At 40.4% G+C, this 144179-nt stretch overlaps 1 protein-coding gene and 1 pseudogene across 3 annotated transcripts; one reads left to right on the top strand and one right to left on the bottom strand.

Annotated features, from left to right (window-relative positions):
• Positions 1-46025: 46025 nt before the first annotated feature.
• On the bottom strand, positions 46026-85566 carry Lonrf3 (LON peptidase N-terminal domain and ring finger 3). 3 transcript variants are annotated; one of them, XM_045141017.1, is made up of 12 exons: positions 84609-85566; positions 81773-81891; positions 78163-78285; positions 74062-74217; positions 71901-72147; positions 71119-71209; positions 61026-61140; positions 59042-59163; positions 56689-56847; positions 55109-55271; positions 53613-53762; positions 46026-51037 (listed from the first exon to the last, which is right to left on the bottom strand). In XM_045141017.1, the coding sequence occupies exons 1-12, from the start codon at positions 85426-85428 to the stop codon at positions 50882-50884; spliced, it is 2421 nt and encodes an 806-aa protein (XP_044996952.1). In that variant the 5' UTR covers positions 85429-85566; the 3' UTR covers positions 46026-50881. The 3 variants fall into 3 exon arrangements, with proteins under 3 accessions (XP_044996952.1, XP_044996951.1, XP_004671536.2); XM_045141016.1 differs by lacking the exon at positions 74062-74217 and having other exon boundaries at positions 78154-78285; XM_004671479.3 differs by lacking the exon at positions 74062-74217.
• Positions 85567-107720: 22154 nt separating this feature from the next.
• Positions 107721-108885, top strand: LOC101601601 (annotated as a pseudogene).
• The last annotated feature ends 35294 nt before the right edge of the window (positions 108886-144179 follow it).

The raw sequence follows: 144179 nt of genomic DNA, 5'->3' as shown, positions 1-144179 counted from the left end.
ACTTACCCCTGTTTCCTGGCTCCTCCCCTCTCATCTGGGTTCCCTGTGCAGGTGTTATGTTGGTGGGCATGGCTGTCTGGTATGTGCAGGCCAGACCCCAGTTGCCAGACTCCTCTATATCCCAGGTCTGAGTTTCCTACATGTTCAGTGTGCAGGCAGGTCCAAAGGTGTGGAGTAAGTATGCCAGACCCTCCTTCCAGATTCCTCCCATTTCCCTGGTCCAAGTTCCCTCAGCCAGTCTGTGTGATGAAGGGCACAGCATGTAGTAAGTAGGCCAGGTCTATGCTCCCTTGCTCTTCCCAATCCCCTGGTCCTGGTAGGTCCCATTTGGCCTTACTTGGGGAGTCCTGGTCCCTGTGTGAGTTGTAGCATCAGGCCTTTTGCTCTGCTATCCTGACTGGCCACTGCGTACCAAATTCCCTGTTCACCTTGTAAAGAGAGCAAAATGTTATATTTATATTTCTTTATACCTAGCCCAGAGAAATATAGAAGTCACTTCCTTGTAGAAGGCTCTGCTGATAATAGACAAACAGGAGGATTTGCTAATGGCAGGTAAACAAGAAGCTCTGCTAGGATGAATAGCATTTTCTGGGGCCTGCATTGTTGAGAAAACTCCTTAAGATGAGCAGGTCTCCTGGTCACAAGCCTACCTCACACCCCCAGGCAGTTCTTCCTGTAACTGACCAACAGATCTGTTTACAAGTTCCTTTTTTTTTTTTTTTTTACTTTTATGGCTGTAATTGTCACATGTAAATTGTGATTTATTGTTTAACTCACATCCTAGTTTTTTTTTTTTTTTTCCCTGACATCATGTGGTTATTTACAACAAAAGCTGACACTATGAACAGTTCAGGTCTACTACCTCCACACACATACACCTATGGGGCATAGACCTAGTATATTAGATTTTTCCTTTTTTCTGTTCTTTCTTTTTTTACCCAATAAAACTTTGCTTCACATTCTGTGAGTCAATGGTCTTATTGTGCTACTCTGGACCCCATAGCATCTAGTCAGAGGGTACATGGACCAAAGGAAAACACTTGCTTTCTCTTCAATAAAGTACAGAGTCTTCCTAAAATGGGTAGGCAACAATACAAAAGCTAATGAAAATTAGAAAACAGAGATAAACAACAAGGAGAGCTAATGCTACAATGGAAGCCTCCAATGAAATCATACATAAATCAACAGAAATGCATTCCTAAATCGAAAACACAACAACCATTGAGACACTGATAAAAAAAAAAAAAAGAAAATCACTGAATTTGGAGAAAACCATTAAAGAAGCAATAATTGTATCATTTAAATTGAACAGAATCATCTCTTAGAGCATTCAGCTTTTGACAGTAGGCTCAACTTGATTTAAGAAAACAGTAGAATCTTCAAAAGAGATATGAATAAATTGAAGGTAAGTCAAGAAATGGAAAATCGCAACAACTGGTAGATTAATCTTAATGAAGAATCAAGAATAAACTCCAGGAAGAATCAAGAAAATCAGAACTCAAATTGAACTCATACCTCAAAAAGAGATGAACCTAATGAAAAATAACACAACATAAAAGAAAAATTGAAAAGCTATTCTAAAAACTTCTTTAGAACCCTTCACCAACATAGTTGCTCATGTGGAACACAGAACCTCTGACCTAGAAAACAAGAAAAAGCAAATTGCTTGAGAGGCTAAAAACTCTGATAAGTTCAAATTATCCAGTAAAAAGAATATGAGGGAACTGTGGGTCACCCTAAAATAACTAAACATCACGATCATGGGTACACAACAAAGAGAGGAAATCCAGGCCAGAGGCATAGTGACCATATTCAGCAAAATTTTCTGAATCTCTCAAAACAGAGGCCCATCCAGATACAAAGTGCCCACAGAACACCAGACAGTGCCAAAGAAGAAACATTACAAGGCACATCATAGTTAAAACTTGTAACAACAAAAGCAAAGAAAGAGTGTTGAAAACAGCAAGAGAGAAACAATTAACATCATACAAAGGCAATTGCCGTCAGAATTATATCAGATTTCTCAATGGAAACCCTGAAAGCCAGAAGGGCCTGGAATGGAACACTTAAAGTCTGAAAAACTATAGCTTTCAACCCAAGCTACTGTAGGCAGCAAAAAGTATGCCTCATAATAGATGGTGAAAGGAAAACTTTCCATGAAAAGAGTCAACTCTGTGATGATATGAACAAAAAGCCAAAGCTACAGAGAATACTTGAGAGAATACTCCAGACAGAACAGTAAAACAACCAATCTCAAGAGCCATAAAGAAGAAGATCACAGGAACCAAAGTAGTACAAAAATAGGAAAGCACCAAACCTCATAAAACACCTCATCATGGCAGGGATTAATACAAATCTCACAATAATAAACTTAAACATTAATGGCCTTAACTCATCCATCAAAAGACAAAGGTTATCAGGATGGATCAAAAAACTGAACCCTTCTAACTGCTGTCTTCAAGAAACCCACCCCACCACTAATGATAGACACCTCCTAAGGGTGAATGGTTATAAAATGATATTCAAATCAAATGGAAATAAAAAAGAAGCAGGTGTACTATATTAATATCTGATAAAATAGGCTTCAAAGCAAAAGTAATAAAAAAGGCCAAAGAAGGCTACTTCTTACTTATCAAAGGAATGATCCAACATGAACACATCACAATCATAAAGTAATATACACCAAACACAGGTGTATCACAGTTTATAAAACAAAATCTACTCAAGAAGAAAGCAGAAGTAAACACCAATACCACCATGCTCAGAGACTTCAATAATCCAACATCACTAGACAGATAATATAAGCAGAAAATCAACAGGGAAATAATAGAGCTCAACAACATCAAGGATCAAGTACACCTAAAGGAAGCCTACAGAATACAGATTGTTTTCAGCAGTACATGGAACCTTCTCAAAAATAAACCATATATTGGGCCATAAAGTGTGTCTCCATGAAGTCAGGAAAATTGAAGTATCTTCCTGCGTTATGTGAATTCACAATGCTTTAAAGCTAGATATTAACAACAGGAGACACATCAAGAATTCCACCTGATCCTGGAGACTGAACAAAATGCTTTTAAACAATGAATGGGTCAGGGAAAAACCCAAAAGGAAATTGTAAAATTCCTAGTATTGAGTAATAATGAAAACACAACCTACCAAAACTTACAGGACCCAATGAAGGCAGCCATAAGGGAAAATTCATGGCCTAAAATGTCTTCATTACAAAGACAGAGAAATCCAAAATTAATAACTTGACTGTATAGCTAAAGGCACTGGCAAAACAAGTAGAATTCAACACAAAGAGCTCAAGATGGAAAAAAGTAGTCAAGATTAGAGCATAAGTTTATGAATTTGAAACTAAGAAAACAATTTTAAAAATTGATGTAATAAAGAGTAGTAAAGTTCTATGAAAAAATAAACAAGATTGACAAACCATGGCCAAATTGATAAAGAAAAGAAAAAAAAAGAGAGATCTCAAAATAACAAAACCAGAAGTGAAAAAGGAAAGATCACAACAGACATCAATGGAATTGGAAGAATAATCAGGGCATACTTCCATACCCTCTACTCCACAAAATTAAATAATCAGGAAGAAATGGATGCATGCCTAGAAACATACCACCTACCAAAACTAAACTCAGAGCAGATTAATCTGCTAACAAAACATATCACATCCATGGAGATTGAAAAGATAATCAAAATCCTCCCCAAGAAGAAAAGTCCAGGATCAGATAACTTCTCAGCTGAATTCTGTCTAACCTTCACTGAAGAACTGAAACTAATTTTTATAAAACTGTTATGTATAATCTGAGAACAAGGAATAATCCCTGACTCCTTTTATGAGGCTTAATTTTCCAGGACCTATGTAAGACAGATGCACAAGGGGGGGGGGCATGCATCTGGAGTTTATTTTCAGTGGCTGGAGGCCACTCTCTGTCTCTTTCTTTCTCTGTTTATTTGTCCCTCTCAAATAACTAAATAAAAATAACAAACAAACAAAAATAGGAAAGAAATTGAGGAGGACTTGAGAATATAGAAATATTTCCCATGCTACTGGATTGGTAGAATTAGCATGTTGAAAATGGCTATTCTACAAATAACAATATACAGATTTAATACAATACCAATAAAAAGTACCAGCATCACTCTCACAGAGATTGAAAAAAATGATCTCAAAATTCAAAGGCAATAGGCTTTGGATATCCAAACATATCCTCAGCTTTTGATCAGAGAAACCTACAAGGTTTCCAAAACAATGACAGACTTCTGTCAGACTACTTGATGACCCACCAAAGGCCAGTGGTAAGACCCTATTGCTGAAGACTCCTTACACAGCTGACGCGTAAAATGGAATGACATGGCTGGAAGCCAGGAGAGAGTCAGTCCCCAGATAGTCAGCGTGTCTAGTGCCAGAAGGTGCTACATAGGCGACTGGGGGAAATGACCAAGATCTGTCCAAGCAATGCATTGTTTCACCTAATTAGCAACAAATAACCGGATGTGATGCCCACACAAGTGCAATAGTGGTACACAGCCATGGTGAGGAACCAATTGCTCTTGATTTGGCTAACTGATCCACTCAGTGGTACTAGACCCATAGCTGGAGCTGGGAAACAAGTCAGAACCATACCCAAACACAAGCCCACTCTACAATATCAAGCTACCATCAATCACGGGGTATAAGAGGGCTTACACCTATCATACTGTCTATCAAAAAGTAAGTGTTATCTCAATTTTCCGGGTGCTAACTTACTCTCCGTTGGAAAATCTGCTTCTCTTTTCCAGATAGATGCAGATCCTAAGAAGAGAACTGCCCCAACATATCTCAAAAGGGGCCCAACTGAAACTAAGGACAACTGGCGAAACAAGCAAGGGTGATGTTTTCCTGTGAACCGGATACCAGCACAAAGGGGAAGGAGACCAACGCAGAGAAAAATCAACTCCTACCAAATCAGAGAGCCAGAGCCTCAGAGGCCCCCGACACCTCAGCACTGAAGCAGACCAAAAATGAACCCAACATGGCTCAGGGAAATTTTGCGGAAGAGGGGGCGGAAAGAATGTCAGAGTCACATGTTGGGTCATGATTTGCAGAGACATTTATCATACCAATAACTGGGGGCTAACTCCACAATGCACGACCCATTTTCATCAACAAGGAGGGTCCAGTGGGAGGGGGTAGATCACAGATGAGCCTAAACAATGGTACCAAACTGCCTGTATTTACTGAAAAGAAAACTAATAAATTAAATTAAAAAAAAAAAAAAACCTCAGGAGGTATTACTATATCAGATCTCAAGCTATATTACAAAGCCATAGTAACAAAAACAGCATGGTACTGGCATAAAAACAGAGGCATAGACCAATGGAACAGACTTGAAGAACCAGAACTTAAGTTGAGTAAGTACAGCTACTTGGTCTTTGATAAAGGTGCCAATAATATAGACTGGAGAAATGACAGCATCTTCAACAAGTGGTGTTTGAAAAACTGACCAAATATGGAAAATTGAAATTAGACACACTCATTTCTCCATACACAAAAATAAAGTACACATGGATTAGACTTCAATATAAGACTTGAAACACTTCAACTACTGGAAGTAAAACTAGAAGGCATACACTATGATAAAGACTGGGGAAAAAAATTCATGAACAAAACCCTAGTAGCCCAGGATATTAAATAACACTCAACCAATGGGATCTCATGAAGCGGAAAAACTTAAGCACAAAAAATATACCATAAGCAGAGCCAATAGATTACCCACTGAATGGAAGAACATATTCTCCAGCTATACCACTTATAGATAACTAATATCTAGACTCTAAAAAGAACTCAAAAACTAAACAATAAAATCAATCAACCCACTCAAAAGGTGGGGCAGAGAACTGAAAAGGGAGTTCTCAGAGGAAGAATTACAAATGGCTAATATGCATTAAAGAACATGTCCAATATCCCTAAATATTATGGCCATACCAATTGAAACAACTATGAGATTCCACCTTACCCCACTAAGGATAGTAAACATTGAAAAAAATCAAATGAAAACAAATGTTGGTGAACGTGTGGAAACATGGGAATCCTCATTCACTGTTGGTGGGAAGGTACAGTTGTACAACCACTATGTAAATGCCTGAATATGACAAATATAGAGTTAAAAACAGACCCTGATATTCCCCAACTGGTCATTTACCCCAAAAGCTCCACATCTCAGTTCAGAGATATTTGCTCAACCATGTTTTTAGCTGCTCAATTCATAATATCAAAGAACTGGAATCAACCCAGTAGCCCACCACAGGACAAATGGATAACCAAGATGTAGTATATCCACATGATAGAATTATACTCAGCACTAAGAGAAAATGACACAATGAAATTTGTTGAAAAATGGTTGAACTTTATGGACAGTCTACTAAGCAAGCTCACAAAACCACAGCAAGACAGTCATCACATGGTGTCAATCATCTGTATTTCCTAACCTGGATCAGCTTAAGTTGCTGACATACCTGAATGGCATCTTGAGGCATGGAAAATAAGGAGGGTAGGGCTTGGGGGAAGGGGAGGGGTGGGGAGGGGTAACAAAACTAAACCCAAATTGAACTGGTACCATAGAATCATGTATCCTGAGTGAGACTAAAAGGGTGAATCCTCAAGAGGACCTTAGGGGGAGCACCTGAATCTAAGGGAGCTGGAGAGGGTGTGATGATGACTAACCTAAAATTTATCCTGTTTCCTTTTTTCTGACATTTTCTTTTTTCTATTCCATTCACACTTGCCAATACCAGGATGCGGTTAATATCCACAATTAGCTGTTGATCAGAAAAACTTAGAAGATCATCCAAAACAAACAAGACAGACATCTTTCAGAGTACTTTATTACCCACCAGAGATTAATGGCAAGACGATACTGCTGAAGGGTGAAGGATATAGGCACTGAGGACACTCAACACTTACCAAAGCAGAGGATCCTAAGAGCCTATCTCTGAAATAGACTTAAAATGCACCCAACATAGTTCAGGGAATTTTGTGAAAGATTGGGGCAGAAAGATGGTTAGAGCCTCAAATTGGGAGGTTATGCACAGAGACATCGCATACCCCCATAACTGATGGCTGCCCATGCAATGCATGACCCTCAACCCCTCTAGGGTTGACCTGCAACCCCAATAAGGAGGGCCTCTTAGGAAAAGGGCCATGAGGGAAACGATGGTAAAAACACATCTTGCTAATGTACTAAGTATATGCATTTATAATAAAAATATTTTTAAATAAATTAAATTTAAATTTAAAATAAAAACAAGCAAATTAAAAAAGAGTAACAGCTCCCAGCACTTGGGAAGCAGAGGTAGGAAGATTTCCGTGAGTTTGAGGCCACACTGAGACTCCCTAGTGAATTCCAGGTCAGCCAGGGCTAAAGTGAGATCCTACCTCGAAAAACCAAAAAAGAATAATAGCAAAACAAAAACAAGAAAAGTTAACTCTGACATATTTGTACTGGATTAGTAGAAGGACAGCCCACCATGTCCTCACCATAAACTATCCCTGTGAAGAAGCTGCCTAAACTTAGAGGAAAGCTCTACTTCCTCCCTGAGGCAGGCTGGATCCTCATTCCCTACCTCCACACTGTTACCCACAAGCTGATGCCTCATCTCAGTCCCTGGACACATTTTTCTCATCTATTGACATCATGGCCTCATTTATGACCTCCAATGCTACTCAGTTTGCCATGGCATGCAATACTGTCACTGCCACCAGTTCTTCTGCCACATCTGTGATTTCTGTGGGTTCCTCCCCTGTTTTTGCTTCTGGCTTTTCTATAGAATCCTCACCCACTGTGGTGGAGACTCTTGGCTGCATTTTTTATGAGATCACCTCAGGCAGGGATAGGGGCTGGCACAAGCTAGGGCCCTCACCCATGTCCTCCACAGCTTCTGCCATAGCTCCTGACCTGGTGGTCCCTTGGAATACTTGCAAGGCTCCTGAAAGGTCACTGGCAGTAGGGTGGCATAGTCCTAGCTCTTTGCCATCCTGGTAGGCCCTGATTAACACGTTATTGTTACAGTACATTTCTTGGATAAGAGTATGGACCAAATTAAAGCCTACCAGAGGGACCAGACAGGCAGCCACCACCTTATCCTGATTTGCTGTTGGAATTCTAGTCTCCTCTTCAGAGTGTCAATGCGCAAATCTTCCTCAATATCTTCTTTCTAATACCTCTTACCCTTTTCCTCCACTGGGTTCCCTTATTGCCCACACCTTCCATATCCTTTGGACAAGGGACCTATGATTCCTCATCCACCAATGGTATGTAGGCCCCGTATAGGCCATAATAGGGGCCTATCCCATCACTACCTTCATGGGCCACTACCCACACTCACTCAGGATTCACTGGGTTGTCCTGAGATCTTGATCTCCTGAAGTAGACATTATAGCAACATATACCTCAGAAGGACTCCAATTTGGCTTAGATGAAGACTACAGCATTGAAGATCGTGTCTGTGAAGCTGGTTGTTAGAAGAGGAGGGTGTTATGGAGATGACCAGAAAGGGACAAGAATCTATGGAAGTGGCTGAGGAGGCCCCATAGACATAGAGGGTGAGATCCAAGGAGGAGCCAACCCAGCTTTTGCCTCAACTAAACAAGGCAAGAGGTAATATGTGTATCTAAGGTTATGGGGGTGGGGCTAGAATGCATCCCAAAGGCATTGGTCCTAAGCAAATAGCTCTAAGTGGATTGGCTGAAAAGTGAAGATTTACATCCTCAGTATCCAATGAATGACCAAATTCAAATAAGACTACTCAGAAACTCTTCCTTTTCTTTGATGGCTTAGAATCCAATGCTACCCTTTAGATTCACCAATTCTGCTCTGCTTTTTTCATTTTATGGCTAACAAAAGTATTATAGTCCAGACTTCTAATCAAGATGGCTTCCTCCTAACTGCGCTGCACCTGCCCAGGAAGAAAAGGCAAGGCATTAAGGGTTCACTAGGTCTTTTATGGGAGAGCAATTTCTAATAGATTGCCACTGAGATTTCTAATAGATTTCTAATAGATTGCCACTTTTATGGGAGAGCAATTTCTAATAGATTGCCACTTTTCTGGAAAGGCAGAAAGCCTCAGATATCCAAACATATCCTCAGCAAAAGAAATACCTCTGGAGGCATCGCCATACATGATCTAAAGCTATATTACAAAGCCATAGTAATAAAATCAGGATGGTACTGGCATAAAATCAGGAGTATAGACCAATGACATAGAATCAAGGACCCAGACTTTGGGTCAAGCCACTACAGCTACTTGATATTTGACAAAGGCCCTAAAAATATAGGCTGGAAAAAAGACAGCATCTTCAACAAATGGTGCTGGACAAACTGGATAACCATATGTAGGAAAATCAAACTTGATCCACACATCTTGCCATGGACAACACTCAAGTCCAGATGGATCAAATACCTCAATATAAGACCAAAAACTCAGTTACTACTAGAAGAAAATATAGGAGGAATTTTCCATGATATAGGAATGAAAAAAGACTTCCTGAACAAATCCCTAGTAGCACAAGATCTTAAACAATCACTCAACCAATGGGATCACATGAAGCTGAAGTGTTCCTTCACAGACAAACATAAAATAAGCAGAGCCAATAGATTACTCACTGAATGGAAGAAAATATTTGCTGAATATCCAACTGACAGAGGCCTAATATCTAGAATCTACAAATAACTTAAAATCCTAAACAATAAAAAGTCCAACAACCCACTCACAAGATGGAGTAAAGAACTGGACAGGCAGTTCACAGAGGAAGAAATACAAATGGCAAACACACACTGAAGAAAATATTCATCATCTCTAATCATCAGGGAAACGCAACTTAAAACAAATATGAGATTCCACCTTACCCCAGTAAGGATAGCAAACATTAAAAAATCAAATGAAAATAAATGCTGGCAAGGATGTGTAGAAACAGGAACCCTTATCCCTGTTGGTGGGAATGTAAGATGGTACAATCACTTTGTAAAAAAATGTGGAGACTCCTAAAAAAAAAAAAAAAAAAAAAAAAAAAAAAAAAAAACCTGACTATAAAGTTACCAATAGACCCCGTTATTCCCTTACTGGGCATGTACCCTAAAAGCTCCAAACCTCAGTCCAGAGAGATTTGCTCAACCATGTTTATAGCTGCTCGATTCATAATAGGTAAGAGTTGGAATCGACCTAGATTCCCATCACCAGACTAATGGGTAACTAAGATGTGGTATATCTACATGATGGAACTCTACACAGAAGTAAGAAAAAATGACCCAATGAAATTTGAAGAAAAATGGTTGGACCTGAAACAAATCATTCTCAGTGAACTCACCCAATCACAGAAAGATAATCACTGCATAGACTCACTCATCTATGCACCTAGCCTGAATCTACTCAAGATGCCGACATACCCAGCCAGCATCTCAAGGACTGGACAATAGGGTGTGGGGAGGGACAGGAGGGCAAGGGAGGGGATGGGAGACATAAATCTAGACCCAAATTGCAATGGTACCATAAAATTCTACATCCTAAAAGACAGACCAAATGGTTGAACCTCCACCAGGCCCTTAGAGGGAACACCTGAGTTACATGGCCCTGGAGAGGGTATGATGAAAACTGACCTTAATCTTCTAGTGCTCCTCTCTCTCTCTCTCTCTCTCTCTCTCTCTCTCTCTCTCTCCCATTCTTCTCTCTAACTCGTTTATATTACATAACTTTTTCTTCCTTCTCTTCATGGGCACTGACCTGTAACTCCAAGTACCAGCAGGTTGCTATCATCCACAGTGAGCTTTTGATCAGAGAGACCTACAAGGTTTCCTAAAAGAATAACAGATTTCTGTCAGAGTATGTGATGACCCACCAAAGGTTAGTGGTAAAACCCTACTGCTGAAGACACCATATATGGTTGACACATAACATGGAGTGACATGGCTGGAAGCTGGTAGAGAGTCTCCAGACAGTCAGCGTGTCTAGTGCCATAGCTGCTACATGGGCCACTGGGGGAAAATGACCAATATCTGTCCATGGTCTAACCTACTTAGCAGCAAATAACCTGTCATGATGCTCACACAAGTGCAATAGTGGCACATAGCCATGGTAGGCAAACAACTGCTGTTGATTCAGCTAATTGGTCCACTCAGCGGAATGAAACCCATATCTGGTGCTGAGAAACAAGTCAGAACCAGATCCAAAAATGAGCCCACTCTCCATTATCAAGGTACCACCAATTGTAGGCTACAAGAGGGCCTACACCTATTAAATTTTCTCTAAAAAATAATGGTTATTCCATTTATCTCATGCTAAATTTACTCTCCATAGGAGAATCTGCTTCTCTTTTTCAGATAGATGCAGATCCGAGGAGAGAACCACCCCATCATACCTCAAAAGGGTCCCAGCTGAAACTAAAAATAATTAGTGAAACAAGCAAGGGTGCTGTTTTCATGGTGAACCTTGTACCAGCACAAGGGTGAAGAAGATTGACACAGAGAACAATCAACTCCTACCAAATCAGATATGCAGAGACACAGAGGATCCCAACACCTCATCACTGAAGCCGACCTAAAATGAACCCCAAGGAAATTTGAGGAAGGGGGGGGCGGAAAGAATATCATAGCCAAACGTTGGGTCATGATACACAAAGACATTAGCTCCTACCTATAACTTAGGGCTAGTCTTACAATGCATGACTCATATACCCCAACAAGGAGTTTCCAGGGAATGGGGGAGGACAGGGAGGAGGCTAACAATGGTACCAACTTGACTGCATACACTAAGTACAAAACTAATTAAAAAATATATTATAGTCTAATGTAGAATCATCAGGAGTTGAATTGAAAAAAACTTCTGTAAAGCACAGAGCACCAATATTTGAGTTCTGTAGGGCCCAGAGGTACAATCTAGATCATTATGCATTTACATAAGAAGAAAGTAAATAAATGTCCATAAGTATTTTATGGTGAAACTAAGAATAAGTGAATTAATCTAAAAATAATATGGGTGTTCTGTCTCCTCTATCTCCCCAGTACTGGGATTATAAACACATGCTACCAAGTCCAGTCTTTACAAGGGTGCTGGGCCATTTTCTACTTTCTTATACCTTGTAAAGTTATTCATCCATGTGAAGAATTACAGGATCAGGCCAGACGTGGTGGCACCTGCCTTAAACCGAGCACTAAGAGGCAGAGGTGGAAGGATCACCACGAAGTTGAGGCCACAACCTGAGACCACATAATGTATTGCAAGTCAGCTTGGGCTAAAGTAAGACCCTATCTAGAAAAAAACAAAATAAAAGTGTAAGCTCATTAATGACAAGATGTGAATCATTGGGAAATTAACATAGCTTTCCTCTATCATTAAGTTTCATTCCAAATATTCATCCATTGTTTGGAAATGAAGTTTCACATAGTACATCTCTATTTGCTTCATTTTTATTTCATGTATTAAAATTGTACGTAATATTGTATGAAGCAAGGATATTTTCATACAAGAATATATTGTACATTAAACATATTCCCGTCCTATGTTTTCTTTCCTACTCTCCTTCAGTTAATTCCTGTTTGTCCCTTTAGACTATTTTCCTTCTACTTTCATGACATATACATGTTATCATGTATCTTTTCTAAATCTAAAACCTACACATGAGAAGAAGCATGTAGTCTTGTCTTTTTTTTCCTTTTCTTCTTCTTTTTTTGTTTTTTTGTTTTGTTTTGTTTTGTTTGTTCAAAGAAGGGTCTCATTCTACCTAGGCTTACCTGGAATTCACTATGTAGTATCATGGTGAACTTGAACTCACACAATACTCTTACCTCTGACTCTGGAGTTCTGGGATAAAAGGCATGCCTCACCAAGCCCAGCCATATTTTTCTTTCTGAGACTGGATTAATTCACTTCAAATGATTCTCCCACATTATATCTATTATCCTTGAAAATGGCACAACTTCATGCTATATGGCTGAAATATTTCTATTGTGTATGCGTACTGCATTTTCTTTATTTGTTCCTCATGTTGGACACCTAAATTGGTTTTATAAATTAGCTTTTGTGGTGAATTGTGAGCAATAGGTCTGGAGTAATTTGGATGAAAAACCATGTGTGGTAGAGCTGAACCTTATGGTAGATCTATTGCTCATTTTTGAGAACCTCCACAATGATTTCCATAGTAGCTGAACTAATTTACATACCCAATAGCAGTGTATAAGGATTTTCTTTTGCCTACATGCATCCCCAGAGGTTATTTGCTAATAGTGTCAATGGGAAACTCCACTCACTTGAAGAAACCTAACTTTTGTAGTTCTGTGAGCTTATGACTGAAATAGAAGTAGAATAGTAGAATATCCTAACTTGTCCTTAAATGTAGCAAATTTATAGCTACAAAAGGTAAAAAGAGATTTTGTACATATTGTGATTTTAAAAAATACGGTCAATATTGAATTATTTTATCAAGGAAAATCTCTCTAAATTAATACTGAATATGGAATGGTTTTAGAAAACAGCATGGGTTGTAAGTTTCATACTGCTTATTAGTGCATCATCTTAAAATTCTATGGCAATTAGTGATTATGTATGAAACCTATACAATGACAATGTCATTTCAGTGACAACTAGTTTTGTATTTATCAAGGTAAAGTTAGGCTCTTCTATGTACTTTTATGCTGCCTAAAGTTAAAACAAATGAAATCCCTTTTGCCATGAAAAGGCAGGAGAAATGGCTCACAAGTTAAGTCAGTTGCCTGCAAAGCCTAAGGACTCAGGTTCAATTTACCAGTACCTACATAGAGCCAGATGCACAAAGAGGCACATGGAGTTCAGTTGTAGCACCTTAGAGGCTTTGGTACACTCATTCATTCTTTATCTCTCTCCCTCTCTCTCTCCCTCTCCTTGCAAATAAATAATGAAAACCAAAGGAAACATTTTGTCATAAAAATATTACATGGATATATGCATCCAAGCTCAGAAGTTTTCTTCAGATTTCTATGCAAGGGCAAAGGACATTTTCATTGACATTATTAGCTAGTACCCCACAGAGATGAAAATACTTTCTTCAGTAGAACTACTCATGTTTGGCAGTGCCATTCCATCTTCTTGACTTCCTATCTAAACTGATCAACTTTATTCACTTAACCAATGTATTATTGGGGAGATAACACAAAACAGGATCCATGTACTAGACTAATGGTGTCTTGTCCACAAGCCGCTGCAACACCCCCTTCAGGCTGTCATTTGTGTTTTCTTCTAGTTATCTCAAGAAATCCATACATGACAGATCTCTCCATGGTCCACATCCTAGGGCTTCTTCCCTCTCCCATCATTTCTGTGCACCTTGGGAAATGGGAATTGTTCAAGATCTCGGGAAACCAAGCTCTCCCTTTGCATATAATGCAGGTTTCCTGAGATGCTTGTGACAACTCTAGTGTATATGCAATCCTTCTTCCTTGGTAGCTCTGTGCACTTATCAGTGGAGCGAAACACAATGTGATGATAGTTGTCAACTTTAAAGTCTCTGAAAATGGAATGCATACTTGGAATTCTTTATACAAGTAGGTAGGACTCAGCAACAAGCTTGCTGTAGAAGTTACTGCTATAAAAGATCCCAGAAAAGATGCTGGTTTTCATTGTCACAGCAACCTCTCTTCTCAGGTAATTCATTTAAGTTGGCCCCAAGTTCCTGTTAAGGAAATGTAGCTGATAACAACAAACTAAGGGTAAATGAAGAAGTTGAGCAGCTGTACTTTTAACTAAAGCATTATCCTCCTTCCTCACTATAAAATTGTTTTAAGCTTGACATTTTTATTATTTGGTTGCAATTAAATAATTTAAAATAAATTAAAAAATGCTAAAAAGCGATTCTTTTTAAATGGATATGAAAGAAATAAAACAGAGATTTGAATGTTCCCTTGGAATGTTTGCCCTTATTTTTGTTTTATTTTGGTACCATGAACTTATTTTGAACGTGATTGATTATTGTCAAATATGGATGGAGAAAGACAATGATTAAGAATTATGTTGGGATGAAGTCATTGCTGACAAAGCTCCATCAGGATTCTAGAAGTTAAAATCCTAAAGAAAGTAAATCTTATATTCTTATCCATTCACTTCTTGATGTCCTTCTTACCTACAGGTAAAAAGGAAAGAAAAAAATGATTATACAAAATGAATTTGCTTCCTATATATTAAAAATCTAATGAGCCAGCTGAGTGTGGTGGGCTATGCCTTTAAGCCCAGCACTTGGGAGACAGAGGTAGGAGGATTGCTATGAGTTCAAGGTCACCCTGAGAATACATAGTGAATTATATGTTTGCCTAGGCTAATGTGAAACCCAACCTTGAAAAACCAAAAAACATACAAGTTAAATATGCCATTATGCCTATCTGCTGCATTCCCAACAATAAGTTAATAACATATTTTTCTCTCATAACATGGATATCAGTGTGCATATGCAACTAACCATGTGATCATACCAGCCTTGCTTTCCTCTTGACGATTGCCAGAAACATGTGTGTCCAGGGTGTGTGTGTGTGTGTGTGTGTGTGTGTGTGTGTGTGTGTGTGTTTAGATTCTGGGAATTGAACAAGGAGTTCTACATGTGCTAGGTTCATATTGTATCCCTAGTAGCTACACCCTCAGCCTTGTGTGTATATGTATATTTCTGTATTTGCTCTACTTGTTAGGCCATTCTTTCCTTCCTATAAATATTTTGAGTTATAAAAGCTTGTGCTGTTTCCATAAAAGATACTCCCTTACTCTCCCAGACTTTTGATTTTCATACCTTTCCTATGAGAAAGTGTCTGTTATGAAATATCCAGGTGGTAAAAGCACAAAAAATAAAAATACTGAGCATTCAAATATGTTCAAAAATAAAATATAACTTAAGGTTTTATTACTAATTAAATCATAGGTGATCATATAAAAACCTAGGGGATAGGGCGATGCTCAGTACATAAAGCTCTTGCTGTACAATCATGCAGACCAGAGTTCAAACTCCTAGCATCAACATAAATTCCAGGTGGTCACTGTGGCCTTTAACTTAGGAGACAGTTACAGAGGATCCCCAGGACAAGCTGGATAGCTTGACTTGACCTGTTAGTGAGCTCTGGATTCAAGTGAGACACCCTGCTAGTAAAATAGAAAAATAGGGCCAGGTGAGGCAGCCCACAACTTTATTCCCAACACTTGGCAGGCAGATGTAGGAGGACTGCCATGAGTTTAAGGCCAACTTGAGACTACATAGTGAATTCCATATCAGCCTGGGCTAGAGTGAGACTCTACCACAAAAAAAAAGCAAAAAAAAACCCACAAAACACCATAGTGATGTAGGACAGTACCTGATACCAACCTATGACCTTCACCAGCTCACACATATGCCCACAGGCATACATCCACATGCATACCATATATACACATAAAAATTTTATATATATATATATGTGTGTGTGTGTGTGTGTGTGTGTGTGTGTGTGTGTGTGTGTATGTAAGTAGTGACCATTAAATATGAACCTGCTTAAAATTCCTATTTTTCTCTTTGTTGTCAGTGATCTAACAGGTATTGCCTTCTCATTAGTGCAGGATACAGTGTAACTGCAGCAAGTAATGAGGGTTTAGCTGGTGCCTAGCCCATTCAGTTCCACTGATACTTTGGGTAACTGTATTCTGAACAGATATTGGTCTAGGTCTGATGCAGGTACTAAATTAAATACATTTACTATAGTTTAGTCCAATAGAAGAGGACAAAAGACCTCAGAGATACCAATAAGTCACCATGAAGAGCACAGTACATTTTAGATTGGTAGGTACATGACTATTCTAGTAACATTCTAAGCAGGTAAAATTTAATTTGTTTCTAATCTTAAAATAAAAATTTTCTTAAATCTTTAAAAATTGAGAAAGGAAAAGCTCCAAAGAATAAGAAATGTAACAGTGGTAAATTATATTCAAAACTATGTACCGATACTTGAATTAGTTGGGTCTTCAGTTTGCTGGGTCTGAGTTGTCTACAAGTTCTCCTTGGTGTTACTTTCCATTTTGGTGTTTTTTTAGCTGCTCCTTTCTCTCCCTTATCTTTAAAGGCATTCTTGTCTTCATTCTGGGCAGCACACTGGTATCTATCTAGTGCTTTAGTAAGAAATATAATGGAATTTAGGATCAGACACAGAAAACACCTCCACAATTTTTGTTTTTGATTTTTCAAGGTAGGGGTTCACTCTAGTCTATGATGACCTGGAATTCATTCTGTACTCTCAGGGTGGCCTTGAACTCACGGTGATCCTTCTACCTCTGTTTCCTGAGTGCTGGGAATAAAGGTGTGAGCCACCACACCTGGCTAATACCAAAATTTTTAACCAATAATAGTATCTTTACAGTCTACCTTCATAAGAAACAGCTGGGAGCCAGGTATGGTGGAACACACCTTTAATACCAGCAGTTGGGAGGCAAAGGTAGGAGGATCTCCATGACTCAAGGCTACCCTGAAACTACATAGTGATTTTCAGGTGAGCCTGATCTATAGTGAGACCCTACCTCAAAACTACAAATAAATAAATAAATATGAGTTTGCCTATTAGGACAGTATGTGTTTGGGTGGGCGGTCTGAAGTGAATAGGCCAGACCCCTGTCTAGGCTCCTCACATCCCCCTTCTGAGTTCACTTGGCAAACAGTGTGCAGGCACGCAGGGCAGTCTGGAGTAAGTAGGCCAGAACCCTGTTTTCAGGCTCCCCCCACCTCCTTGGTAGGTCTGAGTTCCCTATAAGGACAGTATGCAGGTGGGCATGGCAGTCTGGAATGAATAGGCCAGACCTCTGTTTCTAGTTCCTTGAAAAACTAAACAAGATTGACAAACCCATTGGGGATTTGATCAAGTTAAAAAAGAGAGGTCTCAAATTAACAAAATCAGAAATGAAAAAGGAGAGATCACAACAGACATGAGTGAAATTTTAAGAATCATCAAGGTGTACTCTATTCCACAAACTTGAATAATCTGAAAGAAATGGGTGCATTCCTAGACATATACCATCTACCAAAACTAAACTCAGAGCAGATCAATCACCTAAACAAACCTATCACATCCATAGAGATTGAAAAGTTAATAAGAACATCCCCAATAAGGAAAGTCCAGGACCAGATGGCTTCTCAGTTGAATTCTATCAAACCTTCATTGAAGAACTGAAATCAATTTTTCTCAAACTGTTTCACATAATTGTTCCACATAATTGGAGTCCATGGAATACTTCCTGAATCCTTCTATGAAGCTAGCATCACTCTAATACCAAAAACAGACAGAGATGAAACAAGGAAAGAAAACTATAGGCATATATACCAAATGAACTTAGATGCAAAGACTCTGAACAAAATACTTAGAAACCGAATTCAACAACACATCAAAAGATTTATCCACCTTGATAAAAATAGATAGAAATCAGCATGGGTTGTACATTCATAATGCTTATTAGTTCATCATCCCAAAATTCTAAGGCAATTAGTGATTATGTGTGAAACCTATACAATGACAATGTCATTTCAATGACAACTAGTGTTGTTTTCATCAAGGTAAAGCTAGGTTCTTCTATGTAAACTTCATGTTGCCAAAAGTTAAAATAAATGAGATCCCTTTGCCACAAAAGGACAGGAGAAATGGCTCAGGATTTAAGGCACTTTCCTTCAAAGCCTAAGGTCTCAGGTTAAATTCCCTGTACCCACATAAACCTTATGCACAAAGAGGCACATGCATCAGGAGTTCGCTTATAGCACCTTCGAGGCTTTGGCACACCCATTTATTCTCTCTCTGCCTCTCCTTGCAAATAAATAATAAAAACAAAACAAAACATTTTGCCAAGAACATATTACATAGATATATTCATCTGAGCTCAGAAGTTTTCTTCACATCTCCATGCCAGTGCAAAGGGAATTTTTAATGACATTATTAGCTAGTACCCCACAGAGATGAAAATATTTTCAATTAAACTGCTCATGTTTGCTCATTGCCATTCTGTCTTCTTGACCTCCTATCTAAACTGATCAACTCTATTCATCTAACCAATGTGTTCTTGGGGCAATAACAGCAGACTTGATCCATTTACTAAACTAATGGAGTCTCATCCATAAGCCAATGCAATACTCCCTTGGACCTGTCATTTGTGTTGACTTCTAGTTATTTCAAGAAATTCATACATGACAGATCTCTCCATGACCCACATACTAGGGCTTCTTCCCTCTCCAATCATTTTTGTGCACCTTGGGAAATGGGAAATGTTCAAGATTTGTGGAAATCAAGCTCTCCCATTTACATATAATGCAGGTTGCCTGGGATGTTTGTGACAACTCTAGTGTATATGCAATCCTTCTTCCTTGGTAGCTCTGTGCACTTATCAGTTGAGCTAAACACAATGTGATGATTGTTGTCAACTTTAAAGTCTCTGAAAATGAAATGCACACTTGGAATTCTTTATACAAGTAGGTAGGACTGGGCAATAGGCTTGCTATGAAAATTCCTGAAGGAGATGCAGTTTTTCATTGTCACAGCAACCTATCTCCTCAAGTAGCTCATTCAAGATGGCCCCATGTTCATGTTAAGGGAATGTGTTGATAACAACAAACTAAGGAGAAATGAAGAAGTTGAGCAGCTGTGTGTGCAGGAGATGAAAGGAAGCTACCAGTGTGAAACTGAGGAAGTCTCTGCCTCACTCCACATGGGGATTCTCTTCTTGACAAGGTATGTAACCGAGAAGTCCATGGAATGGTGTCCATAACCTCAACCATCTTCCTGAGGTGTCCTGGGGATGCAACCCCAATGCAGGAACTCTGTGCCTTTCCATCATCTACAGCCTTCCCACACATTCCACATGTGATCTCAAGGAGGTGGCCCAAGACAGATTTCAGATTTCCTTAGGAAAGGGTGCTCTCCTTTCCCACTCCATCTGAAATTCACAGAAGTGTCCAAATACTTTCCCTTTGCAGAGACACCATCAGGCCTGGGTGAGATAGGAAAATACCAGGCCACACAACCTGGGACATTAAGAAACCCCTCTGCATTACCATTCCAACTCTTTTCTTCATAGACTGGCTAAAAAACTTAACTCACCTTGGACAGACTTCTTTTTCTGCATCTGTCCTATTTCCAGGCTATGTTGCATTAAGTGAAATGTAGTTAGGCCAATGTTTAAGTCCTTACAAAAGTACAGGCATTTTAAGGGATATATTCCATGTTTTTTCAAGTTTAGCAACTGTGCAACCTATGAAAAAAAGGTGTGCTAAATGAATCCCAGGGCTTTGGAAACAATATCTGGTAGAGTTTCTCTCTCACCTTCACAGACCTGGCTGTCTACACAGAGACTTTATGACTGCCTTTTTTGGATGCCCTCAGTGGCCACCTTTGAGTTTTCTGTCCTTGTGGCTATTTGTTGGTTATGTTGAGGTACTGCCTCTTCTCTAACTTAATACTCAGGGAGTGACTTGGCCTTTAGCCAGTCTTTTGTGGCACCCAGAGTGTACTACTGATTCTCCCTGAAGAGGAACATTTGTGGAAGAGGGCCACCTCCCTGTAGGTGGAATAAGAGCCCAGGGTCCTCCAGACTGTGGGAATGGAGGAGCCTAGGGGTACACCACCACTGATTACTGATAACAAAGGACCTCCAGAGGAAAGATGTCAAAACTACAAAAATAAGCCAGGCTACTTACTGCTTTGTCAGCATGAATTCTGCTGTCATGATTAGCTTCAAAAAAGTCTCTGTCATAAGTCAAACACAAACTTGTTCTTCAATTCCCAAATATGCCAGCACATCAGAATCACATAGGGATTCAAAAATAATGACATTAACCACTCTCCCCTCTATCCCAAGCTTGTGGTCCAGTGGATGTGGTACTTGCTGTAGATACTCTTAGAGTACTATGTAGATATTACCACTAGGTGTAGCAGTGTGACTGTGTCAGAGTAGACATCTGGGCTTTGCTCTAAGAGGACAGAAGAAAAAAAAAATCCTGACTATTTTTAAGTCAGATTTTCCCACACCAAGAGTGGGGACCTAAGCAATTCCACCAGGAAAGTTCTAGTCCTGATTTACTGTTCTTGTTCTAGGTGCACAGTTAAAGGACATATACCTAGAAGTTTCCTCTTCCTAACCCACCTCCATAAATCTCCTCCAGATCTTTCTACTTCCTGCTCAACACTTCTCACACCTTCTTTCTATTACCTTTTCTCACTGTATCCTTTCTTCCTCCTCTTTTTATGGTCATCATCGTGTCTCTATTTTCTTACCTGTAAAATGAGCAAAATAGTAGTATGATTTGGTGAGGATCTAAAGAGAAGCTACACATCAAAGTGTGTCCATCGTCATCAGCATGGAGCATCTTCTTAGATCCTAACAACAATGTTACTTTAATTCACACAAAAAAATGATATCTGCTCTGTTCAAGCAAACACAATTAAGTTGATGCCTGTTTCCAGAGGTGTTATAATGTAAATTAGGCTCAAAGAACATTTAGAGAACATCCCCATACCCAGGCTTGGAGTGAAATGGAAGGGGAAGATGCGGATGTTGGGCTGGGAGAAAGAATTCTCCAAGGCCTTCATCAGCTTGCAGTGTTTGGAGACACCAACCTACTAATTAATTCTTCAGAGCCTGACACTGCACTGGTGCCTCACAGATCCCTGCTGGACAAAGCAGCAGACCCACTATATATGGCAGTCCAAGACCTGGAAGGAACCAGGTATGGACATATCTAAACAGATCTAAGTTCATAGAAATGAGAAAATTTCATATTAATCAGATCTATACATATAGTGATAAATATAGAAATTTAGAAGTAAGGGCTCAAGAGATGACTTAACAGTTAAGGCACTTGCCTGCAAAGCCTAGGGATCCAGGTTCAATTCCCAAGGACCCATATAAGCCAGATGCACAAGGTGTCACATGTGTCTGCTATTTGTTGCATTATAGACCCTAACATGGTCATTCTCCCCCCTTTCTCTCTCCCTCTTTCTGTCTCAAATAAATAAATGTTTTAAACGAAATATAGAAATATTTGAGAGATCAGATAAGATTTCCCTCCTTTCTCCCTTCCAAGTGGTGAGAAAATGCTGTTTTTATTTTATTTGTTGGGCTATGTTAGGAACAGAATCTCATTATGCAGATCAGGCTTGCCTCATACTCATCATCCTCCTGCTTCAGCCTCCCAAATGCTGGGTCTTGTTTCCCATCACCCCTGGTCAGAAGGAGTTTTTGACTCTCCAGGTAGGACTGTCAAGGGAGCCATTAAAGGAGCTGTTGGAAATGGCACTAACCAAAGGAAATCTAGGGAAGACTCTTGGGTTCTCTGACAGGTGTAGCTAACGAAGCCCCAAGGTAGCAAACAAGCCCCTTTGCAGTACAGCCCCAAAGCCCATGCTCTAGACTGGTTCACCTTCAAAAGCTTATTTGGCACTATTTGGCAACATATTGTCCTATCACACCACTTGCCTACAGAGCCTTCTGGAAGTTAAAGGAGCATGTGAACATTTTCATAAGTAGTAACATCCTACACTGGTGCCCATTTGGGTCTTCTAGTGATCTGTAGCTGGCTAGATGAGAATGCAGAGAGGCCAACAAAGGATGAGAAGGCAACTGTATATAAGATACTTCTCTGTAAAGGAATATGTAGGGAAATTCTTGAAAAGGGACAAATTCTTTGAGAATGAGGCTATTGTGAAGTAATTTATCTGTATGGTATTTGTATCTATTACATGGCTTCCTTGGAATCTGTTTGTATTACAGAAATTCACACATTTCTGCTCCATAGAAAAATCTATGGGAAAGCCTTTCTCAGAGTACTTTGTAATTCCAGGTGTCCCCACTAGTAAAGATGCACTTGTAGTGAGCCAAACTCACAAGCTAAACTATCTGAAACTGAGCTGTACCTTTGCCATTTAGCAATCATGGAATCCTAGCTGTTCATTTAGCCTCTCAGTGCTTCAGTACATCTTTTAATAGGAAAATGGAGATACTAATAATATTTTCAGACTGGAGATATGGATCAGTGTTTAAGGCACTTGCCTGCAAAACCTAAGGACCTGGATTTGATTCCCCCGTGACCACGCAAATCCAGATACAAATGGTGTTGCACCTGTCTAGAGTTTGTTTGTATGCTCATTACTTCTCTCTCTCTCAAATAAATAAAGTAAATATTTGCTGTGTAGGCTCATTATGATATTAAGTTAATTTATATATATTAACAATTTAGACCATAGCCTGGTGCATAATTAATATATAAGTCCTCAGCACATGATTCCTGCTGTCAAGTATCTTAGAGTTTAAATGGGGAGGTAGGACACAATTACTGAGCAGGAAGTAACAGTATAAGTTAACACTTAATATTAGATCACATGTAGTCCTGGGCCCTAGGATATGAAGTGAAGTAGACAAACTCTGTATAACAAAGACTCAATAAAAAAGCAGAGCAAACAATAATAGTATGGAGGCCAGAGCAGTGAGAAAGTTCTACGGGTATTTTAAGCTATGGGAGAGATAGGACTGGGGGGTCAACCCAGAAATAATGCCCAAGAGCCAAGTATATGGTGCAAAGGAGTGAAGTGAGGGCATAAAAACAGAGGCTGGGAGGCAGGCATGTCTGTGGGATGAAGACAGCCAACAGTCTATTTGAATTGCACTTAAAGAAGCCCCCTGCAATACTTTTCTGGGAAAATCCTGATCTCAGAAAAAGAAAAGCATTTTCTAACATCCAAGAGAAGGAGTACTGCTATCAGACAGGCCCTGGGGTTGCTAGGAGCTGGGCTGGCAGTGGTAGTAACACTAAACTAGGTCTTGGTGTTCCGTTGAACATAATTCCACAGGATGCCAACATTAGACAAGGCAGCTCTGTGACTTTGTTGAATCAAAACAAAAGCAAGACCACTTTGTAATGTTTGAACCCACACAAAGTGTGAACATTGCCCAAACCACAGAAATGATGAAACATCCCTCTCTTAGCTAACATGAGTGACTGTTGTTTCTTTCCTAATTAAAGCTCAATTCTAATTTCCCTGTAGTTGGCCCTCCCTTTGGGTTAGAGTTATTGAGATTTCCCATCACGGAATTGCTGTGCCTTCTGAGAGCACACAGTGCAGAGCAAATCCCAGATCCTGATGACTTTCCTCCAACTCCATGTCACTCAGGCAAAGTTGAAAGCCCAAAATAAGCCTTTGTTAATACCATTCAGTTAAGCTGCCTCATAGTTCTTGGTATATGTTCTTCCTTGATGCAGCAATCAAAGAACCCAGCCTGGTCAAGTCCACATGTATTCCTGGTACCAATATGGCAAAATAATGCAGAGGTGCAGAGGCAGCCCTCTTGCTCAGGTTCATTTCAAAAATTCCCAGAAACTATTCAAGGAACATGTGAGATGAAAGCAGCCCCATCTCATACAATAGCATGGTAACTACAATGACAGAAGCCATCATAGGACACTGTAGAGACAGAAAAAAGACTCATAAAGTTTTTTTTCTTTTTGTTTTTAACATAACTATTATTGTTCAGCAACTAGGAATGCAACAGAGTCCCTGAACTTATGGACAGAGTGAACAAGTGCTGTGAGTGTTGGAAGATGAGAACCAGGGAGGATGTTCATTCAGAAGACTCTCCTGACAGGCTGTCTAAGGTAGTAGTTAGTTGAGAGCTCAGCTTGCAGAGCCAGCTTGCCTGGGTTTCTATTCCAGCTCTGCCACTCACCAGCTGCCAACAAAGCACAATCCCACAATCCACTGTGCATAGTAATTTCCTATTTCCTGGTCACCCTCCAGTGAGGGAGATGACTCAGCTTTCATCTGCTGCTGTTCCCACACCAACACTTGGGCAGTGCCTTTTCGCCTCCCAACAGACATTCAGCCAAAACTGGATTTTTCTCAGTGATTGTGGCAAAGGGACCAGGGAAGATAGGTCTGCAGTTCAGTTTGGCTCAATAGAGCCTGACATAATTTACTTTGGCTATTAGCATGAACAGAAAAATTGAAACTGATGCGCACACAAGGAACTATTTTCTTGTTTATTCATATATATATATATATATATATATATATATATATATATATATATATAGACAACAAACCATGATATTTCCCTCCCCCACTTTCCCCTTCATAACTCTGCTCCCCATCATATCCCCTCTCTCTCTCTCTCTCTCTCCATTAGTCTCTCATTTAATTTTATGTCATCATATTTTTCTCCTATTATGAGGGTCTTGTGTAGATATTGCTAGGCACTACAAGCTCATGGATATCGAGGCCGATTTCTGTTTGGACAGTTGTATGTAAGGAGTGGTACCCTTCCTTTGGCTCTTACATTCTTTCCTCTACCTCTTCCACAATGGGCCCTGAGCTTTGGAGGGTGTGAAATATTTTAGTGCTGGACACTCCTCCGTCCCTTCTTCTCAGCACTATGTTGCCTTTTGGGTCATCCCAGTGGTCATCACCATCTGAAGAGAGAAGCTTCTCTAGCCAGAAGTGAGAGTAGCATTAATATATGAATATGAACATTAAGTGTAGTGCTTTCAGGGCAATTTGGTGAGAATAATATATGCATTTATCCAGACAAGAGCAGGCTTTATACCCCTAAGGCTCATGACCTCCTCTGCCATAGGCTTTTGATTAGGTTTTCAGTACCAGGCACGTACTCCCTCCCATAGAGTGGGCCTTCAGTCCAATTAGAGAGCAGTTGGTTTCCCCCAGAGCAGACACACCACTATTGTGCTCGTTCAGTCATTTGGCCTGTCTGGCCAAACTGGAAGCTTCCAGTGTCAACTGTTTTCACCCCTGATGACTTCTGTCTCCCATAAGTTCTTAAATGCTTTATGGAATATGTCCATATTGAATAATAAAAATAGATAAATAAATAAAGATAATTTAAAAATGTTTCATGGAAACATGGACTTGATAACATTTGCCCTCAGCCCATTCTCAGTTGTATATTTGAATACTCACTGGGGTGAAAATAGCCTTATTTACTTTCAATAGATGAACAGCCACATTGAGGAGACTGCAAGCCATTGACAGGAAGACCAAGAACAGCAGCTAGAAGCATGTGCTAAATTTGGTGGCTACCAGCCTCAGCCCCCACCATTTTACTCTGTCTCCATGAATTCAACTATTTTAGATTCCATATGTAATTGAAATCATGTAGTATTTGTCTTTCTGTGCCTGGATTATTTCACTTGACATAGTGATCTGCTATTCCACCCATATAGTTAGGCTGCATAGCAATTCAATGTATATATTAGCACATTTCCTTTACCCATTCTTTAGATGATGGATAGTTGGATTGATTCTATTTCTTGTCTGTTATGAGTAATGCTGGAACATGAGAGTGCAGATGTCTTTTCCACATGATGTTTTCATTTTCTTTGAATATATACCCAGTGGTGAGATTTAAAACTTTTGTGGAACCTCCATTTGAGGATGGGGCACAGCATAAGCTCTGTGATAACCTGTTGGAGAAAGTGGCATAACCATGAGTATACCATTAGTGAGTTCAATGAGGCCAAATCTTATCCTCCATGGTGTTTATGGGCCTCTACGTTTTGCAACTGGGGCTCCCCAGAGTGCTTCAGAGATGCCCACACAATGGTTCTTTAATGACTGAGTCTTGGACAATCTTAACATTCACACTAATGATGCCTTCAGTTTTGTACATATGAACCCTGACTAAAGCTTTAGTTCTGGGGAGGGAGAGCTGCCTCTGCAGCTGGGAAACCTGTCCATTTTTTTATGACTAGAATCTGGGCTTGAAAAGCTATGTGGCAAATTGGTCCTTATTGATTTCTAGAGTTATTAAAAGCACACTCTGTTCTGAAAGTGGTTCCCTGAAATACTTCATATCATTTCATAAAAGCTCACTTACTGCCTTTAATTTCATGGGAGAGAAAATAAAGCGATAAAGAATTCTTGATGAATGTACTGTTTCAAAGAAACTGGCAAATCTCCTTTAATTAGAGAACCACAAGCTCAAGTGTGGCACTAAGCCTCTACTGAAAGTCATGACAAGCAACATCATCTTTCTATATGGGCTGAACAAACCATTCCAGTAGCAATCATACAGAGATGTCCAAGACAGAACCCTAGCAGAAGCCCAACAAATGGAAGGGAACTCATGCATTCTTTCACCCAGTCCTAACCCAGCACTGGGGAGGCTCATGGAGAAGCACATCTAATATCTCATGCAGAGCTTGTGGGGTCTTTTCCTTTTGACATGTGCTGAGTGTTTGGTCTTTGTGTTTCAGAATTCATAAATTAGATTGGATCATTACTTCCTCTTCTAGAGTCATGAGGCTCTGCAGTAATTATCCTTACTAAATGGATTTTTTAAAATCAAAAGTATAATTTAGTAATTTACAACCATGAATAGCCAACTGCTGACTTCTATACAGCAGTGACTTCCAGATGTTGACACTTTATCAATGATTAGTTTCTTAGAATAACTTAGTAGTGATTTATATTATTTGAGCCCTTACTAAGTGACAGAGACTCGGGAATTATTTATTTTCATTTTTATTTATTTATTTGAGACACAGAGAATGATAGACAAAGAAAGAATGAGTATGAGTACTCCAAGGCTTTCTGCCATTGCAAATAAACTTCAGGTACATGTGCCACTTTGTGCACCTGGTTTTACATGGGTACTGGAAAATTTAACCTGGGTCTTCAGGTTTTGAAAATAAGCAGATTTAACTCCTGAGCCAGTTTTCCAGCCCTTAGAGTTATTTTTGATGTGTGTATGTACATGTGTATTTGTGGGGTGAGTATGTGTGGATGTGCATATTTGTACAAGTGAACATGCACATGTGTGCACATGCATGTGGAAGACAGAGGACAGTCTTGAGTGTCATCCTCAGAAACCATGTCCTTTGAAATGGATCTCTCATTGTCTTAGGGGTCACCAATTAGACTAGACTTGATAGTGAATGTATCCCAGAGATCCTCCTGCTTCTGCTTCCCCAGAGCTGTGGTTACATAGACACATATATACCACAATACCCAGAATGTTTACATGGGTATTGGAGATTGAACTCAGGGCCTCATTCTCGAAAGACAAGCACTTTGCCAACTGAACTATTTCCCCAGGCCCTAGAAATATTTTGTATGACTTATCTCATTTAAACTTCCCAGTACTATTTTTTGTTTGTTTGTTTGTTTTGTTTTTCCAGTAGGGTCTCACTCTGGCCCAGGCTGACCTGGAATTAACTATGAAGTCTCAGGGTGCCCTTTAACTCACACGATCCTCCTACATCTGCCTCCCGAGTGCTGGTATTAAAGGTGCGTGCCACCACGCCTGGCCCCAATACTATTTTATGCAATTTTAAATAAGGAAATTATTCCTTAGACAGGAGGAGCAATCTAAAGATGTAAATGGGAAAATCTATGACTCAGCAACCATTGAAATGCATAATAATAATGACGGAAAGCATAGCTCCTTCCTCAATTAACTTGGAAGAATATGAGCAAGGGATGAGAAAGGAGTCCCATGAGAGAAAACAGCCTCTCCTACTGCCTGTGACTCAGCTAAAGCTATGACTCATGGAGCATTGAAGGCTACTCAACAAGCTGGAAATGACCCTGGACTTTACTTTCACAGTCAATGCATGAATGCTGCAGCTGTAGCTGCTATCCCTCTGACATCTCTCCCCACTATCACCCTAAAGTCATACATTCTTCAATCCTCCACTCCTACCTCTCTGACAAATGTGTTCAAAGGTGATAAGTAAGGTACCTAGGTATGCTGTTTGAGAAATGCAGAGGACAGAGTGGACTCTAAGACACTAAGGGGGTTGCCATCATTTCCAGGATCCAGGAATTGGGCAGCATCAGACCTGTCACTGAACATTTGCATGATTGGTGAGGGTGGAAAATCTGGTCCCTATGCTAGAGCTGATTTTGATCAGAGGACAGACTTTCCTCCCACAGGATACTGAGAAAACAAAATGTCTGTCTCCTCCACTGTATGGCCCAGGCTGGAAATAATTTTTTTAAGGCAAACACTGTTCTCATCAGCAGGAGAAAAAAAAAATTGTTGTTCTGCATAATGCTCTGCATTCCTCACTTTGGATGCAACTGGGTTGATTATTTACATCTGATTTGCAGAAGTGTTCCTGAGGTAAAAGAGTCTAATGTCGGCATGCATTTCTGGCAGTCTCTGTATTAATCAATGATTTTCTAACTGCCACTTGTAGGTATAATGGGTTGTTGTAATAAGTCATAGGATGGGGACAAGGAGAACCAGAAAAGATATGTCTTTTGAACATAAAGGTTTAGCCTCTTAACCTGGGTAAACCTTCATGTTTCTAAATTGAGTCAATGACTTTTCTTATCATTGTGACAGAATATCTGACAAAAGCAATGTAAGGGAAGAAGAATTTACTTTGGTCACACCATCAGGGGTATCAGGCCATCATGGTCAGGAGCACACAGCAGTTTGTGTGGCTCTGTGGCAGCAGGAATTTCAGCACAGTTTGCTCATATCTTGAAGGACCAGGAAGTGGAGAACTCTGAGCAGAAGTGGGGCAGAGCTACAGCCCTCAAAGGTTTGCTATCAGTGGTCCATCCCCATCCTCCCACAACCTCCAAAAACAGTGCCACCTACTAGAGACCAAGTATTCAAACACATGAGCCTGTGGAGGATATTTTAACATTCAAACCATAACATGTGCCTAAGATTTTTGTACCTGACACCATGCCTCTCTTGTCTGCTTGTATTCCCTCCTACAACACATATAACTTGACTCTCAAGTTTAGCTGGCTTTAGACAAATAAGAATGGACCTCACCTTTCCCAACAAAGTGCACTCTTGCTAGGGAAGTGGAGCGTTAAGTATCATCTAGTCTGATTAGGCCTAGAGTTTTTAAATGCAAACCTTAGGCTTAGACATTCTGTTTTCTAAAATTTTTCTTTCTATTCCTTAATCCTTCCCATCACCACCCACCTTGAGAACACAGATCAAGCATATATGCTCCACATTGCCATCCCAAGATGAAAGTCCTCCCAAGTATAGGGAGGTATGAAGCAACCTCAGGACTTTGGCAGTCCTACTTGCCTCCTTCAGAATGAGTGGGATATGACCTTTACTTATCCCAGTTATATAATATTTGGTCAGCCAGTTCCCACAAAGCTCTTCTCTGACCTAGTTTGCACCTCTTAATTTAATGATTTCATAGGTTACAAGAGGTGTGGCTGCCAAGTTGCTATGGAAACCCTTGCTCTACTGACCTTTCCCCCCCATAAAAAGTTAAATTAAAAAAAAAAAAACAACTATTCAACAAGGAAATGAGTATATTTTAAGGGTAATGTGTTCTTTTACCCTGAGGAGTATTTGAAAGCCTTGTGCTTCAAATTCAATTTGTCTCCTGGATTTTCTTGTTCTGTTTTGTGCTTTTTATATTTCTACTCAAATAGTCCAATTGAATTCTCAAAAAGGAAACAAAGATAATAAAAACCTGGGAAATATCCCTTAGTTGTGCATGCTATTGCTAAAAGGCCATCTACATTATCGTGCCTGGATTCTGCAGGCTGGAATAGAGTGAGCAAGGACAATTGACAGCACATGCAGAGAAAATGTGGAAATACTAGAAGTCAGGCAAGCCTAAAGTACATTCTAGTAAGGTTATCTGCTGGACATGGTGCATACCTGTAGTGCTAGCACTCAGGAGGCCATGAGCAAGGAGGAGGAGTTCAATGCCTACCTAGGTTGCATGGGGAGGCCATGTCTCAAAGATGAGAAAATGCATACATACTTTCATACATATCAGCTAAGGGTTATGCTTCAGGCTCAGGGAATATGACCTCAAAAGCCTTGAATCCTATGTAAAGAGGTTACTGGGCAACAAAAAGTAGGGTCCCAGGTAAGTGCCTGAAGAACTGGATAAATCTTTTCTGAGGTAAGAATGGTATGTTGTCCAGGAATAGTGATACCAAGGTGTTGTGTGAAGAGTATATATACCTCCTTATGTCTATAAATATTCCAAAGTAAACTTCAAATAAAAATAATTTTAGGCTGGAGTGATAGCTTAGCAGTTAAGTGCTTGCCTGTGAAGCCTAAGGGCTCCAGTTCGAGGCTCAATTCCCCAGGACCCATGTAAGCCAGATGCACAAGGGGATGCACCCATCTGGAGTTTGTTTGCAGTAGCTGGAAGCCCTGGTGCACCCATTCTATCTTTCTATCTTCCTCTTTGTCTCTCTGTCCGTTGCTCTCAAATAAATAAAAATAAGCAAAAAAAATTAATGATTTTAAAAGTTCTTCTTTTTGGTCAGGATTAGAGGCATAGGCTTATAACCCTCATGACTCAGGAGATTAAGGCAGAAGGGAGACAATTCAAGACATACCTGAACTACAAAGTGAATCCAAGGCCAGCCTAGGCAATTTAGTAAATGTCTACGGTAGTTTGAATTAGGTGCATTTATAAGCTCATGTGTTCTAAATGTTAGGTGCCCAACCATTGGAATTTTGGGAATTGGGGCCTCACAGAGGCAGTGTATTTTGGGAGGCAGGTTTATGGATATTATAGCCACCTTCTCCTTGCCAGTGTTTGGCACATTCTCCTGTTCCTGTTGTCCACCTGATGTTGGCCAGGAGATGATGTCCAGCCATAGCTCATGCTATGTTTTCCTCTGCCATCATGGAGCATCCCCTCAAGTCTATAAGCCAAAATAAATCCCTTCTTCCCACAAGTTGCTTTTGGTTGGGTGATTAATACCAGCAAATTGAAGCTGACTTGAATCTAACTGCAACAATGTCCCTAATCAGCTCAGGTGTTTGTGATTAAGCTTCCTACTTAGCCCCCAACTGGTTGAGTCTTTGAGAGGTAGAGCCCAGCTATAGGAAGTGTATTGCTAAGGGTAGACCTTGGATTTGATGAGTCTGACCTACTGGGTGTTCAAGCCTAGCTCAAGCTCACTGTTATTTCTCTCTGGGTGAGTGTGTAATATTGTGAGATGATTGCTTTTATCCACCATGATGAAGCTGTTTGTTTCAAGTGGTGGGTCACAAAGCAGAAATCCATGAGTATCAACAAAACTGAATGTATGTTATGAAGCCATAGGAAAATTTAGGATTAAGAAAAACCCATTGGAAAGAGAAGTGGGAAGCCATTAGCAAGGTCAGTCAAGGATGGGTGCATATGCAATGTGTTGATATTATTTGAAGGGAAGAAAAAGCTGAAACCAAAGGGACAGGGGCAGTGCAGTGTAATGCTGAAGGAATAGGAAAGGGAGATCATGTAGAAATAGGACTTCAGATCTAAGCTGGGACAGCCCAAATGCAGACAGGATAGGACAATAAAGCCACAAAATGTACAAAACATGAGAAAGAAAAGGATAGGAAGTGAATGTCCAATCACATTAGTTTAGAGTCAAAGGAAGTCTTTTTTCCAAAGAATGCAGATCAGAAATAAGAGAGCAAATTAAGCAAGATGGTGCATGGTATATGACAAGGAGTCAGAGAGACCCCAAATGTATCTACCCATATATGTATATTTATATATATTCACAAATGGCTACAGGAAGATTAGGTGAATATTCCATTTGCTTTGCTAGAATTCTAAGTTGTTGCCCAATAGCCAACATGTCTGGTAGATTAAGTCAGAGGAGGGATGGGGGAGTGGAAATCCTCAAACTTCTCAGACTGGGACCTTCATGCACTTGAAACAAATCCAGATGAAGCATGCTTCCTTGGTGTGTGCAATCACCAGCAAATCACAGAAGTTTGACTGGGTTCTGGTGATAATATAGCCTTGTAAGTCTCAATCATGACTAAAAATCTCCTAAAGAATTTATATTTGAGTGTATAGAGTGCCTTATACAAAGAGAGTGAATAAATTCATTCTTACCAGCTCTGGCAACTGCATGCAAAGTTGTATGTGTTATGTATATTTTTCTAAAGAACAGAAACATGTGTCCTACATCAGTGTGGTGGTATCTATATAGGTACATCAATATTTAGGATGATGAAAGAAAGCTAAACCACATAGTGATATGACCGGAAGTACTTAAGAGGTGACTAAAATGGCAATAACTATCTTTTCCTGGAAGAATATTTTTATACATAGCTTGACATAGAACCCAGACTTTGCACATGCTAGGAAAGTTCTCTACCTCTGTGATGGTTTATATTGATTGTCAGATTGACAGGATCTAGGATCACCTTTGAAGGACTATATAGATTAGGTTATCCCTTGTGCACTGCTGTGAGGAATTATCTTGGATAAGTTAATTAAAACCTAATCTATCTGACTTTAATCTATTTATTTGAAGGGGATGGGTTGGAGTTTTGGCCTTAAGCAAAAACAAAAACAAACAAAAAAAATGTCCTCTATGTACATTTCAACAGCCTGAATAGCTCCTCCACCAACAACAAAGATCATGTGCCTTTCCTTTAAGCTGCCACTATGTTCATGAGTCTGCCTTTTCTTCTTTAGGCTATGAACCTTTCAATGGCAGGGATAGTGTTGCAGTCTTCTCTAGCCTAATAACTAACCTATGACAGGTATTCTTCAAACAGATATCCCATTAATAAGTGAATACATTAGAGTCTGGGCCAAGAATTCCCACTGTGGTTAGACCTTTATTTTCTTGGACATTCTTTTTTTTTTTTTTTCAATGTAAGGTCTCACTTTAGCCCATGCTGACCTGGAATTCACAATGTAATCTCAGAGTGGCCTCAAACTCAAGGCAATCCTCCTACCTCTGCCTCCTGAGTGCTGGAATTAAAAGTATGTGTCACCACACCTGACATTCCTGTACATTCTAGTATATGTCTTAACAACATTTAAACCTTTAAGTAGGCATAATTCTCCCTTGTCTTCACAAAAGTGCCTTCATCGGTGGATATATGCCCTATGGAACTGATGACTTGCAAAACAAAACTTCACCCTTTAAGTCATCTGGAACCCAAAAGAAGGTACTATGTGTTAGTCACTTTTCTTTACTGTAATACAATACCCCAGTGTGGTGGATTGATTCAGGTGTCACCCATAAATTTATATGTTCTGAATGCTAGATCCCCAGCTGGATGAAATTTGGGATGTGGAACCTTGGAGGAGTGTCATAGTCAGCTTAACATTGCTGGGATGACCTTGCAAACAAGGCACAAGTTATGTGAGGAAGGTATTTATTGAAGTTTATAGATCCAGGGGAAGTTTCATAATGGTGGAAAAAATCTGGGCCCCTTTACATAGATCCACACATGGAGAGAGATCACCAGTACCATAAGCAAGCACATTTCTGGGAACTCCAGGCAGAGCTCAAGTACTCTGTAGATCTTTAGGTTGGAATTCCAGATCTGTCCCCAAACATACCTTAGGGCTAGAAGCTAGGATCTGCTCATACCTTCTCCATCCAGGGCTGGAAATCTAAGTTACAAGCTTTAATAAACTCCTGAATCTATTGAGGGACATCCATTCAAACTACCACAAGGAGGTATGTTTTTGGGGGCAGGCTAATGGGTGTTATAGCCAGCTTCCTTTTGCTAGTGTTTGGCATACTTTCCTGTTGCTATTGCCCACCTGATGTTGGCCAGCAGGTTATATCCACCCTCTGCTCATGCCATCATTTTACCCTGCCATCATGGAGCTTCTGTTTGAGTCTATAAGCCAAAATAAACAACTTTCCTTCCATTTGCTGCTTTGGTCAGGTGCTTTGTACCAGCAATGAGATGGGAAGTGCAACGGTAAAATCAATACAGAGAGTGGGATCATTTCTACTAGAAACCTAACTGTGTGACTTTTGAACTTTCTAATCTAATTTTTAGGAAATATGTTGAAGGATTTGAAACCTTTTTCTAAGGGCTGCCTTGTAGTGCTGAAGGCAGAGTTTCATGGTCTATTCTGGTCAGGGTTGAAAGACCTAAATGCAGTAAGAACTATAGGCTGTGAGGTTTGCTTTATGAGGGTGATAAAGAGCTTTGTTGACTGCTCTAGGAATAGTTTGTGTGAAAGGCTTGCTGCATTCTGCCTGCCTGTGTCCTAAGAACTTGTGCAGGGTTGTGTTGCATAGAAATAGACTGGTGTGAGCAAATGGATATGGCAAAGAAAGAAATGAAAGTTTCAGGCTGCAGACAGCACTCATTCAGCTGCAATTATTTGAGAGATTACAACCATTGAGATTGGGCCAGCTGGTCTACATTTGGACAGAAGAGAGAATGTTGACTTTTTGAAAAAAGGAAGCCTGAATGCTTAAGAAATGTCCTGCTCTTCAAAGTTAGCTTTATCCCATCCTTGATTAACAAATTTGGTAGCCCACAAATATGAACAAATACAGGAAAGAGAGGGTCATTGGATTTGCAACATGGTTTCAGTTTTGGGGAAATGGCCATGGACAATCTGAGACAAGAGTATTGAAAGTACCTTTTGGAGGCCCTATGGAGCCATGAGGATGAACTGTGGATTGCAGTGGATACCTAGTGGAGATGTCAGAACTATAGGATCGCTGTTGAGGAGAGCTGCCAACAGGGGATGGATTGTTCCACTGGTTGAGAGCAGCTTAGCTGTTAGGGTTGAATTGGAACTCCAGAGACTTGTCCCTGGTTAGAGTTGTTGAACTTGGAGCTACAGAATTTAATGTTTTGCCCTGTTTGTTTTAAATCTTAAATTGGTTCCATCTATTTTTTTTTTGTTATGTCTAATGCCATATTTTTCAGTTTGAACCATTATGCTTTATTTTGTTTTGGTTTGGTTTCGGTTTTACAGCTAACATTTAAAAGACCATGAACAATGGTGATGTCTGAACAGTGCTGGAAAGATAAACACTATAGGGACTTTCAAAGTTGGACTGAATGCACTGCATTTTACATAATGGCTAATTATCAGTTTATGGGGCTCAGAGGTAGAATGTGGTAGTTTGATTGAGGCGCCACACATAAATTAATGGGTCCTGAATGTTTGATCCCCAGCTGAGGGCACTTTATGAGGTAGAGCCTTGTTAGAGGAGGTGTGTTGTTTGAGGCAGGCTTATGGATGTCACAACCAGCTTCCTCTCACCAGTGCTGCTGTTGTTCACCTGCTTTTGGCCAGAAGGTGATGTTCAACCTTGGTTTATACCATGTTGTTTTTGTTATTTCCCTTGCCATCAAGGAGCTTCCCCTCAAGTCTGTAAGCCAAAATAAACAACTTTCATCCCATCTGCTGCTTTTGGTTGGGTGCTTTGTGCCAGCAATGTGAAGGTGACTGCAACACTGAGCAAATCAGCTTAACAGGAGGAAAAGTTTATTTATCTTAATTTTTACTTATTTATCTGCAGCAGAGAGAGAGAGAGAGAAGAGAGACAGAGTGAATGGGCATACCAAGGCCTCCAACCCCTGAAAAGGAACTCCAGGTGCATATGCCACTTGGTGAATTTGGCTTTATGTGGGTACTGGAGAATAGAACCCAGGTTGTTAGGCTTTGCAGGCAAGCACCTTAACCACTGAGCCTCACTGCAAACTGTGAGGTTTCAGTCACACACAGGGTGCTATTTTTGACAGTTTACTATTTGAAAACCACTATGTTTTGATGACCTGCCACAGAAGGCCTTGTTTGGTTAAATCAAAATGAGAATAAATTTGGGATATACTAGATACTGGTTGAGGGCTCACTAGGAACTAAAGAATGAGAAGCAACATCCCATTTAATCTTTGCAACAATTCCATGACGGAGATATTATTTTTAATGAAGGAGATGATATTTACACCATCATGTTATAGATGGGAAAACTGAGGCAGAAAGATGTTAAGAGATTTCGTTAAGATCACATAGGCTATAGATGATGAGAGCAAGGTTCTATCTTAAACAGTATGAATCTAGAGTCTGTGCTATAAATGATTACAGTCTACTGATATTTGATGAGTAGGTTGTTGAATTAATATGATAGATAGTATGTGGGCTCCATGACTGCCACTACCGAATCAGGATCCCCAAATCCACTTATATCCCATGATCATCTGAATGACGGGGGACAAATGGGTGTCTGGGCTGCAAAGATGATATTCACCAACACCTCTAGTCCAGCTACAGCTCTTAACCTTGGATCTATTGAATCCAAACTTCCATGAATGTGGGATAGGTTTCTCCCAAACAGCAGATTGTGCAGAAAAGCTCCTAGAACAGAAAAGCATTGTAAAAAGAAAATACAGGGGGTATCAGAGCAGCCTTTTCAGACAAGCTATAGATGCTTTAAGGGAGACCCTTTGGAAGGTGGGGTCATAACCCACAAGCATTTGCCTAGCATGCACAAGGTCCTGTCTTCATCCCTAGCATCCCATTTTTTTTCCTCAATGACAGCTCAGTCTCCAAGAAGACCAGTGGTAACACTGGTGGGTGAGAAAAGGAGGCTGCAAGCTTCCCCTGTCATATGGAGCATGCATTACATTTGAGGCTGTTGTCCAACTTTGGCTACTAATTCAGGAGCTGATCTTGAATGCTGTTGGGCAACCAGTTCTCTCATCTGCAAAATGGGGAAAACTGTTTGAAAGCAGTAAGCTGGTTATATGATTCTTGAAGGTCTTTTTCAGTTCTGATGTGTGTAAATGTGGAACTAAGAGATTGTAGCATTTGACTTTTCTCCCCTTTTTGCCTGTTGTAGTTTTGTTTTATTTGACACACAACAATTTTGTATAGGTATGAAGTACATTGTGATGTTTCAATACATTTGATTGAATTGGGGCTACTAGTAAATTTATCACATCAAATATTGACTTTGTTTTCTTCTGACTTTGTGTTGTTGTTTGGTTGGTGGGTTTTGAGACAGGGTGTCACTATGTAGCCCTGGCTACCCTGGAACTTGCTATGTAAACCAGTCTGGCCTTAAACTCACTGTGATCTTTTTGGCTCTGCCTTTCAGGGGATGAAATTACAGGCATACACTGCCACACCCTAATCTTTAGTTTCTTTCAGTGTCTGACTCTGTAGCTTAGGCTGGCCTCAAATCTTCTTGCCTCAGCCTTTCGGGGGCTAGGACCACAAACACATATTGCCATACATGAGTTAAATGTATATTTTGAATCTCCAATTTTTAAATATTTATTACTATTTATTTATTTGACAGAGAGAGAGAGAAAATGTGTGTGCCAGGGCCTCCAGCCACTGAAAACAAACTCCAGACACATGTGTCCCCCTGTGCACCTGGCTAACGTGGGTCCTGGGGAATCAAACCTGGGTCCTTTGGCTTTGCAGGCAAACACCTTAACCATTATGCCATCCCTCCAGCCCTGAATCTCCAAATTTATACTTACATGTTTTCTGAAACAGAAGAGTATTCAAACAGTCATATAGATGTGTAGGGGTCCTAATGTGCTGAGAAATGCTGTGCTTACTATCCTATCCTGAGGCCCTGAATTTGTAGTCATTTGGAAGATAGACCCTCATGAAGAAAGGTGTCAAAGACAAAAGAAGTATTATGTCTTTAGGGAACTAGAATCAGAGAGAATATGATAGAAACCAACACCAGAAGAGAGCAGAGGGTCAGGCTCCATGTGGGCTGGATTAACTCACTGAGTGAAAGCAGTTCCCTAGGGAACAGACAGGCTGGATTTCAAGCCAGCCTCCTGCCTCCTGGGCTGACAACTTTGACCAAATAACTTTTACAAAACTGCAGTGTCCTCCCTTGTAAAACATGCATGATAATAGCACCTTCCTCCTCTCTGAATAAACTAATGCTTAGCATTGTACCTGGCAGGCAGTTGCATTGCTCTGCTGTCATCAGTCCTGGATGTTCATGGATCTCACTCAGCATCCGATCCTATGAGCTAAGTTGTTCTACTGGGTCTGTCGCCCTGCCTTATGGTCTGCTCTTAAATGTGGTTCTGCCATCAGTTTCAGTCAGTAAACTGAATGCTTCCCAAACTCTAACCACTTGTCCTTCTATGAAAGTGCTTTTGGGAGGCTTGCAGAGTGAACACAGAACCCTGAGAATGAGAGCTGTATGCTATCACCCACAGTGGAAGATTTAACCTTTGTAGCCTGTGGAGCTCCTCAGTAGGGACTTCCACTCAGAATCTTTTTAAAAACATTTTAATTAATTAATTAATATTTATTTATTTGAGAAACAGAAAGAGGCAGAGAGAGACAGAGAATGGGTGCACTAGAGCCTCCACCCACTGCAAACAAACTCCAGACAAATGTGCCACTTTGTGCATATGGCTTTATGTGGGTACTGGGGAGCCAAACTCAGGTCGTCAGATTTTGCAAGTAAGTACTTTTAACCATTGAGCCATCTCTCCAGCCCTCACTCAGAATCTTGACTTACATGAGCAGAAAAATAGTCAGTATGAAAGAAATTTGGGGTTCTTTGAGTAAAGGTGGGTTAGAACAGATGCATTGGTGAATGCAGGCTTCTTAGAGGAGATAGAGATAGTTGTACCTAATTATCTTAAAAATAGCTACATAGATGATTTAGGGGGGGGTGTTGAAATTCCATTGTTCAAAAGATATAATTTATAACCAGGTTCAAAGACTAAGCAAAGTTTAAAAATTAAACTTTAAAAATTGAGTAGAGATATGAGCTGATTTATTTATTAGATTTCCCTTTGTGGGGCTGGAGAGATGGCTTAGCGGTTAAGGCATTTGCCTGTGAAGCCAAAGGACCCTAGTTCAATTCCCCAGGATGCACTTGAGCCAGATGTTCAAGGTGGCACATGCATCTGGAGTTCATTTGCAGTGGCTGGATACCCTGGTATGCCCATTCTTCTCTCTCTCTCTCCCTCTCTCCCCCTTTATCTCTCTCAAATAAATAAAAAATAAAGGAGATTTCCCTTTGCAACTGAAATTGTAAGGTGTTTATGAGGTACATTTTTCAGATTTATGGATAAGAGAGGATTGCTGATAAGGTTAAATTCAAAGGTCGCGTATGTTTTGACTTAAGTATGGCTCATTTGCTATTTGTTGGAGATATCACTCAGAAAAGGGTATATTGTCTTTGTAGGCAATCTCCACAGCAGTTTTGATTTTGTCTGTTGTGTTGAAATTTTTTATGTAATGTAAAAATTAAAAATATTTTTAAATTTTTAATATTTTTATTAATTATGAACTTTACTGTATGAATGTATTTTGTGTTGGTCATATTCCCACCAGATTATACTCTTATATCCCTTCTGATTTTTTTTTTTTTTTTTTTTTTAGGTTTTCAAGGTAGGGTCTCAATCCAGCCCAGGCAAACCTATAATTTACTATGTAATCTGAGGCTGGCTCCAAACTCATACCAATCCTCCCACCTTCATCTCCTGAATGCTGAGATTAAAGGTGTGTGCCACCATACCCAGCCCCTTCTGAAATTTGTAACTCTCGGTCAGTAAGAAACATAAAAGAGTTCCCAGAGGTGAAAATTCCTTTCCCTTCCCATGTCCCCTTTATATGTTTGCCCTTTCACATTAAAAAAAAGAAAAAAAAAAGGAACTGGAGAGATGGTTTAACAGTTGTTTGCCTGTGAAGCCAAAGGACAAAGGTTCAATTCCCAGGACCCATGTAAGCTAGATGCACAAGATGGCTTATGCATCTGGAGTTCATTTACAGCAGCTGAAGGCTCTTGCATGCTCGCTCGCTCGCTCGCTCTCTTTCTCTCTCTCTCTCTCTCTCTCTCTCTCTCTCTCTCTCTCTCTCTCTCTCTCTTTCCCTGTCACAAATAAATAAAATAAATGAATACATAATTTATAATGCTCTCCTGTCTTTACTCCTTTAAAAATTAGTTAGCATACAAAACAGTGGATTTCATTATCACATATTCCTGTGTGTGTTGCAGTCCGGTTCACATTGCTGGTAGAAATCACCCAACCAAGAGCAGCTTCTGGGAAAAAGAGATTTATTTTGGCTTACAGGCTTGAGGGCAAGCTCCATGATGGCAGGGGAAAACGATGGCATGAGCAGAGGGTGGACATCACTCCCTGGCCAACATAAGGTGGACAGCAACAGGAGGGTGTGCCAAACACTGGCAAGGGAAAACTGGCTTTAATACCCATAAGCCCGCCCCCAACAATACACTCCCTCCAGGAGGCGTTAATTCCCAAATCTTCATCAGCTGGGAACCTTAGCATTTAGAACACCTAAATTTATGGGGGACACCTGAATCAAACCACCACATTCTACCCCTGGCCCCCATAAACTGATATCCATGGATGATGTAAAATACAATGCATTCAGTCTGGCTTTAAAAGTCCCCATAGTTTTTTATCAATCCCAATGATGTTCATACAACCCCATAGTTCAAGATCTTTTAACTGAGCCATAATACCAAAATATAACCTCAAAAAACCCATAATGGCACAGAATAAATATTCACACTGCAAAAGATGGCATTGGGCATAGCAAAGAAACATTCAACCAATACAAGATTTAAAACAACCAGGGAAAACATCAAACTCTGTAGCTTCAAGTACAGCAACTCTAGCCACTGACAAATCTTCAAGTCGGATAATTCTAACCAGCAAAAAGTCTCTGGCATTCCAATTCCACCCCTCCAGCTAGGCTATCACAGTCCTGGAAAACTTCATCGGGCCCGGCAGCTCCTCGGCAGCCATCTCATGGTCCCGGCATCTCCACTGGGTCTCCACTGCAAGCCACGGTTCATCCTCATGGCCCCATGGGGTCTCTATGCAGGCAACCAGCAAACCTGCTTCACACTGCCCATGGCCATTTCCAAAACACAAGACCGTGTTGCAAACTCAATGACCCTCTTTCCAGCATTTCTTATACTCCATGATACCAGGTAGGGTGCCAATTTGTTAATCCAGCGGGGGAATAAAGCAGACTTTGAAGAACAGGGCACTCCTTGAACACTCAGGCCCATTCAAAAGAGTCGACATTCTTTCCATTGCCCCAGCACAGGTCAGCTAGCCCAGTCTCAAATGTTGTAATCTCTCAGTTGCAGCTGAACAGGCAGCAGTTCACCCAAAGTTTTTCCTTTCTGTGCCATATCCCTCTGCACACACCAGTTCATTTCTACGCAAAGCAATCCTGCACAACTTCTCAGGACATGGGCCTAAGAGCAAGCTTCTCACACAAACTGCTAGCCCAGTCCAAGCAAAGCTCTTTCTCGCCCTCATAAGCCAAACCTCACAGTCCATAGTTCTTACTGCCTTCAGGTCTTTCAGCTCTGACCAGGATAGACCATCAAGCTGTACTTACAGCACTGCCAAGCATCTCTTAGGCCAAGGTTTCAACTCCTGCCACATTCCTCTTGAAAATCAGCTCCAAAAGACCAAAGCCACACAGTCAGGTGTCTAGCAGCAACCCCACTCCTCGGTACCACTTTACTGTTGCAGTTCGTTTCGCATTGCTGGTAGAAATCACCCAACCAAGAGCAGCTTCTGGGAAAAAAGAGATTTATTTTGGCTTACAGGCTTGAGGGCAAGCTCTATGATGGCAGAGGAAAACGATGGCATGAGCAGAGGGTGGACATCACTCCCTGGCCAACATAAGGTGGACTGCAGCAACAGGAGGGTGTGCCAAACACTGGCAAGGGAAAACTAGCTTTAATGCCCATAAGCCGGCCCCCAACAATACACTCCCTCCAGGAGGCGTTAATTCCCAAATCTTCATCAGCTGGGAACCTAGCATTCAGAACACCTAAGTTTATGGGGGACACCTGAATCAAACCACCACAGTGTGTAGGTGTGCGTGCGCGCGCACACACACACACACACATGTGCACACACTTTGTTCTTATTCATACCCCGTTGCACTCCTTGGCTCTTCTACTCCCCCAACATATTCACTCTTCCTCTTCATCCCCAACATAGTCTCCTTTTGATAAATTCCACAAACTAATGAAAAGGTGATATTTATCTTTGCCCCCAACCATTACCCTTTCTTGGTTACCCTTCCTTTTAGATCTCTTTCTCTCCACCACATCACTGCCTTTCATGTCATTCACAAACACGCAAAATAGATAATTTTTCCTGTCTTTCTATCCTTCCCCACCTGATAAAAGTGCAACAGACATCCTGAAGGACCACAGAGAAAGTAATCTCAACTCTTTCTGTGATTATTGAATATAGCCATAATGGGCCTTTCAAATCTAAGAGAATCCCTGGTGGTTTTGTGATTAGGATTTGGCACTCTCAAATCTGAGAGAAGCAAGATATTTGTAGAAAAGCAAATTTAGGGCAAATGGAGTATTTTAAGACTTAATTCTGTTATACTTGTGGTTTCCAGGAAATTGTTGATATTGACTGCCTGGAAGGTAGATAATATTCTGAAATGTGATATAATTTGGGGGAGCTGCACTTCAGTAAGTGGATCAAAGTGGTTTTTCAGCAGTTTCCAAGGCACCAATGACATTTGTATAAATGGACATATGTATAAATGACAGGAAACAAGAATGCCTAATCAATGTGAATATAAGTTGAGATTAGAAAACAAATAATCAAAAAACTGACAAGAGTGGCAGAAAGAGGCTTGGAGATATGAAGGCTGGGTTTCTTGATAGGGCATACCTCTATCTAAAGCTGACCACATTTCCGCCTCTTTTTACCCTACCTCAGCTCCTCCTGGAAGTCAAGAAATCATCAAACATAAGACAAGGAAAGAATGTTTCTATTTGGGGGATCATGCAGACTTAAGGCACTATTCCTTTCCTTCTTTTGCTCAAAATCTCATTTTGCCACTTGGAGTAATTTCTATGGAGGCATCTTTGGCCTTGAAAAACTCAAAGAAACCAGAAAGAATCACTGAGGAGAAGCAGGAGAAAATGATAGTTTGGGTTTTACTCAAGGCCTAGGGAACAGCTACAAATAGGGCCTTGTTTTTAGACTGATTCTGTCTTGTAAGGACCTGTGTCTTTGGCTTAAGTGTATTCTGTCTCACGAGAACCAGAGATTGTCATATTAGACACAGAGGGTCAAAGTTCAACATTGACAACCATTCCCTCTGGATCCTAATTGGCCAGAAGTTCTAATTTTTCTTGGTTAATCCATTGATCCTGTTACAAAGAACAAGATCAAGTCAAAGTGGAGTTTTCTATCATTTCATTTTATTCTGTTTTTAAGACTAGGTCTGTTTCACAGAATAGCCTTGAATTCATGATCCTCCTGCCCCAGCCTCATGAGCAGCTAGGGTTACAGGTATGTGCCATCATGCTTGGCTCATTTTTCCTCTACTCTGTCCCTCATTCTTATTATTTTGAAAGTGGGGTCTCACTAAATTTCCCAAGGTGGCCTTGAATTCAAACTTCTCCTTTGTGTGTTTCCCAAGTAACTGGGATTATAGTTGTGTAACATCACACATGGTTTATCAGTTTTTTTTTTTTATTTTGCAGTGCGGGGATGGTACCCATGGCCTTGCACATGCTAGGCAAGCACTCTATCACTGAGCTACACTCCATTCTTTCAGCTCAGTTTAAATGTTTTATTCCTGTCTTTTTTTTCTTCAATGGTAAAATAGAACTTGTTGTAAAGCTGGTTGTCCATGACAAAATCAGTACTTCAGGGAAGATAAGACTTGTTGCTGAAGTTCTCTTGCTGGTATCAGTCTGCTCAGGGCCATTCATTGTCCCAATCAGATTTATCAACTCTTCTATCAATAGGATCATGCTGTGGTTAGGAGGTAGCCCAACAGGTATGTGAGGCCCTAGGTTCAAGCCCTAGCACTGAAAAAATGGATCTGACTTTGGACTTTAGCTTTGGCCTATTCTTGGTAAACGACTTAATTAAAGAAAAATACACCTTCCTTGCAATGAATGGTTTAGAATGCTAAAGAAAGCAGCAGGTATAGTTTCTGCCGTAAGCAAACATATAGGAGTATTTGACATACAAATAACCTAGGGGTGGTCTATTTAAAAATACTTAAATGACTCTTTTTAAATTTTTTTTGTTTAATTTTATTTATTTATTTGGGAGTGACAGACAGAGAAAGAGGCAGGTAGAAAGAGAGAATGGGCTCGCCAGGACATCCAGCCACTGCAAATGAACTCCAGACACGTGCGCCCCCTTGTGCATCTGGCTAACGTAGGTCCTGGGGAATTGAGCCTCGAACCGGGGTCCTTAACCTTCACAGGCAAGCTCTTAACCACTAAGCCATCTCTCCAGCCCTTAAATGACTCTTTAAATAAGTTTTTCTAGCAGTTTTTTTCTATTACACTTAATTTATTGTTAGTGTTTCAGAACACTTAAGTCACATTAACCCATTCACATCTGCCTCACCATGGTATACATAACTGTTTGCTGCCTGAGGTGACTGGAAAGATGGCTCAGCAGTTAAAGGTGCTTTCTTGCAATGTCTATCAGGCTGGGCTTGATTCCCTAGAACCCACATGAAGCCAGATTCACAAAGTGGTGCATGTGTCTGGAGCTCTTTTTCAATGTCAAAAGGCCCTGACACTTTCTCTTTAAATCAATAAATATTAAAAATAATTTTATGCCTAAGTGCAAATCTACTTCTATAAAAAGGATCATTCTATTTTTATTTGCCTTCATCTGATTCCTGCAATGCTAAAAATTGAATCCAGGCCCTGGCACATGATAGGTAAATTCTCTACTGCTGAGCTACAGACATACCCAGTTCTTTAAATGATCTTCTGGTCCTTGTAGCCAAAGAGAAAAAGAATGAGTACAAGCTCCTAAAGCTTTCCTTTCCATTCAGCACTCAACAAAGTTGTACTGAAGTTCAATTGGTTAACTTCTTTTTTCTTTTGTAGCACTAAGAATTGAGCCTAGGGCCTTGTGCATATGCTAGGGAAACACTATACCATTGAGCTGCATCCCTGACACTTTATTTTGAAACAGTTTCACTGTTACCCAGGCTACCTTGAACTCTATAGTCCAGACAAGCCTTAAATTTGAGATCTTCTTGCTTAACTCCATCCCCAGTATTGGGGATTATGGACCTGAACCAACAGGCCCAGATTTTACTTTTTATTTAGCAACAGGGACTAACTTGCTTAGGCTAGTCTTGAACCTACACTCCTACTACTGCCTCCCCCTCTAAAGTAGCTAGGATTACAGCCCTAGCACCACCAGACCCAGCCAGGCACTTCTTTTCCTACAGTATGAACACATTTTGTTAGATTTTTTAAAAAGTGAGACAACAGGAAACATTTTTAATGGACAATTTTCACAGAGACACTTTATATCACATTGTGAATTACAACATGGATGAGCTGAAACTCTTCTTACAGATTTGGAAGAAGGGAACCCCTACAAAGAAATCAAGCATATAGAGGTAGTTGAGTAGCAATGGGGGAGGGAGCGTTATCTTAATTTCCCTTCAATTCATTACAGTGCAAAAGTTAAATGGCTGTTTAACAAACAAATGAACACCAGATACACATACACATTTGCCATTGTGTAAGTGGCTTGCTTGCTATTCTATTCCTGGTATTACTGAGAACTGCATACAATGATGGAACTAATTTATCTAAGATAAGCCAATGGTGCCACATTGAACTATTTGCTCTCCTTTTTATCTCATTATATACTGTCATTGCTTTAATAATAGATGAATGTCAGTGGAATTTAAAAATGATACATAAGCTACAGCATTGCTTTGTAAACTTCTGTTAATCACATTTGCTGCTGCAAACAGTTTTTAATTGTTACAGAGTCAAAGCAAAAGCTTTAAAATGACACCAGGACAGAGGTTACAGGCACTTCTCTCTGGAGGTTAACTGAGCATGTTTGGAAATACTTTTAAGTGAAAACATCTTCATTTCACCTCTGGATACACAAATCCAGATCATTACATAGTTCAACAGTGGCAGGGGTAAGAGGTGTCATTCTGAGATGAATTGAATGCAAACATTTTACATGTCTCCTTTTCCTTCCTCCTCTGCACTCAGGAAGGGCCACAAAGTGAAGCCCATGTAGAATTTGCTTTTCAGAGCTGTCTTCTATCAAGAATGAAGTATCATCCGTGGGGCCCAAGATTGGGCTTATAGCCTGCCGTTTCCAGTATTTGTGCTGCATTCCCCTTGCAACTTTGTCACATACCTCTGTTCTGATGTTGCATTGAGGAATAGAAAACAGATGCAAAGACAAGTTAAGAACTCAAGGAAAGAGTCCCTGAATAAAATCCACATGCTGGAAATGGAGCTGGCAAAAGGAGCACATTCCCTGGTGGGATGTCTATCAACAGTATGCCATCTATTAATGGCAAGTCATCTCTGAGTGCTGTGACCCAGCTCTGGGAGCACTGCTGCTCCCATGGCCCATCACAAGGAATTCTCTGAGCCCAGGCCAGCTCCAAGAGCAGAGCTGGAAGTGCCACATGTGCCATGACTTGACCCTGCTACTGAGGCAACGCTGAGCGGAAAGCATAATAGGCCTTCAGAAAAAGCAAGCTATGGAAATAGTCACTTCTCTACTCCTCTAAGTTAGGAGAAATCACTTTTTTTTTTCAAGTTATCCACAGAAAATTATTTTCTTCATTGTTCACTTCTACATTTTGCTGGTTTTAACTAGCAGCAGTAGTAAGGGACAAGGTACAAAGCAGAAAGGCATGTCTGCTTGCTACCATGTGTGTGGGTGTATGTGTGTGTGTGTCTAAGTACACACAGACACACATGCAAATAGAAAATAATCCACAAGGAAGAGACCAAGTCAGTCATGACTAGCAGGAAGACTAACTCAAGTGGTGCTATCTACCAAGGGGGAAATCTTGTCCTTCTTGCCAACATTTACTTTAATGTCTGTTGTTTCTGTAGTTTTCGTTCCTGAGTTTAAAAGCAGAACTAATTTGCAAGTTATAAGAATGGTCAAGTCCAACTTATTATCCCATTCAAGTACATCCCAAAGAAAGTTCATGGCTTATGAATCTTATATCTTGCCTCTTGTCATTACAGAAACATAAGCTTACAGTTAAACAACCACAGTGTGGACCTAGACTACTGAGAGTCATGTGCAATTTGGACCAGCCAGGATTGCTATTTGCTGAAGTTAGATATTATCTCATCAAAGGATAGTCTGTAACACAAAGTTTTATTTAACAACCAAATGTCCCATTTGACTTAGATTAAGTAGGGATGTGTTGGGTAACTTCATTTTACTTTACCTGAAATTTCCAATTTTGAGCTCCTGGGGTGCTTTTGTGACTTGACTGTCATGCTTATTAAATATAATATGTTTAATACAAACTACTTAAAATATTAAAAATTCTTCTATGTAATGGGTTCAGAATCAAGTCATGCCACTCACTAGATGACTGTGTTACCTGAGCAAAGTATTTAAAGCTGATCAGCCTGATTTTTTTCTTCAATAATATGAAGCTACTAATGCTAATGATGCCTAAGAAATAAATGATTCAATGTGCTCAGGTATGTGAGATCATTTGACTCAGAACCCAGTACATGATAGCTTTCCAATATATTATGATACAACCTCTTATTTTGGACAGCATTAAAGAAATGCCATAAATTAAGCAAAAACATCGTACATTGCCAAACTAATTCCTCTGGCATAGGCAAGATTCTCAGTACATTTTAGAGAGTATAGGGAATGACGTGTTGCTTATTAAATGGAGCTAGAACTTATTGTATCAGGAATTCTAAACCTCCAAGAAAAACTACTTTTTAGCCCTTATTGAAATAGTATTTTTGGCATAGGATTAGTCCCTATATCACACTTTCATTTGCTCTCCAGTATTTTCACTTTTCCAAGTTCTGTTTTTGCAGTGCTAGGGATGGAACCCAAGACCTCATGCATGCAAGGCAAGTACTCTACCAACTGAAATAAATTCCCAGCTCAATTCTCCCAAAGCCTCAACTCCAAAAGGGATTGCCTGTAAACTATCAAACTATAGTGTTTCAGATTCTCCTAACCAAGTTTAGAAGGGTGCAAATGGATACTGTGAGTAAAGGCAATGTTTTATGCAAACGTAAGCCTTCGATGATGTTCTACAAAATAGCTAATCTAATATAGCTATTATTTATTGAAGGTCTCCCATAATCAAGGCACTGTGCTAGGCAATGTCTGGTGATTCATGTAATATTCCTAATGAACCAATATGCTGTAAATATCTTTACCATTTCATAGATAAAGAAACTGGGGAAGGGAACATCAATGAAAGTACAATTACTTGCTAAATTAACACATGTGATAGAAGTTTTTAACCCATTTCCTCATTGCATTCTCACTGGAGAGTAGGAAAACTCATACTAGGTCTATGCCATGATTATATGTTTGAGCATAAAGTGGGAGAAGGCAGCCTCTAATTCCCTGCTCCCTGAGCTGTGTGTGTTTGGCTTGTATAGTACCCACGCCTGTATTTCCATCCCTCCAACTTGCATTCTTCACCAGACTGGACCACTTCAAGCACCAGACCTGGTAACATGATTCTCTGGTAACATAGCATCCATTAAGCAAGTGCAGATAGTCATTTAGTTTCTGATTACATGATCATCCAATCTTTCTTGTTTCTGGTCACAAGTGATGACAGAAGTCAGGCTTATCATGTGAAGCCTGACTTTCCCACCTGAGTGGATGGCCCGCATGTAAATAATGTACAGCAGCTATCCAAAACCATCTGGGAGGCCAGTTTACATAAGAGACAACTGAGTCAATCCACTGTTCCCTAGCCCTAATCTCTTTCCTCTGCCATTACAACACTCCTATACTCTCGTGTGTGGCAGTTTCTTCTGACAACAAAGGAATCACTAAGCTAGCTAAGCAATGTTCCTCCCTGCTCCTCTTTCTCCCCATACACCAAAATTTTGGGCTCACTGTCACCAGGAGGAAAGGCAGTATTTAGATAAAACCATGGATTTGTTCTTCAGATCATCAAATTACATTTTTAAAAGGTTCTACCCTCTCTAGTTTCTTCACACTTTTAAAAAGGAATAGTCCTTCAAATGTTTTGACATGTGCTGGCTCAGGTCCTGATCCCCAAAATCCTGTGAAGACATGGCATATGCAGGCTACTTGAGAGTGTTCATGATATACCAAACTAAAAGCCACCCCCTGAAGAACAAGTTAAATATCCCCCTGCCTAAAAATTCCCGCTCCTTACTGCACTGGGGAGAAATTAACACACTTCTAGTAAGATTGCCCGAAATACCTATAATAGACTATAATAAATCTCACTGTGCTAATTCATCTCTCTGTCATAGAATAATCATTCTTCCAGCCTTATTTTGTATTACACAAAAAATAGATTACTTTACTTTACCTTGGTATATGCCATAGTCTATGGCAAATCACTGCTGTATTTAATCTGTTTAATTAAAACTGAAAAAGTAGAATCTGTGAAGATATGTGACCAAAACATCATTCTCAAATTCTCATAAACACCCACTAGGATTGAAATGGAAACGGTCCAAGAACTGGGATTAATGTAGTAAAAGTGGATTTTAAAAAATTGCACATCTCTAATATTTCTAGTTGTTATTCCCCCTACATATATAGCAAACCACATCAATAAATAACGCAATGAACTTTTCAGTAATGTACACTTAAATAGTTACAAACGTAAATGTAGAAAAAGGATACAGTAGTGCAAAAAATAAATTATTAAAACAGAAAGGAGTATGAACATTATTTTACACAATGCTCTATGAAACCTGAACCACTTGGAATGAGACCTCAAGTCAATGAAATAATGCAACATTAGTATCTTTGCTTCACATTCCAACCCCATAGTCATTCAGCTAAGAACAAAAAATTAAAGCAAAATCACTTTCAAAAAGTTTTATGCTAAAATCCCATTTTTTTCTGGGCTCTTCAACACCTCTGCTGTTCACGTAGTTTTGCAGCACATCAAGAAGCATCTCATCTTCAGACCGAAAGTCAAACAGGTCACATTCATTTGGTCTTTCTACCTTGCATTTCTGTGTGATCAAAAAGCAGGGTACCACCTCAGTTTGATACCCTCTCATCTGTTAAGATGTTATTGCAATTAGATATATTTACAAGAACATCCCCTGGGGCAGTTGGAAGGGTGGGGACTCCTCTTCATTCTTTAGCAATCCATTCTCACTTAGTTTTGGTTGCGGGATATAAAGGCCAGAATTCGTCGAATACCATTCAGTCTATCTTTTAAGGACCTCATTGCTAGGAATGGGAGCTGAGCTCTGCTTTCCAAGGGAAGAACTGCTAATGTCCACCAGCACCAGGCTGGGCCATTCGGGTTAATCTGCAACAGAAAAATATAATGGGTTTATCCCATTCCCATGTGTTTCACGTCAATCTGCAGACTTCCAGATGCACAAAGTAAAGCTCTCAGGTGGAACTAATTCTGTATGTGGCAAGGGCTGCTAATTGCCTCCATATCTATTCCCACTTTATCTTAACTTGGCTCATGGCCATATGGGGGGTGGTATGTATTTCTCAGCCTCCCTTGCAGCTAGGTAAGGCCATAAGGTAAAGTTCTGGCTAAAGAAGTGTCAAGGGAAATGGTATGTGTAAGTTCAGGGCCATGTGCTGGGAAAGGAGTATGTGTCCTCTGCCTTTCTCTTCCTTTTCTCTAGAAATATTGCAGACATGGTAAGGATTAGTGTTCCTCAATCAAGAGGACAAAGGTAACTTTCTAAGGGTGGTAGAGCTTTGTGATGCAGGAGCCTGGGTCCGTGAATGCTTTTCTGGAATAGAACTACCATAGCCCTCCAGGACAAAGGCCCTATATCTTATTTGAACTACAATCATCTTTGGTAACTGTTAAAGCAAATAAACCAACATCATAACAAAATACACCATGCCTACTAGAGTGTATGATTTTATAAGCAGGAGTATGTGTCTAGAGTTTAGTCTCCAATGCACTGAACATGCAAGCCTTTCATTTCCTTGACTCTTTATGCTCGGCATGCCTCTTTCCTCCCTTCATTTCCTCGCTCTGGTGGTCGGCAGCAGTTCAGATATACCATGTCACTAATAGGGCCACAACCCTTTTCTCCCATGGAACCAAGACTTTGATTTACAGTGTCAAAGCAACCCCACTTTGTAAAAGTTCTCATCAGAAAAGGCAAGAACTCCCAAGTTTCCCTTTAAGAAGGAGCTTTCTCAGTCTTTGTCAATCCTTTATCAGAATCTTGCTTGTTATCAGCTTCCTGAGTACAAATTTGAAACAATAATTACTAAATATCAAAGAGCTTTCTTCGCCGGGCGTGGTGGTGCATGCCTTTAATCCCAGCACTCGGGAGGCAGAGGTAGGAGGATTGCCATGAGTTCGAGGCCACCCTGAGATGACAGAGTTAATTCCAGGTCAGCCTGGACCAGAGTGAGACCCTACCTCGAAAAACCAAAAAAAAAAAAAAAAAAAAAAAAGAGCTTTCTTCCCACTGCTTTCAAAACATGGGTTTAGGGACTGTAGAGTAACATATCCTGGTCAAACTCCCCACATGTGCAACTATTTGACTCCAAATTGCTTGCTGTGTTTCTCCTTCTTTGCTCCTCTATGCCTCTAGCTTCATCTGGATTCTTTTCTATTCCACACTACGCACTGTCATCTCCCTCCTGTGATCACTCCTGGCTACCAGATTGGTACTCTGCACTTTCTTTCAAGAAGCAGCAGTTTATGACAATATTTGTGGTAGTTTCTAAGAAACCTTCTGCTGAGGCTCAGAGACCATTCTTATTTGTGGGACTGTCTGAGCCTGTAGCATTAGATGGAAGTAGACTGGACAATTTGTGCTGGTGCAGACACCACGGAAACAGCAAAACTAGTAAGACAGGACATAGTTTTGGCTTGCTATGTCATCAAGTTTTTATGCATCTGTGGCATCTGTCTTTTCTCCTGTGGAAGATGCAGTTAGCATCTCTAACTGATGTCTTTTGCCTTCCTGAGAGAGAATGTTCCTCAGCAGTTGAGGGGAACATTAAGTCTGAGCATGAGCTTGCTCAGTTAGGCTGTCATCTTAAGTCACCATGGCCCAGAGCCTGTAGCAAGGTCAGTGGGAAGCACTTGCTGGCCTTTGTACAGAAGGAAGGGATCCAATTTGGGGTCTTGAGAAAGAAAGAGCCTTCAGCCTAGTAGGAAACAGGTAAGTGTTTTGTATGTTACAATGCAAGAGGAGGAAGAGACTTTAGAGACCTCTTCACAAAATGCTCTTATCAGAGAAAAGACAAGAAAGGAGAAGGGATGGACCTGAAGTCACAAAGCTAGGAAGGTAGGCAGTACAGTTTTCTGGCAGCAAGATCAGAATACACGAATAGCATATAGACTTTCAGGGCTAAGCATGAATGAGCCTGGCTAGGAAGTTTTTTCTGTGGCTTTATAGTCAGAATCTCTCAGTGACAATGTCTACAGAAATGGAGGAGGGGTTATGAAGCTCGCTGGAAATGATAGCCTTTGGCTCCAACTGTTTTAAACCCTGGCTTTCATACATATCTTGTCATCCTATCACCCTAACATTAGCATGGTGTGACTTTGAACTCTTATTGAAGGCCCTTCTATTGGTGGTGTCTGTGGTCCCATTCTCTGACTTCACCTTGCAACACCAGTCTTAGATCCAAGTTCCTACTCTTTATTTCAGCTATCCCAATTCTTACTTGGGGTACTTTTGGTCTTACCCATGATGCTCATTGCCCAACCAATCTCAAATTGGATCTTTCTTCCTCTCTGCACATGAATTTCTGGAATTTTTACATGGGTTCTGGGTCCTCATGCTTACAAGGCAAAAAAATACAAATGTATGGTACATAGACATCTAATCATAAATCCTGGGCACTCCCACCTGGTAAAGCAACCCATTTTAAACAGACATTTTATATACCTGGGGATCCACATCTTTCTCTGGCATTGGACCAAAGTGATTGAGTATTCGATTCTTTAGAGATGGTTTAAGCGAATGAAACCACAATGATGCTTGCTCATAGACACAGTTGTGCAATCCCATGAGCTCTGCACAATCTTCTCCTTGAACCTGAAAGTAGCAACATGGAAGTGAAACACTGTGCCTTCTCTATTCCTCTTAGAGTTGCTTTGGACAACTGGCATTCTTGTGTATCTATCTTGTCTTCCTATAGGAAGGCTCACCCATCCAGATTCCTCCCACATGAGATGTGAAACACTCAGAGGCTAGGCACTGGGCTATGTGCAAATATGGCAGAGAGGAGCATAAGCAAGAAGACTGAGCAGAAAAGAATGACTGAAACAGCAAGACACACAGAAAGCCAGAGACTTGAACTGGTCCAAGTAGAAACAAATGGGTAAAGCAGGTTATTCTGGTTGGTGCCTATGCCCTTTCATTTTTACATTGTATTTTTTTCACTACTTGCTGGGAAAACACAGATGAATATATCTGTGCCTCAGTATGTCTTCAAAGCCAAGTATTGATCGATATACTACACAGTATAAATACATGTGGATATGAGATTATTAACCTCTTCTACCCACCAAGGATAAACTGGCCATGTCAACTTTTTGCTTTAGAGGATGATGGATGACTAGGATTTGGAAAAGTGCTCTTGGCCAGTTTGGACATCTAAAAATACAAATGTGAGTGGGACAATAGCTCAGTTGGTAAAGTTCTTGCCTTGCAAGCATGAGGACCAGAGTTCAAACCCCAGAACCCATGTAAAAATTCCAGACATGGTGGTGCATGCCCATAATTTCGGCACTGGGAAGGCAGAGACAGGAGGCTCCATGGAGCTCTCTGGACAGCCAGTCTAGCCTAATTGGGAAATTCTAGACAAATAAGTTACCCTATCATAAAATGAATAAAATAAAATAACGTGTAAAATGTATGGCACCTAGGAAGGACATTCAATGTTGCCCTCTAACCTTTACATGCACACATGCATACTCACATGTATGCAGGCACACCTACACATACACCTACGACCACACATGTGAATAAGCATACACACACACATACACACCTATAAAAATACAAATGTATATGGGAATTGATAGTAATTTCAAAAGGAACAGGTTGAAACAATTAATAGATAAAATGCATATGTATATTAGGTCTGGCTCTTGGTTTGCACAGCAAAGACCTAACTCTGGCTGAACAGGCCCCTGTGCATGGTATTGCTGATGCATGACTGCAACTTAGAAGCTAAGCAGGGAGAGCAAGGGCTATGGATGCTGTCACTGTCATTCTGAAATTAGGCAGCATCCCAGCAGCATCCTATGTTGCTGTAGCAATTTGGTAAGAAGCTCCAGGCCTCAAGACAGTTCTGAGAAATCTTTTTGCAATCTTCTTTATATTACAAGCTACAGTGATAACTTGGCTTTGGGATTCTTGGTACTTGCCACCCTTACCTTCTGATCTTCAATGTATTCAATGTCGGCTGTGTTGTAGCCATCCCGCTGGCCCTGGTGGAGTACCTTGAAGCGCCTCTTGCCTATGCTGTCAACCACTGAGCGGCCATCAGCAAAGAACTGAACGTTTCTGATTTCTAGAATGCAGCCATATTCTGCAAACCTGTTGATTGAGAGCAAAGTAAATAAAGTACTTCCTTGATGAGTTCTATTTTCCTGGTCTGGACCTAGCCCTTTCTGTAACCCTGTGCTATGCCTCAGAGGACTTCTGTATATTTACATGACTCAGTCTATAACTGCAACTATATAACACGCTGTTCCTATGTTGTAAAAGATGAATATTTAAAAAATAACTGCTAAGTAGGGCATAGTGGCACACACCTTTAATCCCAGCACTTGGGAGGCTGAAGTAGGAGGATTGCTGTGAGTTCAAGGCCAGCCTGAGACTACATAGTGAATTCCAAGTCTGCCTGGTTTAGAGTGAGACCCTACCTCAAGAAATTAAGGAAAACAAAACTGTTTCCGCTTATTGAACACATACTATGTACCAGTGCTATGGTTTGATGAAGACAATTAACAGCACTGTTGCAAGAATAGGTTCATTATAAAGTGGCAAGCCTTTCTCCATGCTGCAACACAATAAGGCCCTTGGCAGGAACCAAGCATGGTAGTACACAACTGCAAACCTAGCTATAGAGACAGGAGAATCAATCACAAGTTTGAAGCCTACCTGGGCAACATGGTAAGACCTATTTTAAAAATAAAAGAAAAATGTGCTGGAAATTAGTGGCAGAGTGCCTGCCTAACATGTACAAGGTACTGGATTCAATCCCCATTGTGAAACAATGATCATTGTTAAATACTGGTACCTTGATTGTAGACTTTGTAGTTTCCAAATCTGTGACAAGAAAATTTCCATTGCTTAAAATTGGGTGTGATGGCTCACATCTGTAATCTGAACACTTGGGAAGCTCAGGCAGTAAAACTGTCATGAGTTTGAGGTCAGCTTCAGCTATGCAGTGAGTCCCAATCAGCCTAGGTTACAGTATGCGATCTTGTCTCACAAGAAAAATCTATTGCTGATAAATTACTTAGTCTATGACATTCTGTTACAGCATCCTCAAAATGGATTCAATCAGCCACGAACTGTACTCAGTGCTTCGTTGACATCATTAACTCAACAATTCTCCCAATAAACAAAGCCAATGAGGTAGGTATAACACCAGGCCCACATAACAATGAAACTAGAGACAGAAAGGTTAAATAATGTCCCCATTCAATGGTGCTCCAAGATTAGCACTTGAATATAAAACCTGGTTAGTTTGGCTCCAGGTTCTATACTCTTACAAAACAAGGTTTATACTGTAGACCCTTTAGCAAAAGATTACCTCTTGAGTTGTTTTACATAGGGAACCTCTCACTCAGTAAACTAGGTACCAAAAACTGTGATCCTTACAAATCTCTTGTGCTTGAGCTTGCTAAAACACCGTATGTTGCCTCCCTACCTCTGAAAGCACCCCAAAGTAAACCAAAAATCCTTCTCCACCCAACCTCTCTAACTCCTAGGACTCCTCACTTACCCTTTGATGGGATCTCCAAGGCACATGCCAAACTGCCTCGTGCCTGTCTCAATACATCTCCGAATCATCAGGCGGTAACAAGGCTCAAAGATGTGCAGGGGGCAAGGGACAGTGGGATAGGCCATGGTACACACAAAAATAGGCACGTTCTTATTTAAGCTGTCAGGGAGAGCAAATCAGATAGATTTTAAACTAATGGGACAGAATACAGACAGGTTGAACACATGACAGCATGTGATTCCCTAAAGAGAAGGCAAAGAGCCATCAAATGTTAATGGCTGGCAGAAAATACTGAAATGCAACTGATGCTGTAGGCTGAGTCCCATTATCTGGTGCAGAGATTAACTGAAGGTCTGAGAGATGAAAACTAGCATTGCATACATTATAATCTGACTGAAGAGTCCTGTACTTGCTTAATATTGTGAGTGACAACTATGTTTCATCTCTCCCTCTTTCCACTCAGATTAACCTCTTCAGATACTCTGCTAATATTATGAGGATGAATCCTGGTGTTATACATGCACCCAGCTCTCCAGAGGATCAGTGAGAATTTTCTACAAGGTCCTTATGTGCATCTCAATTTTTTGCAAAGCCTTTCAGAGAGTGTTGCTAGCAGGCTCAGCTAAAAGGAAGATCAAACAAGAAGCAGACAACAAAAATCTAGCCCCAGTAATGCCCAAATTCTTCTGCACATCAGAATCCTGGGGGACCATTAAATTCACATGACTGGACCACCATACCTCCAGAGATAATGATGCATTAGCTCTGAAAATAGTGCCTATGAGCTTTCTTATCAATAAGTACCCCTGACAATTCAGACACAGGGCCCACTTGTGAATCCTCTGCTGGGCCAGCTCCTCCTCTATCCCAGCCTTCTTATTCCTGCATCCAAATCCACTGTGAGCTATTAAATCATCTGTCCAAATCTCAAAAGTGTTAAATTTATTTAAATGGAAAATCCCTCCTTATATTCTAGCATGTATTTCTGGCATACAAACTTAGGTGATATTCAATAAGAAGACTCACAGAGGCTCAGTGCTAACTTATGAATCAGGGAAATACTAGATAAAGATATTCTGAGTAGTTGCAATGTAAACCAATGAGAACCAAAGGTTTCTAGTTTCTAAGGAAAAGATTTCAAGTGAGAGGAACATTCAAGCCAACAGGTGGCAGAATTCAGATATGTTCCCTCCACAGTGAGCACATTAAGCAGAAGAGGCTTGTGCCTCCAGAAAGCTGTGAGGATTCTTCTGAGGAGAGCAGTAGTCAGATAGGGAGTGATTGGCAATTCTTGCTTTTTCTGCAAGTGAACGATAGGCAGAGATTGTGGAGCCTCATGAATGTCTTCATCCAGGCATTTCACCTCTCACACTACATGTGTTTGGCTGAAGAAACATATAGCAGGCATCAGGGATGTGCCATTTGTTAACTGCTTATTACATAGCAACTCATTTGGACCTTCAGAACAAGCCCATTGTGGTACTTTGAATAAATGTCTTCCAATTGATTTAGGAATTTTGTTCAAGCTTGTAACTTGGTGCCACTGTGGGCAGATCCTAGGGTCTAGCCCTAAGGTGTGGGAGTGGATTTGGAATTCCAGTCTAAAGATAAGCAAAGTGCTTGAGCTTTGCCTGGAGTTCCTCAAAGTGTGCTTGCTTATGATGCCAGGGTGTCTTGCAGCTTTTTCTCTCTCTTTCTACTTGGTCCTATAAGAGGAAGCCAGCTTCTTCTGTCATTATGAAACTTCCCCTGGATTTGTAAGCTTCAAATAAATTCCCTTCTTCCATAACTATGCCTGGTTTGGAGGTCCATTTCAACAATTGCAGGCTGTCTACTATACCCATAACATAAGAGATATATTAATATCCAAATTACAGGTGAAGAAACTGAGTCCCAGTAAGATTAAATGACCTTCGTAGAGCCATGAAGTGTATTCACTTGAGGATAGAACTGGATCTGAAGGCCAGGTGTGGTTGACACCAAAACTTTAACTTTTTAGCTCCACCCCCAACTTATATACTTGACGGTTGTCTTGAGTGTTTCATGAAGTTACTGATCAAGCTACTCCAGTTTTACTCCTGCCAGTGAAATCCTGTTCCAAGTGCCAAGATGCACCTTGGCTCTGTCATTTGATGTATGATTCTTTAGTGGCATGCTGATAAGTGTTTAACAACTGGTTTTTAGGGGGAAATTTGTAGCATTTTCTGATTTCTGTGGTATAAACATGCTTGTCACAGCCATTTCAAACTATGAACATGATACCATTAAACAAGGAGCTGGGAAGACATGTGTACATACAGCTTTCAGGAGCTGCTATGAATAATAGGAAAACTAGAATCATGCATATACATACTTAGAAAGTTCTTCCATTTCTTCTTCATAAAGCCTCCTTCGTTCCTTGAGCTCTTCTGGTAGGAATTTAGCTATTAGCTCTTCCATTATTACATTTTTGCTATATTTTCTTGATGCCAAACACTATATGGGGAAAAAGTTAATTAGATATTATGCAGTCACCAGAAAAACACAAAGGACTTCTGATGCCATCAGAATAATAAGTCAAATCACACACATATTGTAGTATTTTGAACCACAATATGTAGCTAATAGTATCACAATATATGAATCTTCTGTATGTCAGAATTTAGGTATTATTAAAAACATCTGTAATTGAATACACCATCTAGGTATCACTGACTCCGGCTGAATGTTACTATTTTGCTCCTTCCAAACATCCCTACCATGTGAATAGCTAAGGATCAAAGTAATGGGCATTTAAGTGAACCAAATAATGGATATTAAAGCATCTACAAATTGCCTGCAGTGGGAACTGCCTTTATAGACCCAGCAGAGGGAGCTCACGAGTACAAAACCAACTAGCTTCAAACAATTTGATTCCTTTCTTAGTATGAGCAGTCTCTGTTCTGCAATGAACATAATTGGAATACTTATCCTTTTGTAAAATGATGTAAGTGTGGCCCTGTGTGAATACACAGAGAGGGATAAGAATATCTTCTACCCTGAGTCTAATATCCCACAGCATCTGCCTCCTCAATGCCTGGCAACAGAACAAAGCACATAACCCAGTCCCAGTCTCTGGGGGAAAGCAGTGACTCAAGAACTAGCCAATTAAAGAAGCAGGCAATCCTTCTGTTGAGGCTAAAAGAAAACTCCAGGAAGGGCACATCCTAAAATCATAACAATGGTTTTCTTTAGGTGCTGAGTTTAAGGTAAACTTTCTCTTGCTTATCTGAACTTTGTAGTGTTAAAACACCATACATGTATTACTTAAATAGAAGGACCATAGGACTTTTATCTACAATGAGGCCATAAAATATTACTTCTTTTATCTCAGAGGGAAAGCTATGACATTGACCATTCCCCATCTCAATACACACCTGCAAGTCTACCCTGAATAGTTAGTTTACTCCATTCCCTTAGTGAAAATGTTGATGTTTGTGAAAAGCACAATTTGCCACTTCTCTGGACCTAGACATAGACTTCTTTTTTGAGATAGGTCTCACTATGTAATCCAAACTAGTTTTGAACTCATAATCCTCTTGCCTCCACCTCCCAAGTCCTGGGACTACAGGCATTCCCCATCGTGCCCAGTTCTAAAGATCATCTTGCATCTCCAACTTTTCTTCAGGAATGAGAAGGCTCAAGGAATATGAATACTGATTATAAGATGTGATCCAACAGTCTTTAAAGGAGGGAAACCAAGACAGATTCCCAGGTCTTCCTTTGTTACAAGAAAGTCTATAAGATCCACTTGAAAAATGAAGATGAAAGGGTTTGTGGTTTATTTTAGAGAACCTGGAAGCCACGTAGATTTTTAAATAGCTAAGTATCTTACTATTAAGGAAAGTGGTTCCTGGGAAGTTGTATAAATACCACACTGAAGATCTGTGAGGAGGATTGGGAAGCTCTGGCAGGTGACCTATTCAAAGCACATAATAAATATTGATGATGACAGGAAATCAGAGCTATCCAGTTCAAGGCTAGAGAGAACAAAAATTCACCCATGATTACAGTGTATCAGGTGTCATAATGTGATCAGAACTATTATCTATGCGTATTATTAATTTCATCCTTTTTCTTCCAACACAAATTAACTTCATTACTGACAGTTCATGAAAAGTTATATGTTGTTTCGCTTTCCCAAGGGTCTTTATGGAGATGGAAGAGATGTCTAGGTGAATGGTTAATGAAGAAATAAACTGATAGTATAGGGAGCCATTTGGTCAAGATCAGTGTAGTGGCTGGGGACCCAATTGAACATTGTCCTAATACCCAATCCAAAATAAACTAACCCGACCAAGAAATAAATATTGGTTTACCTGTGAAAGACCATCTTTGCACAATGGACACTTTGCATTATGATCTAGGCATCTCTCAAGGCATTTCAAGCAAAAGGTGTGCCCACAAGGTGTTGTGACTGGCTCATAGAATAATCTGAAAATTAAGAATCAAATTTTATGAAAACAGGAATAAGACCAAAACCAAAAGACAGAGGTAGTCACAGTTAAGGGTTTATGGAACTATTTTGAAAATATCTGTGTATAGAGTGGAGGGATTCTTCATTTTTTTTCATCAAGGATATTGGAGCACTTTTGAAAGATATTTTATTTTCATTTTTTTAATTTTATTTATTTATTTATTTGAGAGTGACAGACACAGAAAGAAAGACAGATAGAGGGAGAGAGAGAGAATGGACGCGCCAGGGCTTCCAGCCTCTGCAAACAAACTCCAGATGCGTGCGCCCCCTTGTGCATCTGGCTAACGTGGGACCTAGGGAACCGAGCTTTGAACCGGGGTCCTTAGGCTTCACAGGCAAGCGCTTAGCTGCTAAGCCATCTCTCCAGCCCTTATTTTCATTTCTGATACAGATATAGAACAACACATTTGTTAAAATTTAGGATGTGCTTAAATCGTTTTGTAACATTAGGTTTAGTTTTTCCCTGTCTGGTCCAAGAAAAATCAGATTAGTACTTAAATCATGTGAATGAATTCCATTATAAAAATACTTAGCCAACATGTTCACCTAAGTATATTATAAATACACACACACACACACACACACACACACACACACCATATCACAAGCATTTTACATCACACTAGCATGGGATAAATTTGATTTGGATACTAACCTTGATTTTTTTTTCTTCATCTAAGCAACATTTATCGCCTGAAAGATCTTAAAATTTAACCACATATTACCTTTTGTATGGATAGATAATTTTCCTAGAGATAAAAATTATTACTTACTGCCATCAATAATTACATAGAAGGTTGGAGAGATGGCTCAGCCATTGTAGGCACTTGCTTACTAAGCCTGCTGGTCTGGGTTCAATTCCCCAGTCCCTATGTAAAGCCAGATGCACAAAGTGGCACAAGCATCTGGTGTTTTCTTGCAATGGCAGGAGGTCTTGGTGCACCCATTCCGAATATATACATATATTATTTCAATTGTATCCTACTCCAATTTCTTTGGGAAAGCCAAGTGTTTTCAAAGCAATCTGGTGACCCTTTATTTAAGAATGATCTGCACCTTCAGAGATGCATGAATTTACTTTGTATAAGGAGTGGATCAACTAAAACAGGTCAGTAATGATTAAGAAGTGGGGCTCGGGCTGGAGAGATGAATCAGAAGTGAAGGCACTTGCCTGCAAAGCCTAAGGATCCATGTTCGTCTCCTCAGATCCCAAGTAAGATAGATGCACAAGAGGGCACATGTGTCTGCAGTTTGATTGCAGTAGCTTGAGGCCCTGGTGTGCCAATAGTTTTTTTTTTCTCTCTCTCTCTCAGTTTACTCCCTCTCTCATATTAAAAAGAAGTGGAGCTCATCATGGTATATTGTCTATATGACCAGAGGTTTGTCAATAAAATGTTAAAAAAGAAGTGGGCTCACATTCAACAAGATGATGAGTACAGTATGAAGGGATAGATACCTGATCAATATATTTGTTTAATTGAGAACTTGAATACATGAACCCACTGCAAATTTGTTATGTACCCATTGGGTTACACTCCTATGTCTCCTCTCTCCTACCCTCATTCCACTGAAGACCCTCCTCAGTGGGGTTATCAGTTATCACTTGGAGGTCATGTATGCATCAGTCAGTCTTTGTGGTGAGGAGGGGGACAATGCCTCAGAGTACACCTTCCTATTCTTTGGCTCATACATTCTTTCCAACCCCTCTTCCATAATGTTCCCTGAGTGTGGGAAGGATTATTATAAGCAATCTGTTTTGACCTTTCCATAGTGTTCAATTGAGAGGTAGAAACCACCTACTGAACAACTCCCTCATGTGGCTGGAATTGCATGAGCAACCTGGCTGGCACTGCCAGGTTAAGCTATCAGAACCGAAAAGTACTTGGAAAAAAAAAAAAATGACCCTGCCAATTAGAACGAAACTGAGATACAGAGGAGGTAAAGTCACTTGTTTAAGTATACACAGCCAACTTCTGGCAGATGAAAGTCCCTCAGAGTCTCACTTTCCACCACATGCCATCCTATTGCACAATGGTTTGCAACCACTGCTGTACATCAAAATCACCTGGAGTGTTTTTTCTTCAAATAGTTTCTTTTATTGGTAAGTTACAGACATACAATAAACTGAACAGACTTCAAGTGTGCCACCTAATAAGTTTTTAAAATATATCCTCACGCCTATAAAACCACAATACAATCTATTCTAGACAGTGAATACAGCAACCACTCCCAAATGTTGCCTCCTGCCCATTTCTGGAAGCACAGTCCTCTGGCCCCTGGGAAGCTCAAACTACTACATCTACAGACATCCAGATCAAGTAAGTCAAGCTGTCACGCCAGGGATCAAAACAAGGCTCAGAATTTTAAAAACTTTCAGTGGTTTTACTATGGAGTCAAAGTTGAGAGTCACTGAATTTCACAATCCTACTAATGTCTATGTAGGTAAACCTTTGCAACACTCTTCAAGCATAATTATCAAAGACCTCTGTGAAGCTGTACAAATCTCTACATGATGAAGCTCCACTGGCTTCAGTTCCATATTCAGCAGGTCAAGGACAGGGGTATGGATTTGATATTTTATTTTTCTTATTTACAAGAGGGATCAACCAACTCCAGATGCATGCACCACTTTGTGCATCTGGCTCTACATGGGTGCTAGGGTATCAAACCCAGGCAGTCAGGCTTTTCAAGCAAGTGCCTTTAATGGCTAAGCCTTCTCTCCAGCCAGCAATATGATATTTTTTTACCATACACATGAAGGTCTTGAGTAAGAGACAGACCTTTCATATATTCACTTTTAGGGACTGTTTGAAATTTATAATTGTGTTTAATAGCAGTTAATTTGTATAGCTGCATTAATAAACTTTAGGTATTAAAATTGTCAAAGCATATTTTTTTAAAAATTTCTTTATAGTGGAGTTTCCAATTAATATAGTAGCCAAGAAAACAAAGGTATGAGGGTTAGAAATGGAAAAGAAGTCAATCTGTCATTATTCATTAATGGTATGATGGTGAATGCTGAATTTATTTTAAAAATCAAAGAATCTACAGAATTATTGTTACAATAGAGTTAACAGAAGTTGTGAGGTTGCTCAGTAAATACAAATACACACAGTTGTAGTTCTTCCTGCTAACAATAAATATTAGAAAACACATTTTAAAAGATGTTTACAACTGCTTTTAAAATTGGGCACCCAGCTGAATAAATCTAACAATTGTGTGACACCTCTACTGAAAAAGACTATAAACACTTTATTGAAAGAAATTAAATATTACCTAATGACTCCCAATAAATCCCAATGAGGTATATCATTTGCTGATTTGTTTTGTGAAAGTTGACAAGTTGGCAAGTTGACTTTCAAACATAATAAGGTAATGCAAAGGGCTAAGAGCCAAGACACATCAGAAGAGCAAGGACGTGGGAGGACGTGCTCTAGCAAACATCAGAACTTATTATAAAGTGATGGTGATTACAACAGTGTGTGACTAATACAAGGACAAACAGACCCTTGGAACACAATAGAAAGCCCAGGAATAGACCCAGACATGGATTTTTAACTTATGACAAATGTGGCACTTGAAATCAGGGGGTCGGGGAGGAGTTTTAATGCATAAATAAGATTCCCTAAATTGGACCATCTCTCATATTACACACAAAAACCAATTTTATGCAGGTTATAAAAAGAAATGTGAAGAGCAAAACAATACAGCTTTCAGACCATGAAAGAATATCCATATGAAACCAAGATGAAAAGTTATTAAAAAGAAAACCCAAGCACTAAGGATTGATAATTTTGACTGTGCTAAAATACAGAACTTTTTGTTGTTGTTGTTGTTGTTTAAAGGTAGAGACGTACTCTAGCTCACACTGTCCTGGAACTCTTTCTGTAGTTCCAGGTTGATCTTGAACTCACAGCAATCCTCCTACCTTTGCTTTCTGATTACAGGGATTAAAGGCATGTGCCACCATGTCTGGCCAAATGCAGAACTTTTAAGTTCATAAAAGATGTCAGAGAGGCTGGGTGTAGTGGCACATTCCTTTGATCCGAGCACTCAGGAGGCTGAAGTAGGAAGATCACCGTGAGTTCAAGACCAGCATGAGAGTAATTCCAGGTCAGCCTGGGCTAGAGTAAGACCCTACCTGGTAAAACTAAAAGTCACAGAAAGAGCAAAAGGCAGAGCTGCATAAAAGAAGAAAGTATTTACAAAACATATGACCAGTAAAAGGCTTGTGTATATAACATGTCTAGCACTTCTGCAAGCCAGTAAGAAAAAGAGAGAACCAAAAAGAAAAAAAAAAAAAAAAAGGTAGTGAACCTAGTAGAAAATAGGCAAAAAATGGCACATATAAAAACACTGATCATACATAATATCTCTAAACTAGAACCAACCCAAGCAGCCATCTATCATATAACAAATTCAAGAAGTGGTTCAGTCATATGGGATAGTATACAATCATGAAAATGAACAACCTTAACTTTCATGCTAATACTGAGTAAAAGAAACCAGGTTGATAAAATACGTTGTAGATTATTTGATTTGTATGCTATAAAATTGGGCCAAATTAGATGATACCGTTTAGAGATGTATACAAAGATGGTAAAACTATAAAGAGAAACAAGATAGAATTCAAGCTAATGTTTTGGGAGTAGTGGGCATGTGTGGTCCTGATTGGGAAGGGGTCCACTGGGCAATTTCTGGGGTCCTAGTCTTGTTTGTGAACAAGGTTACATGAGCATCCTGTTTACAATATTTTATTAAGGGCATATGTATATTTTGTATATTTCAAATATTGTATAATTTGGGGTTCCAAAGTGTGATTTGTGCACTCATTCAGGAACCACTGAAGTAATCATACTGCCATAGTGGCCAAACTGCTGAAATTGGGTCTTCAACCAATACACAAAGCTACTTTTCCTGACAACTTCACAACTAGTCCTCTTTTCTTTTAAGCATGCAATCCATAGAAATGAATAAAGATATAGTTGGAAAATTAATTGCAATAAATGGTGACTTTTTGTGAGGAGATGGGTGAAATATATACAAACACACAGGGTAATTTCTTAGCAAGAATTTAAACTAAGATGCCCTTCAATGAGAAGTAATATGTGGCCATCAGTCCTTAGGATAACACTTTTCAATACCAATTCACTTCTCCATTCAAGGGCACTCTTCTGCTCTACACAGGTAGACTAAGTAAAATAACTGAGAAACATCCATGAATTTCTCTTAATATATTTTACATTTCTTTTGCTATTTTTCTAGCTGAGTGCAATATTGGTTTTCATAACAATTCACTTTACATATTATTAAGTGGCAATTGTGATTAGCTTAATTTTACTACTGAGAAAATAAGAACTCAGACAGATTAGATAACATGCCCAATGTCAGATAGCTAATAGGCACAAAGCTTGAGATGTCAAAGCTGACTTCCTAGCCAAGCTTCTCCATTCTACTACACTGACAGGACTATATGCATCTGAACATTTCAAACATGCCCCATCTATTCATCCATGTGTAGATGGACACACTCCTGGAAACACTTCTTCCTTCCTTCCTCTCTATCTCTCTCACTCCTCCTATCTCTGAAAAGAGACAAAAAGAGATCTTTACCTATAAAAGCAGAAAAAAGATATTCTAGAATATATGTCCCTGCCACTTCAGTAAGAATTTTGAAAATGCTTAAGAGAGGCCTTTTTTTAAAAAAAAAAAAAAATTATTTATTTATTTATTTGAGAGCGACAGACACAGAGAGAAAGACAGATAGAAGGAGAGAGAGAGAGAGAATGGGCGCGCCAGGGCTTCCAGCCTCTGCAAACGAACTCCAGACGTGTGCGCCCCCTTGTGCATCTGGCTAACGTGGGACCTGGGGAACTGAGCCTCGAACCGGGGTCCTTAGGCTTCACAGGCAAGCGCTTAACCGCTAAGCCATCTCTCCAGCCCAAGAGAGGCCTTTTTTAATCAAAGTAAAACCAGCTTTTCTCACAAGGAAGTATTTCATATTGTCACCGTGACAGAGAAAACAATAGTAATAATAAATGTTTTCAGTTAGATGGCAGCCCAGATAAAATGCTATCTTTTCTCATCAGTTACATCCTTGTATTGTGAGGGAGAGAGAGGGACATAGAGAGAGAATAGGAAGTAAAATGCTTCCTTCATACCCAATGACTTGGATAGCTAAAAGTATATATATATTTGCATGTTGGAAGCTATGAACCAAACCTTGGCCATGTTAACAGAGACTGCCATATAGTGCCATATAGCAAGTTAAGTTTCTACTTCCTCACCTAATAATCAACTACCAGAAACAAAGACTGCCATATAGCAAGTTAAGTTTCTACTTCCTCACCTAATATTCAACTACCAGAAACAATGAGATCGTACACCTGGCTAAACACTCCCCCATCCTGCTGGTAGCTGATGAAGAAACAAAGTCATTGCAGTTTAACCAGTAACTCTGTGATCTTTGCCCTAACCACGTCCCCTTCCCGCTACAACTCCTTGCCCTGACCACGTCCTCTTCCCCCTACAACCCTATATAAACCTACATGTAAGAATAAACTCTCGATGCTGTGACAAACACCTAGCATGGTCTCCTTCTTGTGTCTGTTTGCCTTTTTTCACCCAGGTTAGCTTCTCCTTGAGTCCTTGTTCAACACCCCGCTGGCCCAGGCATTTGCATAATATATAATGTATATAGCTTTTCAAATGACAGTGAGGTTTTTGGGCCATTAGGTAACTAGTTCAAAAATCAAACATTCATATTTCATATCTCAGAATATCTTTTATTTAAATATTCTTTTATTTATTTATTTATTTGAGAGAGACAGAAAGAGGGAGATGGAGAGAGAGAAAGGGCATGCCAGGGCCTCCAGCCACTGCAAACCAACTCCAGATGCATGCGCCATCTTGTGCATTTGGCTTACGTGGGTTCTGGGGAATCGTTCCAGGGTCCTTTGGCTTTGCAGGCAAATGCCTTAATCGCTAAGCCATCTTCTCCAGCCCCATATCTCAGAATATCCTTATCACCACAAAGGTACTTCTTTACTGCAGCCAGAGGTAACACCCCATTGACTAGAATACCCATACCACATAGACCTGAAGGCGGATTTCCAACCTGTGGTGGTTGCATTGCAGAGTTCTGAGGAGTTGGAGTTAGGAGACAAGTTCTTACAGCAGAGCTCTCCCAGCTCAGCAAAGGATACTTGAGAATTGGAAAGATCCTCATTAATACACTCTCCAGTGACTTTTATTTTTTTTTCTTTTTCGTTTTCTCTTTCTTTCTTTCTTTCTTTCTGTCTGTCTGTCTGTCTGTCTGTCTTTCTTTCTTTCTTTCTTTCTTTCTTTCTTTCTTTCTTTCTTTCTTTCTTTCTTTTTTTTGGTGTTTTGGTGCTGTGAAACAAGGTGTTACATATCCCAAGCTGGAAATTCACTATGTAGCTAAGAATGGCCTTGAATTTCTGATATTCCTGCTTCTACCTCCCTAATATTCTGGGGTTACAGGCATGTGCTATCATGTCTGGCCAGGCAAAGACGGAATAGAGAGACAGGAGAAGGGACATAATGACTTAAGCTCAAAAGACACAAACTAGAAAGAGGTTCTTATCCTCTTGGTATTTATTTCTTGGACCAAATTTCTGACCTTTCTCCCAGGTCCTCTGTTGTGATCAGGGACAAAGAAGATTAAAGGGAGAAAGAGGAAGTGGAACAAAAGAGTTTCAACCTCAGGATTCTTACTTCACAGAGAAAACCAAAACAGGATGAAGGTGTGTGTTTGATTTTGTGTTGCCTGCACGTTCCAGGGAGTATTAAGAAGGGCAAGCACAACAAAGACCTGCTCTTTCAAAGGAAGCTAAAATAAGTTTACTCCAAAGCATACGTCATGGGCTTAGAGCCTCGATAGTGGTGGGGTGGCTGCAGGGGCCATTTCTCTACTTGCAAGCAGGGCTTCTCTATACCATACCTTGGCTTTGGTGTGGCCCACATGCCACTTTGATGAGAAGGGCTGAGGGAAGTGGAAAAAGGGAACTGTTTCTATAGATGATTGCATACTGGCCCACACTGCCAAGCAGACTCATTGTCAAGGTGTAAAGGCCACCTTCGACAGCCCATACTCAACTGCTTCTGAGGTCTTCCCAAGCTTATCAACAAAACTGATTACTTTAGATATTTTTATTCTTTTTTCTTTCTTTATTCATCTATATATCTATCTATTTATTTATTCTGTACTGCTAGGTACTGAATCTGGAACCTCATGCACAAGAGCCAAGCACTCTACCACTGAGCTACAACCTCCATAGCCCCGACTAAACTGTTTCAAAGACAAAGAAAAATCCACATTTCAGATAACAGTTGCCTTATTGTTATTCATATGGCACGAAAAACCATTCAGAATGAAAACATTTGATTTAAAGGAGAGGAACAAGTGCTTAGAAAGGGCAGGTAAACATCTGAGGAGTTGCTGCTGGCTGGATCTCACTATGTGTTGACCAAAAGACTCTTCTTGACATCTCTTGTTTTGTGCAAGTATCTTAGCTCATAATTAGTGCTTTTCTGGAAAATATCCACAACTAAGAACCTACTCAAAGTTGTGAGCCTTTGTCCTGGAAACACATATATACTTTTATATGCAACTTCAATGAATTTATAGATCTGTTTGAACCCATACATAGGACCTCTTTAGAAGTTCATGGATCTAACAGCAAGGACCTTGGTCTAGCATAAAAAAAATATTATTACCATTTATTGAGTGCTTACTACTTGTCAGACATTATTATAGGTGTTAAATAGATTTATTTGATTAATCATAACAATTCTAATGGCCAAGTTCTACTCTTTTATATTTCACTGGTGAAAAATAGTGGTAGTGAATGGTGCTTACTCTAGGACAAAGAACCTGTAGTAGGGGCTAGTGAGTCTCTCAGTGGTTAAAGGTGCATGCTGAAAAGCCTACTGGCCCGGGTTCTATTTCCCAGTACCCATGTAAAGCCAGATGCACAAAGTGGCACATGAGTTGGGAGTTCCTTTGCAGTGGCAGGAGGTCCTGGAGCACCCATTCTCATTCTCTCTCATATTCTCTTTCTCTCTTTCTCACTCTCCCTCTCTTGCAAATAAATATTTTTAAAAGAACCTATAAGTAGAAAGGACCAGGGTTCAAACGTTAGCTTTGGAGCCCCCTCTTTTAGCCACTAAATCACATCTCTGAAATTGAGCAAATGAAAATAAAGATCACAATCATAGTATTGCTCTGTTTTAGAACAGGGGGTGTATGGATAATTTGCCTCTCCAGGGATCTGTGGAAGTTGAGGTTGAGTGACGCTAGTTGGAGGGGAAATGCTTGATCAAACATTTTACATGTACCCTGACTTCTGTCCATTGCACAGCATAGCACACAAGCTAGTTAGCCTCTGCTGGATTTCCAAACAATAGGCTTGTGGCATTGACATTAACCCTTGAGCTTGAGTTCTTGATTTCGTATTCTAGTTCCAAGGTCACAAGCTAAAAAAACTTTGAGGGACCAAGAATTACTGTGATTTTGATATGTGATCTCATAAAAGCAATGGTGAGTGATGAGGACCACGATTAACTGGAAAGTTTATGTTCTGTCCTAAGACAGTCATACTTACCATAAACAAAATAAAGTAAGACTTGATGAGGGTCAAAGAACAGATATGTTCAGTTTGTGGGCCATAAGTTTGTTACCTCTGAGTAAACTGTTCCCTTGCCACTCTCTGGGTCTTTCCATGTCAGGAATCAATGATGCAAGGAATGCAGTTTGCAAGCTGGGGATACAAGTTGGCTCATGTGACAGTGTGATTTCTATCAGTGCCTTGCTTATACCTACTAACCAACTCAGTTGTAGGTCCCTTGCAGAAAGGTCCACATACCACAGAGGAGGAAGTACCAGGCAATAAGTGATAGTACACGTCACTTACCTCATACATAGAGAGCATTCAAGGTCAGATGCGTCAAAAGATGCAAGTGGAATACTGAGGGCAGGTTTGGCCACTTGATCAGCAAGAAGATCTATGATTTGGAAAAGTAGTAAGTCAGAGCTGAATCAACACTGCTTTAGCAGATAGTATTTGGCACTCTCACCTCCTCCCCAAGAATGTGTTTAGTGCTGCCTTTGCCCTTGAGGATAGGATTCCCTGAAGCAGACTTCCAGAGGCTTCTAGCAGCCCCAATAAACAGTGACATCCAGTATCTCCTGAGGACTTAATTCAAGTGCAATGAATTGTACTCTGAAGTAGCAACTCTTTCGATTGAGTTAAGCCTTCAATACTGGGACTAAGTCTAAGCATTGATCACCTCTCTTAGAAAGATATAAAGCTGGGGCTGCTGCTTCTCAGGACACACTGAATGAGGCCTAATCACACCTCTTCCATCTTTCATTCCTATAACAGGGATGAGAGCAGGGAGAGGTTAGCCTGGAAGGAAGTCATACTAAAGGTATGAGATGTCATTACTTGATACTATGCTTGACCTTATACCTTGACTGTACATGAATTAACATATAGCACTTCAAGTATATTAGGCACCAAGTGCAGTCTCTATAGATACATCACAGTGACTTCTAGAGTTGCACCGCTGATAAATGTCAGAGCTAGGTCACATGCCCACAGCCAGTGCAGCCCCCAGATAGCTAGTAATCTGTATATTTCAGTATACCCAGCCATCTGTTCAAAGCTACTTTCTCCCAGGGGAGAATCAGTACCTTGCTTGGAGACTTTATTAGGCACATTTGTGTCCTCTTGGGTTTCAATTTGGCAATGCTTCCTTTTCTTCTCCTGGCATTTGCCAGTCTTGGTGGAGGCAGCATTCTGCTTCTTCTCTTCTTCCTGATCTCTCATGCTCTCTTGCTGACCACCCACCTTGACTTGAGCTGCATTCATCAGACTGCTGCTGTCTCCACTGGCTGCTGCTTCCTCCTGACTAGAACAATGTGGAAGCTCTGGATTGTCCTAGGTGAAACAACAGCCCAATATCAGCATCCACTTAAGATCTATAATGTCCTTTGAAACTCTTACCCAGAGGGGATAAATAAAGCAACCTAGCCTTGATCCTCACTCATGATAACTTAATGGACATATAGCTCAATGGAGGGCAGTCCTAGGGCCCTGCTCCTAATTTACAAATGCCTGTGACAAAGGCATGCCCATCCTGGGTTAGGGAACATTCCTAGGCATGGACAAAAGACCCATAGGAAGAAAAGCTTTCTGGCAGTGGTGAAGGGTGGAAATGCAAGGGGAACACCATTTCCCCTCCTATTTAAATCATTCCCTAGGGATCAATTTAAGGAAACCAAGGCATGCAGTGAGGAGAGATCATGTTACCTGATTCTTCCTCTCACCCTCACTGCCACTCTGAGCCATCTGTAAAGGACTTTGAACAAAGCTTTAACCTGGCCTGCCAAATCACCTCATGCTCCAGAGCTTTAAATTATATTCATCAAAAGGACAAAAGATAATCTATTCCTTTTACTAGATTATGGGTAAAAAGTCTGAAAAAGAAACAATATCAGTTGTCATAACAATATGTCTCTGGCCTTTTAAAGACTTTTGTCCATAAAATGGATGCTTAAAAATGGATCTAGAAATGAATCTATTGATGTGTTCATGAAGATTTCTCTGGAGAAACTTGTCATAATCTAAATCCACGGTTGACAGGTCAAACACTCATCTTATTGCTTCCCCTACAAGCCCCACCAAAACTTTTTGTAGACAACTGAAAAACAAGAGGTCACAGTTTGGAGGAAACAAGTGGGTAGAAAGAATGTAGGATTTTCAGTCTCTACTCATGAAGGTTCAGATTTTGTCCAGCCCTATAGTGACATTACAGTTCTGACTTTCCATAAGCCCAAGGCATTGTCTGCATGGGAGTGCAATGCTTTCCAAAGCAGCTTATGTGGGAATCCACTCACTGTTTCCCAGCTTGCTTATACTGGAAATCCAGGGAGGTGCTATCTTCCTTCCTTTCAGATCGAACTACAGGCAGGAGTTCCCACCGCAGGTATTTGGGTTCAGTATTAGCAATCTTACTCATATAATAATGACTACTGGAGGCTCTCTGCATTTTATTCCTTTTCCAGAGCAGGGGAAAGTATTGGAAAGGTATTACAGCCCGGGGTTTATATACAGGTGAAGAACACCAGGCACAAATGGGGAAGACTGCTCCCCACAGGTACTTGGGTATTCTGCCTTCAAGTCTAGATTTCTGAGCCCCAGCTTCTGCCTACTTACCCTCTTCTGAGAAAGGCAGCCTCTGGAATCCACCTCCATGTGCTCGGTTCCTTTATTTCCAAAGAAACACACAAATACTTGTCTTCCTCCCAAGAGCCTCAACTCTTCTACCTAAATTGTTTTTGTCTACTCTGCTACAAATATGTATGAGATGCCTAGTTGTGTGTAAGACATAGCACAGGAATATGAAATCATCTCCATTTGGTCATCAAATGAGTTACCCTTGCACAATGATCTCAGCTGGTGCTCAAAGGCCAGTAGCTTGAACAAATGAAAAGCAGGAATAGAGGGGTGGTGAGCCCCTCTTCCCAGAGCGGCCCCAAAGCTGAAGCCAATAAGACCACACAAATTGTATGGTTCCAGGGAAAGTGGGTCCTTCTCTTTGTATTTGTATCAAATCTCTCTATTGGCTGGATCTGACCAAGACCAAAAATCTAAGGTAAGGAATACACAAGCTTTGGGACCATGTCTATGACTCCTAAACTTCAGTTGCAGCTTAAAGCAAAGAATGAAACCATTACTGACTCCATATTTTCTTTCCTCAGGAAGCAAAGTAGGAAAGGTAGGGCTCATTTCCTATTTGCCCACAAAACAGCCAAATAAAGCGTCACGAGCGAGCTTGGTGAGTTGTTTTACCTGTGACAACTTTGGTAGGTTATGGCTGGTGCCTTCAGTAGCCATTGACTCTACGTGTTCCTTTAATCTAGGGTGAGGTGGCAACAGCTTCAGGATATCGGGAGAATGTTCCTGAGAATCCCCCGGGACTGATGGTGAAAAGAAACTAAGGAGAAGCTGTGACATAAAACAGAAGACTTCACTACTTCAGTTTCTACAGGTGCTAGGCTAAGGTGAAGGGGAAGGGATGGGGAGACAGGGGGCACAGCTTGCAAGGCAAAACTCTAATGCCTTGGAGCAGTGTCCCTGGACACACCAGGGCAGGGGGTCCCTGCATCAGCACGCATCAGAGTCACATAAGAAGCTTATGAAAAAGCCAAGTACTTGGTTCCCACTCCTGTCTCTCCAGGTCTGAAGTGTGGTCCAGAAATCTGGGTTTTGAGAAGTCATTAGGGTCATCTGTTGCTTAGCCAAGGGTAAGAGCCACTGGTATGGTTCTAGCATTGTACAGAATTGCTTTCAGTGGGGGATTTAAAACCCAGGAGAAAGACAAGGGGCCAAGAGGTGTGTCAAGAGAACCACCTCAGTCAGGGAACCTGCAATCATGTCCATGACACCCCAGTGGCCAGAAGTCTACGCATATATCCTGGGTCCTTTGCTGCTTTTTTTCTCTGCCGATTCATTTTGCTCCCACCCACACAACCACCATCACCACTGGATCTTTAATCCCCTCTGAACAGAGATCTGAACAGTGAAGCATTAGAAAGCAGAACTCAACCTTCCTCTCTCCCTTTTTCCAGCCTCTTCCCCATCCTACCCTTCTCTAGAGAAAATGTCAGGTTTAGTTCAATTACACAGGGCAAGCAGGTTCTAATCCATTGCTAGCTTCACTTGCAATTGTATACACTAGTAGATTGGAATGAGAAGAACTAGAAGAGACTGGGAGTCAGATGTGCATCTGAATGCAGGCTGAACCGTTAGCTGTTCACATTCTTGCTTCAGTTTTTTCCTGGGCCAGCAGGGATTGTATGCATGTATGTATGTATGTATGTATATGAATATGTAGAAAATGTTTATGGAACACAAGTGTTTACCACCTACCAGGCCCCTTCGATGTTTAGAGACCCATATACGTATATCCAACCTGCAGTGCACTGGCCTCATGCAGCTGGGAATAGCTATGAATGTGGCCCAACACAAAATTGAAAACTTGTTAAAACTTAAGGAGTTATTTATTTAACTTTTTTAGTAACTCAATTGTAGCGTTCTTCAGCATGAAATCTGTAAATGACAGCATAATATTTCAATGTCAAAAGGCTGGATAAACCCTCAGGACTAAAGGATATCCCACACTGTTGTTTAGGCTAGTCATGTTATTGTCAAGGTAATTTGACAGAACACTTAGCTCCAGTTTGCTTTATTCTTTTGCTTGCTCTGAAAAGTTGCTTCAAAATGTCCCTTCATATTCCAGCAATTACATGCTCAGCCCTCAAAGCTCACCTCAAGTGCTGCCTTCTCTCACTCCTTCAGTGCTCCTAACTCTGATCCTACTTGTCTTTTCACATTCTCTAGCACCTTATGCTATATAATCTCATGTTGCCCTGGAATTGTGTCACAGAAATAAATCTCTCCACCCAGTGAGAAATGCCTAATAGATACTCATCACACACAGTGGGATTGAATTAAAACACTTATCTACCCCAGGATCCAAGAAGATTGGCATTTAGGCCCAAGGTACTGAAATTCCTATGCTTTATTCCTGTGCTAAAATCCTCACTCCCCAGGTGCAATTGGCAAAGGAGTAAGATGGGAAAGTACTCAGAGTACCCAGGGCCATAAATGTCAGCTTTCAGAGCTCACTGCTCCCTAGGAACCAACATTGGCCCTCAAAAGCCCTACTCAGGGACCTAACAGGATTGACTCATTTCTGAGGCAGCCTCTCTAGAGGCAGTCACATAATTCGCCATAATATAAGGATGAAAAGCAAAGGGCAGCAGAAGAAATGCAGAAATACCAGTAGTAATTCCCTTCTTAGCTTTACTAAGATCTCTCTCTAGGCCTTAATGGTTTGTGGAAACAAAAGAAAGTTAAGTTCAACTCTCAGTGAGAATAATCATTCCACATGAATAAAAGTCAATCCCATGGTAATTGCTGCCTTACAAAGGTAAAACTTGGTCAAGAAAGAAGGATAGAAAAAAAAATTCTGAGGTAAAAGCAAACACTGAAAAGAAACACAGGGCTAGAAGTTCTAAGGGAGGTTATTAATGCCAAGTGAATCTGCACCAGTTTTGTCAACTTTTTAGTCCTGAAGCTGTCATAATCCAGTAAATAAGCATAGTTAAGTCCTCTCTGTATTCTTAAATGGCTGCTATAGCCCCTATCACACTCAATAGAAATTTCCCTCAAAATTCTCACATTAACTTCATAATTCTCTAACTTATTACAAGAGCAGACTCCCTTGTACTGCCTGGCATTTATGTTAACCAACACAAGATTGCACGTTCCTTGAGGAACTTATGCCTCTTTGGGTCTCCAGAGTTTCACACAATCCCTTGCCTTTCATCAGGCAGTTATGGAAACATAAACAGCCCATCTATAATATTAAAGCAAACTGGAAAGAGATGTCAGTCCAACTGACCATATCAGAACCTCTCAAACCAATTGAGGAGTGGACAAAAATGAGTAAAGATACCATTCATCCTAAGTCCAAAACCTGCTTCTGGAAGGTTTTGCATACCCTGTCCACAAAGTGATGGTTCTTCTACTTGCTTTTGTCCATCCTAGAAGTAGCCCCACCAGGAAGTGCTGGGACTCTATATACATCCTCCTGGGACAGCAGGATGTGGAAATAGCCAGGAGGGTAGGCTTTGGAAGCAGACCAAGTTGAGTTTGAATGTTTTCCCATGGATCACTAGCCGTGTGATCTCAGAAAAGTCATGGGGCCTCACATTCCTCATCTGTCTCATCTGAATCATGGAGAGAAATAACAGTAGCTACCTTCATAAGGAGGTTGTGAGATGAAATTATATCTTCCACATAAAGTACTTGGCACCTTGCCTGGCACATAGGAAATGCTCAAGGAATGTTATGTGTGTACACCATCAACTACTCTTAAGTTTGGATGAAATGTTCAGGCTTTGTAGCATTCTTCCAGAGCCATGCTCCTTTCAAGGAAACCCAGTTCACACACCCAGGTAAGAATGACTTTCCAGACAGGGTATTTTTCTGCCAGAGGTAGAAAATCCAGAGCCCACCTTCCACCAAGTTTATTAGTCTTGCTAAATATTCCTTTCTAGAACCTTTAAAAACCACTCTAGTCTTTCTCTTGTTCTTCCTCCACAGCTCTCCCTGCCAAACCACACAGAAATAGAAGGACTTGTAGCCTGGTGTTGAATAGGGGGTGGGGCACAGGAAACCAGAGACAACCACTATCTAACTTCCAGGCCGATTAGCCAGACATCAGAGGAGTAAATTGCAAAACAATAAACAGCACAGCCTGTGAATTGCCGGTGCTTGACTCCTCAATCCTGCTCTATGTATTTCTTGCAATTTTTTTCACAGCCACATTGTCCTGGGCCCCAAGAGTTGAAATGACTAGTTGGATTATATCATAACATCTTTTTCTTGCACTTGTGAGATGTATTTAGTTTCTAGCAAGAGTTGAGGGCTGGAGCCCTGTGTATGGCAAGGGATATGGAAAACATCAGTGACCCTTCCTAGTGTCCCTGATAAAACTGTAATTCAGCAAAAGAAAATACAGTTGTAAGTAGCCCCTACTCATCCAAACACACCCTGAATCTCTCATCAATAGCGAGCCTCCATCTATCCCAGACTAACTTACTTTGTTTAATGTGGTTTCATATTCTACTGATCCCAAGTCAGATAATTCCTCACAGGCTCCTACAAAAATGCAGGAACTTCCAATCTGATAGCACATGCCAAGAGGACAAGTGTTTCTTAGCAATCGATTGAGACTCATGTCTCACTCGTGTCCTCAAAACCTGAGAGTCACACACTCAGGACCCCAAAATGCCAGAAGGGCTGCACCCTTATTCCCTTCCCTAGAAAAAAAGTGACTGATGGGGGTCCACTAGGCAGCTGGACCTGACTCACCGAACTCACCCTTTGGGCTTCAGTTCTGGCTCTCTTGTTCTTCCCATCGAGGGATACACAGTAGAGAAACTCTCTCAGTGCTTCCTCCACCTTGCCTAGGGTGGCTAAGGCTTGTGCTTTTCTGAAATGTGCCTGGAAGAAAACATTAGCATTCAGTCTCATATTATGCACCTTCTTAATGCAGTTACTATTAGTAACAATCACTAGAGTGCCTACTGAGCAGCCACAATTGTGTAGAATGTTTTCAAAGGATTCTTTTATTTTCAACTCTCCAAAGAAGGCAACTATTCTCAATCCCATCTCAAAGAAGACAAAACTGAGATCCAGAAAAATAACTTGCCCAAAGTAAGATAGCTGGTAATTTGTGGAGTCAGGATATGAAAAATGGAGCTGACTATACTAAACCCCCTATTAGTAACTAGTATTCATATTTCTTCCTCTCTGTCCCACCATTGTATGTCAGAACCTCCACTTAACCACACACTGCCTCATCTTTCCACACCATTCAGAGATGTCTTCCATTGAACTGGTCTTGTAACCAGAGGTCTTAGTCCAAAGCCATGGCTTGAATGAAAGCATGGACTTGACATTTTTTTAAAGAGGGCCAAAGGAAGAAGCATGACCCCTACAAGACCTCAAAGTTGCTAGTAGCAATACCAGAACTGAAGCTGTAGCCTCAGAACTGTTAGAACACATTTCCCAACAGGCGGCAGACTTCAGTACCTGATCAGTAATTGAGCCAATGCTTTTGTTGGGGGTGGAGAGGCTCAGCTCTTTTTTGCTCCCTCACTGAATATAAAGAAGTTTTAGGCGTCTCAGGGGTTAAGCATAAGTACTATAGGTGGAGACACTTTATAAGGAAAATAGCAGCATCCTGGGGAAACAGAATAAAAGGCTGCCTTCTTTTTGAGTCTCAGGACAGTGAATTTTAAGCATCAGATTGCACTGTTGGGGATTTCCCTGCTTCCTCTTCTAAACTACTGCTGAATGGCTTCAGGACCTGCCTGGGAACCTTGAGCAGTGGCCCCTGCTGCTCTCCATACCCACAGTTCCTTCTAGAGCCTAATCTAGGTTGCCATCCTCTCACTGCTCCTCCCAACAGTACTTCCCAGGAGCCATCTAAAGAAAGTATTGGAAGACTGGAGAGGCTGCTAGGTTCCCAATAATCAGCTAAGTAGCAATACATACACTCCACTTGCTCAGGGTGGTCAGCTCACCCAACTCAGAGTTGTACCATGTGCAGGGTGTACTGAATGCTTCTCAGTCTTGGTTGGATGACTGGAATAGAGATTCCAAGTAGACTTGGTCTCTTGGGGCATCTCATATAGAAATATTAAGAAATATGCAAATCAGGATGTAGAGGCTGTTTTGGAATGATAGAATTATATGCAGCAGCTCTTCATTCATCCCCTAAAATAACAGTTCTCTGAACTCTGCCTTCCCCTTTACCTCTAACTGTGGGAGAATGGACTCCTGATAAATACATACACCAAGGTTTCCTTCATTGAGGAAACCACTTTTCACATTTCACTTAGAGTATGCTTCACAGTCCTGCAGCCCATTAGGATACCTAGGCTTCAGGCTTAGTTTGGTAGTAAACAAGGCTGCAAGAGATGTCTTCTCAGTCCCAGGCAATGCCCTAATTTGCATTCTAGGAGGCCTGAACTGCTTCTACTGCAAGTTAAGACAGGTGACTGATGAATTGTTATTAAACTGTTAATATGTTCCTTGGGAAAGAAAACAGATTCAACATTATCCTTGAAAACTTTTTTTCTGAAAGAACATGAAATTCATCCTGACATTTCTAGCAGAGTAAACAAATCCACATGCTTCAATTTTTTCAGGTAGTCTCATTATGCAGCCCAGGCTGGTCTCAAATTCATGATTCTCCTGCCTCAGGGATCTGAGTATTGGGATTACACTTTCCTGTCACCACACACATAGCTCACAATCTAAAATACCTAAATCCAAAAAACTCTGATGATCCAATATTTTCATAAGTTTGAAATCAAATATGAGGTACTAAACCCTAACCTAACTTGGTAGAAAGTATTTAAAAATATTTGTAGTTCCTAGTGTGATTTTTTAAATATAATTTGCTGCAGAAAACTTTAGTTACTTTGGAAAATACTCTTTGGAAACCATCATTACTCCTGTACACACCTATTCTAGTTATATCTCTTCTTGTGAAAAGAAAGCCATAATCATGCTTTAAAAATAATAAAGTCCGCCGGGCGTGGTGGCACACGCCTTTAATCCCAGCACTCAGGAGGCAGAGGTAGGAGGATCACCGTGAGTTCGAGGCTACCGTGAGACTCCATAGTGAATTCCAGATCAGCCTGGGCTAGAGTGAGACCCTACCTCGAAAAACCAATAATAATAATAATAATAATAATAATAATAATAATAATAATAAAGTCCTTAGAATTTAGCTCTCAAAAATAGAGTTTTTACTTGAAATGATCTCTTGGAAGGTGTCCTGAACTGTCTTGTGGTCTCTGTACCAACTGTAACATTCTGGATTCTGAAAATACCTCTTCTCATGAAATTGAAATAAGGCGCCATGTCCCTGGCCTTGAAGAAATCATTTTTCTGGTCTTGGGATTGTATATAATGGACACTACACCAACACACTGTAAGTTCTTTAGCATTCAGAATGTTCTTTTGGTCATGTTCACCTTCAATCCTCATGTACAACTGTAAGGCAGGTAACAGTTTGTTCATTGTTCCAAATATGGGGACTTAGAGTTCTGAGAGTTCCTGTGGTCAATTGCTTGCAAGTATTGAAACACAGACTCAAAGCTAATCTTCTAAACCAAATACTGACATGTAGTGGAAATAAGTTGGTCCTGGGGCCAGACACAGAAAGTGATGCTTCCTATGTGGGCATCTTGAAAGATTCCAGATGCTTAGACTGTCTTTTCTTCCACTCCTCCCATGTGTCCTAGATGTTTGAGCACACCAGCAGGTGAAGTGATTACATTAATCACTCAAAATGGCACAACCATTATGTGAATATAGGGATCTTTTCAAAGAAAGTTAGCTAAGTTCCTGAGAAACCTGGCTGTCAGTAGAAGTCCTAGAGGGCCAGGCCAGTGAAACATTTCTCACACCCCTCGCCCTTTTGTCCTTAGAAAATGATAAAGTGATGTTGATGATGATGGTGACAGCAAACACTTACATAATGCTACATGCCAGGCACTGTTCCAAGCATCTTTTTTCCATGAGGTCATAGAATTCTCACAACAATCTTATTTAGTATGTGCTTAGAATATAGGCACTTTAGAGATGAGGACATGGGGCACAAAGAAATTAAGCAATTTGCCCAAGGCCATACAGCTAGGAAGAGTAGCAAAGCTGGGACATAAACCCAGGCAGTCTGTTCCCCAGTCCATTTTGGAGGGTCACGAAGCACAACTGCTCCACCAAATGAAGACAGAATTAAGAAAGAAATGAGATCCCTTGTAAACCTGAATCTCCCTTTGCCAAAGGATGCCCACACCATGGCCCTCCTTTGGAAAGAAAACCTTCCCCCTGCTCTGGTTGAGCTTTCATCACTATTCCTGCCAATTCCTATCTACAGTACATCCCCTTCCCATCCCTCCTCTCCCACACTCACCTTAAAACCCATTGGGCGGAGCTTACATGCTATTTCTGCATCATGCAGTGCGTCCTCATGAGACTCCAAGGTGAAATAAATTTGAGACCGATTACTATAAAGCAAATGGTCATTTGGAGCTGCCAAAATGAGAAAAAAAAAAGCCCTCATTAATGGCCCCCAGCACAAGCATGTGACAAGTCCTTATGAAGATGGATCCTAAGGAAAGAAAAGTTACCTAGGTTATTTCTACTGGATCAAAAGAGGTAGGCTCTAATTTTCCATCTGAATATTGCCCTGAGTTCTACACCCAGTCTCTATGTCAGAGCTTTGCCAACTGCAAAGAATTAACTTTGCCACCATCTTTCAAGTAATTCCTTAGAGGAGTCCTATCCATGATGCATTAGAGCCTTTAATCCAGAGGAAACTCTGGCCCCTGTTCCATGACTCCACACTGCTAGTGGCCAGAGGCCTGGTTTCTGAGTGAGGTGTCACCAACAAAGAAATAATGGACTAGAAAGGAAAGAGAGAGAGGTGCCAGATGTGACCTCTATCCTGACTCAGACACAACAAATCCGTGTTAGTCCTCTAGGTGAAATGACAAAGACCAGCACACATGAAGGGCATAGATATGCATTTACAGAGTGTCCTCCTCCCATTACAGGTGGCTAAATGTGAAAGTACTTGAATAAAACTCCTTTGAAAAAGGTCAAGTTGATGACTCTTACCAATACTCAGAATTGCCAAATGAGAGTGCCAGACAGGCTTTCGATCATGTGCTCACCCAACTCATTCTTTACATGGAAAAAAATCAAAGCCACAGTGAAGAGATGGGTCCTAGGTCACACATCTGGTCAGTTATTGCTAACTGATCACTGTTGAAGCTTTCAGGTTGGGATTGGGGCAGGTTCCTCTTTCTGAGGGTCGGCTACAGCAGTTTTAGTAAGGAAACATTAGCCATGTTCTAGGATGGAGATACTCTGTTTAAGAGACCCTTTTTCCTCTTAGAAGGGTGAAGGAGGTTGGAGCATTTTCATCTTGCCTGCAATGAGGAGCATGACACTGGAAAAGACCCTCAAAACAGCAATAGAAGAGGAAAAAGGGGGGGACTTTCCTGACTGGTCCTTGGAGAATGACTGAAAAGAAAGGAGCCTCCCTTAGAGAGATGGCAACCATCTGTTTCTTTCATATTATCCTGTTCTTCCTCAAGCTCTGGGCTCCAACTTCTGCCTGCAATAAGCTTTGACTTTCGTCGTTTTCTCCCTCTACCCCCAGGAGTGTGCTCAAGGTTTACTTTGATGTCTATTACTTTCTGTGAAGAATTTAGAAGTTTCTGTTATTTTTCTGCAACAAACACCAACTCTAGTGGCAGCTCAAAACCTGCTTTGCTTGGGCAAGGATAGGACTTTTGGGTGGGTTGTGTTCCTCAAGTTCCAGTCAGCCTTGGTTTTGCTCCTTCCTCCGTTACCTGTTGCAGGCCTGCATGAGGTTCAGCACGTGGAGGCTGTAGCTAACTCCCTTCTCCATGCATCAGAGATAGCATGGGGCACCCCGGGATCTCAGAGCCTAGTCTGCCCAGCATTGCTGCCTCCTCTCCTTGGGCATGCTTCACTAGACACCGCAAAGGGCCCGCTGGCCAACAAGGCTGCTGGCGGGCAGCCCCAGCAGGGAAATACCAGCTTTGGCTCCCAGGCCACTTCCTGGGTCGAGGTGGGAGGAGTCTGGCAGAGCAAGCATATCCTTGGGAGAACCCTGGTGCCCTACTCCTGACACAGGTGTTAGACGACCCACGTTGCCCTTGAAACTTTCAAAGCCCACCCCACCTCTTCAAGTGGCACAGAGAAACTGGACAGATGCGTGCCTCCTTCGTAGTCAGCTCATGTTTCCTTGGGATCCCCAACAGTTGCGTGGTCCTGTTGCCCGCTGGGATGGCTGGATTAAGGGGTTCGATGTGAGGGCACAGACTACTGGCTGGCTGGCTGGCTGCTGCGGGCGGTGGCAGTGGGAGGGGTGCAGCTATTTCAGCCAAGGATCGTGTGATAGGAAGCGGTGACAATGAGTCACAGGGCAGCGGGGCGCGAGCGCTCCCCTCCCCCCCGCACACGCTCGCGGGATGGTTTCGGAGGAGAGCGTGGCCCACTTCGGTTACCTCAGCCGTTACACAATCCCGCCCGCCCGCCCGCGCGGAGGAGGGGCCGCCGGCCCGGGCGGCTCGAGGCCCTTATGCAACCAGTGCTCTCCTGACCTAATTCCAGGCCGGACCCACCCCACAGGGAGCAGCAGCCCCGGAAGGGACAACTCCCAGGGGCGGGAGCGGCAGACGCAGGCGCCGATCGGACATCTCCGGCTGGCAAGAGCCAAAAAGACTGAGTGCGAGTGTGGAAAGGGTGTGGAAGTTCCTCTCCAGACAGGGGAGGTGCGGGCAGGTGTAGGAGGAAACTCCGACGAGCTCAGGAGAGACAGAAAGTAGACACGCTGTCACTGAGCAAGAGAAAACAGAGCAATAAAGATGCGAAGAGACTGAGGAGGAGGGAGGGAAGAAGGATTGGATGGAACAGAGTGAAAATCAGAGAAACAAAAGCTCACAGGAGATGCGGGAAAGGGCAAAAAACATCCGAGTCAAAGAGACTAAGCAGCCGAGTCAAAGAGACTAGAACTGCTTTGCAAAAGAAAGCTAAAGTGGGGAAAACAAAGTCCCCAAAGAAATCTTACTCCACCCAAGCCACCATCCATCCCACCCTCCCCTGCATCTAACTCTGCCCTGGTCTATGTCGATCTCCCAGCCGGGTTCATTCTCCCGCCCACGCGCGTCGTGACCAAGCCCCCGCGGGCCCTGGCGGCGGTGCGGTGCACTTACCCAGCCGAACTGCTTCATTGTACTTGAGCAGTGCCGCCTCCACCTGGCGCTCGCGGTACAGCCGGTTGCCCTCGTGCCGGAGTTGTGACGCCCGCGCTGGTCCCGGGAACAACTTGCCGAGAAGGCCACTAAGCACCACGTTGACTCGCAGTGGCGGTGGCGCCTGCTGCCCAGCCCGCCGCGCCCCGCGCGCCCTCCCAGTGGCCACCATCAGCGCTGAGAGCTTGACCCCGCACAGCGCACAGCGCCGATCGGCTGCCCGCCCACGTTCCAGGCACAGTTTACAAAAGGTGTGTCCACAGGACAAGGACACGGGGTCTGAGAGAAACCCGTGACATTTTCGGCATTTAAAGCCATCCCATACCTCGGTGGTCACCGCCGCAGCCACCCCTTCCTCTTCCACCGCCACCGCGTAGTTTGAGGCGCTGCTCTGGTCCGAGGGCTCTGGCGCCACCTTTTGCGGGACGCTCTCCGCCAAGCAGCGCACCAGCTGTTCCAGCTGCTCCGCCACCAGCTGCTGCCTCTCGGAGAGCCGTCTGTACACCTCGAGGGCTTCCCGAAGGCGCCCCCCGGACGCCAAGGCGTCGGCCTGTGTGAGCAGGACTTTGCACTCGGTCGGCGTCGAGGTCCTCAGAGGCTGTCGTTGCTTGAGCTCTTGCGTGGGGAGAGGCTCGGAGTTCTCCTTGGTCACCTCCAGGTGGGTGCCTGAGTCTACTCCGGCCCCTGATGCCTCTCGCTCTGCCTGCTCAGACAGTTCTAAGTTGTTGCTTCCCAGCTCAGCGGGCAAGCTCAACATCGGTGCAGTCTGAAATGAATCCATAGAGAGAAGGACCCGAGTAGAGGCGTCTAGGGACTGGGAATGCGGAGCAAGGAGAGGAGGCTGGAAGCAATAGGGGCTGTAAAGACCATGGCACCGCCGTGCGCAGGACTCCACCGCGCCTCCAGGAGCTCCATGCCGGCTGCCCCGCGCCGCCTAATAACTGTCTTGTCTCAGCAAAGTGTTATATAAAACGTCACCACGTGATGCGTCACCACGCTGCTCATTGGCCGGCGGCGGGGAAATTGTTACAAAACCAGACAGTTTTGTAACAGTGTTGCGCTTGCTTCTTTTTGGCTTAGCCTTTCTTGGCTTCTTTTTGAGGTTGTTTGTTTACACTCTGCATTATTTTCCACTCGTGACTTGGGTCCATTCTAGACCTAGAAGAAGAACTCAACCTCGTTTTTCAGGCTTTTCAGTCTCTAAACCTCAGAGCTCTATCCCACCTCCAAAGTAGCCAGCAAACAGGTCTGCTTGGCCAGCCGCTCTCTACAGTTTCCCCCTCCCCTCCGCCCACCTCGCCCTGGAGAAACCAGTCAGTCCCTTGGGGCGCGATGCACCCTCCAGTGGGTGAGTGCTGAAGTCCGCAAGGAAATCAGGATAGAGAGGACACGTGAGAAGCTCACACACTTTTCCCCCTAGAAGAGTCCTACATTACCTGGGGGAGTCCCAACTCCTCCCCAAAGGCTGTAAATGCAGTTTCCAGATCTCTTCTGACTCTCTACTCCAGAAGAAATGGGGAACTGCAATTCAAGAGGGCACCGAAGTTGGGCAGCGCTTGCTGGTCAGTGAGGGACTGGACGAGTGGAGATGTGATTGCCAGCTTAGACCCCTGGGAAGTGCCCCGCCTGCCCTCCTCCTCTCCCTCTCCCCCAGTGCCAAAATCAGCGCTGCCAAGGCGGGCACCCGGCTTCAGGAGCTCAGCTGGAGATTCACTGGCTCTGGAAGCCGCCACCCAATAGACACAGTCATGGAAACTGGACTTGCTGAGTTCGATGATGGGCGCTATGGAGGTGTAGGAGAACGGCAAGCGGAAGACAGACCCAGACCAGTGCAACTTGGGAGAAACTCCTCTAGTCCTGGTACAGCCCAAAGGCCAAACAGCCTCCAGGTTCTCAAGGTAAGACCTCTGCCAGTGGGGCTTTACAGTGGGAAAAGACACCCTAGGGCTAGGCTGGGCACAGACCATGATACCTGAGTAACAAGCCTCGACCACGCACACTTTCAAAAAGGTTTTGCCTTCAGCCCTCACATTTCAGACATCGGTCACATGCCCAAAGAGCAGGGTTAAGAGACCTAAAGGAATACCACATTTCTAAAAGCCAGTGGTGCTGCTTCAAGTCAGAAGATAGACTCTAGGCTCCACTGTGGCTCAGTAGATCACCTCTGGAGCCTATAGGTTCCAGGATTTGGAACAGAGCACCACCCACTTAAACTCAGACAGTCATTTTCACTTCTGAACAAATGTCTGGGATTTTAGTTGGGATTAAATTGTATTTCAAGGCTGGATATGGCAGACTTAGTCTAAGGTCTGTGGTCCTTACTCTACCCTTGGCTCAACAGATACTAAGATCCCAAAGAACAACTACTGTTCAGAGACTCTCTCTCTCTATGGTAGAACAGGACAGAAATAAAATCATAGTAAAGAGAAACCATACATAGACTAAAAAGAGACCAAGAAAGGAAAGAGAAGACACAAGAAATACAGGGAAACTTGGCTTCGACAAGACTTGCTGTGAGAACTTGGGCAAGTCCTGCAGTCCCCCTACCAATCCCTTACCTTGATTGTCCTTACTCCTATAAACCAGATATGAGGGTGCTTACTCGAGTACTTAATACAGATGTAGTGGATGATGGCTGGTACAAAAGATTAAAGTCACCAGCAGTAGTGGGATTGGAGTGAATATAAGGTTGTCCTCTGTCAGGGTCAGGCCTGAGCTAGATTTTGAAGATAGAGAAGTCAGTCTGAAGACTGGCCAAGAGGTTGGAGAGGTGGCCATTACAGCTTGTAGGGGGAAAGCTGCAGTTTTGGGTCACTTGCCTGATTTCATACCACTATTACATAATCTGCAGATACATGAAACTTAGCTCCCAGGTGCTCTTTCATGATGGTAGCACATCTTCTCCCCCACATGTTCTTTATTATATTTACTTCTTTTTAATTTTATATTAACAACCTCCATATATATACATATTATGCCATGATTGTAATTCCCTCAAGTTACCCTCTTTGGTCACCCCCAAATCTCTCCACTGAATTCCTTCTTCAGTCCAATGAATCCCTGTTCTATTTTGGTGTCATCATTTTTCTCTCCTCTTATGTGGGTTTTATCTACATAGCACCAGACACTGTGAGGTCATGAATGCCATAGCTATGTTGTGTGCATGGAAGACTATATTGCAAAGAACTCCATACCTTCCCTTGGCTCCTACATTCTTTCTACCACCTCTTCAGCAATGAATTTTAGAGGGTGTGAGAAAGATATCTCACTAAGTTCTGAACACTCTACTGTCCCTTCTTCTCAGCATTTTGATGAGTTTTGAGTCATCACAGTGGTCACTGTCATCTGAAAAGAGAAGCTTCTCTGACCAAAGGTGACAGTAGCATTAATATGTGGCATGAACATAAGTATTTAGAGGGCAGTATGGCAGGCATAACATATGCATTTAGTCAGACAACAGTGGCAGTTTCCCCCCTAGGGCTTATGACCTCCTCAGCCATAGGCTTTTGACTAGATTTCCAGTATCAAGCATTAAATTCCCTACCATGGAGCAGGCCTGAAGTCCAATTGAAGAGCAGTTATTTTCCCCCATAACAGACATGCCACCTTTGAACCACTTGGCCCATTTAGCTGGCTGGCCAGCCATAAAGTTTTCAGGATCCACTTCGGGTTAAGGCCCTTGATGACTTTTATCACCCAACAGGCTACATAAATCCAGCATAATGACAGGTAGTCAACAGGAACGAGGTTTCCAGCTTGATTTATCTGTGTCTTGAAGCCCAAGTAACATCTGCACAACATATTCTTGTACTTGCTTCCTGTGTAGACTAAATTCTCCACAAGGGGCAAAAACAGGTATCTTGAGCCTTTCCTGTCCTCCTCAGAGAACACTCTCTCTTCTGTCACATGAAACCCCCTAGTACTATCATCTGCCTAACACTTCTGGCACTTGGAAGGACAATCTGTAGGACATGTAGAGATAGCTCTGAAAGGGCCATGACATGGGTAATTATGGAAACCTCTGAATTCAAGAGCTTTCTCTTGATACTTCTAAAAAATAAATGTTTTTTATCCAAAATTGTCTTCCAGATACAGACATGGAGATTGCCTTGCTCCCTGGTCCACTTTAGCATCTCATCAGTGGGGAAACAAGGAGGGATTCAAGTCAGGCTGGGCAAAGGGTCATTCACAGTCCAGCAGGCATGGAAAAGGGTGTGCTATCTAAGCACTCGCTCTTGTCAGCTGTATCGAGGCCGATGATGAACCTGGAGAAGAATGTCCATAGCTGCTAGGATATGCAGGGTACACTGGTGATAAAGGCAGCACCATCTCATAGGTCACTGACCAGACTCCACTGGGAGTTTCATATATGTGTTACATTATAAGGTTTATAGGACACCACATGGCTTTCCATTAAATGTTGGAAAACTTTACCAGGGTTTTTCTTTCCTTTATTCAAGTTAAACAAACATGATAGATAGATAGGTAGGTAGGTAGGTAGATAGATAGATAGATAGATAGATAGATAGATAGATAGATAGGTAGATAGATATGGACATACAAAAATATTTATAGATGTAATCTGTGGATCAACTCAGAAATTTCCTACTCAAAATTTCTTCCATTGTGTTACTAACAAATGGAGCTCCTGGAGGGAGGACAGGGTAGAATTTGGCAACATCTCTTTTTCAGATGTACATATTCCCTTTGGAAGACCAAATAACTTTAAACTTCTGTTTATTTTGCTATGATTGCACATGGCTAAAGTAAACCAGGAAGAGAGAGCAGGGATTGAGCTTTCTCTTATTGCCACTGACTACAGTAGTTAGCCTCTGAGGATCCTCCCTAGAGCTCAGAGAAGAGTAAGCAGGACTTGACCCCAGCTCACCTCAACCAGGGAAGCAGCACACTTAACTCTTTCTTGTAATGTACTTCCAGGCATAATTTTACTGAATATTTCCCTTTAAGCTAGAGAAATGGCTTAGCGGTTAAGCGCATGCCTGTGAAGCCTAAAGACCCCAATTCGAGGCTTGATTCCCCAGGACCCACATTAGCCAGATGCACAAGGGGGCGCAGGCGTCTGGAGTTTCTTTGCAGTGGCTGGAGGCCCTGGCGCACCCATTCTCTCTCTCTCTCTCTCTCACTCTTTCTCTATCTGCCTTTCTCTGTCTGTCGCTCTCTAATAAATGAATAAAAATAAACAAAATATTAAAAATAAAAAAGATTACCCTTTAAAATAAAGTGTTCAGGATCTGGGTAGAGGTGATGGCTTAGTCAGTAAGGTGCTTACTTACAAGTGTGAGGGCCTGAGTTTGGATTCCAGCACCCACATAAATGCCAGGTATAGGAGGTGGACTCAGATGAATCCTCTGAGCAGCTAGCTACACTAATAAAAGCAGCAAGTCCTGGGTTCAGTGAGCAATCTTGCCTCAATAAGTGGAGACTGATTTAGGAACACACCTGACATTGACTTTTGGTCTCCACACGTACATAGGCACACACATGTATATGCATACACACACACACACACACACACACACACACACACACACACACGTGCCCACATACATATGAATGTGTATACATGTGCACAAAACACAAAAATTACCTTAAAATGAAATAAGGGCTTGGAGACATGGCTCAGTGGTCAAGTGAGCTTCCTGCTCAGGCGTGAGGGCCTGAGGGGGGCTAAGACCACCAGAGTTCAAATCCCCAGATCCCACATAAAACAACTGGGCATGGTGCCTGTAACCCTGGTCCCACAGGGGAGCAGAGACCAGAGAATCGTGGAGACCTTTGAGCTCCTAAATTAATAAAGAGACTCTACTCTAGCTCAAAACAAGATCAGGCTGTGTGTGGTGGCACATGCCTTTAATCCCAGCACTCTGGAGGCTGAGGTAGGAGGATAGCTGTAAGTTTTAAGCCAACCTGAAATTACATAATGAATTCCAGGTCAGACTGGGCTAGAAGAAAAACCCTATCTGTGGGGCGGGGGGGGGGGAGGGGACAAGTAGAAGAGGGATGGTGATAAACACTGGAGGTTCTGCTCTCTGGCCGCCTCAAGGGTGCGACCCCTACCACAGGCAAATATATGGAGCTCCACCATGGTACATACACAGAAAAAAAAATGAGTACATTTGAAAGCCATGAAGATTTTCGTGCATTTTCAGATATCTGTGTTGAGTATCTTCTATGTAGCAGACACTGCTCTAGGCACTAGAGACAATATCAAAGTAGCACTTAACTCCCGGGTGCTCCTTCATGGATGGTTGCACATCTTCCCCACCTACACACCATATTCTTATACTGGCTTCCTATGTAAACCAGGTGTTCAAAGGGAGCAACACCTGGTATCTTATACATTTTTTTTTTTCCTGCTCAGAGCATACCATGTCTTACTGAACATGGCAGTGGACATCCTGGCTCTGGCTGGAAGGGTATAGAGGGACAAGGGAAAACTCGGAGGTGGGGGGATGCACCTTTACACTGGTTCATTCATAGAGGCATGCATATGAGAGATAAGTAGCATTCCTGGATTTAGAAAGGACTGCTAGGGCTGGAGAGATGGCTCAGGGGTCAAGGTGCTTACCCATAAAGCATAACTACCTGAATTTGATTCCCCAGAACCCACATAAAGCCATATGTACAGAGTGATGCTCGCATCGGGAGTTTGTCTTCAGCGACTAAAGGCCCTGGTGCACCCATTATTTCTCTCCCTCCCTCCCTCATTCTGTCTCTCTCTCCCTCCCTCTCTCTCTCTCTCTCTCTCTCTCTCTCTCTCTCTCTGTGGGTGTGGTGGTGCACACCTTTAATCCCAGTACTCTAGAGCAGGAGTAGGAGGATCACTGTGAGTTCAAGGCCAGCCTGAGATTACGTAGTGAATTCCAGGTTAGCCTGGGCTAGAAAGAGACCCTACCTTGGAGGAAGAAAAGAAAAAAGAAAAGACTGCTAAACATCCCCAGGATGGAAGAGCCTATTCAAAGCCAGAGACATGAGCAAGAAGTAATAAACTCCCCACCCTCCCACACTACTGAACAGCAATTTCTTCAGAATTGAAACATGCCTTTCCTGGAAGGGGGGTAGGGAAGCTCAGGAGACTCAGGGATCAACAAGTCTGGGAGTCTGAAAACCTTCAAAGTCATGAGACCCCTTCCCAAGGTTACAGATACAACAACTGCTGAGGGAAAGTCTCCCAGAGCAAGTGCAGGTTGTGCTTGGAGCTCCAGAGGTCCAGCTTCTGTGAGTTGTCCCGGATGTTGAGGGAGGGGGCTTTTGGTGATGAAGCTGCCTTTGAGTGGTCCATGTCTTTTAAATAATTCCTTGCCCTACGTGCAGGCATGTGAGTGCCAGAGAAGTCTAGTGACTACAGAGACACAGCCAAGATTAGAAGCTGAGCTGGGCTCCTGTCTTTTATTTTAGAATTTTCCCATGTAATTCAAAGTACACAGAGCACCTCTCCAAACATGTAAGAAATTATTTCAGATTTCCCATCTATAAGATTTCATCAGTTCAACCAACAGTCATTGAATATGTACTTAGTATTGATGGGGCTGGCATTTGTGGACCTATAATAGAAGGACATGATATATTCATACCCAACCCTCCAGTAGCTCACAGCGGAAATGAGAGACAAAGATTTGAAACTGTTAAGTGAAGACAATATACAGTCAGTGAGAGGTAGCAAAATTAGAGGGACAGTGTGTTCAAGAGACTGCTTAAAGAAGATAGAGTGCAGTGCCTCCCATCTTACAGTGAAGGTGCCTTTAAGGCTATGTGACAGAGGATTTGAATAGATGCTACTTAAGAGGACTACTTAATTCACATTGATCTTGGGTGCCCTGGGGAAAAAAAGGAAATCTTCCAAATAAGCTGGTTAAGGCCCAGGGTATATTTTTGTGATGCTGGGGGTTGAACCAGGATCCTCACACATGCTCAGCAAGTACTCTATCGATGGGCTACACTCCAAGCCTCAAAATTAGTAGTTTGAAAGGCTATCCAGGAAATTGTGATGCTCTACTACATGCCTTTCCTTCCTTACCTCATCCTCAGTTTCCCTGCAGGAGGAGATTTCAAAAATCCTTTACAGCATTTTAGTGGAGGGAAAAACCAGAATGCAGAGATTTTCAATGCCATGGTCTCCTGCCAGCAAAGAGACAAAGCAAGCTTACAAAATACCATCCCAAGGAAGGTTTTTATAATTTATCCTCAAGGCAAGTCAGACTTGCTTCTTTGTCAGTGAACCTGTTGCCCAAAGTACAAAAGAGGTGCAAGGCTATGGAGCTGTGACACAGAGCCCAGGGTGAGGTTAGTTGCTCAGAGCTGGGAGATTTAACTCTGCTGTATGACTCAGCCCAAGCCACTTTTCCTCTCTTTTTGTCTGTTCTTTACCTATTAATAATGATACCCAACGTCATTGTCAGGATTAGCTACCAACGATGGAAAAGGCACAGTGCAGCTAGTCCTGATGTGATTCTTGTGAACAGAAGGGATCCACAACCATCTGCTAATGGTTATGATTAGACTATGGGTGAATAAGCATTTTCTTCCTAAGAGGACACTGAACTGAAACCTAAGGTTGGGTTCTGCCCTTTGCAGGTACAATAACGAGTGTGAAAACTCTAGAGACCCTAGAAGAGAGCAGTCCATTCTTAGAAGGAAAAAAGAGAGAAAATGCATGTTCAAACACTCATCAGTAGTTTTTTTTTTTTTTTTCTTTTGAGGTAGGGTCTCACTCTAGGCCAGGCTTACCTGGAATTCACTATGTATTATCAGGCTGGCCTTGAACTCATGGTGATCCTCCTACTTCAGCCAGGATTAAAGACGTGTACCACCATGCCCAGCCCCAGAAGTAAGTTTTCTGAAGACATTTGCAGAACTGGGAAGTGATAGGGATTATGATGGTTTGAATGGGTTCAAATAAACATTTTAAAAATCACCTCTTAATCATTTTTAATTTATTAGCCTATACAATTAGGTTTCATTATGGTATTTCCAAACAACTTACTTTTATTATTTCCCTTTGTGTCCCTCCTCTCCCTTATCCCATTCCCCTCTTTGTATCCCCTGAAACTTCAGGCCCTTTTCTGCATTGTGTTATAGTTTCCTTTTATCCTCCTTTCTCATCACCTCTTTTTTTTTTCCTTCTTGTGGCCTCCTATCTAGTTTTATGTCCTATGTCCACTCTCAGATCCAATTATTTACATACAAATAAACATTAGAAGTTAAGATCCACATATGAAGGGAAACATGCAATTTTTGTCCTTCTGAGCCTGGGTGAATCTTCCTTAATGTATTTTTTCAGCTCCATCCATTTTCATACAAATTTCATAGCTATAATTTTCTTTATAGCTGATGAAATTCCATCATGTATATGCACCATATTATCATTATGCAAAATCTGTAGATGAGCATGTAGTTTGATTCCATCCTCTGACTATTGTGAATACAGGATTACTGAAAACAGATGTGAAAATATCTCTATCACAGGATATTGAGTCCCTTGGGAATGAATGAATACACTCAGGAATGGTATAGTTGGGTCGTATGTTAGTTTAGTTAGCCTTTTTTATAAACCTTCACACTGATTTCCATAGTGGCCACACCAGTCTGTACTCCCACAAAGAATGAATAAGGGTTCTCCTTTTCCCTTAACCTTGCCAACATTTGTTGTTATTATTTTTTTAATGATAGCCAGTCTGACTGGGGGAATCTCATGGTGGCTTTAATTTCCATTTCCCTGACAACAAAGGATGTTAGACATTTAAATATATATATCTGTTAGATTATGTGTGTCTTCCTTTGAGAACTGTCTATTAAACTCATTGCCTTATGTATTGATTGGCCTACTAATTAGCAACATAATTTTTAAAAATATTTTATTTATCTATTTATTATTTGAGAGAAAGAAAGAGGAAGAAGATATATAGAGAGAATGGGCACACAAGGGCCTCCATCTACTACAAATGAACTTCAGACACATGTACCACCTTGTGGATCTGGCTTACATGGGTACTGGGGAATGGAATTGAACCTGGGTTCTTAAGCTTCACAGGCAAGATCCTTAACTGCTAATTCATCTCTCCAGCCTGGCAACTTATTCTTTGCAGTTATTTATATATTTTAGATATCAAACCCCTATCTGAAGAATATTTTGCAAAGATTTTCTCCCATTTCTAAGGCATTTTGTTTGCTCTGTTGTGATTACCTTGCTGTGCCCTTTTAGCCATTTTCAAGTGCATGGTGCAGTGGCTTTAAGGGCATTCATATTGTTGTGCAACCATTACCACCAGCCACCTCTAGAACATCTTAACCTTGAAAAATCAAAATAATGCACATACCATTCCTCCTTCCCCTTGAGCTGCTAACACATGCTTTACTTTAGGTAGCTCAAATAAGAGAATCCATATGATTTTGTCTTGTTATGATTAGCTTATTTCACTTAGCACATGTTAGAATTTCCTAACATTTTTAAGGCTCAGTGTTATTCCACTGTATGCCTGCACATTTGTTTATTCCCCCAGTAATGGACATCTATGTTCTGTCACCTTTTGACTGTTGCATATAGTAACTTCTATAAACACAAGTGTGCAAGTATTAATTTTGAGGAATATATATATATATATATATATATATATATATATATGCTGGGTTATGGAGTACTTTCATTTTCTTTTTATTATTAAAAAGTACAGGACTGGGGAGGTAATATGATGGAGAATGGAATTTCAAAGGGGAAAGTGTGGGGGGGAGGGAGAGAATTACCATGGGATTTTTTTATAATCATGGAAAATGCTAATAAAAAATTAAAAAAATACAGGACTGGGGCTGGAGAGATGGCTTAGCGGTTAAGCACTTGCCTATGAAGCCTAAGGACCCCAGTTCAAGGCTTGATTCCCCAGGACCCATGTTAGCCAGATGCGCAAGGGGGCACATGCGTCTGGAGTTCGTTTGCAGGGGCTGGAGGCCCTGGTGTGCCCATTCTGTCTGTCTGTCTGTCTGTTGTTTTTTTTTTTTCTCTCTCTCTCTCTCTCTCCCCCTCTTTCTCTCTCTGTCGCTCTCAAATAAATAAACAAAAATATAAAAAAAAATACAGGACTGGAAAGATGGCTTAGTAGTTAAGGCATTTGCCTGCAAAGCCAAAGGACCCAGGTTTGTTTCCCCAATATCCACAAAAAGCCATATACACAAGGCAGCACAAGCATCTGGAGTTTGTTTGCAGTGGCTAGAGGTTCTTTCTTGCCCATTCTCTAGCTCTCTATCTGTCTCTTTATCTCTCCTTCTCTCTCTCTCTCTCTCTCTCTCTCTCTCTCTCTCTCTCTCTCTCTCTGTCTCTTTCTTTCTCTCTCAAATAAATAAAATAAATTTTAAAAGTTTTACAACCAGCCTATTTAGCATAGGAACATTAGTAGGTTATACCTTGGGCCTGTGATTTTCCCTGCTATGGCCTTTTGACCAAATTTACAGTAATAGTCATGAATTCTCTTCTGTGGAGCAAGCCTCAAATACAATTAGAAAGTGAAAGGTTACCACATAACAGTCATGCCACTATTGAACCAGTGGGCACATTCTTCATGCTAGATTTGTTGTGGAGCACATTGGTTCGAGATCAACAGGTGAGTAAGACTATTGATGACTTTTCTCCCCAGTAGTTTGCATAGCACCTTTAAGCACTTCCATTTTTTAAAGAAACATCCACACTGTTTTCCATACCAGCCAAGCAATTTTACATTCCCACCAGCAATGCACAAGGGTTAAAATTTCTCCAAATTTTTGTCAACACTTATTTTATTCTTAAATATAAACTATCATAATGGATATAAAGTGATATCTCATTGTGATATTGATTTGCATTTTCCTAATTATCACTGATGTTCAGAATATTTTCAAGTTTCTTTGGTCATTAGTGTATCTTCTTTGAAGAAATATTTATTCATGTTTCTATTCCTATTTTAAGTGATGCTTGTATTTTTTAAATTATTTTTGAGTTTTAGTAGTTCTGTGGATAGTTTATCAACCTCTTCAAATATATAACTAGCAAACAACCTTTCCCATTCTGTGAAATTTCTTTTCACTCTGATGATAATTTTCTTAACTGAAGACTTTTGAACTTTTAATATCTGGATTCAAAATATGGCTATAAAGCCAGGCATAGTGGGGTATACCTATAATCCCAGAATTTGGGATGCTGAGGCAGAAGGATCAAGTGCATGCTCAAAACCAGCTCCATTATCTAGTGCATTCTAGGCAGGCTTGGTCCTCAGGATGAGAGCTGTCTCACAAAAAACAAAAACAAATAAAAAGTCTAGCTAGGAAATACTGAGAAAAATAATGTCTCTGAGCCTACGTTAGTGGACATTGTTTCTTTCATCTGAAAATAGGGATGATGCTTATAATAGAACCTAGCCTATGAGATTGCTATGATGATGAGTGAATGACATCATCACATAAGAAATTATCTCAGAGTCTAGCCCGAATTAAATGTCCAATAAGTAAGAGAATTTATTTAGAAACACCTTAAGAAGAAACCGGAATGACACAGCTGAAATATGATGTTAGCTATCTTCAAATGGGTGAGTGGACCCATAGCACTAAATAGCCAATCTGAATGCAAAAATATTACATAATACTTAGCACTGTTATAGCAAGATGCAGTTGCCAAAATACTAAAACATTTAGCACTCATTCAATAAGTTCTTTTGGGGACATAAGCATGAGTAAGATCCAGTCCTCCAGAACTGAGTGGGAGAAATCAACCAGGGAAAAAGCAGTTTCAATCAGGCTGATGAGTGCTAAGAAGACAGAAGTATGGAGTGCTGGGGTGGAGAAGGCACAGAGTAAAAGCAATGAGGGAGGGCCTCCTGGGTGGACACTAAGGAAGCAGAATCTGCATTGTTTCGTGACTAAGGCAGGGAAGGGCAAGCTGAAAGATGTTGAGCATTCTTTTGTTTTGTTTTGTTTTTTATTGACAACTTCCATAACTGCAAACAACATCCCATGGTAATCCCCTCCCTCCTCCCACTTTCCCCTTTGAAACTCCTCTCTCCAGAATATCCCCTCCCCCTCTGAATCACTCTCTTTTATTTTGATGTCAAGATCTTTTCCTCCCATTATGATCGTCTTGTGTAGGTAGTGTCAGACACTGTGAGGTCATGGATATACAGGCCATTTTGTGTCTGGAGAAGCACATAGTAAGGAGTCCTTCCCTTCCTTCCTTTGGCTCTTACATTCTTTCTGCTACCTCTTCTGCAATGGACCCTGATCCTTAAAAGATGTGATAGAGATATAGAGATATTTCAGTACTGAGCACTCTTCTGTCACTTCTCAGCACCATGGTGCCTTCTGAGTCATCCCAAGGTAACTGCCATTTGAAAAGAGAAGCTTCTCTAATCAAAAGTGAGAGTATCAATAATATATGGGTATGAACATAAAGAGAAGTGCTTTCTGGGCAGTTTGGTGAGCATAGTGTATACATTTAGCCAGGCACCAGCAGACATTACACCCCTAGGGCTCATGATTACCCCGGTTTTAGGTTTTCAGTATCAGGGATGTATTCCATCCCATAGAGCGGACCTGCAGTCAAATTAGAGGGTGGTTGGTCTCCCCCATAATAGACATGCCACTATTGTACCTGTTGGCTCATTTGGCCTGGCTGGCCAAATATAAGGTTTTCAGTGTCCACTGTTGAAGATCTTCACTGGTGATTTCTTTCCCTCCCACCGAACTGCATACAGTGTGGCTTTTTCCAGCTTTCTGTCAGCTGCACTACATGGAAGAGGTTTTCAGCTCAGCTACAGCAAGATTTCTCAGAGACCCTGCAGCCCAAGTATGTGGAGTCTTCAGCAAAAAGGTCTTACCATCTATTCCTGGTGAGAAACCAAGGGCCTCAGCAATGGCCTATAATGCTTTGGGGGCATCTCACTAGAAGGTATCCCACCCTGACACTGAAAAATTTCTAGTAACAATCTATGGCTCCTGAGGGTTTTATTGTCCAAAAAAGTAGGTTTACGTATGACTTATTTATATCCTCTTAGATTTTGATTAGCCCTCCCTCCACCTTTCCTTTATTCAATCTTTTCCCCTGACCTCACTTAGGCCTTTTAGCCCCCAATAATCTGTTCTTCTATTGACATATATATAATACCATACTATTAAGTCCCTATTCCCTCCTTTTCTATTCCCTTTATATCTCCTTTCTAGCATACTGGTCTCTGCTACTTAGTTTTATTCCTACTCATATAGCAGTCCAATCATTTGTAGCTAGAATCCACATATGAGAGAGAATATATGATGTTTGGGCCAGGGTTACCTCACTAGTACAATACTTTCTATGTCCATCCATTTTCCTGAAAATTTCATAACTTCATTTTTCTTTACTGCTGAGTAGAACTCCATTGTGTAAATATGCCACATCTTCATTATCCACCCATCAGTTGAAGGACATCTAGGCTGGTTTCTTTTCCTAGCTATTGTGAATACAGCAGCAATAAGCATGGTTGGGCAAGTATCTCTATAGTAGTGAGACGAATCCTTAGGATATATGCCTAGGAGTGCTATAGCTGGGTCATATAGTAAATCTATTTTTAGCTGTCTCAGGAAACTCCACACTGATTTCCACAATGGCTGTACCAGGTTGTGTTCCCAACAACAGTGTAGAAGGCTTCCTCTTTTTCCACATCTTGGCCAGCATTTATGGTCATTTGTTTTCATCATGATAGCTAATCTGAAAGAGAGAGATGAATTCTCAAGGTAGTTTTAATCTGTATTTCCCTGATGACTAGCGGTGTAGAACATTTTTTTAGATGTTTATATTCCATCTGTATTTCTTCTTTTGAGAACAGTATTCTTGATACAGCAAGAAACCAGCACAAAAGCTGGAGGTGAGAGAGGCTATCTTGGGTAATAACAACTAGTTTATTATGCTAAAGTCTAAAATTTAAAAGTGAGGAGTGATGTGGATGAGCCTGGAAATGCCATCACGTGTCACACCATGAATAATATTGTAGACCAAGTTAAGGAGTTGGGATCTTTTTAAAGGTACCCTCTCATTATGTATTCCAGAATGGCCTCCAGCTCATAGTAATCTCCCCAATATCAGGATTATAGGCATAAACTACTACACCTTTCTGTGGGTGTTGGACTATTTATCCTTGGAACAAGAGGACAATATACAAGGATTTTGAGGGGGTAGTGTGACTGGTATTTCCTTTTAAACAGATCTCTTTGGTTGTAATATGGAAGAATGAGGAAGGAGAGAAGCACAGAGTTCATGAGACATTTAGAATGGAAAGAAGCAGAGGTGGGGACTGAATGGATGGCATCAGTTGATTCTGGGAATAAGAGACTTAGGTATTAGCACCATTTCATTTGAGCTGAGCAATGTGGATTGAGGAAGGCAAAGTGATTTGTACAAGGTCCATCTGCTAGAAAGGTTCCAATAAGGACTCTGATATTCCATAATGACATCTCCTACTAACTTCATGAAAAGATATTGGTAGACTAATTTCTAGATAAATACATGGAAATTTCCTTTAAGGAACCCAAATACTATTTATCTAGTGGATGTTATGCAATAGATAAAATGTGTCTAACCTGAGGCCTTCAGGGCAACTATGAATCAGCCCAACACATTTGTAGAAGATAAAGTCAAGTCCCATGTAAAAATGTTGGATGTCCTTGCAATAGTTGGTCACTTCATAAGTTGTTTATCTAAACTTTTAATTGTTCATTGATTGCATTGAATCATTAACCTTCAACTCAGTTTATGTACCTTCCATTTGATGTAGTACTTAATGAGTAGCCTGTAAGCAACTTTCCATTTTGGGAGGCTGAAATAAAAAGGCTCAAAAGAGCCATAAAGAACCAAACTATGACATCTGCAAGAGAATGGATGCACCTGGGGATTATATTAAGCAAAATAAGTCAGGCTCAGAAAGACAAATATTGCATGTTTTCGCCCATTTGTGGATCCTAGATCTTACATAAAATCATATGTGCATATCAGACATGAAATTAGTAGTAAGATTGTCTGGAAGAACAAATAGGCATAAATGATAGGAGGAGGGGAAAAAAGAGAAGGAGACCAATATGATCAAGGTATTTGATATACTTTTATGCAAACATGTTTATGTGACCCATTAGTATTTACAATGAACATGTAGCAATATACAAGTTTGCTTGAGTTTAGCTAAAAGACTGAGAAAAAACAATGAAAAGTTTATATTAAAAGTAAGAGCATCCACGTTCTTAAACAGTCACTCAACCAATGGGAACATATGAAGCTGAAGAGTTTCTTTACAGACAAGCATATAATAAGCAAAGCCAATAGAATACCCACAGAATGGGAGAAAATATTTGTGGGTTATCCAACTGATAGAGGCCTAATCTCTAGAATCTACAAAGAACTCAAAATTCTAAACAATCAGAAGACAAACACCCCACTCACAAAATGGGGCACAGAGTTGAACAGGCAGTTCACAGAGGAAGATATACAAATGGCAAACACACACTTAAACTCTATCAAAAAAGTAAGTGTTATCTCAATTTTACGGGTGCTAACTTACTCTCCATTGGAGAATCTGCTTCTCTTTTTCAGATAGATGCAGATCCTAAGGAGAGAGCTGCCCCAACATACCTCAAAAGGGGCCCAACTGAAACTAAGGAAAATTGGCGAACCAAGCAAGGGTGCTGTTTTCCTGATGAACCAGATACCAGCACAAAGGGGAAGGAGACCAACACAGAGAAAAATCAACTCCTACCAAATCAGAGAGCCAGAGCCTCAGAGGCCCCCAACACCTCAGCACTGAAGCAGACCAAAAATGAACCCAACATGGCTCAAGGAAATTTTGCCGAAGAGGGGGCGGAAAGAATGTCAGAGTCACATGTTGGGTCATGATATGCAGAGACATTTATCGTACCAATAACTGTGTGCTAACTCCACAATGCACAACCCATTTACATCAACAAGGGGGGTCCACTGGGAAGGGGTAGATCATGGATGAGCCTAAACAATGGTGCCAAACAGCCTGTATTTGCTGAGAAGAAAACTAATAAATTAAATCAAAAAAAAGTAAGAGCATTGTGGTGCATACTTCTAATCCAGCACTTGGGAGGCAGAGGTAGGAGTATTTCCACGAGTTCAAGACCAACCTGGGACTACAGAATGAGTTCCAGGTCAACCTGGGCTAGAGTGAGACCCTACCTTGAGAACAAAACAAAACAAGTTCTATCCTTGGACACAGAATGTCTGTGTAATACAGCTGAATATATTCACTGTCATCTTATAAATTCTTATCTGAAAATGCAGGAACTAGAGTAATCACATACCCAAATTCAATAACTTTATGAACATCCTTTAAAAATAAATGTACCTCCAAATGGAGTAAACACTCTCTTATCAGCTTCTCGGTCTCCTAACACCCTTGTAGTTGATAGGGATTTTCCCTGAAATCCTATTGCTTGTTCAGTAGGGAGTATGTCCTTGCCCAGTAATTGCTGAATATGGTGTCATCAAATTCAACCTGTCACCCAAGATACATGGGCATATTTCTATCTAGGACACTTGCATTAAGACTTTATTTTGGTAAGGATGGAAAATTCACTGTTATAAAACCAGCAGAAAGAAGAAAAATGGATAAGGAGATACAGTTACCATTTATAAAATTCCCTCCTTATTTGCCTATCCTGAGGCATCAAGAAGGTAACAAAGGAGCACTGCCTGAGTGAACAGCAAGGCCCATGGATAAGCAGAGAGTGATAAAAGTGATGTTATCATTTTACAGCTAGGCAAGACTGTAAACAAAAAGGGGTCTTAGGTGGTACAAGCTTACCCAGGATCAGGACTAGGGCAACAGTTCTCAGTCAATAGATCGGATGTATTCACACTGCAATTACACTTCTGGGGCTGAATTGTAGATCACAGAGTCTGTGAGGTGACTTCCTTGAGATAGGAGAGTCAAGGTCTTAAAAGAGACCAGCACTTCTGAAGATCCTCTCCTTCTCCCCATTGCTTCTATGAACAGCAGTAAGGGATGGATATCAGAACCCTCCATGGGCTCTTTACCCCACTTATAGGAAGAGGAATTCTTCTACAAGTGTTACTCTTCAGAGTGGGGTAGCACCCATAACATATTCCAGCCTGCCACAAGGTGACAAGGAAGCTACTTGTATGAGGAGGAGGGAGCAGAATCTCACCTGGAGGGTAACATCCCTCATTGTCCCCAGAATGATAGCTCAGCCATAGCCAGCCACACAGGCAGATATCTCAGCCTCCTGCGTAGCTGAGATTGTACACGTCTGCCACCAGCCCCAGCTACTTTTTGGTTATTATGAATAATGTTGATAAATACACATCTATAATTTTTGTATAGGTTTTTGTGTGGATGTGGACTTTTTATTTTCTCTTGGGTAGGTAATTAGGAGAGTTGTTGGGTGTTGTGGAAACTTTATGTTTTACCTTTGCAGAAACTGTCAGAGTATTTTCCCAAATGGCTGTATCATTACATTTCCAGCAGTGAATGAGGGCTCTGCTTTGTCCATGTTTGCCCATACTTATTATCTGACTATTTAATTATGGGCATCCTGGTAATGAAGGTAAATCCTATCTTAATTTAGAATTGCATTTGCCTGATAATAAGAAACTTTTTTGTTTTGTTTTTTGAGATGGGGTCTCACTCTAGCCCAGGCTGACCTGGAATTCACTCTGTATTCTCAGGGTGGCCTCAAACTCAAGGTAATCCTCCTACCTCTGCCTCCCGAGTGCTGGGATTAAAGGCGTGCACCACTACGCCCAGCTAAGAAACCTTTTTATGGTCTTAGGGATTGACTCTAAGACCTTGTGCATGCTAGGCAAATAACTACCACAAAGATACATCTCCAGCTCTAGTTTTTGTTTTTCTTCACTTTTTTTCCCTTTTTATTATTTTTTCTTTATTACTTATGTACATACTCAGTGTGTAAAGAGCCATATTAGCACCATCGTTAGCCTCTTCCCTGTCCTCCCACCTCCGCAGGGACTGTCCTCCTTGGGGATTATGGGTCATGCATTATGGGGGTAGCCATCAGTTATGGGGAAGAAGCAATATCTCTGTGCATAATGTCCCAACGTGTGGCTCTTACAATCTGGCCCCTCTTCTGTGAATTTCCCTGAGCCATGTTGGGTTAGTTTTAGGTCTACTTCACTGATTAGGTCTTGGGAGCCTCTGTGTCTCTGGATATCTGGTTTGGTAGTTGTCAAATGTTCTCTATGTCTATCTCCTTCACACTTGTGCTGGTACCAGATTCACCAAGAAAGCAGCACTGTTACTCATTTCCCCAGCTACTCTGTGGTTTCAGCTGGGGCCCTGGTGAGGTATGGTGGGCTGAATCTATCCTCAGATTCTGCATCCATATGAAAAAAAGAAGCAGATTCCCCAATGGAGAGTGAAATCAGCACTGAATAAATGGGATAACCTTGTAATTTTAGAGGGAATTTAATAGGTGTAAGCCCTCTTGTAGCCCGAGATTGGTGGGAGCTTGATATTGGAAAGTGGACTCGCTTTTTGGATATGGTTCTGACTTTTAATAAAATTTAAAATATTTTATTTATTTATTTTCTTGCAAGAAAGAGGCAGAGAGAGCGGGGGTGGGGAGAGAGAGAAAATGGGTGCACTAGGGCCTCTAGACACTGCAAACGCCAGACCCATGCACAACCTTGTGCACCTGGCTTAAATGGTTACTGGGCAATTGAACTTGGGTCCTTAGGCTTAGCAGGCAAGCACCTTAACCACTAAGCAATCTCTCCAGCCCACTTTTTTCAAAATTTTGAGATGGTCATGATAAATTATCCAGACTGGACATGAAATCATGCTGAAACCCAGGAACACCTTGAACTTGAATCTTCCTGCCTCAGTTTTTTTCAATAACTGGCACTGTGAGTCTTTACAAACTTCAGCCCAGGCCAATGTTAAGAAAATTTTAATGTGCATATTATCCATTTATATACCCATATTCTCTGAGGAATGTCTATTCAGAACCTCTGGGCATTTAATGTTGTTATTGAATTACTAGTGTTCTTTATATAGTCAAAACTATCCTTAAATTCATGATATGCTGATATTTTCTCCCATTTTATAAGTTATCTTTTCATTTTCATGATGATGTCCCTAGAAGCATTAGTTTTAAATTTTGGTGAGGTCCAATTTATCAATGTTTTCTTTCATTGCTCATCATTTTGGTGTCATAAATGGCAATCTTTAATCAAATCAGAGGTTATGGACACATAGCCTTATGCTTTTTGATAATAATTTTATAGCTGCTATATTTGTGTTTTTTATTCACTTGAGTTAATTTTTATATATGGTATAGGGCATGATTCAACTTCATTCTTTTAAAAAAAATATTTATTTATTTGAAAGTGATGGACAGAGAGAGAAAGAGGCAGATAAGTAGAGAGAGAATGGGCATGCCAGGGCCTCCAGCCATTGCAAACAAACTCCGGATGCATGTGTCACCTTGTGCATCAGGCTTTCATGGGTTCTGGGGAATCTAGCCTTGAACCAGGGTCCTTAAGCTTCACAGGCAAGCGCTTAACCACCAAACCATCTCTCCAGCCCCTCAACTTCATTCTTATACATGTAACTACACAGTTGGCCCAGCATTATTTGTTCCTTTGATACCCTAGTTTAAAATCAGTTGATCTGGGCTGGAGAGATGGCTTAGCGGTTAGGGCGTTTGCCTGCAAAGCCAAAGGATCTCAGCTCAACTCTCCAGGACCCATGTAAGCCAGATGCACAAGGGGTCGCATGCATCTGGGGTTTGTTTGCAGTTGCTGGTGGCCCTGGCACACCCATTCTCTCTCTCTTTCTCTCTCTCCCCCTCTTTCTCTCTCTCAAATAAATAAAATAAAATATATATTAAAAAAATAAATAAAATAAAATCAGTTGATCATAGCCAGGCGTGGTGGCACACGCCTTTAATCCCAGCACTCAGGAGGCAGAGGTAGGAGGATCACTGTGAGTTCAAGGCCACCCTGAGACTCCATAGTGAATTCCAAGTCAGCCTGGGCTAGAGTGACACCCTGCCTCGAAAAACCAAAAAATAAAAAAAATAAAATAAATCAGTTGATCATAGACATACAATTTTATTTCTGGATCATTTATGTATTTTTGTATGAGCGTGTGTGTGTGTGTGTGTGTGTGTGTGTGTGTGTGTGTGTCAGTTTGTATGTGTGCCACTGTGAGCATGTAGAGGTCAGAGGACAACTTTAGGGTGTTTGTCCTCTCCTTCTACTTTGTTTGACACGTGGCTTATCTTGTTTATTTGCTCTTAGGAAGGCCAGACTAGCTGGCCAATGAGCTTGTGGATTCTCTTGCTTCTGCCCACCAGTGCTGTGGGCACATTAGGATTACAGACATTTTTGTGTCCAGTTTTTAAGTGGATGCTGGAGATCTGAACTCTACTTAGCAGGCTTGTTGAACAAGTTAGTTGGACGAGTGAGCTATTGTCTCCAGCTCCTAGTTTTGGGGTCTTAAATATATTTTACTGAGTTATATAACTGCCCTTATGTCATTATGGCATTATCACACTACCTTATCAATATTTTGTAGTAAAATTTGAAATTAGGATGTGATTCTTCATTTATCTTTTCATATTACTTATGCATTTTTGTTTTGTTTTGTTATGGCAGGGTCTCACTATGTAGTCCAGGCTTGTCTCAAACTCACAACCCTCCTGCCTTAACCATACAAGTGCTAGGATTACAGGTACATGCCACCACAGTTGGCTTGTTCTTTTTCAAAATTATCTTAGCTAATATGCATTATTTATAATTCTATTTGGATTTTAGAAACTGTTTGCTAATTTCTAAAGTAAATTTAGGTTCAATTAGACAGTAATACCTCCAGAGAATACATCAGCAATGAAAAGGAATCCCATTTTGTCAATTGACATGAGTTTGAGTTCACTGGCCATTGGTCCAGTGTCATCTTGAGGGAAACTCTATTTAAATGAACCATTCTGGGGGCCTGAGAACAGACATGAAACATTCTTCATCACACTTTCCATCACACCTTCCAAGGATCTGGGTCCATTGCAAAAGAGGTAGCATAAAGAAGGCAACAGCCAAAGAAGGGTAGAACTGCTTACAATGCACTCTTCCAGACACCAAATGGCCTGGATATCCATGACCTCACAGTGCCTGGCACTACCTAAACAAGACCATCATAATAGGTGGGAAAGATGGTGACATCAAAATTAAAGAGAGACTCATTGAGAGGGAGAGGGAATATGATGGATATTGGAGTTGTGAAATGTAAAATGGGGGAGGGAAGTACCATGGTTTATTGTCTATAACTATGGAAACTTTCAATAAAAATAAATTTTATAGAGAAAGGAAGGGAGGAGGATACTTAATAGGTTGATATTGTATATATGTAAGTACAATGATTGTGCTGGGGAGGTAATATGATGGAGAATGGAATTTCAAAGGGGAAAGTGTGGTGGTGGGGTGGGAGGGAATTACCATGAGATATATTTTATAATCATGGAAAATGTTAATAAAATTTTTTTTTTTTTTTGGTTTTTCGAGGTAGGGTCTCACTCTGGTCCAGGATGACCTGGAATTAACTCTGTCATCTCAGGGTGGCCTTGAACTCATGGCAGTCCTCCTACCTCTGCCTCCCGAGAGCTGGGATTAAAGGCATGCGCCACCACGCCCGGCAATAAAAATTTTTAAAAAATAAAATAAAATAAATTTTAAAAAGACACAAAAACAATACAAATGCACAGATAAATTTAATCCAAAACTTGGAGAGAAAAATCAGCAATACAGAAGAAAAAGTCAGCAGAAATGGGTTAGACAATTTCAGCAATATGGATGAAAATATCAGCGACATGAATGAAAAATTTGACAATTTAAGATTTTTGAAAAAAAGAAATGTTGGGAATGAAAAAACTCAATCAAGTAAAAATCACAATATGAAGCATCACCAGTGAACTTGACAATACACATGAAAGAACACAAGGGGGTCACGTTGGAGGCTGCGCCAGGGCCTTGTCATTGGGCCGCAGCCTCATCCACCACCCACTGCTTTCCGGACCATGGATCCCCGCAAGGTGAACGAGCTGCAGGTCTTTGTGAACATGTGTAAGCAGGACCCGAGCGACCTGCACAGCGAGGAAATGCGCTTCCTGCAGGAGTGGGTGGAGAGCATGGGAGGTAAAGTAAGTGCCACCTGCAACTCATAAAGCTAAATCAGAAGAAAATATTAAGGAAGAAAAACACAGACAACAAGACAAAGGAAAACATAAGCACAGAGGAGCCATCCAGCAAGGAAAGTGATCTAGAAATCAATAATGAAGGTGTAATTAAACCAGACACTGATGCCCCTCAAGAAATGGGAGATGAAAATGTAGAGATAAATGAGGAGATGATGGATTGAGAAAATGAAAAGAAAGGGGCTGCTACTGAAGCCCTAAATGATGGTGAGCTTCAGAAAGCCATTGACTTGTTCAAAGATGCCATCAAGCTAAGCCCTCGCTTGGCCATTCTGTATGCCAAGAGAGCCAGTGTTTTCGTCAAGTTACAGAAGCCAAATGCTGCCATTTGAGACTGTGACAGAGCCATTGAAATCAATCCTGATTCTGCTCAGCCTTACACGTGGCTAGGGAAAGCACACAGACTTCTGGGCCATTGGGAAGAAGGAGCTCATGATCTTGCCCTTGCCTGTAAGATGGATTACGATGAAGATGCCAGTGCAATGCTGAAAGAAGTTCAACTGAGGGCTCAGAAAATTGCTGAACATCAGAGAAAGTATGAGCGAAAACGTAAAGAGAGAGAGGGATAAAAGAAAGAATAGAAAGGGTTAAAAAGGCTCGAGAAGAACATGAGAGAGCCCAAAGGGAGGAAGAAGCCAGTCGACAATCTGGAGCTCAGTACGGCAAATTTCCAGGTGGCTTTCCTGATGATATGCCTGGAAGTTTTATTGGAGGAATGCCTGGAATGGGAGGGGGCATGTCTGGAATGGCAGGGATGCCTGGACTTAATGAAATTCTCAGTGATCCAGAGGTTCTTGCTGCAATGCAGGATCCAGAAGTTATGGTGGCCTTCCAGGATGTGGCCCAGAACCCAGAAAATATGTCAAAATATCAGAGCAACCCAAAGGTTATGAATCTCATTAGTAAATTGTCAGCCAAATTTGGAGGTCAAGCCTAAAGCTCATTTGCAAAAGCCCTTGCTGGAGGAAAAGCAACCTAGATCACTTAATGGATGTTGCAATAACACAAACCAGTGTACCTGTGACCTTCTTGTCAGGAGAGCTGGGGTGCTTTGAAGATATTCCCTACCCTCTGTACCAAATGCAGCTAAAGAATTTTATGATGATTTGCCATTAGGATATTCATGCAGATAATGTTTTCCTAGGAGGAATTACAAACTTTAAACACTTTTTAAACCTTAAAATATTTAAAACAAGTTTAAACGGTGTTAATTCCTACATTTCTCTTTACTAATAATCCTTTTGAGTTTTTAACTTTGAATTCCTGGGCAAGGAAGATGAGTATGGGCGATTTATTGCTCTAATGTGAATAAAATAAAGGGTTATTTTAGTGGAAAGCCAAACTCAATTAAGTAGATTGAGCTTGAGTTGGACATATGGTTACTGAAACATTGTGATTTGTCTTTTCGCATGTTTCTGCAAAATGGTTTATTTCAATAAAACTATTGGGACCATCAGTATTTTGACATGATCTGGGTAGGGACTAGAAATAAATGACAGGGCAGCAGCAATCTTACTATCTTACTTGACAGAAGCTCTTGTGTGGGGAACATTTAAATCCTACACTGTTTTGATGGGGTAATGTTTTTTGTCATGTTGCTGTGGAGTGGATTACTTAGCTCTGTTATTGTCTAGTATATCAAATAAATGTTTTGTATCATTTCCATGCAGAACGAGAACACAAGGAATAGAGGACAAAGTTTAGGAAATACTATAAATATCAACAAAGAAAAATATAATATAATGCTGGCTTATTATCAAGGAACAAATCCTCAGAATCCATGGGATAAACTAAGGAGATTCGATAAAAACAAAAGGCATAGAGAATATATTAAGTGAAATTATAGCAGAAAATTCCCCAGATCTGGAGAAAAATACATCCAAACACAAGTCATTTAGAACTCCAACTAGACATGACTAAAATAAATTCTCCTTAACATATTAGATTCTAGTTGTCAAAACTTTATAAACAATATTAAAAGCAGTAAAGGAAAAGTTCCAACATGTGTACAGAGACAGAAACATCTGAATAACATCAGGTTTCTCATCAGTAACCTTAGAAGCCAAGAAATCATGAACAATATATTTCAAACCTTGAAAGTAAATAATTTCAACCAAGAGTTCTGGATCCAGTGAACTTATTTTTTTTTCCCATATTTGTACAGAAACAAAGTTATTTCAAGGCAAGCACAAACCAAGATAATTCAAGACCACCAAGCCACAACTACAAAAGAATGCTGTACACAGAGGAAGAAGAAAGGTCTCAACCATAAGAATACAGAAAAAAATTAATTTCATGATAGGAACATATGAGCTATAATAAGTGAGAAAAGGGAAGCTAGTAAGAAATTCATTAATTCAACACAGTAAAACCACCAAACATGCAATACTAACAGGGGAGAATAAAAAATGAAAAAAAAAAAACAGCTGGGCATGGTGGCAACTGCCTTTAATCCCAGCACTTGGGAGGTAGAGGTAGGAATATCTTCATGAGTTCGAGGCCACCCTGAGACTACAAAGTGAGTTCCAGGTCAATCTGGGCTAGAGACCCTACTTTGAAAAACAAAAACAAACAAACAAAAATAAAAACAAGGGCTAGAGAGATGGCTCAGCAGTTAAGGTACTTCAAAACCTAACAACCTGGATTTGACTACCCAGTGCCCATGTAAAGCCGGATGCACAAGGCAGTGCAAAGGTAAATGCAAACGTGGTGAACACATCTGGAGTTCATCTGGAGGCCCTGGTGCACGCATTCTCTGTGTCTCTCTTCTATCTCTCTCTGCTTGCAAATAAATTAATAAAAATACATTTTTAAAAAAGAACAAACAGCTGGTTGTGATGGCACATGCCTTTAATCTCAGAACCCTGAAGGCAGAGGTAGGAGGATCTCTGTAAATTTGTGGCCATCCTACGACTACATACTGAATTCCAGGTGAGCCTCAGCTACAGCATACTACCTAAAAAAAAAAAAAAAATCCAATAATCCAGCTAACCAGTAGGACCCATGAAGGGTGTGATGGACCCTTGAAGAACTTAATAAGCTTTCTAACTCATTGAAGCACAAATTTGAAGAATTTGTGTGGAAGTGGACTCTCAAGGTGTGGTGTGGAATGATATGGGAGGGAACATAAAATTAGATCAGACTTAGTAGGTATGGGCCAAAGCTACACAGATATTCTAGTTTTAATAATGTATCTTGCATACTTAAAAAGGGATAGACTCAGGTATTTTATGAAAGTTTGTAACCTGGATTCCAAGCTGCCTAGCTGGAAGAGGTGTAACTGGGGGCAGATCCTAGATTTGGCCCAAAGATGTGTTTGGGTATGGACCTGAACTCCAGCATAAAGGTTTTGAGCTCTGGCTGTGATTGCTTGTGGCGCTGATTTAGTGGTGTCTCTTTGCTTGTATTTATGAATGGAAGCCAGCATCTTCTGCCATTTGATAGAATTTCCCCTGGATCTGTAAGCTACAAATAATTTCCTTTCTCCTTTAAACTGTATCCGATTTGGATGCTCATCCCAGCAATGTGACACCTACTACAATAATATACTTGGAGGGCTAGAGAGATGGCTTAGCAGTTAAGTGCTTGCCTGTGAAGCCTAAGGACTCCAGTTCGAGGCTCAATTCCCCAGGACCCTCGTTAGCCAGATGCACAAGGGGGCGCACGCATTTGGAATTCGTTTGCAGTGGCTAGAGGCCCTGGCATGCCCACTCTCTCTCTCTTTCTCTCCCTCTCCCTCTTTCTTGTCTGTCACTTTCAAATAAGTAAATACAATAAAAATAAACAAAAAAAATTTAAAAAATAATATACTTGGAAGTTGGCAGAATCCCCATGTTGGTTCCCTGGTCTGTGTAGTAAGGGATACAATGGATGGAAAGGCCAAGTAGAAGCCATTAAAGCTGATTCTATAAGGGAAATCAATGAACCAAGAACAATGTCATGTTCCTGGAGGAAATATAGAGATTCGTGCCATCATAAAGGCATTGAAAGATTCCAGGGCTGGTGGTGCCCATCACAGCTCCCTTTCTCTTATTTTGGCCTGTTCAGAAGATTGACAGACCATGGAGAATAACAATTGATTATCATAAACTTAAGTAATGACTCCAACTTCAACTGCTGTTCCAGATGTGGTTTCCTTACTTGAGCAGATTAACATATCCCCTGGTACTTGGTATGTAGCTATTATTTTGCAATTCCTTTCTTCTCCATACCTGTTCATAAGGACTACCAGACATTATTTGCTTTCAGCTGACAAAGCCAGCAATCCATCTTTACTGTTTTACCTCAAAGCTGTATTAATTATCCAACACAAGGTCATAACTTAGTTTGCAGAGATTATGATCATCTGTCCCTTACATGAAGTATTACATGAAGCATATTGATAACATGATGCTGATTGGACCAAGTGAGAAGGAGGTTGCAACCACTCTGCAATTATTGGTACATCATATGCACATCAGAGGATAGTAAATAAATTCAAACACAAGTCAAGGTTCTTCAATTTTAGAGATATTCCTTCTTTGTTTAATGACAAATTGTTGCACCTGGTCCCTTCTACCACCAAAAAAGAACAATTTCTAATGGGTCTACTTAGATTTTGGAGGCAGCACATTCCTCCCATGGTTTTGTTACTCCAGCCCATATATTAAGTGACTCTGAAAGGTGCTAGTTTTGAGTGGGACCCAGAACAAAAGATTCTTCAACCAGTCCAGGTTCTTGAGCAGGCTGCTCTGCCAATTAGGCCATATGATCTAGCAGGTACAATCATACTTGAGGTGTGTCAGAGGCAGATAGGCATGCTGTTTGGAGCCTTTGATAGACCTCCATGAGCAAATAACAGTGGAAGTCCTTGAGATTTTGTAGCAGAGCCCAGCCATTATCTCCAGACAACTATGCTCCCCTTGATAAACAAGTCTTGGACTGCTATTGGGCTTTAATGGAAACTGAAAGTTTAATGATGGACCACCAAGTTGCCATGTGACCTGAGCTGCCCATATCATGCTGGGGTGTTATCTTACCAAACAAGCCATACATTTAGACTTTCACAGCAATAGTCTATCATCAAATCGCAGCAGTATATGTGTGATAATGCTCAAGCAGGTCCTAAGGGCACAAGTAAACTATATGAAGAAATTGTTTGAATACCTATGACTCCTTCTCCTGTTACAATTCTTTCTGTCTCCAGGCATACATCTATGGCATCACGTCATGTGCCCTATGTTTGATTGACTGAGGAGGAGGAGACTAGGGCCTGGGTTACAGATGGTTCAGCATGCTATGTAGGCACCACCTGGAAGTAGACAGCCACAGCATTACAGCCACTTTCTGGTACAGCCTTGAAGGACAGTGCTGAAGAAAAATCTTCACAATGGGTGGAACTTTTGGCAGTGCACATGGTTGTGCATTTTGTTTGGAAAAAAAAGAAAAGCCAGATGTACAGTTTTATACTATTTTATGGGCTGTAGATAATACTTTGGATGGATGGTCTGGGACTTGGAAGGAACACAATTAGAAAATTAGTAACGAGGACATTTTGGGAAGGAGTATGAGACACCTCTCTGAACAGGCAAAGGATGTAAATATACTTTCATCCCATGTAAATTTTCATCAAAAGGAGACCTCAGCAGAAGATGTCTTTAGTCATCAAGTGGATAAGCTGACCCAATCTTTCGATAGTGGACAACATCTTTCCCTGGTAATTTCTCTCATTGCCCAATAAGCTCATGAACAAAGTGACTATGATGGCAGGGATTGAGGTTATGCATGGGCTCAACAACATGGATTTCCCCTCTCCAAAACTGACCTTACTGTGGCTGGTGCTGAATGCCAAATCTGCCTGCAACCTGGTGGCAGGTTGACTGCATTGGACCACTTCCATCATGGAAAGCATTTTGTCCTTACTTAAGTGAGTGCCTATTCTGGGTATGGATTTGCCTTTCATGCACATAATGCTTCTGCCAAAACTACCATCTGTTGACTTACACAACATCTTATTGTTGTGTGAAACGTTTTCCCTTGGGAGATGAAAACATATGTCTATTTACCCAGATAGAGCACAGATGACAGACCAAAGCATGATTATAGCAAAACCAGTTTTAGTGATCAAATGAATTCATTGGCGTCAGGAGTATGACACTAAGGAGTCTCATTCCAACATGGATGAAGACCTTTCCTTACCTGCCTTGATAGAGCTTCCTGTACTGGTTATTTCCCTCATGGACGCTCCTCTCTCAGTGTATAGATGAGGAGTCACTAAGAAGCCATAACATGGAGAAGTCTCATCCCAGCATAGAAGAGCTATGAGGAATTCCCCATAGCTGCCTAAAGGAGCTCTCAATAGCATGATCTTTTTACACTACAAATCATATCCCACAGAGTCCACATGACCTTGTGTATCATTGCATAGAGTTGGTACAAAGGGCACCTGAAATCTCAGATGGGTTATGACAACTTTCCCCACACACTTCCTTCTATGAAGAACTAATCTCAAAAAATATATTATGAGTGGTACCAACTGCTTTTCATAAAGCTGTTAATAGTGTTTACTGCTTTCAATTGGGAAAAAAATTCTATACAACACTTATCCAACACCATGGTAATCTACACATGCACAAAAAAACATTTCATTGAACCTGGAACCTCAGACTTCCCCCTGACCACTTTGGACTCCCAATGCCCTTGATTCAATAGGCTAAGAAAGGAATTACAGTGCTTGCATGGATGATTGCTCCATACTACTAGGGTGGAAGTGGATTTCCCATCCACAATGGAAGTAAGGGAAAGTATGTCTGGAGTACAGGAGATCCTTTAGGATGGTTCTTAATGTGACAATGTGCAGTGAACAAGGTCAGTGGGAGACTAGAAACAACCCAATCAAACGAGGGTGATAAATGGCTCAAAACCTTCAGGAATGTAGGTATAAAGAAACAAGAACAATTTAAAGAACGAAGACCTGCTCAGGTGCTTGTTGAATGTAGAGGTAATACAGAATGGGGAATAGAAAAAGGTAGTTATAAATATCGGCTAAAGAAACACCAGTTGAAGAAATAAGGTCTGTAATTGCCATAAGTGTTTATGTCCTATTTTGTTGAGTGTTTGTGCATATGTACACATATATTAGGAAGATATTTATGTATTTCATCCTGTTTCTTTACTATGTAATATATCGATTGAGCTAATATCAGGACCTAAGTGTTGTTAAGTGTTAAATTATTGGAAATTGGAAACTATACATTCCTCAAGGGCTTTTGCCATGCCATGTTTGTGGGGAAAGAATAGGATGCTCTCAGTTGTACATGAGATCGTTATATCATGTTAGGCAGAATTATGACCTTGTTATTATCTTCATTTGTAAATTAAGTATAACATAACAAAATGTGGCTTAGTGTTGTTGATAAGTAGTAGACTTGTGACAGTTTAAGTTCTATTGTCAACTTGATCAGATTAGGAATCCAGTGACATGGATCTTGGGTGGGTCTGTGAGTGTGGTTCCAGGAAAGGTTGATAGAGGGAGGAAGAACCCGGAGTAGGTAGCCCTTCTGATGATGGATTACATATAAATAAGTTCCAAGAGAACACAGAGCCCTTTGCCTGGCTGTCTTTGCTACTTGCTGGTGCATGCTTTTACTCCATTGTTGCTATCCATTGCAAACATCGGAATCCTGCTTCATCAGCCCTCCAATGTGCTGTAAATATCAAGAGCTCTATAGGAAACCTCCAGGGTTTCAGAGATATATAGGGACTGGTGAGGCAACCAGCCTGATCAACTGAGCAGCTACTGGGTTCTCATATATTCCATCCTTCAGACAGCTATTTTTGTACAATCTACCATGTATTCTATAAGCTAATATAATGAGACCATTTTGAAATACATATTCATTATATCAGTTCTGTTCCTATAGAGAGTCCCAACTAATACAGAGACTAAAAGAAAATAAATAAGATTCATCAAACAGAAAGTTTGTTATTTGAGCCAAGCATAGTGGCACATGCTTTTAATTCCAGCACTTGGGAGGCAGAGATAAGAGGATCTTGTTATGAGTTTGAGGCCAGCCTGGAACTATTTGAGTGAGTTCCAAGTAAACATGACTAGAATGAGATCCTACTTTAAAAAAAAAAAAGAAAAGTTATTATTTGAAAACAGATACACTATTGTTAAACCCTTAGCCAAATTATTCAAAAGAAAGACCCAAAATAGAGATTGTGCTGGTTTGAACCCTCATGTGCTTGAATACTTAATCCCCATTTTGTGGCTCTATTCAAGGTAATGGAACCCTTAGGAATTGGAGTTTTTTTTTAACTTTTTATTTATTTATTTGAGAGCGACAGACACAGAGAGAAAGACAGATAGAGGGAGAGAGAGAATGGGCGCGCCAGGGCTTCCAGCCTCTGCAAACGAACTCCAGACGAGTGTGCCCCTTTGTGCATCTGGCTAATGTGGGACCTGGGGAACCGAGCCTCGAACCGGGGTCCTTAGGCTTCACAGGCAAGCACTTAACCGCTAAGCCATCTCTCCAGCCCAGGAATTGGAGTCTTAATTGAGGAAGTATGTTACTGGGGGATGGGTCTTCAGTTATTATAGTCCAGCACCTCTTGCATTCATTGCTCACTTTACTTTCTCTATGCTGATACGATGATGTGCCACTCAGCTTCCTGCTCCAGCTATGCTTTCTCTACCATGATGTTCTTCCTCTCAAAACTGTAAGTCAAAGTAAAAAAGGACTCTACAATGAAAACTATGGACAATAAAGAAAGAAAACAAGAACATAGGATGACCTCCCATGATCATGGATTGGTTGAATAAAAATTTAAAAAATGTCTATAGTACCCAAAGCAACCTACAGATTCTAGACTATTCCCACCAAATTCCAATGGCATTCTTTTTTTTTTTTACTGTGAAACTTTTTTGTCTTTTTTATTAGATATGGACATATTCAGTATGTAGACAACACATGTTGGTACCATCCTTTCCCTCCTCCCTGCCTCTTTTCTGAAGAGACCTACCTCAGGGATGTATTTCAACACCATGGGGATTGTGGGTCATGCATTATGAGGGAGAGGCAATTTCTCTGTGAAAAATGTCTCAACTTGTGGCTCTAACAATCCTTCTTCCCCCTCTTCTGCAAAATTCCTGGAGTAATGTTGGGTGCATTTTAGGTCTACTTCAGTGATTGGCACTTAGGAGCCTCTGAATCTCTGGTTGGGTAGGTGTTGAGTGTCATCAGTGTCTATCTCTATCACTCTTATGCTGTATCAGATTCACTAAGAAAGCAGAATTTGGCTCATTTCCCCAATTCCTCTGTGGCTTCAGCTGGGGCTGGGGTAGAGTGTACTGAGTTGTTTAACTCCTCGGGTCCGGCTCCATCTGAAAAAGAGAAGCAGATTCTCGAATGGAGAATGAAGTCAGCAACAGTTAAATGGGATACCATTATTAATTTAGTGAGAATTTAAAGAGTGTAGACCCTCTTATAATCTAAGGTTAGTGGGAGCTTGACAATGGAAAGCAGAACCATTATTTGGATATGATTCTGACTTGTTTCCCAGTTCCAGATATGGTTTCCTTTCCACTGAGTGGATCTGTTACTAAACCAAGAGCAGTTGGTTACCTACCATGGCTGTGTGCCACTATTGCACTTTTGTGAGCATCACATCAGGCTGTTTTCTTCTGAGTTGCTTAGACTGTGAGCTGCTTGGGCAGATGTTGGTCACTTTCCCCTGGTAGCTCATGCAGCACCTTCCAGCACTACATGGACTAATTTTCTGGAGACTGGCTCTCCTCTGGATTCCAACTAGGTCTTTCCAGGCTCTGTGCCAACAGCGTTTGGTGTCTTCAGCAGTAGGGTCTTACCATTAACCACTGGTGGGTAATAAAGAGCTCAGATAGAAGTCTGTCTTGTCTGTTTTGGGAGATCTAGTAGGTCTTCTGATCAATAGCTCATTGTGGATGTAGACCACATCATGATACAGGGAATTACAGGTCATCACCAAGGGAAAAGAAAAAGAGAAGAAAGAGAAATAGGAGAAATTAGAGGTTAGGTTTCATCTCCCCCTCTCCAGGGTACTTCAATTCAGGTGCTCCCCCTAAGGTCCTCGTGAGGATTTTACCTTTTAGTAAGACTTCCAGGTTATAGGATTGTATGGTACCAGTTCAATTTGGATTCAGTTTTCTGCCCCCCCACCCTTTCCCTTTCCCCCAGCCTTACCCTCCCTATTGTCCAAGCCTCAAGATGCTATTAAGTTATGTCAGCAACTTGGGCTGATGCAGGTTAGGAACTGCAGATGAGCAAGATCATGTGGTGGTTGTATTTCTGTGACTGTGTGAGTACACTTAGAATGATCTGTTCCAAGTTCAACCATTTTTATACAAATTTTAAAATGTCAATTTTTTTCTTACTGCTGAGTACAATCCCATTGTGTAAATATATCACATCTTGGTTACCCATTCATCCAGTGATGAGTACCTGTATTGATTCCAGTTTTTAGCTATTATGAACTGAGCAGCTATAAACATAGTTGAGCAAATATCTCTTAACTGAGATATGAAGCTTTTAGGGTAAATGGCTAGTAAGGGAATAAGAGGGCCTGCTGGTAACTCTGTATTTTGCTTTTGGTGGAATTGCCATTTTCACAATATTAATTCTACCTATCCAGTAGCATGGGAGGTCTTTCCATCTTCTCAAGTCCTCTTCTATTTCTTTCTTGAATGTTTTTTGTTGTTGTTGTTGGTTTTCATTATACAGGTGTTTCACATCCTTGGTTAGTGTTATTGCAAGGTATTTATGTTTTTGTTGCTATTGAAAATGAGACAGCATAACTGATTTCTTTCTCTGTATATTTGTCCTTTTCATATAGAAAAGGTACTGGTATTTGTGCATTGATTTTGTATCCTGCCATTTGCTGAAGGAACTTATCACCTTTAGATGTTTGGACATGGAGACTTTGGGGTTGCTTATATCTAGGATCATGAAATCTGCAAATAGGGCTAACTTGATACTTCCTTTCCAATTTGTATCACTTTTATTTCTTTCTCCTGTCTCATTGCTTGGGCTAGTACTGCTAGTACTAAGATGAAAAGTGGTGAGAGTAGGCACCCCTGTCTTATTGTTGATCTCAGTGGGAACTCCTTGAGTTATTCCCCCTTAAGTATTATTTGGGCTTTGGAAGCTTTATATATAGCCTTTGTGGTGTTGAGATATAAACCCTCCATGCCTATTCTTACCATTTGTTTTGATCATGAAGTGGTGCTGTATTTTGTCAAAGGCATTCTCTGCATCAATTGAGATGATCATGTGGTTCTTATGGTTCAGTTTATTTATGTGGTGTATTACAGTGACCAATTTTGGTATGTTAAACCATCCCTGAATCCCAGGGATGATGCCTACTTAATCAAGGTGGATAAGCTTTTGATGGGCTATTGAATTTGGTTTTCAAGGATTTGTTCAGGATCTTTACATCTAAGTTCATTAGGGATATAGGCCTAATTTCTTTCCTTGTTGTATCTCTGTTGGTTTTGGTATTAGGGTGATGCTAGCTTCATAAAAGGAGTCAGGGAGGATTTCCTGGTCTGCAATTATGTGGATCAGTTTGAGGAAAAATTGGTTTCAGTTCTTCTATGAAGTTATGATATAATTCAGCTGAGAAGCCATCTTGCCTGGGACTTTTCTTTTTGGTTACCTTTTTAATCTCTATGGATGTGACAGGTTTGTTTAGGAGATAAAATCTGCTCTGAGTTTAGTTTTGGTAGGTGGTATGTGTCTATGAATTCACCCATTTCTTCCAGATTATTCAATTTTGTGGACTAGAGGTTTTAGAATTATGCCCTGATGATTCTTTCCATTTCATTGATGTCTGTTGTGATATTTCCTTTTTCATTTCTGATTTTGTTAATTTGAGACTTCTCTTGTTTTTGCTTGATCCACTTGGCCATGTGTTTGTCAATTTTGTTTATTTTTTCAAAAACCAGCTCTTCATTTCATCTATTTTTAAAATTGTTTCCTTAGTTTCCAATTCATTAATTTCTGCTCTAATCTTGATTATTTCTTTTGTCTGAGCTCTTTGGGTTGGATTCATCTTGCTTTTTCCAGTGCCTTTAGATGGGCAGTCAGGTTATTGATATGGGATCACTCTGTGTTTCTAATGAAGGCATTTTGGGCTATGAATTCTCCCCTTATGACTGCCTTTGTTGTGTCCCATAAGTTTGGTAGCTTGTATTTTCATTATCATTCTATTCTAGGAATTTTACAATTTCATTTTGATTTCTTCCATGACCCATTCATTTTTCAGAAGTGTGTTGTTTAGTCTCCAGGAGATGGTGGAGCTCTTGTTGTGTTTCTTGTTAATTTCTAGCTTTGAAACATTGTAATCTTACATGATGCAGGAGATGACTTGAATTGTCATGACTTTATGAAGGCATGCTTTATGGCTTAATATATGGTCACTTTTGGAGAAGTTTCCATGGGCTGCTGAGAAGAATGTGTATTCTGTAGAGTTGGGGTGGAAAGTTCTATAGATATCCATTAGGTCTAGTTGATCTATAACATTGTTGAGCTCTGTTATTTCCCTGTTGATATTCTGCTTGGATTATCTTTCTATTGATGATAGTGGAATAGTAAAGTTTCTGGCTAAGGTGGTGTTGGTATTTATTTCTGTTTTATTGTTGAATAGATTTTGTTTTATAAACTGTGATGCACCTGTGTTTGGCACATATATATTTATGATTGTGATATGTTCATGTTGGATCATTCCCTGATGAGTAAGAAGTGGCCTTCTTTGTTCTTTTTGATTACTTTTGGTTTGAAGTCTATTTTATCAGATATTAATATAGCAACACCCACTTGCTTTTTTTAAATTTTCATTTCCTTCAAATGTTTGCCAACCATTCACCCTGAAGAGGTGTCTATCTTTAGTAGTGAGGTGGGTTTCTTGAAGACAGCAGATAGAAGGGTCCAGTTTTTTGATACATCCTGATTACCTGTGTCTTTTGATCAGTGAGTTATTTCTACTAATATTACAGTTATTACTGTGAGGTTTGAATTAATCCCTGCCATAATAAAGTGTTTGTGGAGTTTGTCACTTTCTTGTGTGATGCACAGTTTTGATCCTTGTCTAGTTTGGTTATTGTCATCTTCTTGTTGTTAGCACTTGAGATTGATTGGTGGACTGTTCTGTGTAGAATATTTCCTCAAGTATTGTCTGTAGGTTTGGCTTTTGTTCATATAATCATAGAGCTGACTTTTTTCAAAGAAAGTTTTTCTTTCACCAGCTATTATGAGGGATACTTTTGCTGGGTAAAGTAGCTTGGGTTGGAAGCCATAGTTTTTCAGACTTTGAATTGGTCCATTCCAAGTCCTTCTGGTTTTCAGGGTTTCCATTGAGAAATCTGATGTATTTCTGATGAGATTGCCCTTGTATGTTGTGAAGTGTTTCTACCTTTCTTCTTTTAACAATCTGTTTTCATTGTTAAAAGTTTTAACTATGATATGTTTTGGAGAGTTTTTTCTTTGGTCCTATCTGTTTGGTGTTCTAAGGGCTTCTTGTATCTGGATGGGTCTCTCTTTTACAAGATTCAGAAATTTTTCTTCAATAATTTTCTTGAATACATTCTCTTATTTTCTATTATGATATTTTGCATCATATCCATCTCTTTTGTGAGGTATGGTTTCAATTTGAGTTTTGATTTTCTTGATGCTTCCTATAGTTCATTCTTGCATCTGATCAAGTCTTCATTAAGCTTAATCAACTGGTTGCTCAGATCTTCCATTTCTTGACTTACCTTCAATTTATTCATATCTCTGGAGGGTTCTGACATTTTCTTCTATGAAGTTAAGCCTACTGTGCAAAGCTGAACACTCTAGGAGACGATTCTGTTCAATTTCATTGACACAATTGTTGATTTTTTGATAGTTTGCTTCTATTTCAGTGATTTTTTTTGGGGGGGTCAGGTCTCATTGTTGTGTTTTCATTTTGGGAATGAATTTAATTGATTTCTCTATGATTTGCCACATTGTTGGGATGAACATCCAACCAGGCACAGCTTATGGGAGGAGCATGTTCATCTCATCCTTAAAGAATCCAGGGGTATACTATTAATGGTGGAAGAAGCTGGTTACCTTACGTAGATCCAAGAAGAGAGAGAGAGATCACCAATAGCCAGCACTACAAGCACACATAAACGACCAGAACTCAAGCTGCTCTACACACACCTTATAGGGATAAATTGGAAATTTCCCCCAAACACTCCTTAGGGCTAGACCTCAGGATCTGCCTGCAGTGACACACCCCCTTGCAGCAGGGATCTGGCTGCTAGGGGCTCAATTAGGAATTTTAATCAAAAATGACTGAGTCAGGGCTGGGTATGTAGCTCACTGGCAGAACACTTGTCTAATATGCCTAAGGCCCTGGGTACAATCCCCACCAAAAACAAAATGACTGAATGTACAGGGCTATACATTCAAACTGCCATACAAGGGAAGTACTTAGTATATGGCAAATTGCTGTCATTGAAACTACTGTGTCTTGTAAATCCACTGCTATTCAACAAATTCTAATATTGTGGAAAAACACAAGTGTACTTCTCTATGTTTCTGACACAACACACTCACAACACATATATGTATGAAAATGCCAAAATGAAACCCATTATTTTATGTAGAACTTTGTGGGTGGTTTTAAATAAATTTTATACTTCTATTTTTCAAAAAAATTAGAATGAATATATTATAAAATAAAGCAGAAAAAGTAAAACATATAACATAGTGGAATATACTAAAATCATCTGCCAAATATTATATCTACTTCTCAAATTATAATCTAATTTTTCTTTTTACAGAACTCTTTCTTTTGGTTATTATTTCTACGAGTTCTCTATTAAGATAGAAATAATCTCCAAATGAAACAACATCAACTTCACTAAAATCAGTAGTCCTTAGTGCCCTGCTTCCCAAACTTTGGGGGAGGAGATAACAACCTTTTTGAGAATATGACGAACTCTATGGCTATCCCTGGCCCCAAATATATAACATTGTACAATTTCACATGGCAATTCATAAACCTAAAGCAACTTCTATTTATTTTTGTTCAGAAGCTTGAATTGGGGCCTAAAGTTTCTTAAATATTTTCAGATGGAATTATTATAGGAGATGGTTAGTGGTTTGGAAGTAGAGGCCTTTCCTGGAAAGAAGAGAATAGGGTATGGCACTTAAACCCTCAAAGAAACCTGGAGGCCTGAGGTAGTATCTGGAATACAATTAACTGGGTAAATTGGAACCAAGAGGAAGTAGGGATTGAGACAAGAGGTTTAGAGGGCAGAAAGTCAAGATATCTTGGGATCTTGTTTATTTACTTATTTTTATTTTAGTGTGTGTGTGTGTGTGTGTGTGTGTGTGTGTGTGTATCTGGTTAATGTATGAGCGTGTGCATACCACAGTGCAAGTGTGTGCCACAGTGCATGTACAGAGGTCAGAGGATAATTTCAGGGTGTGAGTTCTCACCCTCCACCTTGTTTGAAACAGTCTCTCTTGTTGTTTGTTGCTGGAAACTAGATGTATGTGATACTTTCATTGTGCTTTACATGGGTTCTAGGAATCTGAATTCTGGTCATCAGGCATGTACAACAAGCAAGCACATTTAACTACTTAGACACATCCCCAGCCCCCATGTATTAGAATCTTATGAAAGAACATTATAATTAAAGTTTTCATTAAAGTATATTTTTCTTTTAAATCTTTATATTGAGTATGCATTAGCCATTAACTTAGTTGTAGTTGAGGAAAACTTCATTTATACAACCTTTAGGAAGTTCCAGGTGAGGTTTTTTTTCCCACTCTGTAGCTGGGATTGAAGGCATGAGCCACCATGCATGGCTTCCAGGTGAATTTGGAAATTCAAAACATCATTATTCATGTCCAGAAAGGGTGTTAATTATATGCATGACCAGAATTAAGATTTTCTTCATAAAACTTGAAGGTTTTATAAATTCTCTGTTCACAATCCATGCAGAAGAATCAAATCCATCACTTTAGGATAAATTGTTAATAGTCTTTGTGGGGAAATGAAGCAAACAGCTGTGTGCTCATTCTGTACAACACAGACTGGTATCTTCTCCATTCCTGAAATAGTAATTATGAACTTATAGCAGAAATGCAGTTCAACTAAATCAACCTGGAACGAATTCAAAATATAGCATGTAGCCCCTGTTACCACTACAATGTTCTCTTTAAAATTTGGCATAGTGAGCTGGAGAGATTTGTTAGTGATGAAGCACTTGCCTGCAAAGCCAAAGGATCCAGGTTCAATTCCGCAGTACCCACATAAACTAGATGCACAAGGTGGCACATGCATCTGGAGTTTGCTTGCACTGGCTGGAGACCCTGGTGCACCCATTCTCTCTCCCCTCCCTCCTTCTCTCTCTCAAATAAATAAATAAAAATTTAAAAAAGAACTTGGCATGGTAACCTTATCTTTTCTTGTGAAAGAGAAGGACAACCTATTTCCCACCTTTGTGTTGGTCTCAGGAGTATATAACATGCCATTTGTAAAGGTTGTGGATCCATGTTGCTTCAATTCCTTCATTTTTTCAAAACAACCATTGACTTATGAATACTACTAAGAATAAAACCTGAACAGATGAAGGCAATGTAGAAGCATGTATACAACCACATTGTCTCAACTGTGTCTCTTACCTCATGCCCACTTTCTTTACAAGAAGGTTTTACAGAATTCCATGAAGGAGAGACTTAAGCAGACTCTGAAAAGGTTTTAAAGTTCTTCTTAAAAGATCAGGGGAACAAGATTTACCAAATGTTCAAAAATAATTATGATGAGTCACAATCGTGAAGAAACAGCTTTCTGTCGTTATTACAAAGTTATTTTTAAGGTGTTTTTTCATGAATCATACAAAATAACCAATTACAAAATAAATTGTCATCTTCATGACTATTTTTAAGAAAATGAAACTGTAGTTAAAAAAGAAAACCAATATTTTAATTAAAGAATATATTCTGCACAGTAACTGAGATGACACAATGTAATGAAAGCAGCAATATACATTTGAATGTAGATTACATCATTGTTAAATAATACTGTCCTTAAATTCTTCTTCAGTTCCTATCCATAACCAAGCTCTAAATAATCCTGGTAAAAAGGCAAGCCCTTTTAGATTATTTAGTTCTTTCAAAACCAGAGCAGAGATGGCTCAGTGGTTAAAGGCACTTGCATGAAAAGCCTGCCTTCCTGGGTTTGATTCCCCAGTACCCATGTAAGTCCAGATACACAATGTGGCACATGCATCTGGAGTTCATTTGTAGCAGCAAGAGGACTTGATGCACCCATACTTTCTCCGATCTTATCTCCCTCTCTTTCTCTCTTTCTCTCTCAAATAAGTAAATAATATTTTAAAACATAAGGTAGGCCTGGCATGGTGGCCTATGCCTTTAATCTGAGCTCTCAGGAGGCAGAGGTAGAAGGATCACTGTGAGTTTGAGGCCAGCTGGAGACTACATAATGAATTCCAGGTCAGCCTAGGCTAGAGCAAGACCCTACCTCAAAAAAACATAAACTAAACAAAACAAAAAATCAGAGTGGAATCACATCTTAGTTATTGAACCTAAAATTAAAAAAAAAAAAACAGAGTTGTTTTACAGAGCCATGCTAATGGTGCTGTTTATAATGACAGTGCTTCTGAATTCTCAGTCCAGAGTGGTTTCTATTTAAAGCAAAGCAAACAACACCAAATATTTTCATAGAAATTAAGACCACACACACAAATGGAAATTAAAATAAAACGACTCCCTCCACAAAAATCTAAGTCCAGGTTGGTAGTGTATAGTTATAGTACCCATACCTGAGACATGGAGAGGTAGGAGGAGCAAAGAATTGAGGCCAGCCTCAGCTATACAGCAGGTTTGAGGCCAGCCAGGCCTACATGAAGCTCTTAAAAAAGACATGAACTGAAAACCAAATATACAAACAACAGCAACCAAACCCATCACACACAATGCCTTTTCTTAAAAAGACACTGGAATTACTTCGTAAAATAAGGGTTTCTATAATTACAGGTCCTTCTATTGTTAGTGCTACAAAGAGCATTACTCATCTGGTTGTCCAGATATTCATACTCTAGGAAATAATATAAATTGAATGGAGGACATTTGATATTTTCACAACTTACTGAGATGCTTCCATTACAAGACCTCTCCCTATATTATGAGTCTCTCTGGTAAGAGATGTCATTCCTATTACTATAATACAAATTACATGTCTTTGTTTCCCATTAGACTATGAACTCCTGAGAGGAAAGGCATGCTTTTTTTTAATCTTCAGCATTATGTAACATAGGGTCTTGGACATACCAATAACTAAAGAAATGATGATGATCATGATAGAGTAGCAGGAAGAGAAGAAGAAGGAGGAGAAGAAAAAGAAGGAGGAGGAGGAGAGAACGGGGAGGAGGAGGAGAGAAAAGGGAAGAAGAGGAGATCATCTTTATTGGGTACTTACTATGTACCAGTCCCAAAATCCTAAGCATTTTACATGATTTTCTCAATCTTCATAGCAATCCTGAAGGAGGGAATATTTATCCACATTGACAAGTGAGCAAAATAAGGAACCTACAGGATTCCCATTGCCCAAGCTATATGGCTAGGTAAGCTGTAGGGTCATGAATGCAACCCAAGCAGTTCACCTCCAAAGCAATGCTGTTAACCTCAAAATGCTATGCTCTGCTGCATATCACATTTTATAATTTTCAAAGAAAATATTGGCTTACTTGACTTTTCTCTAAATACATATTGGGCTTTAAACTGTAGTCTTTGAGGGATGCTACTCAGAGAAGCTGATATTGCTCAAAATCTTCCCAAATTCCTTCTTTAGAGTTGTTTCTAGAGTTAGTTTATGGATCACAGAAGAAATATAGTCAACATATTATTATTCGAGCTCATTTTAAAATATGGTGTTATGGGCTGGAGAGATGGCTTAGCAGTTAAGGTGCTTGCCTATGAAGTCTAAAGACCCAGGTTAAATTCCCCAGGACCCACATAAGCCAGATGCATAAGGTGGTGCATGAGTCTGGAGTTCATTTGCAGTGGCTGGAAGTCCTGATGTGCCCATTCTCTCTCCCTCTTTCAAATAAATAAATAAAACATGGTATTATTCTGATTAATGGATCAAATAAAACTGCCCCTGGAAAGAGGAAAATGTCTTGAGAGGCAGGAAAGTGTTGTCTAGAATGGATGAGGTTAAGTGCATAATTATGATGACAGATGATTTATTATGCTCTCTTCAATAACTCTCATCATATAAGTAGCCTGAACCTAACTCTATAGAACTGTTATGGAGAACATGAAAGAGGTCACATGATAAGCTTTGATGAGGATTAGGAGAGGTCTCAGGTATGAGATGCTACCTGAGAAGAATAAATGCTTTTGGGATTTGAGAGTGAAATGACCTTAAATAGGATATATACTAGATGCTTATTCAGAACACCTTGTAAGCAATAGCATCAGAAATGAACTTGATCTGATTCATAATTCTACCTAGATCTAGGCTCAGAGAATTCAAAGAGTGAGGTGGGGAACAGTAGATAATAGGAATAAAAAGATAATTTCCCTACATTACTTGGCTCCCTTCCATTTATTTACTCATTCAGCACATAAAATATTTAAAGACCCATGCTAGAGAGCTACAGGAGAGAAGGTAATGTCATTTCTGCCCTAAAGCACTTTGCAATCTTGAGGGACTCTGCTGCAGTGCAAAAGTTAGGTCTCTGTGCTAAGACACAGAATAGGGAAAGAAATAATATAATAGAATGCCTTTTCCCAGATTCACCACATCTGTCCCTGAACACTACCATTAGTCATCCTTACAGACAGGAGGTTAGATCACTCTTTTCTATAACTCTGCTCTTGAGAAGCTGAAGAAACATTTTTAAACACGACTCTGGGAATTCTCTAATCCTAAAATCAATTCTCAGAACTAGGAGTATTTGAGAAACATTTATCAAATCTTTTTTTTTTTTAATGCAAAGGATCAATTACAGGGCCTCATGCATGCCAGACAAGGCTCTGTCACTGAGCCCATTTGCCCTAGTAAAATACTGATAAAATTATGCCTTCTTAAATGACTATTCATTTCACATAGTTATCATCCCAAGCTCATGTAAATCTACAAATAAATAAATATACTACAAAGACAGAAGGGTTATTATTTTTTAAAGATTCCCTATGTATTTGCAGTGTAGGGAAATAAGCAACTAAATTTCCACTCAAATTTTCAATCTATTACCTGTTCTTGAAGCAAAGTTATTCAAATATGTTTTCTTTCTTAGCCCCTAAATTATTTTTCAATAAAATTCCACAAAGAATATCTACAAACACACAAAAAACAGAATATTCTGAGAAAGATAGGGCTATAGTCCAAGCCTTGACTTAGCTTTCTTTTCACCCATTCTTTAACAAGATACACAAACACCACAAATACCCTATTCTTAGTCTTTCTAGGCTGATACAGCCACAGGGGCTAGTATACAACAGAAAATTATTTCTCAAGGTTATATTTAGTACTTCTACTTCCTGATCAATATAGACTAAGAGCCTAGATTTATGTACTTCTTTGAAGTAAATGAATTTCTGACAAAACGTATAAAAATTATTTTCAAGACACTAGAAAGCAGATAACAGTGATCCATGAAAAAAGAAAAATAAGTAAGGTAAACTCTAGAACTGTCCTAGATTATTGACTTAAGAGTTTCCTAGGCTATGGCACAAGGAAATGGAGATAGAGCCTGAAGGTCTCTCTGACTTGAGAGGATAGAGCTGAGAGCCCAGAAAACTCAAAATATCTAGGCCATACAGGATAAAATAGCAAAGAAAGAGAGTTCTATACATAAAGAGAACTTCAGAGAGCTCCAGCGTGTCACTCAAGTGTTCCACAGAGTACTGATGGTGCATAGTATGTGGAAATCGCCAGAGGAAAGAATTGTGCAAGATTATTAAAAGGAACAGTACTTAATATATACACCGAACCTGGAAAAGTGCCTGCCCCCCTAGTGTGACTAGCCAGGTTCATAACAAATGGTGAATTAGATAGATCATCCCAAGGGCCTTATCTCAGTATTAGAGAATTAGTCCTAAGGGGGGAAAACACTTTGCTTCAACCAAAGAGATCCTAAAAGCAAGAATGAGAAGGATTAAACAATGTGCAAGTAATTTAAAAATCAATTGAAATTGACTTAGGACTAGCTGATGTTAGAATTAGCAAGGAAGAATATCAAAACAATTATAACTTTAAGTTGTTAAGCAATTATACACAGCTATGTGAGATCAAAAACATGACAACTACGCAGGTGTGGTGGCATACACCTTTAATCTCGGCACTTGGGAAGCTGAAGTAGGAGTAAGTTCAAAGCCAGACTGAAACTACATAATGAATTCCAGGTGAGCCTTGGGTAGAGCGAGACCTTACCTCAAAAAACCAAAATGAAAGTGAAAACTGACTTTCTTGATATGAAAATCACAATATCTGAGATAAAAACTCACTGGATAAGAATAAGAATAAATTGGACATTTCAGGAGAAAGGTCAGTAGACTTAAAGACAACTAGCCAAAGTGAAGTACAGAATGATAATATGAAAAGAGATTCAATGAACTATAGAACAAGTTCAAACAGCTTAATATATGTATACTTATAATTATTAAAAGAGAGGCTAAAAAGATCAGAAAAAGAGGACAAAGGTGATGATATGAACACATGATGTGTCCAACATATGTGTCCATACAAAGATTCTACTTAATAAAAAAAGGAACAAAAAATGTCGGAACAACATTTGCAGAACTATTTGCCCAAATTTTCCAAACTTGATGAAAACAAATAGCAAGATGAAAAACTTAAACTTAGCTTTATTAATAATCACATTAAATGTCAATAGTCTAAACACCTTTTTGTTTTCTAAAATCATTCACCAAATTACAGTTCTTGAGGTGAGAAATCTGATACAGGTCTCACTGAGCTAAAATTAGTGTGTCTATACTCCTGCTTTCTTTCTAGAGGCTCTAGGAAGAACCTGCTTCCTTGTATCTTCCAGCTTTTAGAAGCCACGTGTATTCCTTAATTCATGAGTCCTTCTGCCTTCCTCCAAGTATATCACTTTATACCTATGTTTTATTATCACATTTCCTTCTCACTGTCATATTGCCTTTCTAGGGCTTTAGTAGTTACACTGACAATAGTCTTATAATCCAGGCTTATATTTCCATCTCAAGACCCTTATTTCAGTCATGCATGCAATGCCTTTTTTATCATGTAATCATGGGTTTAGAATGTGGGCAGATTTGGACATCCATTATTCTTTTCTACCACACATGTTGGTTAAGAGGAAAAGATTGTTCAATTGTATTAACAAGCAATGCCCAGGGCTGGAGAGATTGCCCAGTGGTTAAGGGGCCTTGCCTGCAAAGCCTAGTGAGCCTGGTTCAATTCCCACTTCTCATGTAAAGTCAGATGCACAAAGTTTCACATGTATCTGGAGTTCATTTGCAGTGGCTAGAGGCCCTGGCCTACCCATTCTCTCTCTTTCTGTCTCTTTCGGCTTGCAAATAAATAAATAAAAATTTAAAAAGCAATGCCCTGCTGGTCTTCTAGGTAATATGACAGCATAGGAGCCAGGCCAAACAGGCCTAGAGAGCAAAACCCCAGCAAAATACACTCTCCTTCTGTTAAGTGAAGGAATACAGGTTATTTGTAGACACAGCAGAGAAGCCAAAGAGACCAAGACCCACCAGAAAGGAAGAAAACATTCAGAGTCCCACTGAGGAGCTCACAGCCTGGAATCTGCGCACAGACACCAGTGCCATCCAAACAAGCATGTCCGGTGGCAGCAGCAGCGGAAACCAAGCAACAGATTTTTCAAATTCATCAGCCATCTTGCAAAGTTAAGAAATCTGAAGGAAAGACATCTGAGATCAACTAAAGAGCTACTGAAAATATAAGCAACTCCAGAAGTCTGAACTTTCCCATCCCCCACTATCAGAACCGCGAATCTCCAGCATCCAGCTCCCAGTGGCAGTGCAGCCAGCAGAGCTGATCAGAGGTACAGCTGCACAGCACAACACGGAGGGATCAAGGCAGGCACTCAGCATTTGTGAGATTGGAAGCCACCTAAAAAAGGTAACGAGGCTGTTTAAAAAAAAAAAGATACACAGGCCTGCAGTGAAAAGCTAATCTCTCTTTTCTTGTCAGGGCAGGTTATGGGGTATATATTCTGGGTTGGCTTTACCATTTTCAAATAACCTGTATTTGGGGGTTGAATTTCATTTCCTTTGGTGCATTCATATATATAGGGCCTTTGTTTCTTACTTCTATCATTATTGGGGGCAGGGTCTGATCCAGATCCAGGTTGACCTGGAACCCAATTCAGAACAGAAATTTCTACCTCCTAGCTGACAAGATTAAGGGTGTAGAACAACACACACCCTTAGGGATTTTGACTTTATATGACTATCTGTTTGTTTTAATTCCCACAATTTCATACTTTGTGCTGGTTTTTATTGATTGTGTATGTTACTCGGTTGGGGTTGCCAGTAAGTTATTCCACCAAGACCACTAGAATACTTGCTTAGCAAGCAAACTAATGCCTAGGATTATTTCTGTGGCTTGATTGGGGGACAAGAGCTACACCTGGCACCTTCAACCCATATCCTGACGGTAAATAGAGGTAGATTGCCACATCTGGAAACACTGTACATAAGTAGAAAACACAAGCATCAAATCAATTCAAGATGCAAAAGTTGCTACAATATAATACAAGAAACTCAAAAAAATCAAGATAATACAGTCCCATCAAATACTATAAATCCAGAAATGATCACCAATGAGACTGTTTTAGATGAAATGCCTGACAAAGATTTCAAGAAAATGATGGTATCTATGCTCAAAGAAATCAGAGAAGAAATGAAGGGAATCAAAGAAGAAAACAAAGGAATCAAAGAAGAAAACAAATTTCTGAAAGAGAACACAGGAATCCAGCTTAATGAAATAAAGAGTTCATTACAAGAAATGAGTAAGGAAATAGAAATACTGAAGAAAAACCAGGCTGAAATCCAAGCTCTGAAGAATACAGTCAATGAAATAAAAACCTCTGTGTAAAGTCTCACCAGTAGAATGGATGAAGGAGAGAACAGAATATCTAAACTAGAAGACCAGGTGGCAGATCTAACACAGTCCAACAAAGAAAAAGACAAGGTATGAATGGGAATTTCAAGATATCCGGGACACAATGAGATGATCAAACATAAGAACTCAGGGTATAACAGAAGGAGAAAAATTTCAATCCAGAGGCTTAGTAGGTGTTTTCAACAATATCACAGAAGAAAATTTTCCCCAAATTGGGAAAGAGATGCCAATGCAGATACAAGAAGCTTTTAGAACACCAAACAGACAAAACCTGGGTAGAACCTCTCCTTGCCGTGTTAAAATTAAACTACTAAGCAAACACCAAAGAAAATATATTGAAAGCAGTTAGAGAGAAGAAGCAAATCACCTACAAAGGCAAGTCCATCAGAATAACTGCAGATTACTCAACATAAACTTTAAAAGCCAGAAGGGTTTGGAATGATATATTCCAAGTTCTGAAAGATAACAACTGTCAACCAAGGTTACTTTATCCTGCAAACTATCCAAATTGATGGAGAAATAAGGACATTCCACAACAAACACAGGCTAAAGAAATTTATGACAACTAAACCAGCTCTGCAGAAAATACTTGAAGTAATTATTAATGCCAAAGAGAAGGCAAAACACACACAGGAGGAAATAGGAAAGTGTAAACCACACTCAAATAACAGTTAAACAAGTAAAGGGAAAACAGGAAACACTACAAAATAAGAATGTTCAGAATAAACACATACCTGTCAATAATAACTCTTAATATCAATGGCCTCAATGCACCATCCAAAAGATACAGGCTTTCAGACTGGATTAAAAGGCAGGATCCTGCCATTTGTTGCCTCCAGGAAACTTATCTCTCGATAAAAGATAGACACCGCCTTAGGGTGAAAGGATGGAAAATAACATTTCAAGCAAATGGGCCTAGGAAACAAGCAGGGGTTGCTATCCTAATATCTGACAGGATAGACTTCAAACCAACATTAGTGAGGAAAGATAAAGGCCATTTTATGCTGATTAAAGGAACACTCCAGGAGAAGGACATTACAATCCTAAACATTTATGCACCTAACATGGGGGCTTCCATTTTCATCAAACAAACACTATTACACTTAAGGTCACAGATGACATCAAAAACAATTGTAGTGGGAGGCTTCAATACCCCACTCTCATCAATTAACAGGACATCCTGGCAAAAAATAAACAGAGAGACATCTGAATTAAAGGATGTCATGGAACAAATGGACCTAACAGATATCTACAGAACATTCAATCCAAATGCTGCAGAATATATATTTTTTCTCAGCAGCACATGGGACATTCTCTAAAATAGACCATATATTAGGACACAAAGCAACTCTCCACAAATATAGGAAAATTGAAATAATCCCTTGTACTCTATGTGACCACAATGGGATTAAACTGCAAATTAGCAACAAGAAAAGCTACAGAGCATACAGAAATTCATGGAGACTAAACAGTACACTATTGAATGATCAATGGGTCATTAAAGAGATCAAAAAGGAAATCAATAAATTCATAGAATCAAATTATGAGGATAATGCAACATACCAAAACCTTTTGGACTCAATGAAGACAGACCTAAGAGGGAAATTTATAGCTCTAAGTGGCTATATTAAGAAATTAGAGCGTTCACAAATAAAAAATTTAATGTTTCACCTTAAGGCCTTGGGCAAAAAAAAAGAGCGAGGCAAATCAAAAATCAGTAGGCGATAAGAAATCATGAAGATTAGGGCAGAGATTAATGAAATAGAAATCAAAAAAAAAATCCAAAGAATCAGTGAAAAAAAGAGTTGGTTTTTTGAAAGGATAAACAAGATTGATAAATCCTTAGCAAATTTGACCAGAAGAAATAGAGAAGAGACAAAAATTATTAAAATTAGAGATGAAAAAGGCACCATTACAACAGATACCAAAGAAACTCAGATAATTATAAGGATATGCTTTAAGAATATATATGCGTCTAAGTTTGAAAATCTGAAAGAAATGGATGATTTCCTTTATTCATATGACCTACCAAAATTAAGTCAAGGTGAGATAAATCATTTAAATAGACCTATAACAGGTAGAGAGATACAAGTAGTTATAAAAAGTGTCCCAACTAAAAAAAAAGCCCAGGCCAAGATGGATCCACTGATGAATTTTACAAGACCTTCATGGAAGAACTAACACCAATGCTTCTCAAACTTTTCCATAAAATAGAAAAGTAAGGAATTCTACCCAACTCCTTCTATGAAGCCAGCATCACCCTCATACCGAAACCAGGCAAAGACAGAACAATAAAAGAAAATCATAGACCAATCTGCCTCATGAACATAGATGCAAAAATTCTGAATAAAATATTGTCAAACAGAATACAAGAATATATCAAAAAGATTATTAACCACAACCAATTTGGCTTTATCCCAGGGATGCAGGGATGGTTCAACATATGCAAATCAATAAATGTAATAAATCATATAAAAGGTCTGGAGGACAAAAATCACATGATCATCTCAATAGATGCAGAAAAGGCATTTGACAAAATCTAACATGCTCTCATGGTAAAATAATTACAGAAGCTGGGAATAGAAGGAACATATCTCAACATAATAAAAGCTATTTATGACAAACCTACAGGCAACATAATACTAAATTGTTAAATACTCAAAGATTTTCCAATAAATTCAGGAAAAAAAAACAAAGGTGTCCACTGTCCCCACTTTTATTTAATATAGTACTGGAAGTCTTAGCTATAGCAATAAGACAGGAGACACTCATAAAAGGGATACAAATTGGAAAGAAAGAGATCAAAATATCACTATTTGCAGATGATATGATTCTATACATAAAAGACCCTTAAAACTCTACCAGCAAACTGTTAGAGCTGATAAACACTTTTAGCTACGTAGCCGAATACAAAAAAAAAAAAAAAAAAAAAAAACAGAAATCAGTAGCTTTCCTATATACTAACAACAACCATATGGAGAATGAAATCAGGGAATCTCTCCCATTCACAATTACATCAAAAAATAAAGTGCTTTGGAATAAACTTAACTAAGGAAGTGAAGGATCTGTACAATGAGAACTTTAAAACACTCAAGCAAGAAATTGTAGAAGACACAAGGAAATGGAAAGACATCCCATGTTCTTGGATAGGAAGAATCAATATTGCAAAAATGTCAATCTTACCCAAAGCAATCTACACATTTGATGCCATCTCCATTAAAATTCCAATGGCATTCTTCACAGTAATAGAAAAAAAATCCTAAAATTCATTTGGAAGCATAAAAATCCTCGAATAGCCAAAACGATTTTGAGCTACAAAAATAAGGCTGGTGGTATCACCATACCCAATTTTAAGCTATATTACAAAGACATAGTAACAAAAACAGCATGGTATTGGCACAAAGACAGACATGTAGATCAATGGAACAGAATAGAGGACCCAGATGATAATCCAGCCAGGTACAACTATCTGATTTTTGACAAAAATGCCAAAAGTATTCATTGGAGAAAAGACAGCCTCCTCAACAAGTGGTGCTGAGAAAACTGGATATCTATATGTAGAAAGATGAAAATAGATTCTTGTCTTCCTCCATGCACAAGAATCAAATCTAAGTGGACCAGGGACCTTAATATCAAGCCTGAAACCCTGAAATTGCTACAGGAAAAGATAGGGGAAATCCTTCAACATATTGACATTGGTAATGATTTTCTGAATATAACCCCAGTTGCTCAGAAAATAAAACCACAGATGAACTACTGGGAATCTCATGAAATTACAATGCTTTTGTACAGCAAAGGACACTGTGAATAGAGCAAAGAGACAACCTACAGAATGGGAGAAAATCTTTGCCAGCTACTCATCTGACAGAGGAATAATATAATAGGAACTCATAAAACAGAACAATAAGAAATCAAACAAACCAATCAAAAAAATGGGCTATGGAACTAAATAGAGAGTTCTTATGAGAAGAAATACAGATGCCATATAAATCTCTAAAAAAAGTGTTTTACATCCTTAGCCACCAGGGAAATGCAAATTAAAACTACCTTGAGATTCCATCTCTCTCCTGTCAGTAAGGCTACCATCAAGAAAACAAATGACAATAAATGTTGGTGAGGATGTGGAAAAAGGGGAACCCTTCTGCACTGTTTGTGGGAATGTAATCTGGTCCACCCATTGTGGAAATCAGTGTGGAGGTTCTTGAGACAGCTAAAAATAGATTTGCCATATGATCCAGCTATTGCACTCCTAGGCATATATCCTAATGACTCTTCTCACTACCTTAGAGATACGTGCACAACCATATTTATTGCTGCTCTATTCACAGTAGCTAGGAAACGGAACCAGCCTAGATGTCCATCCACAGAATAATGTATAATAAAGATGAGATACATCTACACAATGGGGTTCTATTCAGCAGTAAAGAAAAATGAAATTTGCAGGGAAATGGATGGATCTGGAAAGGATTATACTAAATGAGGTAACCCAGGCTCACAAAGCCAAACATTGCATGTTCTCTCTTATATGGGGATCCTAGCTACAAATGTATAGAATTGTGTGTGATCTGGAACCAGAAATCAGTAGCAGAGGCCCATAAGCTAGAAAAAGGCTATAAGGGAAGGAGACAAGGGAAGGCCTTAAAGGGATGATATTGTATATATGTAAATAAAAGAACAGATTACAGGGAGGGGAAAGGCCTATGCGAGGTCAGGGGAAGAGATTGTATAAAAGAAAGGTGGGGGAGGGTCAAACAAACTTCAAGATATTGTGCATAAGACATATGAAAATTTACTTTCTTAAATAATGGCACATCCAGAAGCCATAGATTGTTACTAGAATATTTTCAGTGCCAAGGATGGGATACCTTCCAATGAGTTGTTGGCCAGGAAGGTCCCTGTCACCTCCAAAACATAACAGACTATTGCCAAGGACTTTGGTTCCCTATGAAAAAGAGATGGCAAGACCCTATTTCTGAAGACTTCACATGCCTGAGTGTCAAAGTCACTGAGAAATCAAGCTGGTGCTGAGCAGAAAACCTTCTCCCTGTAGCCCAGCCAACTGAAAGCTGGAAAAAGCTGCACTATATGCAGTCTTATGGGAGACAGAAGTCATCAGTGGTGAAAACAGTGGACACTGGAAACCTCAAGTTTGGCCAGACAGGCAAAATGACTGAATGAGTGCAATAATGGCATGTCTGCTCTCTAATTTGACTGAAGGCCCACTCTATGGGAGGGAATACATGCCTGGTACTGAAAACTTAATCAAAAGCCTATGGCAGGGGAGGTCATGAGCCTTAGGGGTAAAGCCTGCTCTTGTCTGGATAAATGCATATATTACTTTCACCAAATTTCCCTGAAAGTACTACACTTAATGTTCATATTCATATATTAATGTGAATCTCACTTCTGGTTAAAGAAGCTTCTCTTTTCCGATGGTAATAACCACTAAGATGACCCAAAGGCAACATAGTGCTGAGAAGAAGGGACAGAGGAGTGTCCAGCACTGAAACATCTCACACCCCCCAAGGCTCAGGGTCCATTGCGGAAGAGGTAGCAGAAAGAATGTAAGGGCCAAAGGAAGGGTGCCACTCCCTACATACAACTGTCCGGACAGAATTTGGCCTCAATATCCAAGACCTCACAGTGCCTAGCAATACCCACACAAGACACTCATAGTAGAAGAAAAAGATGACGACATCAAATTAAAATAGAGACTAATGGAGAGATGGTGGGGATATGACTGACAGCAGAGTTATGAAGGGGAAAGTGGGGAGGGGAGGGGAGGGGAGGGGAGGGGAAGGGAATACCATGGTTTGTTGCCTGTAAGTATAGAAGTTGTCAATAAATATGTATATATATGGCAATGCCCAGGTATATGCTGTTTATTATAAATGCCCATTAAATATAAATACACAGACTGATTAAAAATAAAAGAATATGGCTGTGCATGATGGCACACGCCTTTAATGCCAGCAGTTGGTAGGCATAGGTAGGAGGATTGCTGTGAGTTTGAGGCCACCCTGAGATTACATAGTGAATTCTGAGTCAGCCTGGGCTATAGCAAGACCCTACCTCTAAATCCAAAAAATAAAAAATAAAATAAATAAGTAAAAGAATAGGGGCTAGGAATATGGCTAATGAAAAAAAGTGCCTGCTGCTCAATTCCTAGTATAGGAGTTTGTATTTCCAGCCTGCATGTAAAAGCTTTAAGCTGTGATATCCACATGCATGCACACACATGCACAAGCACAATAAATAAATATATTTTGAAATAAAAAATGGAAAAGCTATAGCATGCACTGTATTATATGGCAGTATTATAAAGATGTACATGACCTAATATCCAGAATTTGTAAATATTACCTTATATGGCAAAAGATGTTAATTCAAAGATTATGAGGGATATTTTAGGCAGGTCCTAAATATAATCACATTCATCCTTATGAGAGTTATATCAGAGTCACGGTATCCCCTAAGCAAGCTGTGTAGTTATACTAGCCAAGTTGGGGAGCCCTAGGCTCAAGTAAGAGACCCTGCCTCAGTAAATAAGGTAAATAGTAGTCAAGGAAAAAACTCCACATCAACTTCTTTCCTGTGCACGCACACATGCACCCGTGCACACACACACATATCTTTAAAACATAATTGACAAAGTTAACATGAAGCTGAAAATATAAAGAAACTGAAATCAATGAAAAGAGAAAATCTAAAGAGAAATTACATTAACTCAAAAGCTACAAAAGCTGGTTCTTTCAGATAATAAGAAAAACTGCCAATACTCTAGCTACATGGATTAGGAAAGAGGAGACAAACATGACCAGTGTCAAGAGTAAAAAAAAAAAAAAAGAAAAAAAATCAATCTTGATAGCTCACACCTATAATCTCAGCACTTGTGAAGCCAAGAAAGGAGGATTGCCACAAATCCAAGGCCAGCCTAGGCTCCATAGGGAGTTCTAGGCCTATGATGCAGAATAAGACCTTGTCTCTAAACAACAAAAAGAGTCACAGAAAATACAATACCATGGGCTCTACAAATATACAAAGTAGAATATTAGAATATTATGGACAAATTTATTGGCATAAATTATAGGAATTAGAAGGAATAGTATTTATATTTAATAAAAACTACTAAAATAATTAAATAAGAAAACACAATATAAAAGCACCCAAATTATAAAGAAATATAATTCTCAGGGCTGGAGAAATAGCTCAGCAGTTAAAAGCACTTGCTTGCAAAGTAGAATGGCCTGGGTTCATTTCCCCAGTGCACAAAGTAGCACATGCATCTGGAATTTGTTTGCAGTGGCAAGTCTCTGGTGTATCCTTTTTCTCATTTTCATTCTTCCTCTCTCTCTCTCCCCTTGTAAATAAATAAATAAAATTTTAAAAAAGAAGGAATTCAAATAAAAACCATAGTAAGATGTTATTATACTCCTATTTATATGGCTAAAATGGGAAACTAATGAAACCAAACACTATTGATGACAGGAAATAGTATATCTTGCAGGTAAAAACTAATATATCCATAATGGAAATAATTCAGGTAATTTCTCAAAAAGTGAAACATCAGGTTATCATATCACATAGCACTAATATTCTTGGGCATTTAACCCAGAAATACTAAAATGCATGCCTACCTAAAAACTAGTACCTGTAATCACAGACCTCAGGAGGCTGAGGCTACAGGACCACAAGATCAAAGCCAGCCTGGGCTACAAAGAGATTCTATCTCAAAATAAAACCAAAAGCTTATACTCAAACATTCACAGCAGCTGTTCTTGTAATAGCCAAAAGTTAAAAGTAAACCAAAATATTCTTTAATAGGGCTGGAGAGATGGCTTAGCGGTTAAGCGTTTGCCTGTGAAGCCTAAGGACCCCGGTTGGAAGCTCAATTCCCCAGGGCCCACGTTAGCCAGATGCCCAAGGGGGCGCACACATCTGGAGTTTGTTTGCAGTGGCTGGAGGCCCTGGCACCCCCATTCTCTCTCTCTATCTGCCTCTTTCTCTCTATCTGTCGCTCTCAAATAAATAAAGAAAAGTATCAAAAAAAATTTTAAAAAGCAAAGAAAGAGCTTTAAAAAAGTATTCTTTAGGGCTGGAGAGATGGCTTAGCGGTTAAGCGCTTGCCTGTGAAGCCTAAGGACCCCGGTTCGAGGCTCGGTTCCCCAGGTCCCACGTTAGCCAGATGCACAAGGGGGCGGGGGCGCACGCGTCTGGAGTTCGTTTGCAGAGGCTGGAAGCCCTGGCGCGCCCATTCTCTCTCTCTCCCTCTATCTGCCTTTCTCTCTGTGTCTGTTGCTCTCAAATAAATAAACAAATAAAAAAAAATTAAAAAAAGTATTCTTTAATAGATGAATAGTTAAATACATTGTGGTACATCCATGCCATGAAATAGTACCTAGCAATTAAAAGAAAAGAAATAAACCCTTGATTGCACACAACCTTAATAGATAGTAGTTGGATTCAACTAAAAAGTCACTTTCAAGAGGTTAAATACTGGAATATACTATTTTTTAATTATTTTATTTTATTTTATTTTAGAGAGAGAGAATTGGCCCACCAGGGCCTCAGCCAGTCCAATTGAACTCCAGGCGCCCTTGCGCCACCTAGTGGACAGGTGTGACGTTTTGCTTGCCTCACCTTTGTGCATCTGGCTTATGTGCCATCTGGAAAGTCAAACAAGGGTCCTTAGGCTCTGCAGGAAAGTGCTTAACCACTAAGCCATCTCTCCAGCCAGATGATACTATTTATATAACATTTTCAAAATTAAAAGAAAATGAGGATGAAGAACATATATGTGGCTGCCAAGTATTTGATGATAAGAAGTAAAGAAATAATATATGGCATTTTTCCAAATGTGTAGATGTGCATAACCATCACTTCAGGCAAAATCAAGATACAGAATTATTCCATTACTACAGTGAAACCTTCTCAGTGTCTTTTCATTTTCATAAGCCCTCATGCTTCCATACCAAGCACTCTTACTCACTGAGCAATTTTCCCATTCCCATTTTTACTTTTTTTCAATGTGTCTACTAGAAAAATAAAAGTCAGTATATATTACACATAATATTTCTATCACATAATGTTTTAAGGTATCACAAAGGTTAAAAAAAAAAAACAGGCATAGGAAACAACCCATAGACAGGAGGGGCTCTGTGAAGCTAAAAGACTTGTTTCTGAAAAGAGGGCACATCCATTAGCTGATGCAGAAATCTCTAGAAGAAAAATCTGTGGTCCTGGGATATAAATGTCTGAGGAGTGTCACAGACTTTTGATGTTGTTTGTGAGTGAACCATGATGAGGTGGTTTTTCTAAGCTATAGAAAAAACTGCTAACTGGATCAGCTGCTGCTATAAGAAGGATTTGCTATTTCTAGGGTGAAGAAGCCAGACTGAGGTGATGCAAACAGAAGCAGACTGGAAACACATAGTCAATAAACAGGAAGGAGCAAGCTTCCTCTCCTTAGTTTTATAGTCTGATCACCACTGACTCCCTTTAGTACATCCTAATACAGAACCAGCAGAGGAAGCAAAACCTTGGTTTGTAGTCTCTTATTGCTAGTATCACAAAGCAGGGTACAGAATAGTAGGATTAGGGTTGAGACAATAACTTAGTAACTGGCAAAAATCTAGCCAGGACACAGAACCTTAGCTAACCATCTGTTGTGGTCAGCTTCTTGTCGGGACAAACACTCTAACAGAAGCAGCTTATGGAAGGAAAGTGTTTGTAACAGGCTTATAGAGTCCAGCGGAATTTTCAACATGGGAAAAAGTCTAGCTCATTCCATCAAACATAAGCATAGCAGAGAGAGAAAAACCAACACCAGCAAGTACCAACAGCCAGAAAATATGAATGATAGAGCTCCAAATTGCTCTTTATACACCTTAGAGCAGAACCCCAGATCCATGCCCCCAAACATACTTTAGGGCTAAATTTCAACATCCACTGCCAGTGACACCTCCACCACTCGGGCTTCTGGAAAGTCAAGTTGCAAGCTGAATTGATAATAATAATAATAACTTGAATCTATGGGAGCATGCACTCATACTATCACATTCTACCCCTCCCCCATAGACTAATAATCATCTCACAATACAAATTGCATTCAGACAAAGTTTAGAGGTCCCCATATTCTTTATCAATTTTAACATTGTTCAAAAGTCACAAGTCTCATTTGAGATATAAGACTTTCTCTTAATTGTAAGTCCTGTAAAATCAAAACAAATTACATATTTCTAATACATAATGGCACAAAGTAAACATTACCATTGAAAATTAGCATAACAAGTAGAGCCTGGACCAATATAAATCAGCAGGTATGCATCAAACATCTGCAGCTCCAAATACACTATATATAACCAATGGCAAATGTCTCTGGATTTCAATTCCACCCCTCTAGCTGGGCTGGTCACAGCTGGGACAAACATCCACTCCAAGCTATCAACTCTCCTTAGTAACCATTATACAGTCCTAGTATCTCCAAAGCATCTCTGGGTCTTCAGTGCAAACCATAGTCCATCATTACAGCTCCATACAATGATCTTATTTTATCTCCAAACAGGGATGTCTATCCTGTCTCATCTTGTTTCATTTCAGCAGAGGCTCCTGGAACTGGGTTTTCTCATACATCCCCTACTGGGTCTCCGTACAGGGATTTCATCCCTGCTTCACATTGCTGCTCATGTGGCTCCTGAAACAGAGTGCACTTTATGATTCACTTTCCTGTATTTTTCATGTTTTCAACGCCATTACCAGGTGAGCAGCACCACAGCAAATTTTGTAAATCCAGGGTGAAATAAACCTTGACCTTGAAGAGCAGCATATGCCTTCAGAATTCTTGCTTCAAGTCACTCCTTGTAAAATAATTTGTATTTTTACTTATTTTAGTTTCTGTTGGGTGGATTTCACACTCAGGCATCTGTTCCATTGTCCCAGTGAAAAGCAGTTGGCCCACGCTTTTTTTTGTTGTTGTTGTTTTATTTTTATTTATTAGAGAGTGACAGACAGAGAGAGAAAGAGGCAGAGAGAGAGAGGAGAGTGGGTGCGCCAGGGCTTCCAGCCACTGCAAAAGAACTCCAGACACTTGTGCCCCCTTGTGCATCTAGCTAACATGAGTCCTGGGGAATTGAGCCTCAAACCTGGGTCCTTAGGCTTCACAGGCAAGCACTTAACAGCTAAGCCATCTCTCCAGCCCAGTTGGCCCACTTTTAATGGTGGTACTCAACTTAACACTTGTATCCTCAATAATTTGAAACCTCAGGGCTATGACATTAAGCTTGCTTGAATTTTTCTTGTGATAAACCCTACATCTTTCATGTCTTTCTGTTCTATACCTTCCACCAAGCACAATAGTCCATTATTGGTTTTTATTTTTTATTGTTTTGCTTTTTTGAGGTGAGGTCTCACTCTAGCTCAGGCTGACCTGGAAATCACTCTGTAGTCTCAGGGTGGCCTCAAACTCATGGCAATCCTCCGACTTCTACCTCCTAAGTGCTAGGATTAAAGGAATGTACCACCATGCCTGGCACAACAGTCCATTATTTTTAAATTAAACCCTTATCAAACTCTTGGGATATAGGTCGAAGAATGTGGCCAGCCTTTATGGCAGTAGCCCAGTGCCAACAAAATCCTCTCCATATTTGAAAGTTCATAAACCAATCCTTGAAAGTCCACAATTCTCTCTGTATTTAGCATTTCAAACTCTCACCAAAATAGTCCATAAAGCTCTGCTTACAATACTGTAAAGCTTCTCCAGTCCAAAGTACCAAACCCTTCCAATTCCTCTAGCCCACAATTTCCAAAAGACCAAAACCCACATGGTTAGATTTATTACAGCAACTACCCCACTTCTTGGTACCAATTTTACTGTTGTAGCCAGCTTCACATTCCTTGGGAAAACACCCTAATAGAAACAGCTTATGGGAGGAAAGGGATTAATTTCAAGTTTACAGAGTTCCAACATGGTAAAAGAAGCTAGCTCGCTTTGCATACATGAACAGAGCAGAGAGAGAAAAACCAACACCAGCAAGCAACAACAGCCAGCAAATATGAATAGCCAGAACTCCAAACTTTTCTTTACAGCCCTTAGGACAGGCCTCAAAATCTGTCCCCCAAACA

The sequence above is a fragment of the Jaculus jaculus genome, chromosome X (assembly GCF_020740685.1).
Source record: "Jaculus jaculus isolate mJacJac1 chromosome X, mJacJac1.mat.Y.cur, whole genome shotgun sequence".
NCBI classification, from domain to species: domain Eukaryota; kingdom Metazoa; phylum Chordata; class Mammalia; order Rodentia; family Dipodidae; genus Jaculus; species Jaculus jaculus.
This window is presented reverse-complemented; position numbering and strand designations above follow the sequence as displayed.

Bases quoted from the DNA above. Each gene is read 5' to 3' on its own strand.
- Lonrf3 (XM_045141017.1), bottom strand. From the start codon at position 85,428: ATGGATTCATTTCAGACTGCACCGATGTTGAGCTTGCCCGCTGAGCTG. The intron at 71,210-71,900 runs GTACTGATTCTC...TCCAAATCATAG, and splicing joins TAATAAAGTCTCCAAGCAAG to ATCTTCTTGCTGATCAAGTG. The intron at 61,141-71,118 runs GTAAGTGACGTG...CTTAATTTTCAG, and splicing joins GAATGCTCTCTATGTATGAG to ATTATTCTATGAGCCAGTCA.